The sequence below is a fragment of the Mobula birostris genome, chromosome 11, assembly GCF_030028105.1.
Source record: "Mobula birostris isolate sMobBir1 chromosome 11, sMobBir1.hap1, whole genome shotgun sequence".
NCBI classification, from domain to species: domain Eukaryota; kingdom Metazoa; phylum Chordata; class Chondrichthyes; order Myliobatiformes; family Myliobatidae; genus Mobula; species Mobula birostris.
This window is the reverse complement of record NC_092380.1, coordinates 41,928,742-42,071,860: the sequence shown is the minus strand read 5'-3', so window position 1 is coordinate 42,071,860 and position 143,119 is coordinate 41,928,742. Positions and strand designations below refer to the sequence as shown.

At 46.1% G+C, this 143,119-nt stretch overlaps 1 protein-coding gene across 1 annotated transcript; it reads left to right on the top strand.

Moving 5' to 3' along the window:
• Positions 1–59,139: 59,139 nt before the first annotated feature.
• LOC140205489 (oxysterols receptor LXR-alpha-like) lies at positions 59,140–133,553 on the top strand. Its single transcript, XM_072273102.1, has 7 exons — positions 59,140–59,171; positions 66,352–66,554; positions 94,900–95,079; positions 104,779–104,878; positions 123,449–123,562; positions 129,522–129,616; positions 133,245–133,553. The coding sequence occupies exons 1-7, from the start codon at positions 59,159–59,161 to the stop codon at positions 133,389–133,391; spliced, it is 852 nt and encodes a 283-aa protein (XP_072129203.1). The 5' UTR covers positions 59,140–59,158; the 3' UTR covers positions 133,392–133,553.
• Positions 133,554–143,119: the final 9,566 nt, after the last annotated feature.

Genomic DNA, 143,119 nt, shown 5'->3' with positions numbered 1-143,119 from the left:
TATATGAAGAGGGAGGTGCTTTGGTAGAGGTAGATAGTGTGTGGAGGGTTATAGGAGGAGGTGGTTGTTTGGTAGAGGTAGAGTGTGTGTGGAGGGTTATAGGAAGAGGGAGGTGGTTTGGTAGAGGTTGAGTGTATGTGGTGGGTTATAGGTAGCGGAGGTGGTTTGGTAGAGGTAGATTGTGTGTGGAGGGTTATAGGAAGAGGGAGGTGGTTTGAGAGAGGTAGAGTGTGAGTGGAGGTTCATAGGAAGCGGAGGTGGTTTGGTAGAGGTAGAGTGTGTGAGGAGGGTTATAGGAAGAGGAGGTGGTTGATAGAGGTAGAGTGTGTGTGGAGGGTTATCGGAAGAGGTAGGTGGTTTGGTAGAGGTAGAGTCTGTGTGGAGGGTTATAGGAAGAGGGAGGTGGTTTGATAGAGGTAGAGTGTGTGTGCAGGGTTATAGGAAGAGGGAGGTGGTTTGGTAGAGGTAGAGTCTGTGTGGAGAGTTATAGGAGGAGGTGGTTGTTTGGTAGAGGTAGAGTGTGTGTGGAGGGTTATAGGATGAGGAGGTGGTTTATTAGAGATAAAATGTGTGTGGAGTGTTATAGGAAGTGGGAGGTGGTTTGATAGAGGTAGAGTGTGTGTGGAGGATTATCGGAAGAGGGAGCTCGTTTGGTACAGGTAGAGTGTGTGTGGAGGGTTATAGGCAGAGGAGGTGGTTTGATAGAGGTAGAGTGTGTGTGGAGGCTTATAGGAAGAGGGAGTTGGTTTGGTAGAGGTAGAGTGTATGTGGAGGGTTGTAGGAAGAGGGACGTCGTTGATAGAATTAGAGAGTGTGTGGAGGGTTATAGGAAGAGGGAGGTGGTTAATAGAGGTAGAGTGTGAGTGGAGGGTTATAGGAAGAGGGAGGTGGATTGATAGAGGTAGAGTGTGTGTAGAGGGTTATAAGAAGAAAGAGGTGTTTTGGTAGAGATAGAGTGCGTCTGGAGGGTTATAGGAAGGGGGAGTAAGTTTGATAGAGGTAGAGTGTGTGTGGAGGGTTACAGGAAGAGGGAGGTGGTTTGAGAGAGGTAGAGTGTGTGTGGAGGGTTATAGCAAGAGGAGGTGGTTTGATAGAGGTAGAGTGTGTGTGGAGGGTTATAGCAAGAGGAGGTGGTTTGATAGAGGTAGAGTGTGTGTGGAGGGTTATAGCAAGAGGAGGTGGTTTGATAGAGGTAGAGTGTGTGTGGAGGGTTATAGGAAGAGGGAGGTGGTTTGATAGAGGTAGAGTGTGTGTGGAGGGTTATAGGAAGAGGGAGGTGGTTTGATAGAGGTAGAGAGTGTGTGGAGGGTTATAGGAAGTGGGAGGTGGTTTGGTAGAGGTAGAGTGTGTGTGGAGGGTTATAGGAAGAGGGAGGTGCTCTGGCAGAGATAGAGTGTGTCTGGTGGGTTATAGGAAGAGGGAGGTGGTTTGATAGAGGTAGAGTGTGTGTGGAGGGTTATAGGATGAGGAGGTGGTTTGATAGAGGTAAAGTGTGTGTGGAGGGTTATAGGAAGAGGGAGTTGGTTTAGTAGAGGTAGTGTGTGTGAGGAGGGTTATAGGAAACGGGAGGTGGTTGATAGAGGTAGAGTGTGAGTAGAGGGTTTCAGAAAGAGGAGGTGGTTTGGTAGAGGTAGAGTGTGTGTGGAGGGTTATAGGATGAGGAGGTGGTTTGTTAGAAGTAAAGTGTGTGTGGAGTGTTATAGGAAGTGGGAAGTGGTTGATAGAGGTAGAGTGTGTGTGGAGGGTTATCGGAAGAGGTAGGTGGTTTGGTAGAGGTAGAGTCTGTGTGGAGGGTTATAGGAAGAGGGAGGTGGTGTGATAGAGGTAGAGTGTGTGTGCAGGGTTATAGGAAGAGGGAGGTGGTTTGGTAGAGGTAGAGTCTGTGTGGAGAGTTATAGGAGGAGGTGGTTGTTTGGTAGAGGTAGAGTGTGTGTGGAGGGTTATAGGATGAGGAGGTGGTTTATTAGAGATAAAATGTGTGTGGAGTGTTATAGGAAGTGGGAGGTGGTTTGATAGAGGTAGAGTGTGTGTGGAGGATTATCGGAAGAGGGAGCTCGTTTGGTACAGGTAGAGTGTGTGTGGAGGGTTATAGGCAGAGGAGGTGGTTTGATAGAGGTAGAGTGTGTGTGGAGGGTTATAGGATGAGGAGGTGGTTTGATAGAGGTAGAGTGTCTGTGGAGACTTATAGGAAGTGGGAGTTGGTTTGGTAGCGGTAGAGTGTGTGTGGTGGGTTGTAGGAAGAGGGATGTCGTTGATAGAAGTAGAGAGTGTGTGGAGGGTTATAGGAAGAGGGAGGTGGTTGATAGAGGTAGAGAGTGAGTGGAGGTTTATAGGAAGAGGAGGTGGTTTGGTAGAGGTAGAGTGTGTGTGGAGGGTTATAGGAGGAGGTGGTTGTTTGGTAGAGGTAGAGTGTGTGTGGAGGGTTATAGGATGAGGAGGTGGTTTATTAGAGGAAAGATGTGTGTGGAGTGTTATAGGAAGTGGGAGGTGGTTTGATAGAGGTAGAGTGTGTGTGGAGGAGTATCGGAAGAGGGAGCTCGTTTGGTACAGGTAGAGTGTGTGTAGGATTATCGGAAGAGGGAGTTCGTTTGGTACAGGTAGAGTGTTTGTGGAGGGTTATAGGAAGAGGAGGTGGTTTGATGGAGGTAGAGTGTGTGTGGAGGCTTATAGGAAGAGGGAGTTGGTTTGGTAGAGGTAGAGTGTGTGTGGAGGCTTATAGGAAGAGGGAGTTGGTTTGGTAGAGGTAGAGTGTGTGTGGAGGGTTGTAGGAAGAGGGACGTCGTTGATAGAAGTAGAGATTGTGTGGAGGGTTATAGGAAGAGGGAGGTGGTTAATAGAGGTAGAGTGTGAGTGGAGGGTTAGAGGAGGAGAAGGTTGTTTGGTAGAGGTAGAGTGTGTGTGGAGGGTTATAGCAGGAGGAGGTGGTTTGATAGAGGTAGAGTGAGTGTGGAGGGTTAGAAGAAGAGGGAGGTGGTTTGGTAGAGATAGATGTGTCTGGAGGGTCATAGGAAGAGGGAGGTGGTTGATAGAGGTAGAGTGTGTGTGGAGGAAGATAGGAAGAGGAGGTGCTTTGATAGACGTAGAGTGTGTGTGGAGGGTTATAGGAAGAGGGAGGTGGTTGGTAGAAGTAGAGTTTGTGTGGAGGGTTATAGGAAGAGGAGGTGGTTTGATAGAGGTAGAGTGTGTGTGGAGGGTTATAGGAGGAGGTGGTTGTTTGGTAGAGGTAGAGTGTGTGTGGAGGGTTATAGGATGAGGAGGTGGTTTATTAGAGGAAAGATGTGTGTGGAGTGTTATAGGAAGTGGGAGGTGGTTTGATAGAGGTAGAGTGTGTGTGGAGGAGTATCAGAAGAGGGAGCTCGTTTGGTACAGGTAGAGTGTGTGTGGAGGATTATCGGAAGAGGGAGTTCGTTTGGTACAGGTAGAGTGTTTGTGGAGGGTTATAGGAAGAGGAGCTGGTTTGATGGAGGTTGAGTGTGTGTGGAGGGTTATAGGAAGAGGGAGTTGGTTTGGTAGAGGTAGAGTGTGTGTGGAGGCTTATAGGAAGAGGGAGTTGGTTTGGTAGAGGTAGAGTGTATGTGGAGGGTTGTAGGAAGAGGGACGTCGTTGATAGTAGAGATTGTGTGGAGGGTTATAGGAAGAGGGAGGTGGTTAATAGAGGTAGAGTGTGAGTGGAGGGTTATAGCAAGAGGAGGTGGTTAATAGAGGTAGAGTGTGAGTGGAGGGTTAGAGGAGGAGAAGGTTGTTTGGTAGAGGTAGAGTGTGTGTGCAAGGTTATAGGAAGAGGGAGGTAGTTAGGTAGAGGTAGAGTGTGTCTGGAGGGTTATAGGAAGAGGGAGGTGGTTTGATAGAGGTAGAGTGTGTGTGGAGGTTTATAGGAGGAGGGAGCTCGTTTGGTATAGGTAGAGTGTGTGTGGAGGGTTATAGGAGGAGGGAGGTGTTTTGATAGAGGTAGAGTGTGTGTGGAGGGTTATAGGAAGAGGGAGGTGGTTTGATAGAGGTAGAGTGTGTGTGGAGGTTTATAGGAAGAGGAGGTGGTTTGATAGAGGTAGAGTGTGTGTGCAGGGTTATAGGAAGAGGAGGTGCTTTGATAGAGGTAGAGTGTGTGTGGAGGGTTATAGGAAGAGGGAGGTGGTTGGTAGAAGTAGAGTTTGTGTGGAGGGTTATAGGAAGAGGAGGTGGTTTGATAGAGGTAGAGTGTGTGTGGAGGGTTATAGGAGGAGGTGGTTGTTTGGTAGAGGTAGAGTGTGTGTGGAGGGTTATAGGATGAGGAGGTGGTTTATTAGAGGAAAGATGTGTGTGGAGTGTTATAGGAAGTGGGAGGTGGTTTGATAGAGGTAGAGTGTGTGTGGAGGAGTATCAGAAGAGGGAGCTCGTTTGGTACAGGTAGAGTGTGTGTGGAGGATTATCGGAAGAGGGAGTTCGTTTGGTACAGGTAGAGTGTTTGTGGAGGGTTATAGGAAGAGGAGCTGGTTTGATGGAGGTTGAGTGTGTGTGGAGGGTTATAGGAAGAGGGAGTTGGTTTGGTAGAGGTAGAGTGTGTGTGGAGGCTTATAGGAAGAGGGAGTTGGTTTGGTAGAGGTAGAGTGTATGTGGAGGGTTGTAGGAAGAGGGACGTCGTTGATAGTAGAGATTGTGTGGAGGGTTATAGGAAGAGGGAGGTGGTTAATAGAGGTAGAGTGTGAGTGGAGGGTTATAGCAAGAGGAGGTGGTTAATAGAGGTAGAGTGTGAGTGGAGGGTTAGAGGAGGAGAAGGTTGTTTGGTAGAGGTAGAGTGTGTGTGCAAGGTTATAGGAAGAGGGAGGTAGTTAGGTAGAGGTAGAGTGTGTCTGGAGGGTTATAGGAAGAGGGAGGTGGTTTGATAGAGGTAGAGTGTGTGTGGAGGTTTATAGGAGGAGGGAGCTCGTTTGGTATAGGTAGAGTGTGTGTGGAGGGTTATAGGAGGAGGGAGGTGTTTTGATAGAGGTAGAGAGTGTGTGGAGGGTTATAGGAAGAGGGAGGTGGTTTGATAGAGGTAGAGTGTGTGTGGAGGTTTATAGGAAGAGGAGGTGGTTTGATAGAGGTAGAGTGTGTGTGCAGGGTTATAGGAAGAGGAGGTGGTTTGATAGAGGTAGAGTGTGTATGGAGGGTTATAGGAAGACGAGGTGGTTTGGTAGAGGTAGAGTGTGTGTGGAGGGTTATAGGAAGAAGGAGGTGGTTTGATAGAGGTAGATTGTGTGTGGAGGGTTATAGGAAGAGGGAGGTGGTTTGGTAGAGGTTGAGTGTATGTGGTGGGTTATAGGTAGCGGAGGTGGTTTGGTAGAGGTAGATTGTGTGTAGAGGGTTATAGGAAGAGGGAGGTGGTTTGAGAGAGGTAGAGTGTGTGTGGAGGGTTATCGGAAGAGGTAGGTCATTTGGTAGAGGTAGAGTCTGTGTGGAGGGTTATAGGAAGAGGGAGGTTGTTTGATAGAGGTAGAGTGTGTGTGCAGGGTTATAGGAAGAGGGAGGTGGTTTGGTAGAGGTAGGGTGTGTGTGGAGTGTTATAGGAAGAGGGAGGTTGTTTGATAGAGGTAGATTGTGTGTGGAGGTTTATAGGAGGAGGGTGGTGGTCTGGTAGAGAAAGTGTGTCTGGAGGGTTATAGGAAGAGGGAGGTACTTTGATAGAGGAAGAGTGTGTGTGGAGGTTTATAGGAAGAGGATGTTGTTTGATAGAGGTAGAGTGTGTGTGGAGGGTCATAGGAAGCGGGAGGTGGTTGATAAAGGTAGAGTGTGAGTGGAGGGTTATAGGAAGAGGGGGGTGGTTTTGATAGAGGTAGAGTCTGTGTGGAGGGTTATAGGAAGAGGGAGGGTGTTTGATAGAGGTAGAGTGTGTCTGGAGGGTTATAGGAAGAGGAGGTGGTTTGGTAGAAGTAGAGTGTGTGTGGAGGGTTATTGGAAGAGGGAGGTGGTTTGGTTGAGGTAGTGTGTGTGTGGAGGGTTATAGGAAGAGAGAGTTGGTTTGATAGAGGTAGAGTGTTGGTGGAGGGTTATAAGAAGAAAGAGGTGGTTTGCTAGAGATAGAGTGTGTCTGGAGGGTTATAGGAAGATGGAGTTGGTTTGGTAGAGGTAGGGTGTGTGTGGAGGTTTATAGGAAGAGGAGGTGCTTTGATAGAGGTAGAGTGTGTGTGGAGGGTCATAGGAAGCCGGAGTTGGTTGATAGAGGTAGAGTGTGTGTGTGGAGGGTTATAGGAAGAGGGAGTTGGTCTGGGAGAGATAGAGTGTGTCTGGAGGGTTATAGGAAGAGGGAGGTGGTTTGGTTGAGGTAGTGTGTGTGTGGAGAGTTATAGGAAGAGGGAGTTGGTTTGATACTGGTAGAGTGTTGGTGGAGGGTTATAGGAAGAGGGAGGTGGTTTGATAGAGGTAGAGTGTGTCTGGAGTGTTATAGGAAGATGGAGTTGTTTTGATAGAGGTAGAGTGTGTGTGGAGGTTTATAGGAAGAGGAGGTGCTTTGATAGAGGTAGAGTGTGTGTGGATGGTTATAGGAAGAGGGAGGTGGTTTGGTAGAGGTAGAGTGTGTGTGGAGGGTTATAGGAAGTGGAGGTGGTTTGGTAGAGGTAGAGTGTGAGTGGAGGGTTATTGGAAGAGGGAGGTGTTTTGATAGAGGTAGAGTGTGTGTGGAGTGTCATAGGAAGAGGGATGTGGTGTGGTCGAGGTAGAGTGGTTCTGGGGGGTTATAGTAACAGGGATGTTGTTTGGTAGAGGTCGTGTGTGTGTGGAGGGTTATAGGAAGAGGAAAATGTTTTGAAAGAGGTAGAGTGTGTGTGGAGGGTTTTAAGAAGAGGGAGGTGGTTTGATAGAGGTAGAGTTTGTGTGGAGTGTTATAGGAAGAGGGAGGTGTTTTGATAGAGGTAGAGTGTGTGTGGAGGGTTCTAAGAAGAGGGAGGTGGTTTGGTAGAGATAGAGTGTGCCTGGAGTGTTATAGGAAGAGGGAGGTGGTTGATAGAGGTAGAGTGTGTGTGGCGGGTCATAGGAAGCGGGAGGTGGTTGATAGAGGTAGAGTGTGAGTGGAGTGTTATAGGAAGAGGGAGGTGGTCCGGGAGAGATAGAGTGTGTCTGGATGGTTATAGGAAGAGGGAGGTAGTTTGATAGAGGTAGAGTGTGTGGAGGGTTACAGGAAGAGGAGGTTGTTTTGTAGAGGGATAGTGTGTGTGGAGGGTTATTGGAAGAGGGACCTGTATGGTTGAGTTAGTGTGTGTCTGGAGGGTTATAGGGAGAGGGAGGTGGTTGATAGAGGTAGAGTGTGTGTGGAGGGTTATAGGAAGAGGGAGGTAGTTTGATAGAGGAAGAGTGTGTGTGGAGGGTCATAGGAAGAGGAGGTGGTTTGATAGAGGCAGAGTGTGTGTGGAGGGTTATCGGAAGAGGGAGGTGGTTTGATAGAAATAGAGTGTGTGGAGGGTTTTACGAAGACTAGGTGGATTGATAGAGGTAGAGTGTTTGTGGAGGGTTAGCAGAAGAGGGAGGTGGTTTGATAGAGGTAGAGTGTTTGTGGAGGGTGAAAGGATGAGGAGGTGGTTTGATAGAGGTAGATTGTGTGTGGAGGGTTATAGGAAGAGAGAGTTGCTTTGGTAGAGGTAGAGTGTGTGTGGAGGGTTATAGGACGAGGAGGTAGTTTGATAGAGTTAGAGTGTGTGTGGAGTGTTATTGGAAGAGGGAGGTGGTTGATAGAGGTAGAGTGTGAGTGGAGGGTTATAGGAAGAGGAGGTGGTTTGGTAGAGGTAGAGTTTGTGTTGAAGGTTATCGGAAGAGGGAGGTCGTTTGGTAGAAGTAGAGTGTGTGTGGAGGGTTATAGGAAGAGGAGGTGGTTTGATAGAGGTAGATTGTGTGTGGAGGGTTATAGGAAGAGGAGGTGGTTTGATAGAGGTAGATTGTGTGTGGAGGGTTATAGGAAGAGGGAGGTGGTGTTGTAGAGAAAGTGTGTGTCTGGAGGGTTATAGGAAGAGGGAAGTAGTTTGATAGTAGTAGTGTGTGTGTGGAGGGTTAGAGGAAGAGGGAGTTGGTTTGATACAGGTAGAGTGTTGGTGGAGGGTTATAAGAAGAAAGAGGTGGTTTGGTAGAGATAAAGTGTGTCTGGAGGGTTATAGGAAGAGGGAGTTGGTTTGATAGAGGTAGAGTGTGTGTGGAGGGCTATAGGAAGAGGGAGGTGGCTTGATAGAGATAGAGTGTGTGTGGAGGGTTATAGAAAGAGGGAGGAATTTTGATAGAGGTAGAGTGTGTGTGGACGGTTATAGGCAGAGGGAGATGGTTGATAGCGGTAGAGTGTGTGTGGAGGGTTATAGGAAGAGGGAGGTGGTTGATAGAACTGGAGTGTGTTTGGAGGGTTATAGGAGGAGGTGGTTGTTTGGTAGAGGTAGAGTGTGCATGGAGGGTTATAGGAAGAGGGAGGTGGTTTGGTAGAGGTAGGGTGTGTGTGGAGGGTTATAGGAAGAGGGAGGTTGTTTGATAGAGGTAGATTGTGTGTGGAGGTTTATAGGAGGAGGGTGGTGGTCTGGTAGAGAAAGTGTGTCTGGAGGGTTATAGGAAGAGGGAGGTACTTTGATAGAGGAAGAGTGTGTGTGGAGGTTTATAGGAAGAGGAGGTGCTTTGATAGAGGTAGAGTGTGTGTGGATGGTTATAGGAAGAGGGAGGTGGTTTGGTAGAGGTAGAGTGTGTGTGGAGGGTTATAGGAAGTGGAGGTGGTTTGGTAGAGGTAGAGTGTGAGTGGAGGGTTATTGGAAGAGGGAGGTGTTTTGATAGAGGTAGAGTGTGTGTGGAGTGTCATAGGAAGAGGGATGTGGTGTGGTCGAGGTAGAGTGGTTCTGGGGGGTTATAGTAACAGGGATGTTGTTTGGTAGAGGTCGTGTGTGTGTGGAGGGTTATAGGAAGAGGAAAATGTTTTGAAAGAGGTAGAGTGTGTGTGGAGGGTTTTAAGAAGAGGGAGGTGGTTTGATAGAGGTAGAGTTTGTGTGGAGTGTTATAGGAAGAGGGAGGTGTTTTGATAGAGGTAGAGTGTGTGTGGAGGGTTCTAAGAAGAGGGAGGTGGTTTGGTAGAGATAGAGTGTGCCTGGAGTGTTATAGGAAGAGGGAGGTGGTTGATAGAGGTAGAGTGTGTGTGGCGGGTCATAGGAAGCGGGAGGTGGTTGATAGAGGTAGAGTGTGCCTGGAGTGTTATAGGAAGAGGGAGGTGGTTGATAGAGGTAGAGTGTGTGTGGCGGGTCATAGGAAGCGGGAGGTGGTTGATAGAGGTAGAGTGTGTCTGGATGGTTATAGGAAGAGGGAGGTAGTTTGATAGAGGTAGAGTGTGTGGAGGGTTACAGGAAGAGGAGGTTGTTTTGTAGAGGGATAGTGTGTGTGGAGGGTTATTGGAAGAGGGACCTGTATGGTTGAGTTAGTGTGTGTCTGGAGGGTTATAGGGAGAGGGAGGTGGTTGATAGAGGTAGAGTGTGTGTGGAGTGTTATAGGAAGAGGGAGGTAGTTTGATAGAGGAAGAGTGTGTGTGGAGGGTCATAGGAAGAGGAGGTGGTTTGATAGAGGCAGAGTGTGTGTGGAGGGTTATCGGAAGAGGGAAGTGGTCTGGTAGAGATAGAGTTTGTCTGGTGGGTTACAGGAAGAGGGAGGTGGTTTGATAGAAATAGAGTGTGTGGAGGGTTATAGGACGAGGAGGTGGTTTGATAGAGGTAGAGTGTGTGTGGAGGGTTATAGGATGAGGAGGTGGTTTGATAGAGGTAGATTGTGTGTGGAGGGTTATAGGAAGAGAGAGTCGCTTTGGTAGAGGTAGAGTGTGTGTGGAGGGTTATAGCAAGAGGAGGTGGTTAATAGAGGTAGAGTGTGAGTGGAGGGTTAGAGGAGGAGAAGGTTGTTTGGTAGAGGTAGAGTGTGTGTGCAAGGTTATAGGAAGAGGGAGGTAGTTAGGTAGAGGTAGAGTGTGTCTGGAGGGTTATAGGAAGAGGGAGGTGGTTTGATAGAGGTAGAGTGTGTGTGGAGGTTTATAGGAGGAGGGAGCTCGTTTGGTATAGGTAGAGTGTGTGTGGAGGGTTATAGGAGGAGGGAGGTGTTTTGATAGAGGTAGAGTGTGTGTGGAGGGTTATAGGAAGAGGGAGGTGGTTTGATAGAGGTAGAGTGTGTGTGGAGGTTTATAGGAAGAGGAGGTGGTTTGATAGAGGTAGAGTGTGTGTGCAGGGTTATAGGAAGAGGAGGTGGTTTGATAGAGGTAGAGTGTGTATGGAGGGTTATAGGAAGACGAGGTGGTTTGGTAGAGGTAGAGTGTGTGTGGAGGGTTATAGGAAGAAGGAGGTGGTTTGATAGAGGTAGATTGTGTGTGGAGGGTTATAGGAAGAGGGAGGTGGTTTGGTAGAGGTTGAGTGTATGTGGTGGGTTATAGGTAGCGGAGGTGGTTTGGTAGAGGTAGATTGTGTGTGGAGGGTTATAGGAAGAGGGAGGTGGTTTGAGAGAGGTAGAGTGTGTGTGGAGGGTTATCGGAAGAGGTAGGTCGTTTGGTAGAGGTAGAGTCTGTGTGGAGGGTTATAGGAAGAGGGAGGTTGTTTGATAGAGGTAGAGTGTGTGTGCAGGGTTATAGGAAGAGGGAGGTGGTTTGGTAGAGGTAGGGTGTGTGTGGAGTGTTATAGGAAGAGGGAGGTTGTTTGATAGAGGTAGATTGTGTGTGGAGGTTTATAGGAGGAGGGTGGTGGTCTGGTAGAGAAAGTGTGTCTGGAGGGTTATAGGAAGAGGGAGGTACTTTGATAGAGGAAGAGTGTGTGTGGAGGTTTATAGGAAGAGGATGTTGTTTGATAGAGGTAGAGTGTGTGTGGAGGGTCATAGGAAGCGGGAGGTGGTTGATAAAGGTAGAGTGTGAGTGGAGGGTTATAGGAAGAGGGGGGTGGTTTTGATAGAGGTAGAGTCTGTGTGGAGGGTTATAGGAAGAGGGAGGGTGTTTGATAGAGGTAGAGTGTGTCTGGAGGGTTATAGGAAGAGGAGGTGGTTTGGTAGAAGTAGAGTGTGTGTGGAGGGTTATTGGAAGAGGGAGGTGGTTTGGTTGAGGTAGTGTGTGTGTGGAGGGTTATAGGAAGAGAGAGTTGGTTTGATAGAGGTAGAGTGTTGGTGGAGGGTTATAAGAAGAAAGAGGTGGTTTGCTAGAGATAGAGTGTGTCTGGAGGGTTATAGGAAGATGGAGTTGGTTTGGTAGAGGTAGGGTGTGTGTGGAGGTTTATAGGAAGAGGAGGTGCTTTGATAGAGGTAGAGTGTGTGTGGAGGGTCATAGGAAGCCGGAGTTGGTTGATAGAGGTAGAGTGTGTGTGTGGAGGGTTATAGGAAGAGGGAGTTGGTCTGGGAGAGATAGAGTGTGTCTGGAGGGTTATAGGAAGAGGGAGGTGGTTTGGTTGAGGTAGTGTGTGTGTGGAGAGTTATAGGAAGAGGGAGTTGGTTTGATACTGGTAGAGTGTTGGTGGAGGGTTATAGGAAGAGGGAGGTGGTTTGATAGAGGTAGAGCGTGTCTGGAGTGTTATAGGAAGATGGAGTTGTTTTGATAGAGGTAGAGTGTGTGTGGAGGTTTATAGGAAGAGGAGGTGCTTTGATAGAGGTAGAGTGTGTGTGGATGGTTATAGGAAGAGGGAGGTGGTTTGGTAGAGGTAGAGTGTGTGTGGAGGGTTATAGGAAGTGGAGGTGGTTTGGTAGAGGTAGAGTGTGAGTGGAGGGTTATTGGAAGAGGGAGGTGTTTTGATAGAGGTAGAGTGTGTGTGGAGTGTCATAGGAAGAGGGATGTGGTGTGGTCGAGGTAGAGTGGTTCTGGGGGGTTATAGTAACAGGGATGTTGTTTGGTAGAGGTCGTGTGTGTGTGGAGGGTTATAGGAAGAGGAAAATGTTTTGAAAGAGGTAGAGTGTGTGTGGAGGGTTTTAAGAAGAGGGAGGTGGTTTGATAGAGGTAGAGTTTGTGTGGAGTGTTATAGGAAGAGGGAGGTGTTTTGATAGAGGTAGAGTGTGTGTGGAGGGTTCTAAGAAGAGGGAGGTGGTTTGGTAGAGATAGAGTGTGCCTGGAGTGTTATAGGAAGAGGGAGGTGGTTGATAGAGGTAGAGTGTGTGTGGCGGGTCATAGGAAGCGGGAGGTGGTTGATAGAGGTAGAGTGTGAGTGGAGTGTTATAGGAAGAGGGAGGTGGTCCGGGAGAGATAGAGTGTGTCTGGATGGTTATAGGAAGAGGGAGGTAGTTTGATAGAGGTAGAGTGTGTGGAGGGTTACAGGAAGAGGAGGTTGTTTTGTAGAGGGATAGTGTGTGTGGAGGGTTATTGGAAGAGGGACCTGTATGGTTGAGTTAGTGTGTGTCTGGAGGGTTATAGGGAGAGGGAGGTGGTTGATAGAGGTAGAGTGTGTGTGGAGGGTTATAGGAAGAGGGAGGTAGTTTGATAGAGGAAGAGTGTGTGTGGAGGGTCATAGGAAGAGGAGGTGGTTTGATAGAGGCAGAGTGTGTGTGGAGGGTTATCGGAAGAGGGAAGTGGTCTGGTAGAGATAGAGTTTGTCTGGTGGGTTACAGGAAGAGGGAGGTGGTTTGATAGAAATAGAGTGTGTGGAGGGTTATAGGACGAGTAGGTGGTTTGATAGAGGTAGAGTGTGTGTGGAGGGTTATAGGATGAGGAGGTGGTTTGATAGAGGTAGATTGTGTTTGGAGGGTTATAGGAAGAGAGAGTCGCTTTGGTAGAGGTAGAGTGTGTGTGGAGGGTTATAGGAAGAGGATGTGGTTTTATAGAGTTAGATTGTGTGTGGAGGGTTATAGGAAGAGGGATGTGGTGTGGTAGAGGTAGAGTGTGTGTGGAGGGTTTTACGAAGACTAGGTGGATTGATAGAGGTAGAGTGTTTGTGGAGGGTTAGCAGAAGAGGGAGGTGGTTTGATAGAGGTAGAGTGTTTGTGGAGGGTGAAAGGATGAGGAGGTGGTTTGATAGAGGTAGATTGTGTGTGGAGGGTTATAGGAAGAGAGAGTTGCTTTGGTAGAGGTAGAGTGTGTGTGGAGGGTTATAGGACGAGGAGGTAGTTTGATAGAGTTAGAGTGTGTGTGGAGTGTTATTGGAAGAGGGAGGTGGTTGATAGAGGTAGAGTGTGAGTGGAGGGTTATAGGAAGAGGAGGTGGTTTGGTAGAGGTAGAGTTTGTGTTGAAGGTTATCGGAAGAGGGAGGTCGTTTGGTAGAAGTAGAGTGTGTGTGGAGGGTTATAGGAAGAGGAGGTGGTTTGATAGAGGTAGATTGTGTGTGGAGGGTTATAGGAAGAGGGAGGTGGTGTTGTAGAGAAAGTGTGTGTCTGGAGGGTTATAGGAAGAGGGAAGTAGTTTGATAGTAGTAGTGTGTGTGTGGAGGGTTAGAGGAAGAGGGAGTTGGTTTGATACAGGTAGAGTGTTGGTGGAGGGTTATAAGAAGAAAGAGGTGGTTTGGTAGAGATAAAGTGTGTCTGGAGGGTTATAGGAAGAGGGAGTTGGTTTGATAGAGGTAGAGTGTGTGTGGAGGGCTATAGGAAGAGGGAGGTGGCTTGATAGAGATAGAGTGTGTGTGGAGGGTTATAGAAAGAGGGAGGAATTTTGATAGAGGTAGAGTGTGTGTGGACGGTTATAGGCAGAGGGAGATGGTTGATAGCGGTAGAGTGTGTGTGGAGGGTTATAGGAAGAGGGAGGTGGTTGATAGAACTGGAGTGTGTTTGGAGGGTTATAGGAGGAGGTGGTTGTTTGGTAGAGGTAGAGTGTGCATGGAGGGTTATAGGAAGAGGGAGGTGGTTTGGTAGAGGTAGGGTGTGTGTGGAGGGTTATAGGAAGAGGGAGGTTGTTTGATAGAGGTAGATTGTGTGTGGAGGTTTATAGGAGGAGGGTGGTGGTCTGGTAGAGAAAGTGTGTCTGGAGGGTTATAGGAAGAGGGAGGTACTTTGATAGAGGAAGAGTGTGTGTGGAGCTTTATAGGAAGAGGAGGTGCTTTGATAGAGGTAGAGTGTGTGTGGATGGTTATAGGAAGAGGGAGGTGGTTTGGTAGAGGTAGAGTGTGTGTGGAGGGTTATAGGAAGTGGAGGTGGTTTGGTAGAGGTAGAGTGTGAGTGGAGGGTTATTGGAAGAGGGAGGTGTTTTGATAGAGGTAGAGTGTGTGTGGAGTGTCATAGGAAGAGGGATGTGGTGTGGTCGAGGTAGAGTGGTTCTGGGGGGTTATAGTAACAGGGATGTTGTTTGGTAGAGGTCGTGTGTGTGTGGAGGGTTATAGGAAGAGGAAAATGTTTTGAAAGAGGTAGAGTGTGTGTGGAGGGTTTTAAGAAGAGGGAGGTGGTTTGATAGAGGTAGAGTTTGTGTGGAGTGTTATAGGAAGAGGGAGGTGTTTTGATAGAGGTAGAGTGTGTGTGGAGGGTTCTAAGAAGAGGGAGGTGGTTTGGTAGAGATAGAGTGTGCCTGGAGTGTTATAGGAAGAGGGAGGTGGTTGATAGAGGTAGAGTGTGTGTGGCGGGTCATAGGAAGCGGGAGGTGGTTGATAGAGGTAGAGTGTGCCTGGAGTGTTATAGGAAGAGGGAGGTGGTTGATAGAGGTAGAGTGTGTGTGGCGGGTCATAGGAAGCGGGAGGTGGTTGATAGAGGTAGAGTGTGTCTGGATGGTTATAGGAAGAGGGAGGTAGTTTGATAGAGGTAGAGTGTGTGGAGGGTTACAGGAAGAGGAGGTTGTTTTGTAGAGGGATAGTGTGTGTGGAGGGTTATTGGAAGAGGGACCTGTATGGTTGAGTTAGTGTGTGTCTGGAGGGTTATAGGGAGAGGGAGGTGGTTGATAGAGGTAGAGTGTGTGTGGAGTGTTATAGGAAGAGGGAGGTAGTTTGATAGAGGAAGAGTGTGTGTGGAGGGTCATAGGAAGAGGAGGTGGTTTGATAGAGGCAGAGTGTGTGTGGAGGGTTATCGGAAGAGGGAAGTGGTCTGGTAGAGATAGAGTTTGTCTGGTGGGTTACAGGAAGAGGGAGGTGGTTTGATAGAAATAGAGTGTGTGGAGGGTTATAGGACGAGGAGGTGGTTTGATAGAGGTAGAGTGTGTGTGGAGGGTTATAGGATGAGGAGGTGGTTTGATAGAGGTAGATTGTGTGTGGAGGGTTATAGGAAGAGAGAGTCGCTTTGGTAGAGGTAGAGTGTGTGTGGAGGGTTATAGGAAGAGGATGTGGTTTTATAGAGTTAGATTGTGTGTGGAGGGTTATAGGAAGAGGGATGTGGTGTGGTAGAGGTAGAGTGTGTGTGGAGGGTTTTACGAAGACTAGGTGGATTGATAGAGGTAGAGTGTTTGTGGAGGGTTAGCAGAAGAGGGAGGTGGTTTGATAGAGGTAGAGTGTTTGTGGAGGGTGAAAGGATGAGGAGGTGGTTTGATAGAGGTAGATTGTGTGTGGAGGGTTATAGGAAGAGAGAGTTGCTTTGGTAGAGGTAGAGTGTGTGTGGAGGGTTATAGGACGAGGAGGTAGTTTGATAGAGTTAGAGTGTGTGTGGAGTGTTATTGGAAGAGGGAGGTGGTTGATAGAGGTAGAGTGTGAGTGTAGGGTTATAGGAAGAGGAGGTGGTTTGGTAGAGGTAGAGTTTGTGTTGAAGGTTATCGGAAGAGGGAGGTCGTTTGGTAGAAGTAGAGTGTGTGTGGAGGGTTATAGGAAGAGGAGGTGGTTTGATAGAGGTAGATTGTGTGTGGAGGGTTATAGGAAGAGGAGGTGGTTTGATAGAGGTAGATTGTGTGTGGAGGGTTATAGGAAGAGGGAGGTGGTGTTGTAGAGAAAGTGTGTGTCTGGAGGGTTATAGGAAGAGGGAAGTAGTTTGATAGTAGTAGTGTGTGTGTGGAGGGTTAGAGGAAGAGGGAGTTGGTTTGATACAGGTAGAGTGTTGGTGGAGGGTTATAAGAAGAAAGAGGTGGTTTGGTAGAGATAAAGTGTGTCTGGAGGGTTATAGGAAGAGGGAGTTGGTTTGATAGAGGTAGAGTGTGTGTGGAGGGCTATAGGAAGAGGGAGGTGGCTTGATAGAGATAGAGTGTGTGTGGAGGGTTATAGAAAGAGGGAGGAATTTTGATAGAGGTAGAGTGTGTGTGGACGGTTATAGGCAGAGGGAGATGGTTGATAGCGGTAGAGTGTGTGTGGAGGGTTATAGGAAGAGGGAGGTGGTTGATAGAACTGGAGTGTGTTTGGAGGGTTATAGGAGGAGGTGGTTGTTTGGTAGAGGTAGAGTGTGCATGGAGGGTTATAGGAAGAGGGAGGTGGTTTGGTAGAGGTAGGGTGTGTGTGGAGGGTTATAGGAAGAGGGAGGTTGTTTGATAGAGGTAGATTGTGTGTGGAGGTTTATAGGAGGAGGGTGGTGGTCTGGTAGAGAAAGTGTGTCTGGAGGGTTATAGGAAGAGGGAGGTACTTTGATAGAGGAAGAGTGTGTGTGGAGCTTTATAGGAAGAGGATGTGGTTTGATAGAGGTAGAGTGTGTGTGGAGGGTCATAGGAAGCGGGAGGTGGTTGATAAAGGTAGAGTGTGAGTGGAGGGTTATAGGAAGAGGGAGGTGGTTTTGATAGAGGTAGAGTCTGTGTGGAGGGTTATAGGAAGAGGGAGGTAGTTTGATAGAGGTAGAGTGTGTCTGGAGGGTTATAGGAAGAGGAGGTGGTTTGGTAGAAGTAGAGTGTGTGTGGAGGGTTATTGGAAGAGGGAGGTGGTTTGGTTGAGGTAGTGTGTGTGTGGAGGGTTATAGGAAGAGGGAGTTGGTTTGATAGAGGTAGAGTGTTGGTGGAGGGTTATAAGAAGAAAGAGGTGGTTTGGTAGAGATAGAGTGTGTCTGGAGGGTTATAGGAAGATGGAGTTGGTTTGGTAGAGGTAGGGTGTGTGTGGAGGTTTATACGAAGAGGAGGTGCTTTGATAGAGGTAGAGTGTGTGTGGAGTGTTATAGGAAGAGGGAGGTGGTCGGGTAGAGATAGTGTGTCTGGAGGGTTATAGGAAGAGGGAGGTACTTTGATAGAGGAAGAGTGTATGTGGAAGTTTATAGGAAGAGGAGGTGGTTTGATAGAGGTAGAGTGTGTGTGGAGGGTCATAGGAAGCCGGAGTTAGTTGATAGAGGTAGAGTGTGTGTGTGGAGGGTTATAGGAAGAGGGAGTTGGTCTGGGAGAGATAGAGTGTGTCTGGAGGGTTATAGGAAGAGGGAGGTGGTTTGGTTGAGGTAGTGTGTGTGTGGAGGGTTATAGGAAAAGGGAGTTGGTTTGATACTGGTAGAGTGTTGGTGGAGGGTTATAGGAAGAGGGAGGTGGTTTGATAGAGGTAGAGTGTGTCTGGAGTGTTATAGGAAGATGGAGTTGTTTTGATAGAGGTAGAGTGTGTGTGGAGGTTTATAGGAAGAGGAGGTGCTTTGATAGAGGTAGAGTGTGTGTGGATGGTTATAGGAAGAGGGAGGTGGTTTGGTAGAGGTAGAGTGTGTGTGGAGGGTTATAGGAAGTGTAGGTGGTTTGGTAGAGGTAGAGTGTGAGTGGAGGGTTATTGGAAGAGGGAGGTGTTTTGATAGAGGTAGAGTGTGTGTGGAGTGTCATAGGAAGAGGGATGTGGTGTGGTCGAGGTAGAGTGGTTCTGGAGGGTTATAGTAACAGGGATGTTGTTTGGTAGAGGTCGTGTGTGTGTGGAGGGTTATAGGAAGAGGAAAATGTTTTGAAAGAGGTAGAGTGTGTGTGGAGGGTTTTAAGAAGAGGGAGGTGGTTTGATAGAGGTAGAGTTTGTGTGGAGTGTTATAGGAAGAGGGAGGTGTTTTGATAGAGGTAGAGTGTGTGTGGAGGGTTATAAGAAGAGGGAGGTGGTTTGGTAGAGATAGAGTGTGTCTGGAGGGTTATAGGAAGAGGGAGGTGGTTTGGTAGAGATAGAGTGTGCCTGGAGTGTTATAGGAAGAGGGAGGTGGTTGATAGAGGTAGAGTGTGTGTGGCGGGTCATAGGAAGCGGGAGGTGGTTGATAGAGGTAGAGTGTGTGTGGAGGGTTATAAGAAGAGGGAGATGGTTTGGTAGAGATAGAGTGTGTCTGGAGGGTTATAGGAAGAGGGAGGTGGTTTGGTAGAGATAGAGTGTGTCTGGATGGTTATAGGAAGAGGGAGGTAGTTTGATAGAGGTAGAGTGTGTGGAGGGTTACAGGAAGAGGAGGTTGTTTTGTAGAGGGAGAGTGTGTGTGGAGGGTTATTGGAAGAGGGACCTGTATGGTTGAGTTAGTGTGTGTCTGGAGGGTTATAGGGAGAGGGAGGTGGTTGATAGAGGTAGAGTGTGTGTGGAGGGTTATAGGAAGAGGGAGGTAGTTTGATAGAGGAAGAGTGTGTGTGGAGGGTCATAGGAAGAGGAGGTGGTTTGATAGAGGCAGAGTGTGTGTGGAGGGTTATCGGAAGAGGGAAGTGGTCTGGTAGAGATAGAGTTTGTCTGGTGGGTTACAGGAAGAGGGAGGTGGTTTGATAGAAATAGAGTGTGTGGAGGGTTATAGGACGAGTAGGTGGTTTGATAGAGGTAGAGTGTGTGTGGAGGGTTATAGGATGAGGAGGTGGTTTGATAGAGGTAGATTGTGTTTGGAGGGTTATAGGAAGAGAGAGTCGCTTTGGTAGAGGTAGAGTGTGTGTGGAGGGTTATAGGAAGAGGATGTGGTTTTATAGAGTTAGATTGTGTGTGGAGGGTTATAGGAAGAGGGATGTGGTGTGGTAGAGGTAGAGTGTGTGTGGAGGGTTTTACGAAGACTAGGTGGATTGATAGAGGTAGAGTGTTTGTGGAGGGTTAGCAGAAGAGGGAGGTGGTTTGATAGAGGTAGAGTGTTTGTGGAGGGTGAAAGGATGAGGAGGTGGTTTGATAGAGGTAGATTGTGTGTGGAGGGTTATAGGAAGAGAGAGTTGCTTTGGTAGAGGTAGAGTGTGTGTGGAGGGTTATAGGACGAGGAGGTAGTTTGATAGAGTTAGAGTGTGTGTGGAGTGTTATTGGAAGAGGGAGGTGGTTGATAGAGGTAGAGTGTGAGTGGAGGGTTATAGGAAGAGGAGGTGGTTTGGTAGAGGTAGAGTTTGTGTTGAAGGTTATCGGAAGAGGAGGTGGTTTGATAGAGGTAGATTGTGTGTGGAGGGTTATAGGAAGAGGAGGTGGTTTGATAGAGGTAGATTGTGTGTGGAGGGTTATAGGAAGAGGAGGTGGTTTGATAGAGGTAGATTGTGTGTGGAGGGTTATAGGAAGAGGGAGGTGGTGTTGTAGAGAAAGTGTGTGTCTGGAGGGTTATAGGAAGAGGGAAGTAGTTTGATAGTAGTAGTGTGTGTGTGGAGGGTTAGAGGAAGAGGGAGTTGGTTTGATACAGGTAGAGTGTTGGTGGAGGGTTATAAGAAGAAAGAGGTGGTTTGGTAGAGATAAAGTGTGTCTGGAGGGTTATAGGAAGAGGGAGTTGGTTTGATAGAGGTAGAGTGTGTGTGGAGGGCTATAGGAAGAGGGAGGTGGCTTGATAGAGATAGAGTGTGTGTGGAGGGTTATAGAAAGAGGGAGGAATTTTGATAGAGGTAGAGTGTGTGTGGACGGTTATAGGCAGAGGGAGATGGTTGATAGCGGTAGAGTGTGTGTGGAGGGTTATAGGAAGAGGGAGGTGGTTTGATAGAGGTAGAGTTTGTGTGGAGGGTTATTGGAAGAGGGAGGTGTTTTGATAGAGGTAGAGTGTGTGTGGAGTGTCATAGGAAGAGGGATGTGGTGTGGTCGAGGTAGAGTGGTTCTGGGGGGTTATAGTAACAGGGATGTTGTTTGGTAGAGGTCGTGTGTGTGTGGAGGTTTATAGGAAGAGGAAAATGTTTTGAAAGAGGTAGAGTGTGTGTGGAGGGTTTTAAGAAGAGGGAGGTGGTTTGATAGAGGTAGAGTTTGTGTGGAGTGTTATAGGAAGAGGGAGGTGTTTTGATAGAGGTAGAGTGTGTGTGGAGGGTTCTAAGAAGAGGGAGGTGGTTTGGTAGAGATAGAGTGTGCCTGGAGTGTTATAGGAAGAGGGAGGTGGTTGATAGAGGTAGAGTGTGTGTGGCGGGTCATAGGAAGCGGGAGGTGGTTGATAGAGGTAGAGTGTGAGTGGAGTGTTATAGGAAGAGGGAGGTGGTCCGGGAGAGATAGAGTGTGTCTGGATGGTTATAGGAAGAGGGAGGTAGTTTGATAGAGGTAGAGTGTGTGGAGGGTTACAGGAAGAGGAGGTTGTTTTGTAGAGGGATAGTGTGTGTGGAGGGTTATTGGAAGAGGGACCTGTATGGTTGAGTTAGTGTGTGTCTGGAGGGTTATAGGGAGAGGGAGGTGGTTGATAGAGGTAGAGTGTGTGTGGAGGGTTATAGGAAGAGGGAGGTAGTTTGATAGAGGAAGAGTGTGTGTGGAGGGTCATAGGAAGAGGAGGTGGTTTGATAGAGGCAGAGTGTGTGTGGAGGGTTATCGGAAGAGGGAAGTGGTCTGGTAGAGATAGAGTTTGTCTGGTGGGTTACAGGAAGAGGGAGGTGGTTTGATAGAAATAGAGTGTGTGGAGGGTTATAGGACGAGTAGGTGGTTTGATAGAGGTAGAGTGTGTGTGGAGGGTTATAGGATGAGGAGGTGGTTTGATAGAGGTAGATTGTGTTTGGAGGGTTATAGGAAGAGAGAGTCGCTTTGGTAGAGGTAGAGTGTGTGTGGAGGGTTATAGGAAGAGGATGTGGTTTTATAGAGTTAGATTGTGTGTGGAGGGTTATAGGAAGAGGGATGTGGTGTGGTAGAGGTAGAGTGTGTGTGGAGGGTTTTACGAAGACTAGGTGGATTGATAGAGGTAGAGTGTTTGTGGAGGGTTAGCAGAAGAGGGAGGTGGTTTGATAGAGGTAGAGTGTTTGTGGAGGGTGAAAGGATGAGGAGGTGGTTTGATAGAGGTAGATTGTGTGTGGAGGGTTATAGGAAGAGAGAGTTGCTTTGGTAGAGGTAGAGTGTGTGTGGAGGGTTATAGGACGAGGAGGTAGTTTGATAGAGTTAGAGTGTGTGTGGAGTGTTATTGGAAGAGGGAGGTGGTTGATAGAGGTAGAGTGTGAGTGGAGGGTTATAGGAAGAGGAGGTGGTTTGGTAGAGGTAGAGTTTGTGTTGAAGGTTATCGGAAGAGGGAGGTCGTTTGGTAGAAGTAGAGTGTGTGTGGAGGGTTATAGGAAGAGGAGGTGGTTTGATAGAGGTAGATTGTGTGTGGAGGGTTATAGGAAGAGGAGGTGGTTTGATAGAGGTAGATTGTGTGTGGAGGGTTATAGGAAGAGGGAGGTGGTGTTGTAGAGAAAGTGTGTGTCTGGAGGGTTATAGGAAGAGGGAAGTAGTTTGATAGTAGTAGTGTGTGTGTGGAGGGTTAGAGGAAGAGGGAGTTGGTTTGATACAGGTAGAGTGTTGGTGGAGGGTTATAAGAAGAAAGAGGTGGTTTGGTAGAGATAAAGTGTGTCTGGAGGGTTATAGGAAGAGGGAGTTGGTTTGATAGAGGTAGAGTGTGTGTGGAGGGCTATAGGAAGAGGGAGGTGGCTTGATAGAGATAGAGTGTGTGTGGAGGGTTATAGAAAGAGGGAGGAATTTTGATAGAGGTAGAGTGTGTGTGGACGGTTATAGGCAGAGGGAGATGGTTGATAGCGGTAGAGTGTGTGTGGAGGGTTATAGGAAGAGGGAGGTGGTTGATAGAACTGGAGTGTGTTTGGAGGGTTATAGGAGGAGGTGGTTGTTTGGTAGAGGTAGAGTGTGCATGGAGGGTTATAGGAAGAGGGAGGTGGTTTGGTAGAGGTAGGGTGTGTGTGGAGGGTTATAGGAAGAGGGAGGTTGTTTGATAGAGGTAGATTGTGTGTGGAGGTTTATAGGAGGAGGGTGGTGGTCTGGTAGAGAAAGTGTGTCTGGAGGGTTATAGGAAGAGGGAGGTACTTTGATAGAGGAAGAGTGTGTGTGGAGCTTTATAGGAAGAGGAGGTGCTTTGATAGAGGTAGAGTGTGTGTGGATGGTTATAGGAAGAGGGAGGTGGTTTGGTAGAGGTAGAGTGTGTGTGGAGGGTTATAGGAAGTGGAGGTGGTTTGGTAGAGGTAGAGTGTGAGTGGAGGGTTATTGGAAGAGGGAGGTGTTTTGATAGAGGTAGAGTGTGTGTGGAGTGTCATAGGAAGAGGGATGTGGTGTGGTCGAGGTAGAGTGGTTCTGGGGGGTTATAGTAACAGGGATGTTGTTTGGTAGAGGTCGTGTGTGTGTGGAGGGTTATAGGAAGAGGAAAATGTTTTGAAAGAGGTAGAGTGTGTGTGGAGGGTTTTAAGAAGAGGGAGGTGGTTTGATAGAGGTAGAGTTTGTGTGGAGTGTTATAGGAAGAGGGAGGTGTTTTGATAGAGGTAGAGTGTGTGTGGAGGGTTCTAAGAAGAGGGAGGTGGTTTGGTAGAGATAGAGTGTGCCTGGAGTGTTATAGGAAGAGGGAGGTGGTTGATAGAGGTAGAGTGTGTGTGGCGGGTCATAGGAAGCGGGAGGTGGTTGATAGAGGTAGAGTGTGCCTGGAGTGTTATAGGAAGAGGGAGGTGGTTGATAGAGGTAGAGTGTGTGTGGCGGGTCATAGGAAGCGGGAGGTGGTTGATAGAGGTAGAGTGTGTCTGGATGGTTATAGGAAGAGGGAGGTAGTTTGATAGAGGTAGAGTGTGTGGAGGGTTACAGGAAGAGGAGGTTGTTTTGTAGAGGGATAGTGTGTGTGGAGGGTTATTGGAAGAGGGACCTGTATGGTTGAGTTAGTGTGTGTCTGGAGGGTTATAGGGAGAGGGAGGTGGTTGATAGAGGTAGAGTGTGTGTGGAGTGTTATAGGAAGAGGGAGGTAGTTTGATAGAGGAAGAGTGTGTGTGGAGGGTCATAGGAAGAGGAGGTGGTTTGATAGAGGCAGAGTGTGTGTGGAGGGTTATCGGAAGAGGGAAGTGGTCTGGTAGAGATAGAGTTTGTCTGGTGGGTTACAGGAAGAGGGAGGTGGTTTGATAGAAATAGAGTGTGTGGAGGGTTATAGGACGAGGAGGTGGTTTGATAGAGGTAGAGTGTGTGTGGAGGGTTATAGGATGAGGAGGTGGTTTGATAGAGGTAGATTGTGTGTGGAGGGTTATAGGAAGAGAGAGTCGCTTTGGTAGAGGTAGAGTGTGTGTGGAGGGTTATAGGAAGAGGATGTGGTTTTATAGAGTTAGATTGTGTGTGGAGGGTTATAGGAAGAGGGATGTGGTGTGGTAGAGGTAGAGTGTGTGTGGAGGGTTTTACGAAGACTAGGTGGATTGATAGAGGTAGAGTGTTTGTGGAGGGTTAGCAGAAGAGGGAGGTGGTTTGATAGAGGTAGAGTGTTTGTGGAGGGTGAAAGGATGAGGAGGTGGTTTGATAGAGGTAGATTGTGTGTGGAGGGTTATAGGAAGAGAGAGTTGCTTTGGTAGAGGTAGAGTGTGTGTGGAGGGTTATAGGACGAGGAGGTAGTTTGATAGAGTTAGAGTGTGTGTGGAGTGTTATTGGAAGAGGGAGGTGGTTGATAGAGGTAGAGTGTGAGTGGAGGGTTATAGGAAGAGGAGGTGGTTTGGTAGAGGTAGAGTTTGTGTTGAAGGTTATCGGAAGAGGGAGGTCGTTTGGTAGAAGTAGAGTGTGTGTGGAGGGTTATAGGAAGAGGAGGTGGTTTGATAGAGGTAGATTGTGTGTGGAGGGTTATAGGAAGAGGAGGTGGTTTGATAGAGGTAGATTGTGTGTGGAGGGTTATAGGAAGAGGGAGGTGGTGTTGTAGAGAAAGTGTGTGTCTGGAGGGTTATAGGAAGAGGGAAGTAGTTTGATAGTAGTAGTGTGTGTGTGGAGGGTTAGAGGAAGAGGGAGTTGGTTTGATACAGGTAGAGTGTTGGTGGAGGGTTATAAGAAGAAAGAGGTGGTTTGGTAGAGATAAAGTGTGTCTGGAGGGTTATAGGAAGAGGGAGTTGGTTTGATAGAGGTAGAGTGTGTGTGGAGGGCTATAGGAAGAGGGAGGTGGCTTGATAGAGATAGAGTGTGTGTGGAGGGTTATAGAAAGAGGGAGGAATTTTGATAGAGGTAGAGTGTGTGTGGACGGTTATAGGCAGAGGGAGATGGTTGATAGCGGTAGAGTGTGTGTGGAGGGTTATAGGAAGAGGGAGGTGGTTGATAGAACTGGAGTGTGTTTGGAGGGTTATAGGAGGAGGTGGTTGTTTGGTAGAGGTAGAGTGTGCATGGAGGGTTATAGGAAGAGGGAGGTGGTTTGGTAGAGGTAGGGTGTGTGTGGAGGGTTATAGGAAGAGGGAGGTTGTTTGATAGAGGTAGATTGTGTGTGGAGGTTTATAGGAGGAGGGTGGTGGTCTGGTAGAGAAAGTGTGTCTGGAGGGTTATAGGAAGAGGGAGGTACTTTGATAGAGGAAGAGTGTGTGTGGAGCTTTATAGGAAGAGGAGGTGCTTTGATAGAGGTAGAGTGTGTGTGGATGGTTATAGGAAGAGGGAGGTGGTTTGGTAGAGGTAGAGTGTGTGTGGAGGGTTATAGGAAGTGGAGGTGGTTTGGTAGAGGTAGAGTGTGAGTGGAGGGTTATTGGAAGAGGGAGGTGTTTTGATAGAGGTAGAGTGTGTGTGGAGTGTCATAGGAAGAGGGATGTGGTGTGGTCGAGGTAGAGTGGTTCTGGGGGGTTATAGTAACAGGGATGTTGTTTGGTAGAGGTCGTGTGTGTGTGGAGGGTTATAGGAAGAGGAAAATGTTTTGAAAGAGGTAGAGTGTGTGTGGAGGGTTTTAAGAAGAGGGAGGTGGTTTGATAGAGGTAGAGTTTGTGTGGAGTGTTATAGGAAGAGGGAGGTGTTTTGATAGAGGTAGAGTGTGTGTGGAGGGTTCTAAGAAGAGGGAGGTGGTTTGGTAGAGATAGAGTGTGCCTGGAGTGTTATAGGAAGAGGGAGGTGGTTGATAGAGGTAGAGTGTGTGTGGCGGGTCATAGGAAGCGGGAGGTGGTTGATAGAGGTAGAGTGTGCCTGGAGTGTTATAGGAAGAGGGAGGTGGTTGATAGAGGTAGAGTGTGTGTGGCGGGTCATAGGAAGCGGGAGGTGGTTGATAGAGGTAGAGTGTGTCTGGATGGTTATAGGAAGAGGGAGGTAGTTTGATAGAGGTAGAGTGTGTGGAGGGTTACAGGAAGAGGAGGTTGTTTTGTAGAGGGATAGTGTGTGTGGAGGGTTATTGGAAGAGGGACCTGTATGGTTGAGTTAGTGTGTGTCTGGAGGGTTATAGGGAGAGGGAGGTGGTTGATAGAGGTAGAGTGTGTGTGGAGTGTTATAGGAAGAGGGAGGTAGTTTGATAGAGGAAGAGTGTGTGTGGAGGGTCATAGGAAGAGGAGGTGGTTTGATAGAGGCAGAGTGTGTGTGGAGGGTTATCGGAAGAGGGAAGTGGTCTGGTAGAGATAGAGTTTGTCTGGTGGGTTACAGGAAGAGGGAGGTGGTTTGATAGAAATAGAGTGTGTGGAGGGTTATAGGACGAGGAGGTGGTTTGATAGAGGTAGAGTGTGTGTGGAGGGTTATAGGATGAGGAGGTGGTTTGATAGAGGTAGATTGTGTGTGGAGGGTTATAGGAAGAGAGAGTCGCTTTGGTAGAGGTAGAGTGTGTGTGGAGGGTTATAGGAAGAGGATGTGGTTTTATAGAGTTAGATTGTGTGTGGAGGGTTATAGGAAGAGGGATGTGGTGTGGTAGAGGTAGAGTGTGTGTGGAGGGTTTTACGAAGACTAGGTGGATTGATAGAGGTAGAGTGTTTGTGGAGGGTTAGCAGAAGAGGGAGGTGGTTTGATAGAGGTAGAGTGTTTGTGGAGGGTGAAAGGATGAGGAGGTGGTTTGATAGAGGTAGATTGTGTGTGGAGGGTTATAGGAAGAGAGAGTTGCTTTGGTAGAGGTAGAGTGTGTGTGGAGGGTTATAGGACGAGGAGGTAGTTTGATAGAGTTAGAGTGTGTGTGGAGTGTTATTGGAAGAGGGAGGTGGTTGATAGAGGTAGAGTGTGAGTGGAGGGTTATAGGAAGAGGAGGTGGTTTGGTAGAGGTAGAGTTTGTGTTGAAGGTTATCGGAAGAGGGAGGTCGTTTGGTAGAAGTAGAGTGTGTGTGGAGGGTTATAGGAAGAGGAGGTGGTTTGATAGAGGTAGATTGTGTGTGGAGGGTTATAGGAAGAGGAGGTGGTTTGATAGAGGTAGATTGTGTGTGGAGGGTTATAGGAAGAGGGAGGTGGTGTTGTAGAGAAAGTGTGTGTCTGGAGGGTTATAGGAAGAGGGAAGTAGTTTGATAGTAGTAGTGTGTGTGTGGAGGGTTAGAGGAAGAGGGAGTTGGTTTGATACAGGTAGAGTGTTGGTGGAGGGTTATAAGAAGAAAGAGGTGGTTTGGTAGAGATAAAGTGTGTCTGGAGGGTTATAGGAAGAGGGAGTTGGTTTGATAGAGGTAGAGTGTGTGTGGAGGGCTATAGGAAGAGGGAGGTGGCTTGATAGAGATAGAGTGTGTGTGGAGGGTTATAGAAAGAGGGAGGAATTTTGATAGAGGTAGAGTGTGTGTGGACGGTTATAGGCAGAGGGAGATGGTTGATAGCGGTAGAGTGTGTGTGGAGGGTTATAGGAAGAGGGAGGTGGTTGATAGAACTGGAGTGTGTTTGGAGGGTTATAGGAGGAGGTGGTTGTTTGGTAGAGGTAGAGTGTGCATGGAGGGTTATAGGAAGAGGGAGGTGGTTTGGTAGAGGTAGGGTGTGTGTGGAGGGTTATAGGAAGAGGGAGGTTGTTTGATAGAGGTAGATTGTGTGTGGAGGTTTATAGGAGGAGGGTGGTGGTCTGGTAGAGAAAGTGTGTCTGGAGGGTTATAGGAAGAGGGAGGTACTTTGATAGAGGAAGAGTGTGTGTGGAGCTTTATAGGAAGAGGATGTGGTTTGATAGAGGTAGAGTGTGTGTGGAGGGTCATAGGAAGCGGGAGGTGGTTGATAAAGGTAGAGTGTGAGTGGAGGGTTATAGGAAGAGGGAGGTGGTTTTGATAGAGGTAGAGTCTGTGTGGAGGGTTATAGGAAGAGGGAGGTAGTTTGATAGAGGTAGAGTGTGTCTGGAGGGTTATAGGAAGAGGAGGTGGTTTGGTAGAAGTAGAGTGTGTGTGGAGGGTTATTGGAAGAGGGAGGTGGTTTGGTTGAGGTAGTGTGTGTGTGGAGGGTTATAGGAAGAGGGAGTTGGTTTGATAGAGGTAGAGTGTTGGTGGAGGGTTATAAGAAGAAAGAGGTGGTTTGGTAGAGATAGAGTGTGTCTGGAGGGTTATAGGAAGATGGAGTTGGTTTGGTAGAGGTAGGGTGTGTGTGGAGGTTTATACGAAGAGGAGGTGCTTTGATAGAGGTAGAGTGTGTGTGGAATGTTATAGGAAGAGGGAGGTGGTCGGGTAGAGATAGTGTGTCTGGAGGGTTATAGGAAGAGGGAGGTACTTTGATAGAGGAAGAGTGTATGTGGAAGTTTATAGGAAGAGGAGGTGGTTTGATAGAGGTAGAGTGTGTGTGGAGGGTCATAGGAAGCCGGAGTTAGTTGATAGAGGTAGAGTGTGTGTGTGGAGGGTTATAGGAAGAGGGAGTTGGTCTGGGAGAGATAGAGTGTGTCTGGAGGGTTATAGGAAGAGGGAGGTGGTTTGGTTGAGGTAGTGTGTGTGTGGAGGGTTATAGGAAAAGGGAGTTGGTTTGATACTGGTAGAGTGTTGGTGGAGGGTTATAGGAAGAGGGAGGTGGTTTGATAGAGGTAGAGTGTGTCTGGAGTGTTATAGGAAGATGGAGTTGTTTTGATAGAGGTAGAGTGTGTGTGGAGGTTTATAGGAAGAGGAGGTGCTTTGATAGAGGTAGAGTGTGTGTGGATGGTTATAGGAAGAGGGAGGTGGTTTGGTAGAGGTAGAGTGTGTGTGGAGGGTTATAGGAAGTGTAGGTGGTTTGGTAGAGGTAGAGTGTGAGTGGAGGGTTATTGGAAGAGGGAGGTGTTTTGATAGAGGTAGAGTGTGTGTGGAGTGTCATAGGAAGAGGGATGTGGTGTGGTCGAGGTAGAGTGGTTCTGGAGGGTTATAGTAACAGGGATGTTGTTTGGTAGAGGTCGTGTGTGTGTGGAGGGTTATAGGAAGAGGAAAATGTTTTGAAAGAGGTAGAGTGTGTGTGGAGGGTTTTAAGAAGAGGGAGGTGGTTTGATAGAGGTAGAGTTTGTGTGGAGTGTTATAGGAAGAGGGAGGTGTTTTGATAGAGGTAGAGTGTGTGTGGAGGGTTATAAGAAGAGGGAGGTGGTTTGGTAGAGATAGAGTGTGTCTGGAGGGTTATAGGAAGAGGGAGGTGGTTTGGTAGAGATAGAGTGTGCCTGGAGTGTTATAGGAAGAGGGAGGTGGTTGATAGAGGTAGAGTGTGTGTGGCGGGTCATAGGAAGCGGGAGGTGGTTGATAGAGGTAGAGTGTGTGTGGAGGGTTATAAGAAGAGGGAGATGGTTTGGTAGAGATAGAGTGTGTCTGGAGGGTTATAGGAAGAGGGAGGTGGTTTGGTAGAGATAGAGTGTGTCTGGATGGTTATAGGAAGAGGGAGGTAGTTTGATAGAGGTAGAGTGTGTGGAGGGTTACAGGAAGAGGAGGTTGTTTTGTAGAGGGAGAGTGTGTGTGGAGGGTTATTGGAAGAGGGACCTGTATGGTTGAGTTAGTGTGTGTCTGGAGGGTTATAGGGAGAGGGAGGTGGTTGATAGAGGTAGAGTGTGGGTGGAGGGTTATAGGAAGAGGGAGGTAGTTTGATAGAGGAAGAGTGTGTGTGGAGGGTCATAGGAAGAGGAGGTGGTTTAATAGAGGCAGAGTGTGTGTGGAGGGTTATCGGAAGAGGGAAGTGGTCTGGTAGAGATAGAGTTTGTCTGGTGGGTTACAGGAAGAGGGAGGTGGTTTGATAGAAATAGAGTGTGTGGAGGGTTATAGGACGAGGAGGTGGTTTGATAGAGGTAGAGTGTGTGTGGAGGGTTATAGGATGAGGAGGTGGTTTGATAGAGGTAGATTGTGTGTGGAGGGTTATAGGAAGAGAGAGTTGCTTTGGTAGAGGTAGAGTGTGTGTGGAGGGTTATAGGAAGAGGATGTGGTTTTATAGAGTTAGATTGTGTGTGGAGGGTTATAGGAAGAGGGATGTTGTGTGGTAGAGGTAGAGTGTGTGTGGAGGGTTTTGCGAAGACTAGGTGGTTTGATAGAGGTAGAGTGTTTGTGGAGGGTTAGCAGAAGAGGGAGGTGGTTTGATAGAGGTAGAGTGTTTGTGGAGGGTTATAGGAAGAGGGAGGAGGTTGATAGAGGTACAGTGTGTGTGGAGGGTTATAGGAAGAGGGAGGTGGTCTGGTAGAGATAGAGTGTGTCTGGAGGGTTATAGGAAGAGGGAGGTGGTTTGATATAGGTAGAGTATGTGTGGAGGGTTATAGGAAGAGGAGGTGGTTTGATAGAGGTAGATTGTGTGTGGAGGGTTATAGGAAGAGGGAGGTGGTGTTGTAGAGAAAGTGTGTGTCTGGAGGGTTATAGGAAGAGGGAAGTAGTTTGATAGTAGTAGAGTGTGTGTGGAGGGTTAGAGGAAGAGGGAGGTAGTTTGGTTGAGGTAGTGTGTGTGTGGAGAGTTATAGGAAGAGGGAGTTGGTTTGATACAGGTAGAGTGTTGGTGGAGGGTTATAAGAAGAAAGAGGTGGTTTGGTAGAGATAAAGTGTGTCTGGAGGGTTATAGGAAGAGGGAGTTGGTTTGATAGAGGTAGAGTGTGTGTGGAGGGCTATAGGAAGAGGGAGGTGGCTTGATAGAGATAGAGTGTGTGTGGAGGGTTATAGAAAGAGGGAGGAATTTTGATAGAGGTAGAGTGTGTGTGGACGGTTATAGGCAGAGGGAGATGGTTGATAGCGGTAGAGTGTGTGTGGAGGGTTATAGGAAGAGGGAGGTGGTTGATCGATCTGGAGTGTGAGTGGAGGGTTATAGGAGGAGGGAGGTACTTTGATAGAGGAACAGTGTGTGTGGAGGTTTATAGGAGGAGGGTGGTGGTCTGGTAGAGAAAGTGTGTCTGGAGGGTTATAGGAAGAGGGAGGTACTTTGATAGAGGAAGAGTGTGTGTGGAGGTTTATAGGAAGAGGATGTGGTTTGATAGAGGTAGAGTGTGTGTGGAGGGTCATAGGAAGCGGGAGGTGGTTGATAAAGGTAGAGTGTGAGTGGAGGGTTATAGGAAGAGGGAGGTGGTTTTGATAGAGGTAGAGTCTGTGTGGAGGGTTATAGGAAGAGGGAGGTAGTTTGATAGAGGTAGAGTGTGTCTGGAGGGTTATAGGAAGAGGAGGTGGTTTGGTAGAAGTAGAGTGTGTGTGGAGGGTTATTGGAAGAGGGAGGTGGTTTGGTTGAGGTAGTGTGTGTGTGGAGGGTTATAGGAAGAGGGAGTTGGTTTGATAGAGGTAGAGTGTTGGTGGAGGGTTATAAGAAGAAAGAGGTGGTTTGGTAGAGATAGAGTGTGTCTGGAGGGTTATAGGAAGATGGAGTTGGTTTGGTAGAGGTAGGGTGTGTGTGGAGGTTTATAGGAAGAGGAGGTGCTTTGATAGAGGTAGAGTGTGTGTGGATGGTTATAGGAAGAGGGAGGTGGTTTGGTTAAGGTAGTGTGTGTGTGGAGGGTTATAGGAAGAGGGAGTTGGTTTGATACTGGTAGAGTGTTGGTGGAGGGTTATAGGAAGAGGGAGGTGGTTTGATAGAGGTAGAGTGTGTCTGGAGTGTTACAGGAAGATGGAGTTGTTTTGATAGAGGTAGAGTGTGTGTGGAGGTTTATAGGAAGAGGAGGTGCTTTGATAGAGGTAGAGTGTGTGTGGATGGTTATAGGAAGAGGGAGGTGGTTTGGTAGAGGTAGAGTGTGTGTGGAGGGTTATAGGAAGTGGAGGTGGTTTGGTAGAGGTAGAGTGTGAGTGGAGGGTTATTGGAAGAGGGAGGTGTTTTGATAGAGGTAGAGTGTGTGTGGAGTGTCATAGGAAGAGGGATGTGGTGTGGTCGAGGTAGAGTAGTTCTGGAGGGTTATAGTAACAGGGAGGTTGTTTGGTAGAGGTCGTGTGTGTGTGGAGGGTTATAGGAAGAGGAAAATGTTTTGAAAGAGGTAGAGTGTGTGTGGAGGGTTTTAAGAAGAGGGAGGTGGTTTTATAGAGGTAGAGTTTGTGTGGAGTGTTATAGGAAGAGGGAGGTGTTTTGATAGAGGTAGAGTGTGTGTGGAGGGTTATAAGAAGAGGGAGGTGGTTTGGTAGAGATAGAGTGTGTCTGGAGGGTTATAGGAAGAGGGAGGTGGTTTGGTAGAGATAGAGTGTGCCTGGAGTGTTATAGGAAGAGGGAGGTGGTTGATAGAGGTAGAGTGTGTGTGGCGGGTCATAGGAAGCGGGAGGTGGTTGATAGAGGTAGAATGTGAGTGGAGTGTTATAGGAAGAGGGAGGTGGTCTGGGAGAGATAGAGTGTGTCTGGATGGTTATAGGAAGAGGGAGGTAGTTTGATAGAGGTAGAGTGTGTGGAGGGTTACAGGAAGAGGAGGTTGTTTTGTAGAGGGAGAGTGTGTGTGGAGGGTTATTGGAAGAGGGACCTGTATGGTTGAGTTAGTGTGTGTCTGGAGGGTTATAGGGAGAGGGAGGTGGTTGATAGAGGTAGAGTGTGTGTGGAGGGTTATAGGAAGAGGGAGGTAGTTTGATAGAGGAAGAGTGTGTGTGGAGGGTCATAGGAAGAGGAGGTGGTTTGATAGAGGCAGAGTGTGTGTGGAGGGTTATCGGAAGAGGGAAGTGGTCTGGTAGAGATAGAGTTTGTCTGGTGGGTTACAGGAAGAGGGAGGTGGTTTGATAGAAATAGAGTGTGTGGAGGGTTATAGGACGAGGAGGTGGTTTGATAGAGGTAGAGTGTGTGTGGAGGGTTATGGGATGAGGAGGTGGTTTGATAGAGGTAGATTGTGTGTGGAGGGTTATAGGAAGAGAGAGTTGCTTTGGTAGAGGTAGAGTGTGTGTGGAGGGTTATAGGAAGAGGGAGGAGGTTGATAGAGGTACAGTGTGTGTGGAGGGTTATAGGAAGAGGGAGGTGGTCTGGTAGAGATAGAGTGTGTCTGGAGGGTTATAGGAAGAGGGAGGTGGTTTGATATAGGTAGAGTATGTGTGGAGGGTTATAGGAAGAGGAGGTGGTTTGATAGAGGTAGATTGTGTGTGGAGGGTTATAGGAAGAGGGAGGTGGTGTTGTAGAGAAAGTGTGTGTCTGGAGGGTTATAGGAAGAGGGAAGTAGTTTGATAGTAGTAGAGTGTGTGTGGAGGGTTAGAGGAAGAGGGAGGTAGTTTGGTTGAGGTAGTGTGTGTGTGGAGAGTTATAGGAAGAGGGAGTTGGTTTGATACAGGTAGAGTGTTGGTGGAGGGTTATAAGAAGAAAGAGGTGGTTTGGTAGAGATAAAGTGTGTCTGGAGGGTTATAGGAAGAGGGAGTTGGTTTGATAGAGGTAGAGTGTGTGTGGAGGGCTATAGGAAGAGGGAGGTGGCTTGATAGAGATAGAGTGTGTGTGGAGGGTTATAGAAAGAGGGAGGAATTTTGATAGAGGTAGAGTGTGTGTGGACGGTTATAGGCAGAGGGAGATGGTTGATAGCGGTAGAGTGTGTGTGGAGGGTTATAGGAAGAGGGAGGTGGTTGATCGAACTGGAGTGTGAGTGGAGGGTTATAGGAGGAGGGAGGTACTTTGATAGAGGAACAGTGTGTGTGGAGGTTTATAGGAGGAGGGTGGTGGTCTGGTAGAGAAAGTGTGTCTGGAGGGTTATAGGAAGAGGGAGGTACTTTGATAGAGGAAGAGTGTGTGTGGAGGTTTATAGGAAGAGGATGTGGTTTGATAGAGGTAGAGTGTGTGTGGAGGGTCATAGGAAGCGGGAGGTGGTTGATAAAGGTAGAGTGTGAGTGGAGGGTTATAGGAAGAGGGAGGTGGTTTTGATAGAGGTAGAGTCTGTGTGGAGGGTTATAGGAAGAGGGAGGTAGTTTGATAGAGGTAGAGTGTGTCTGGAGGGTTATAGGAAGAGGAGGTGGTTTGGTAGAAGTAGAGTGTGTGTGGAGGGTTATTGGAAGAGGGAGGTGGTTTGGTTGAGGTAGTGTGTGTGTGGAGGGTTATAGGAAGAGGGAGTTGGTTTGATAGAGGTAGAGTGTTGGTGGAGGGTTATAAGAAGAAAGAGGTGGTTTGGTAGAGATAGAGTGTGTCTGGAGGGTTATAGGAAGATGGAGTTGGTTTGGTAGAGGTAGGGTGTGTGTGGAGGTTTATAGGAAGAGGAGGTGCTTTGATAGAGGTAGAGTGTGTGTGGATGGTTATAGGAAGAGGGAGGTGGTTTGGTTAAGGTAGTGTGTGTGTGGAGGGTTATAGGAAGAGGGAGTTGGTTTGATACTGGTAGAGTGTTGGTGGAGGGTTATAGGAAGAGGGAGGTGGTTTGATAGAGGTAGAGTGTGTCTGGAGTGTTACAGGAAGATGGAGTTGTTTTGATAGAGGTAGAGTGTGTGTGGAGGTTTATAGGAAGAGGAGGTGCTTTGATAGAGGTAGAGTGTGTGTGGATGGTTATAGGAAGAGGGAGGTGGTTTGGTAGAGGTAGAGTGTGTGTGGAGGGTTATAGGAAGTGGAGGTGGTTTGGTAGAGGTAGAGTGTGAGTGGAGGGTTATTGGAAGAGGGAGGTGTTTTGATAGAGGTAGAGTGTGTGTGGAGTGTCATAGGAAGAGGGATGTGGTGTGGTCGAGGTAGAGTGGTTCTGGAGGGTTATAGTAACAGGGAGGTTGTTTGGTAGAGGTCGTGTGTGTGTGGAGGGTTATAGGAAGAGGAAAATGTTTTGAAAGAGGTAGAGTGTGTGTGGAGGGTTTTAAGAAGAGGGAGGTGGTTTTATAGAGGTAGAGTTTGTGTGGAGTGTTATAGGAAGAGGGAGGTGTTTTGATAGAGGTAGAGTGTGTGTGGAGGGTTATAAGAAGAGGGAGGTGGTTTGGTAGAGATAGAGTGTGTCTGGAGGGTTATAGGAAGAGGGAGGTGGTTTGGTAGAGATAGAGTGTGCCTGGAGTGTTATAGGAAGAGGGAGGTGGTTGATAGAGGTAGAGTGTGTGTGGCGGGTCATAGGAAGCGGGAGGTGGTTGATAGAGGTAGAGTGTGAGTGGAGTGTTATAGGAAGAGGGAGGTGGTCTGGGAGAGATAGAGTGTGTCTGGATGGTTATAGGAAGAGGGAGGTAGTTTGATAGAGGTAGAGTGTGTGGAGGGTTACAGGAAGAGGAGGTTGTTTTGTAGAGGGAGAGTGTGTGTGGAGGGTTATTGGAAGAGGGACCTGTATGGTTGAGTTAGTGTGTGTCTGGAGGGTTATAGGGAGAGGGAGGTGGTTGATAGAGGTAGAGTGTGTGTGGAGGGTTATAGGAAGAGGGAGGTAGTTTGATAGAGGAAGAGTGTGTGTGGAGGGTCATAGGAAGAGGAGGTGGTTTGATAGAGGCAGAGTGTGTGTGGAGGGTTATCGGAAGAGGGAAGTGGTCTGGTAGAGATAGAGTTTGTCTGGTGGGTTACAGGAAGAGGGAGGTGGTTTGATAGAAATAGAGTGTGTGGAGGGTTATAGGACGAGGAGGTGGTTTGATAGAGGTAGAGTGTGTGTGGAGGGTTATGGGATGAGGAGGTGGTTTGATAGAGGTAGATTGTGTGTGGAGGGTTATAGGAAGAGAGAGTTGCTTTGGTAGAGGTAGAGTGTGTGTGGAGGGTTATAGGAAGAGGATGTGGTTTTATAGAGTTAGATTGTGTGTGGAGGGTTATAGGAAGAGGGATGTGGTGTGGTAGAGGTAGAGTGTGTGTGGAGGGTTTTACGAAGACTAGGTGGTTTGATAGAGGTAGAGTGTTTGTGGAGGGTTAGCAGAAGAGGGAGGTGGTTTGATAGAGGTGGAGTGTTTGTGGAGGGTTATAGGAAGAGGGAGGAGGTTGATAGAGGTACAGTGTGTGTGGAGGGTTATAGGAAGAGGGAGGTGGTCTGGTAGAGATAGAGTGTGTCTGGAGGGTTATAGGAAGAGGGAGGTGGTTTGATATAGGTAGAGTGTGTGTGGAGGGTTATAGGACGAGGAGGTAGTTTGATAGAGTTAGAGTGTGTGTGGAGTGTTATTGGAAGAGGGAGGTGGTTGATAGAGGTAGAGTGTGAGTGGAGGGTTATAGGAAGAGGAGGTGGTTTGGTAGAGGTAGAGTTTGTGTTGAAGGTTATCGGAAGAGGGAGGTCGTTTGGTAGAAGTAGAGTGTGTGTGGAGGGTTATAGGAAGAGGAGGTGGTTTGATAGAGGTAGATTGTGTGTGGAGGGTTATAGGAAGAGGAGGTGGTTTGATAGAGGTAGATTGTGTGTGGAGGGTTATAGGAAGAGGGAGGTGGTGTTGTAGAGAAAGTGTGTGTCTGGAGGGTTATAGGAAGAGGGAAGTAGTTTGATAGTAGTAGAGTGTGTGTGGAGGGTTAGAGGAAGAGGGAGGTGGTTTGGTTGAGGTAGTGTGTGTGTGGAGAGTTATAGGAAGAGGGAGTTGGTTTGATACAGGTAGAGTGTTGGTGGAGGGTTATAAGAAGAAAGAGGTGGTTTGGTAGAGATAAAGTGTGTCTGGAGGGTTATAGGAAGAGGGAGTTGGTTTGATAGAGGTAGAGTGTGTGTGGAGGGCTATAGGAAGAGGGAGGTGGCTTGATAGAGATAGAGTGTGTGTGGAGGGTTATAGAAAGAGGGAGGAATTTTGATAGAGGTAGAGTGTGTGTGGACGGTTATAGGCAGACGGAGATGGTTGTTAGCGGTAGAGTGTGTGTGGACGGTTATAGGAAGAGGGAGGTGGCTGATAGAACTGGAGTGTGAGTGGAGGGTTATAGGAGGAGGTGGTTGTTTGGTAGAGGTAGGATGTGTGTCTGGAGGATTATAGGAAGAGGGAGGTACTTTGATAGAGGAAGAGTGTGTGTGGAGGTTTATAGGAAGAGGATGTGGTTTGATAGAGGTAGAGTGTGTGTGGAGGGTCATAGGAAGCGGGAAGTGGTTGATAAAGGTAGAGTGTGAGTGGAGGGTTATAGGAAGAGGGAGGTAGTTTGATAGAGGTAGAGTGTGTCTGGAGGGTTATAGGAAGAGGAGGTGGTTTGGTAGAAGTAGAGTGTGTGTGGAGGGTTATTGGAAGAGGGAGGTGGTTTGGTTGAGGTAGTGTGTGTGTGGAGGGTTATAGGAAGAGGGAGTTGGTTTGATAGAGGTAGAGTGTTGGTGGAGGGTTATAAGAAGAAAGAGGTGGTTTGCTAGAGATAGAGTGTGTCTGGAGGGTTATAGGAAGATGGAGTTGGTTTGGTAGAGGTAGGGTGTGTGTGGAGGTTTATAGGAAGAGGAGGTGCTTTGATAGAGGTAGAGTGTGTGTGGAGTGTTATAGGAAGAGGGAGGTGGTCTGGTAGAGAAAGTGTGTCTGGAGGGTTATAGGAAGAGGGAGGTACTTTGATAGAGGAAGAGTGTATGTGGAAGTTTATAGGAAGAGGAGGTGGTTTGATAGAGGTAGAGTGTGTGTGGAGGGTCATAGGAAGCCGGAGTTGGTTGATAGAGGTAGAGTGTGTGTGTGGAGGGTTATAGGAAGAGGGAGTTGGTCTGGGAGAGATAGAGTGTGTCTGGAGGGTTATAGGAAGAGGGAGGTGGTTTGGTTGAGGTAGTGTGTGTGTGGAGGGTTATAGGAAGAGGGAGTTGGTTTGATACTGGTAGAGTGTTGGTGGAGGGTTATAGGAAGAGGGAGGTGGTTTGATAGAGGTAGAGTGTGTCTGGAGTGTTATAGGAAGATGGAGTTGTTTTGATAGAGGTAGAGTGTGTGTGGAGGTTTATAGGAGGAGGGTGGTGGTCTGGTAGAGAAAGTGTGTCTGGAGGGTTATAGGAAGAGGGAGGTACTTTGATAGAGGAAGAGTGTGTGTGGAGGTTTATAGGAAGAGGATGTGGTTTGATAGAGGTAGAGTGTGTGTGGAGGGTCATAGGAAGCGGGAAGTGGTTGATAAAGGTAGAGTGTGAGTGGAGGGTTATAGGAAGAGGGAGGTAGTTTGATAGAGGTAGAGTGTGTCTGGAGGGTTATAGGAAGAGGAGGTGGTTTGGTAGAAGTAGAGTGTGTGTGGAGGGTTATTGGAAGAGGGAGGTGGTTTGGTTGAGGTAGTGTGTGTGTGGAGGGTTATAGGAAGAGGGAGTTGGTTTGATAGAGGTAGAGTGTTGGTGGAGGGTTATAAGAAGAAAGAGGTGGTTTGCTAGAGATAGAGTGTGTCTGGAGGGTTATAGGAAGATGGAGTTGGTTTGGTAGAGGTAGGGTGTGTGTGGAGGTTTATAGGAAGAGGAGGTGCTTTGATAGAGGTAGAGTGTGTGTGGAGTGTTATAGGAAGAGGGAGGTGGTCTGGTAGAGAAAGTGTGTCTGGAGGGTTATAGGAAGAGGGAGGTACTTTGATAGAGGAAGAGTGTATGTGGAAGTTTATAGGAAGAGGAGGTGGTTTGATAGAGGTAGAGTGTGTGTGGAGGGTCATAGGAAGCCGGAGTTGGTTGATAGAGGTAGAGTGTGTGTGTGGAGGGTTATAGGAAGAGGGAGTTGGTCTGGGAGAGATAGAGTGTGTCTGGAGGGTTATAGGAAGAGGGAGGTGGTTTGGTTGAGGTAGTGTGTGTGTGGAGGGTTATAGGAAGAGGGAGTTGGTTTGATACTGGTAGAGTGTTGGTGGAGGGTTATAGGAAGAGGGAGGTGGTTTGATAGAGGTAGAGTGTGTCTGGAGTGTTATAGGAAGATGGAGTTGTTTTGATAGAGGTAGAGTGTGTGTGGAGGTTTATAGGAGGAGGGTGGTGGTCTGGTAGAGAAAGTGTGTCTGGAGGGTTATAGGAAGAGGGAGGTACTTTGATAGAGGAAGAGTGTGTGTGGAGGTTTATAGGAAGAGGATGTGGTTTGATAGAGGTAGAGTGTGTGTGGAGGGTCATAGGAAGCGGGAAGTGGTTGATAAAGGTAGAGTGTGAGTGGAGGGTTATAGGAAGAGGGAGGTAGTTTGATAGAGGTAGAGTGTGTCTGGAGGGTTATAGGAAGAGGAGGTGGTTTGGTAGAAGTAGAGTGTGTGTGGAGGGTTATTGGAAGAGGGAGGTGGTTTGGTTGAGGTAGTGTGTGTGTGGAGGGTTATAGGAAGAGGGAGTTGGTTTGATAGAGGTAGAGTGTTGGTGGAGGGTTATAAGAAGAAAGAGGTGGTTTGCTAGAGATAGAGTGTGTCTGGAGGGTTATAGGAAGATGGAGTTGGTTTGGTAGAGGTAGGGTGTGTGTGGAGGTTTATAGGAAGAGGAGGTGCTTTGATAGAGGTAGAGTGTGTGTGGAGTGTTATAGGAAGAGGGAGGTGGTCTGGTAGAGAAAGTGTGTCTGGAGGGTTATAGGAAGAGGGAGGTACTTTGATAGAGGAAGAGTGTATGTGGAAGTTTATAGGAAGAGGAGGTGGTTTGATAGAGGTAGAGTGTGTGTGGAGGGTCATAGGAAGCCGGAGTTGGTTGATAGAGGTAGAGTGTGTGTGTGGAGGGTTATAGGAAGAGGGAGTTGGTCTGGGAGAGATAGAGTGTGTCTGGAGGGTTATAGGAAGAGGGAGGTGGTTTGGTTGAGGTAGTGTGTGTGTGGAGGGTTATAGGAAGAGGGAGTTGGTTTGATACTGGTAGAGTGTTGGTGGAGGGTTATAGGAAGAGGGAGGTGGTTTGATAGAGGTAGAGTGTGTCTGGAGTGTTATAGGAAGATGGAGTTGTTTTGATAGAGGTAGAGTGTGTGTGGAGGTTTATAGGAAGAGGAGGTGCTTTGATAGAGGTAGAGTGTGTGTGGATGGTTATAGGAAGAGGGAGGTGGTTTGGTAGAGGTAGAGTGTGTGTGGAGGGTTATAGGAAGAGGGAGGTGGTTTGGTAGAGGTAGAGTGTGTGTGGAGTGTTTTAGGAACAGGAGGTGGTTTGGTAGAGGTCGAGTGTGATTGGATGGTTATAGGAAGAGGAGGTGGTTTCGTAGAGGTAGAGTTTGTGCGGAGGGTTATAGGAACAGCAGGTGGTTTGATAGAGGTAGAGTGTGTGTGGAGGGTTATAGGAAGTGGAGGTGGTTTGATAGAGGTAGAGTGTGTGTGGAGGTTTATAGGAAGAGGGAGGTGGTGTGGTCGAGGTAGAGTGGTTCTGGAGGGTTATAGTAAAAGGGAGGTGGTTTGATATAGGTAGAGTGTGTGTGAAGGGTTATAGGAACAGGAGGTGGTTTGGTAGCGGTAGATTGTGTGTGGAGGGTTATAGGAAGACGGAGGTAGTTTGGTAGAGGTAGAGTATGTGTGTAGGGTTGTAGGAAGAGGGAAGTGTTTTGATAGAGGTAGTGTGTGTGTGGAGGCTTATAAGAAGAGGGAGGTGGTTTGGTAGGGATAGAGTGTGTCTGGAGGGTTATCGAAAGAGGGAGGTAGTTTGATAGAGGTAGAGTGTGTGTGGAGGCTTATAGGAAGAAGGAGGTGGTTTTGTAGAGATAGAGTGTGCCTGGATGTTATAGGAAGAGGGAGGTGGAATGATAGAGGTAGAGTGTGTGTGGAGGGTTATAGGAAGAGGGAGGTGGTTTGGTAGCGGTAGATTGTGTGTGGAGGGTTGTAGGAAGAGGGAGGTGGTTTGATAGAGGTAGAGTGTGTGTGGAGGGTTATAGGAAGAGGGAGGTAGTTTGATAGAGGTAGAGTGTGTGTGGAGGGTTATAGGATGAGGGTGGTGGTTGATAGAGGTAGATTGTGTGTGGAGTGTTATAGGAAGAGGGAGGTGGTCTGGTAGAGAAAGTGTGTCTGGAGGTTTATAGGAAGAGGGAGGTACTTTGATAGAGGAAGAGTGTGTGTGGAGGTTTATAGGAACAGGAGGTGGTTTGATAGAGGTAGAGTGTGTGTGGAGGGTCATAGGAAGCCGGAGTTGGTTGATAGAGGTAGAGTGTGTGTGTGGAGGGTTATAGGAAGAGGGAGTTGGTCTGGGAGAGATAGAGTGTGTCTGGAGGGTTATAGGAAGAGGGAGGTGGTTTGGTTGAGGTAGTGTGTGTGTGGAGGGTTATAGGAAGAGGGAGTTGGTTTGATACTGGTAGAGTGTTGGTGGAGGGTTATAGGAAGAGGGAGGTGGTTTGATAGAGGTAGAGTGTGTCTGGAGTGTTATAGGAAGATGGAGTTGTTTTGATAGAGGTAGAGTGTGTGTGGAGGTTTATAGGAAGAGGAGGTGCTTTGATAGAGGTAGAGTGTGTGTGGATGGTTATAGGAAGAGGGAGGTGGTTTGGTAGAGGTAGAGTGTGTGTGGAGGGTTATAGGAAGAGGGAGGTGGTTTGGTAGAGGTCGAGTGTGTGTGGTGTGTTTTAGGAACAGGAGGTGGTTTGGTAGAGGTCGAGTGTGATTGGATGGTTATAGGAAGAGGAGGTGGTTTCGTGGAGGTAGAGTTTGTGCGGAGGGTTATAGGAACAGCAGGTGGTTTGATAGAGGTAGAGTGTGTGTGGAGGGTTATAGGAAGTGGAGGTGGTTTGATAGAGGTAGAGTGTGTGTGGAGGTTTATAGGAAGAGGGAGGTGGTGTGGTCGAGGTAGAGTGGTTCTGGAGGGTTATAGTAAAAGGGAGGTGGTTTGATATAGGTAGAGTGTGTGTGAAGGGTTATAGGAACAGGAGGTGGTTTGGTAGCGGTAGATTGTGTGTGGAGGTTTATAGGAAGACGGAGGTAGTTTGGTAGAGGTAGAGTATGTGTGGAGGGTTGTAGGAAGAGGGAAGTGTTTTGATAGAGGTAGTGTGTGTGTGGAGGCTTATAAGAAGAGGGAGGTGGTTTGGTAGAGATAGAGTGTGTCTGGAGGGTTATCGAAAGAGGGAGGTAGTTTGATAGAGGTAGAGTGTGTGTGGAGGCTTATAGGAAGAAGGAGGTGGTTTTGTAGAGATAGAGTGTGCTTGGATGTTATAGGAAGAGGGAGGTGGAATGATAGAGGTAGAGTGTGTGTGGAGGGTTATAGGAAGAGGGAGGTGGTTTGGTAGCGGTAGATTGTGTGTGGAGGGTTATAGGAAGAGGGAGGTGGTTTGATAGAGGTAGAGTGTGTGTGGAGGGTTATAGGAAGAGGGAGGTAGTTTGATAGATGTAGAGTGTGTGTGGAGGGTTATAGGATGAGGGTGGTGGTTGATAGAGGTAGATTGTGTGTGGAGTGTTATAGGAAGAGGGAGGTGGTCTGGTAGAGAAAGTGTGTCTGGAGGTTTATAGGAAGAGGGAGGTTACTTTGATAGAGGAAGAGTGTGTGTGGAGGTTTATAGGAACAGGAGGTGGTTTGATAGAGGTAGAGTGTGTGTGGAGGGTCATAGGAAGCGGGAGGTGGTTGATAGAGGTAGAGTGTGAGTGGAGTGTTATAGTAAGAGGGAGGTGGTCTGGGAGAGATAGAGTGTGTCTGGAGGGTTATAGGAAGAGGGAGGTAGTTTGATAGAGGTAGAGTGTGTGTGGAGGTTTATAGGAAGAGGAGGTGGTTTGATAGAGGTAGAGTGTGTGGGAGGGTTATAGGAAGAGGGAGGTGGTGTGGTCGATGTAGAGTGGTTCTGGAGGGTTATAGTAAAAGGGAGGTGGTTTGATATAGGTAGAGTGTGTGTGAAGGGTTATAGGAACAGGAGGTTGTTTGGTAGAGGTCGTGTGTGTGTGGAGGGTTATAGGAAGAGGGAGGTGGTTTGGTAGCGGTAGATTGTGTGTGGAGCGTTATCGGAAGACGGAGGTGGTTTGGTACAGGTAGCGTGTGTGTGGAGGGTTGTAGGAAGAGGGAAGTGTTTTGATAGAGGTAGTGTGTGTGTGGAGGGTTATAAGAAGAGGGAGGTGGTTTGGTAGAGATAGAGTGTGTCTGGAGGGTTATCGGAAGAGGGAGGTTGTTTGATAGAGGTAGAGTGTGTGTGAAGGGTTATAGGAACAGGAGGTTGTTTGGTAGAGGTCGTGTGTGTGTGGAGGGTTATAGGAAGAGGGAGGTGGTTTGATAGAGGTAAAGTGTGTGGGGAGTGTTATAAGAAGAGGGAGGTGGTTTGGTAGAGATAGAGTGTGCCTGGAGGGTTATCGGAAGAGGGAGGTTGTTTGATAGAGGTAGAGTGTGTGTGGAGGCTTATAGGAAGAAGGAGGTGGTTTTGTAAAGATAGAGTGTGCCTGGATGTTATAGAAAGAGGGAGGTGGTTTGATAGAGGTAGAGTGTGTGTGGAGGGTTATAGGAAGAGGGAGGTGGTTTGATAGCGGTAGAGTGTGTGTGGAGGGTTACAGGAAGAGGGAGGTGCTTTGGTAGAGGTAGATTGTGTGTGGAGGGTTATAGGAAGAGGGAGGTGGTTTGGTAGAGGTGGAGTCTATGTGGAGGGTTACAGGAAGAGGGAGGTGGTTTGGTAGAGGTGGAGCGTGTGTGGAGAGTTATAGGAAGAGTAGGTGGTTTGATAGAGGTAGAGTGTTTGTGGAGGGTTATAGGGAGAGGGAGATGGTTTGGTAGGGATAGAGTGTGTCTGGAGGGTTACAGGAAGAGGGAGGTGGTGTGGTAGAGGTAGGGTGTGTATGGAGGGCTATAGGAAGAGGAGGTGGTTGATAGATCACATTTTAAAAAAAAAATTATTTAGAGATACAGTGCTGATAGTACTTCCAGCCCTTCAAGGCACACCACCCAGCAGCCCCCAGTTTAACCCTAGCTTAATCTCAACAGCCAGTTAGCCTACTAACTGCTTGGAGTGTGGGATGAGCTGCCAGAGAAAGCACACTTATTCCAGGGCGAGGTCGTTTGGACTCATTACCTGGAGTGTTGCTTTCATTTCTACTCACCTCATTATAGGAAGCTTTAGGGAGGTTGCAGGGAAGATTTAGCAGGATGTTACCCAGATTAGAATACATGTCTTATGAGGATAAATCAAGTGAGATAGGGCTTTTCTCTTTGGAGAGAAGGAGGGTTAGGGATAGGTTGAGAGTATGTGGTCAGTGGGAAAATCATCCCTCTTGTGCTTCTTGATCTTGTCACTTGAGATTCAGTGCTACTTTGATCTGGCTCACACCTTCATTAACCAGGTCCAACACTTGCCTTTATTGGATCTTCCTCCTCCTTGCACAAGTCAGCAGGTTTGTGGAGGTGTGGCCAGCCTTAGTCTGGGTGTATTTAGGGTTAGTTTGGGTGTGCAGGCCCTTGGACGTTAGGATCAGCTTAAATGATAGGGTTCGGGGTTGTATATGTGAGGCTGGGAGAGATAAGGTTGTGGAGTACAGAGTGGCCAGCTATGCGGGGCTGTGGGTGACAGGGTAGTGGAGCCATTTTGAGCTGGCACATGCCTCTCATTATCCTGGCCCAACACCACTTGGCTTAATTAACCTGGTGTGCACTGGGACACATCATCAGTAATGTAACCTGGGGTCATCAGGAGTCACTAGACACCCTCACCCAGGTGACCCAGCCACGGTTGATCTGCCCGGCTTGTGTTTACCCCATGGACCAAGATAATGAGGGGCATGTAATTTTGAGGGTTATGGTATGTTAGACCTCTTTACTTGGCTTTATTTTGACCATTTGGGGAGTAGAATGTTGTGAGGCCTAGTTCTGAGGCTTTATCTCAATGTAAGGTTCTACTTCCCTACTTTAAATTTACACTGGTCTTTGTTTTGCACTGTTTGCCTGGGATTGCATGGGTTAAATTAACAGTGTTTACTGTAGATTCTGTGTCACTCCACCGTGTCACCTTGAGTTTAATGGTGACTTGTCTTGTATGGCCCCAACCTGGGTTTAACTTGCTGGTTTCCTCTCACCACCTTGGTATCTCCGCTTTTTTACTGGCATTTTGTGGACCATGAGAATGAAAGTGTGTCACTAGGTTGAGATTATGTGGTCAGTGGGAAATTCACCCCTCTTGTGCTTCTTGATCTCATCACTTGAGATTCAGTGCCACACAACCCTGCCACTTTGACCTGGCCCATGCCTTCGTTAACCAGGTCCAAAACTTGCCTTTATTGGGATCTTCCTTCTCCTTACACAAGTCAGCAGGTTTAACTTTAGGATCAGGGCTAGGGTTATGGTGAGCTGCCTCAATAACCATAACACAGTTGCACTCATATGTGGTGAAATGTTTTGAGAGGTTGGTTATGGCCAGAATCAATTCCTGCCTCAGCAAGGACTGGAACCCCTGAAATCGGCCTATCACCATGATAGGTCTGCAGAGGATGCAACCTCACAGGCTCTCCACTCGGCCTTGGATTGCCTGGCTGTAGCAATACTATGTCAGGTTGCTGTTTATTGATTGCAGTTCAGTGTTCAACACCATCTACCCTCAGTACGAATCAAAAAGCTCCAAAACCAGCACCTCTGCACCTCCCTCTGCAACTGGATCCTTGACTTCCTCACTGGGAGACCACAGCGAGTGAGGACCAGAAATAACATCTCCTCCTCATTGACAAACAACACTGGTGCACTTCAAATATAGGTGTTTAGCCTACTGCTCTAGTTCTGTACACCACGACTCTATGGCAAGGCACAACTCAAACGTCATCTGTAAATTTGTCGATGGCATAATTATTGTTGGCAGATTCATATTGGTGACAAGGAAGTGAACAAGAGTGAGACAGTTCAGCTGGTTGAGTGGTGCCATAACGACAACCTTGCATTCAATGTCAGTAAGACCAAGGAATTGACTGTGGACTTCAGGAAGGGAAGTTGAGCAAACACACATCAGTCCTCATCAAGAGATCAGAAATGGGAAGGGTGAGCAGTTCCAAGTTCCTGGGTGTCAACATCTCTGAAGATCTATCCTGTGCCCAACATATTGATGCAGTTATAAAGAAGACACAACAGTGGCTACATTTCATTAGGAGTTTAGAATTGGTATCTCATCAAGGACTCACAAATCTCTACTGTGCAGAGCATTTTAATGGGTTGCATCACCATCTGGCGTGGAAGGGCCACTGCACGGATTGGAAAAAGCTGCAGAAAGTTGTAAACTCAGCCAGCTCCATCATGAACACCAGCCTCCCCAGCATCCAGAACGTCTTCAAAAGGTGATGGCTCAAAATGGCAGCATCCAACATTAAGGACCTCCATCACCCAGGATATGCCCTGTTCTCATTGTACCATCAAGGAGAAGGTACAGGAGCCTGAAGATTTAGGAACAGCTCCTTCCCTTCAAATCAGATTTTTGAATGGACAACATGTACACTACCTCAATATTGTTTCTTTTTTTGCTCTCTTTTTACACTATTAATTTAATTTTTAAAAATGTTTCCTATTATCATTTATAGTTTTAAATTATGTATTACAATGTACTGCTGCTGCAAAACACCAAATTTCATGATATATGTCAGTGATATTAAACCTGATCTCAATTCTTGTGCCTTTTGCAGGCTATGGGATGCAGAGTGAGAAAGTGGCAGCAGATGAGACCTTTGATATTGTCACTTCAAGTTGATCTTCAAGTTATTGGGATGGGGTGGAGGGGGTTAGTGCTGGCAAATACTGTCACGATTAAGTGGTTAGACTTACTCTTGTGGGAGATGGCCATTACCCGGTATGAGCACATGCTGTGAATATTACTTGCTACTTGTCAGCCCCTGCCTAAATCTTGTTTTACTCATTCTTGCTACGCAAAGGCATGAAATTTGTGGAGGAGTTGTGAAGATGTCTACCTCTGACTTTATGATGAAAAGCTGAAGATGGTTGGGCCAAGAACTCTGTACTGAATGATATCCTGAATGAATCTTAGAGTTTTGCAATACACTAAAGGCTCTTCAGACCATACTTGACCATGCTGACTAAGACATATATTCAAGCTAAACCCATTTCTCAGCACTTGGCCTATATCCCTCTAAATGTCAGTCTATACTTCTTAAGTTTATCAAATATGCCAAACTCAACCTCCAGAAGTTGGTTCCATATTCCTAACACCTACAGTGTAAAAAAGTTTCCCCTCAAGTTCTTATCAAAATTTTCTCCTCTGACTTTTAAGCTCTGTCTGGAAAAGAAATGGCTCACTCTATCTATGCCCCTCATGATTTTACGTATGTCGATGAGATCTCCAAGGGTTAATGCCCCAGCCTGTCTAATCTCTCACCATAACTCAGTTTTGTCAAACCTTGGCAGTGTACTTGTTAATGATTTTTGCACACTTTTCAGTTGAATTGCAGACCTCCTGTGATATTTGTGAAATGGACTCCACAAAATCTGTTGGGTGTGGAAGGAACCTGGTATATCTAAAACCTGGTTCCTAAGCTGATGCCAGATGGTCCATCAAGTTTGATTCTTACTGTCTCTTAACAAAACTGATATATTTGACTGAACAGCTTGCATGGTTATTCAAAGAGCAACCAAGTGTCAACTACAGGCTGTGGATATGGAATTATGCAGATAAGGTCAGAATGGCAGGTTTTTTCATCGAAAGAACATTACCTTACCAGATGGATGTTTCCTAAAACTTGGTGATTTCATGGTCACCATTATCAAAAACATTATTGATAAAATTTCTGATTATTCAATCAGCTGAAGCAAATTTTCCTTCTTTGAAGATATCTCGGAGATATCTTCCTAAATTAATTGTTTTCTGGTTGGTGCAACATTGTTTTAGTTTGGACCTTACTTGGCCCAGTGGTGTGGGAGGGTGGGGAACAGCACGGTCGTGTAGGAAGAGCAGCATGGTAGAGTAGTGGTTAACATAACACTTTACAGTGCCAGCTGTAATATCCTGCCGCTGTCAGTAAGGAGTTTGTATGTTCTCTCTGTGACTATGTGGGTTTCATCTGGGTGCTGTGCTTTCCTTCCACAGTCCAAAGATGTACAGTACAAGTTAAGGTTAGTAAGTACAGTACAAGTATATACAGTACAAGTTAGGGTTAGTAAGTTGTCAGCATGCTACGTTAATGCCAGAAGCATGGCAACACTTTGGGCTTCCCCAGCACATCTTGGACGGTGTTGGAAAATGATGCAAACAAAGTAAAAGTTCAAAGTAAATTTATTATGAAAGTACATACATGTTACCATATACAACCCTGAGATTCATTTTCTATTTTCTTGCGGGCACGATCAATAATAATAGGCATTATAGGTAGTCATCTCGGGCTCATTTTGAAACTTACTCATTGCCGCTGTTATGTTTTGTAACTTCAGAAATTAATCAAAAGGAGAACGTGGGAGCTGGGAAACATGCACTTCCTTTTATGAGTGCACATTTGATGTGGTGGCGTAATGACATAGGCCATTCATGTGCTTCTCACATTTAACCTGTAACTAATTATGTAAACAAACAAAGAAAGCTTCATCAAACAGTATGTTTACAATAGTACTCAAATATCACTGGAATATTAAACACACTACACCTCTCTAAGTGTCAAAGGAAACATGTTGTAAGGCTCTGGGGTTTTATCCACCCTAATTTGCAAACAGTTCCTCGTCTGTAATTTGTATAGAGTCCACGATCTTGCTGCACCTTTGCCTCACTTCTACAGACTCTTTGTCCATCTCCTGAGTAAATACAGATGCAAAAAATCCATTTGATATCACCCCCCCTCAGCTCGTTTGACTCCACACATAGATTACCACTCTGATTTTCCAGAGGACCAATTTTGTCCCTTGTTATCCTTTTGCTGTTAATATATCTGTAGAAGTCCTTAGCCTTCTCCTTCACTTTGTCTGCTAGAGCAACCTCACATCTTCTTTTAGCTCTCCTGATTTCCTTCTGAAGTGTCCTCTTGCATTCCTTATATTCCTCAAGTACCTCATTTGCCTATTGCCGCTATGCACCTACTTCTTTTCCTTAACCAAGGCTCCAATATCTCTCAAAAACCAATGTTCCTTAAGACTGTTATCCTCTTATTCTGACAGCAACATACAAGCTTTGTACTCTCAAAATTTCATTTTTGAAAACCTCCCACTTACAGCTTCCCAAGTACAGCTTTGCCAGAAAACAACTGGTCCCAATCCACACTTGCCTGGTCCTTTCTGATGCTGTCAAAATTATCCTTTCTCCAATTTAGAATCTCACCCTGAGGACCAAACCTACCCTTTTCTAAAATTACCTTGAAAGTAATGGCATTATGATCACTGGATGCAAGGTGTTCCCTATACAAACTTCTGTCACCTGCCCTATCATATTCCCTGATAGATTTAGTATCACACTCTCTCCAGTTGGGAATTCTATGTACTGATTAAGGAAACTTTCTTGAACACATTTGACAACTCCTTCTTATCCAGCCCTTTTACCGTATGGAAGTCCAGGTCAATATGTTGAAAATTAAAATCACCTACAATCACAACCTTGTGTTTTTTGAGAGTCTACAATTTCTCTACAAGTTTGCTATCCTGAACTCTGTGGACTGTTGGGTGTTCTATAATATAACTGCGTTAATGTGGTCGTACCTTTCTTTTCCCCAGCTCTACCTATAAAGTCTCACCAGACAAGCTCTCCAATCTGTCGTGAGACTTTGCACTGCTGTGATATTTTCCTTGACTAGTAATGCCACATCTGCCCCGTTAACCCCTCCCACTCGGTCATGTCTAAAACAACGGAACTCTGGAATATTGAGCTGTCAGTCCTGCCCCTCCTGTAACCAAGTCTCACTGATGGCTACAATGTCATGATTCCATGTGCTGATCTGTGCATCTAACTCTCTGAACTCGCTTTGCAGGACCTTGTCATCCCTTCAAGCCATGTCATTGGTACTGACATGGACCATAGAAACATAGAAAACATACAGCACAGCCCACAAAGCTGTGCTGAACATGTCCCTACCTTAGAACTACCTAGGCTTTACCCATAGCCCTCTTTTTTTCTGAGCTCCAGGTAGCCATCCAGGAGTCTCTTAAAAGACCCCATCATTTCCGCCTCCACCGCCGCTGCCGGCAGCCTATTCCACACACTCACCACTCTGAGTAAAAATCTTACCCCTAACATCTCCTCTGTACCTACTTCCAAGCACCTTCAAACTATGCCCTCTCATGTTAGCCATTTCAGCCCTGGGGAAAAGCCTCTGACTATCGACACAATCAATGCCTCTCATCATCTTGTACACCTCTATCAGGGCACCTCTTATCCTCTGTCACTCCAAGGAGAAAAGGCCAAGTTCACTCAACCTATTCTCGTAAGGCATGCTCCCCAATCCAGGCAACATCCTTGTAAATCTCCTCTGCACCCTTTCTATGGTTTCTACATCCTTCCTATAATGAGGCGACCAGAACTGAGCACAGTACTCCAAGTGGGGTCTGACCAGGGTCCTATATATCTGCAACATTATCTCTCGGCTCTTAAACTCAATCTCATGGTTGACGAAGGCCAATGCACCGTATGCCTTCTTAACCACAGAGTCAACCTACGTAGCAGTTTTGAGTGTCCTATGGACTCGGACCCCAAGATCCCTCTGATCCTCCACACTGCCAAGAGCCTTACCATTAATACGATATTCTGCCATCATATTTGACCTATCAAAATGAACCACCTCACACTTATCTGGGTTGAACAGCCCTCCACACTATCTACAACACCCCCAACCTTTGTGTCATCAGCAAATTTACTAACCCATCCCTCTACCTCCTTATCCAGGTCATTTATAAAAATCACAAAGAGTATGGGTCCCAGAACAGATCCCTGAGGCACACCACTGGTCACCGACCTCCATGCAGAATATGACCCATCTACAACCACTCTTTGCCTTCTGTGGGCAAGCCAGTTCTGGATCCACAAAGCAATGTCCACTTGGATCCCATACCTCCTTACTTTCTCAATAAGCCTTGCATGAGGTACCTTATCAAATGCCTTGCTGAAATCCATATACACTACATCTACGGCTCTACCTTCATCAATGTGTTTAGTCACATCCTCAAAAAATTCAATCAGGCTCGTGAAGCATGACCTACCTTTGACAAAGCCATGCTGACTATTCCTAATTATATTATGCCTATCCAAATGTTCATAAATCCTGCCTCTCAGAATCTTCTCCATCAGCTTATCAACCACTGAAGTAAGACTCACTGGCCTATAATTTCCTAGGCTATACCTACTCCCTTTCTTGGTTAAGGGAACAGCATCTGCAACCCTCCAATCCTCTGGAACCTCTCCCATCCTCATTGATGATGCAAAGATCATTGCCAGTGGCTCAGTAAACTCCTCCCTCACTTCCCACAGTAGCCTGGAGTACATCCCATCCAGTCCCAGTGACTTATCCAACTTGATGCTTTGCAAAAGCTCCAGCACATTCTCTTCCTTAATATCTACATGCTCAAGCTTTTCAGTCCACTGCAAGTCATCCCTACAATCGCCAGGATCCTTTTCCGTAGTGAATACTGAAGCAAAATATTCATTAAGTACCTCCGCTATTTTCTCCAGTTCCATACACACTTTTCCATTGTCACACTTGATTGGTCCTATTCTTTCATGTCTTATCCTCTTGCTCTTCACGTATTTGTAGAAAGCCTTGGGGTTTTCCTTAATCCTGTCCGCCAAGGCCTTCTCAAGGCCCCTTCTGGCTCCCCTAATTTCATTCTTAAGCTCCTTCCTGCTAGCTGTATAATCTTCTAGATTCACATCATTACCTAGTTTTTTGAACCTTTCTTAAGCTCTTCTTGATTAGATTTTCAATAGCCTTTGTGCACCATGGTTCTTGTACCCTACCATGTCTCATTGGAATGTACCTACTCAGAACCCCATGCAAATATCTCCTGAACATTTGCCACATTTCTTCAGTATGTTTTCCTGAATGTATCTCTTTCCAATTTATGCTTCCATGTTCCTGCCTGATAGCCTTAGAGTTCCCCTTAATCCAATTAAACATTTCCCTAACTTGTCTGTTCCTATTGCTCTCCAATGCTATGGTAAAGGAGATAGAATTGTGATCATTATCTCCAAAATTCTCTCCCACTGAGAGACCTGACACCTGACTAGGTTCATTTCCCATTACCAGATCATGTACAGCTTCTCCTCTTGAAGGACCACAACCTCTGACTGCTCACCCTCCCACTTTGAAATACTGTAGACTCAATCCGAGATGTCCCTGAGCTTGACATACCTTATGGGAATCTCGCTTATGTCTACAGAACCTCCTTTCCGTTCCTATAACCACCACCGCTCACCTCTTCCCCCTCCCCAATTTCTTTCTGAGCTACAGTACCAGACTCAGTCCCAGAGACCTGACTGCTATAGCTTTCCTCTGCTTGGTTAACTACCCCCCCCCCCCCAATTGTTGAAGGGGGAACAGCCAGAGGGATACTCTGAACTGGCTGCCTATCTGCTTTTCCCCTCCTGACGGTCACCCCTGTACCTGTGTCCTGCAACTTGGGTATAACTACCTCCCTGTATGTCCTGCCTACAAAGCACTCAGACTCCTGAATGCTCAGCATATAGCACCATCATGCCTTCAAACCTAATCAACAAGCTCCAAGACCCAGGTCTTGATTCCTCCCTGTGCAACTGAATCCCCGCCGATTTCCTCACTTGCAGACCCCAGTCAGTTCAATTGGCAACTAAATCTCTCCCACAATCTGCCACAAGAAAGCAGCGTTGATTATCAAGGACCCCACCCCCACCATCCACACCACACTCTCTTCTCACTTCTGCCATTTGGAAAGGGCTACAGGAGCCCTAGGTCCCACCCCACCATGTTCAGGAATGGTTATTACCTCTTCAACCATCAGGCTCCCTCCTGAACCAGCATGGATAACTTCACTCACCTCGACACTAAACTAATGCACGTGAAGCACTGTCCATAGAGCTAATGTTGCTACAGTGAAGCATCCTCTCAGCATGATACAGCCACCAACACGCTTCACAGTAGGGATCGTGTGTTTTTGCTGATGACCAAGAAGCTCAATTTTGGTTTCATCAGACCATAGAATCTTCTTCCAGCTGACTTCAGAGTCTCACACATGACTTCTGGCAAACTCTAGCCGAGATTTCATGTGAGTTGTTTTCAACAGTGGCTTTCTCTTTGCCACTCTCCCATAAAGCTGTGACTGGTGAAGTACCCAGGCAACAGTTGTTGTAAGTGCAGTCTCTCCCATCTCAGCCATTGAAGCTTGTAACTCCTCCAGAGTTGTCATGGGTCTCTTGGTGGCCTCCCTCACTAGTCCCCTTCTTGCACAGACACTCAGTTTTTGAGGACGGCCTGCTCTAGGCAGATTTACAGCTGTGACATATTCTTTCCATTTCTTGATGATTGAATTAACTGGGATATTCAGCGTCTTGGAAATTTTCCTGTATCCATCTCCTGACTTGTGCTTTTCAATAGCTTTTTTATGGAGTTGCTTGGAGTGTTCTTTTGCCTTCATGGTGTAGTATTTGCCAGGATACTGACTTGCCAGCAGTTGGACCTTCCACATCCAGGTGTATTTTTACTACAGTCAATGGAAACACTTTGACTGCACACAGGTGATCTCCATTTAACTAATAATGTAACTTCTAAAACCAATTAGCTGCAACAGTGATGATTTGGTGTGTCACAATAAAAGGAGGGGAGTGAATGCAATCAATTATTTTGTGCTTTATATTTGTAACTAACTTAGATCACCTTGTAGAGATCTATTTTCACTTTGACACAAAAGAGTCTTTTTTGGTTGATCAGTGTCAAAAGTACCAAATTAAACCCACTGTGATTCAATGTTGTAAAACAATAAAATATGAAAACTTGTGGAGGGGGGTGAATACTTTTTATTGGCACTATATACGTATATTAAATAGTTAAATTAGTAGTAGAAAAACAGAAATAAAGAAGTAGTGAGCAACTGTTCATGGGTTCAATGTCCATTTAGAAATTGGATGGCAGAGGGGAGAAAGTTGTTTCTGAATCGTTGAATGCGATATAGAACATCGACCAGTACAGCACAGGAACAGGCCATTTGGCCCTCAGTGTTGTGCCAGACCAGCTGAAAAACAAATCAAAAACACCCAAACACTAATCCCTCCTGCCCACTCCATGTCCATATCCCTCTATCCTCCTGGCATCCTTGCTCTCAAGAACCTCTACCACCATACTAGGCAGTGCATTCCAGATATCCACCACTCTGAGTGAAAATCTTACCCCTCACATCCCCCTTGAACCTTTGATGCATGTCCTCTGGTATTAGACATTTCAACCTTGGGAAACAGATACTCACCGTACACTCCATCTATGCCCCTCATAATCTTATAAACCTCTATCAGATCTCCTCTTAGCCTTCGATGCTTCAGAGAAAATGACCCAAGTTTATTCAGCCTCTCGTGATAGCACATGCCCTCTAAACCAGGCAGCATCCTGGTAAACCTCTTCTGCACCCTTTCCAAAGCCTCAACATCCTTCCTATAGTGGGGTGACCAGAACTGTATGTACTACTCCAGATATGGCCCAACCAGAGTTTTATGAAGTTGCAGCATAACCTCCTGTCTATTGAACTCAGTTCCTTGACTAATAAAAACAAGCTTTCCATAAGCCTTCTTTCAAGGAGCTATGAACTTGATCCCAAGATCTCTCTGCTCAGCAACACTGTTAAGGATCTTGGCTCAGTGGGGTGCAACACCTCATTTATCTGGATTAAACTCCATCTGCCATTTCTCAGCCCATGTTTATGACTGATCTATATCACGTTGTATTCTTTGGTAGTCTTCTATACTATCCACAATTCCACCAACCTTGGTGTCATCCTCAAATTTACTAACCCACCATCTACATTTTCATCCAGGCCATTTACATACATCACAAATAGCAGAGGTCCCAGTACAGATCCCTGTAGAACCACCACAAATCACTGTTCTCCAACTTGAATAAGTCCCTTCAACCACTACCTTCCATCTTCTATGCACAAGCCAATTCTGAATTCAGTTCTGAAATCTATAAATAGAAAATGTTGCTGGTTGGACACCATTTGGGTGCTTCCTGAGAATCATTGTATTGCATGGCACAGCACAGGAAAACCATTCTGCTTTGGTGGAACTTCTCAATGGATTGTTGTTTCTGGCTATGTCTTTAGAGTTGCATGATGTGTTGCTTTTCAACTGTTCATTTAATTACAATTTAAATTCACTTCCATCATCTTCTCTGACTGCACTCAAAATTACAAGAATTGCCTGTCTAATTATCTTTTCCTCTTCATCTCCCCATTCCATCTGTAAATGGTGGCGCCTTGCAGAAGAAAGGTTTTTCCTACACGTACCAGCCCTGCTGATGGACTCGAGCAGGAATCAACCGGACAGCCGACTTTGGAAAGACCCTGGGAAGAAAACAAGAGAACAGCACGGTTACTTGGAGTGCCTGGATGGAGCAGCTCACAGCTGCTGGGGTGGAAGTGTGAAACTAGAGGATGGCCTCTTTTCAGCCGACCAGACCTTAGGTGAGGCTGACAACACATCTAGGACTGTGTGGGTTTCTTCTTTCATCAGCCCCGCACAAAGAAATAGAGGCATGTCAACGATGGCAAAGGTGGGTGGGTGAGTAGGTGGGGAATTAGGCTACCACTCAGCCCATCAAATCTATGCCAATTCATTATGCAATCCCATTGTTCCACTAATTTTCCCTGTAACCTATTCTCTGACTGTTCCCATCAATTTACAATAGATTCTACCAATCACCTTTTCACTGTAAGCAACTTATAGTTGCCGGTCAACCTAACAATCACAAAGATGAGAAAATCTGCAGATGCTGGAAATCTAGGGCAATGCCCACAAAAAGCTGGAGGAACTCAGCAGATCAGGCAGCATCTATGGAAAAGGGTAAACAGTTGACTTTCCGGACCGAGATCCTTTGTCAACTGTTCATTCTTTTCCATAGATGCTGCCTGTGCTGCTGAGTTCCTCCAGCAATCTGTGTGTGTAACTGAACATTTTTTGTGATGTTGGAAGAAACTGGAATTGGCGCAGGAAAATTGACGCAGCTACTGTGCAAGATCCAATCAGGCAGCACTAGAGAGTAGGATGGAACGTGGGTCACTGGACTGTGAGGTTGCAACTCCACTGCATGACTCTGGGGGATGGGATAAGTAAAAGTGAGGAGTGAGATACCAAAGCCTGGGGAGGGCACAATCAGCAAGGCAAAGGGCTTGGAAGACAGTTATTAAGGGGAGGTGCTGGGAAGAACTTTTGAGAAATAGGGTTTGCTGGGAGAGATTGCATGAAGCAGTGGGTGTTTGCGATCAAGAATTGAAGGAGTAAAGATAACAGCTGATGGGTTAATTAGGACAGGTTACTGAGATATAGAGGGAGAGCAATTGAATGATACAAATGGTGGGGGTGCTGGCTGGGAGAGGGTGCTGAAAGTTCGTCTGACTGGGGAGCTGTACATAGGAGGAGAAAAGTAAATGAGAGAATCAATGTTAAAAATTGATGACATTCATTCACAGCTGGCTGGTTCTGATGCAAACTGGAAAAGCTGGTTATCTGAGATTATTGAGTCCTGGGGGCTGTTCCTCACACTTACACTGGGCTTCACTTGAATAGTACAGGACATTAAAAGGAGGAAGCTACGAGTGAGAACGTGATAGTGCATTTTCAAAAACAGGAGCAGGACAAGGCCACCAGGTCCCCCAAGTCTGTGCCAGGCCTCAGCTCCTCTTTTGTATCCCTCCCCCATGATCCTCAACCCCCTGATCTTTTGCAATTTAACTACCTTACAGTGATCTAGCCTGCATAATGTTCTGGGGTAAGAATTCCAGAGATTCAACATCCTCTGTGAAAAAATTCTACACACCTCAGTTTTAAATGACTGATCCTTATTGTCCCATCATTCAAGACTTACCCAACTATGAAAACATCTCAACATCTGTCCTGTCTTTTATTTTAATCATTTACAAGACTTGGGCACATACAGTTTATGTAGCTAGGAGTGGAGAGCAAGTTTGTCAATCTGGCAGGAACAATAGAATGGTGAGGGTAGAGGCTGCGGAGGAGGTGTGGGACAGGTGGCAGAGAAGGAGTGCCAGGGCAGGAGTGGTGTGGGTGCAGACACTCCAGCCCTGAGACACCAGGCAAGGTCACTTGATTGGAAACAATTGGTTTGTTGATCATTACAGAATGTCTCTCTGGTGCTTCCCTCTCCCTCCCTTCTCCCTTCCCCTTTTCCCTGCAATGACTCCCCTCTCCCAGCCACCTTCCCACTCTCAGTCTGCAATAGAGACCCATATCAGAATCAGGTTTATCATCACTCACATAGGCCATGATTTTGTTTTGAGGCAGCAGTAGAAATTTAGAGAAACAGTGTGGAGTCGGTCCTTCGAGCCATACTGCCTGGCAACCCCCTATTTAACCCTTTTCCTAATCCCAGGACAATTTACCTATTAACCAGTACACCTTTGGACTATGGCAGGAAACTGGAGGGCCCAGAGAAAACCCGCGGATTCCACAGGGAGAACGTACAGGTGCTGTCAGAATTGAACTGCGAACTTCGACAGCCAGATCTGTATTGGCGTCACGCTAACTGCTACACTACAGTGACATCCCAAGTCCTCTCCTCTTAGGATATTACATGTCTCACTAAGGCCATCTTCCATCTTCTAAACTGAAGTACAGATCCAAACTGTTCAGCTGCTTTAGATAAAGTAACCCTGTCACCCCGAGAATTAGCCTTGAATATCCCCTCTCGCCTGCCTCCAGTGCTACAGATTTTTTTAAGACAAACCAAACTGTGCACAGTATTCCAGGTGTGGCCTCACCAACATCTTCTGTAATTGAAACAAAGCCTCCCAAACTCCAAACCCAAGCAATAAAGGTCAGAATGCCATCTGCCTGCTTAACTACCACTACATTATAATTCATGTACTAGAACACTTCAGTCGTTCTCAGCTTCACTCATTCACAGTTTCTCTCCTCTGAGATAATAATATCATTTAATTCCTAACACCGGTGCATGACTTCACATTTCCCCAGATTAAGCTATGTGCCAAATGTTTGCCCACTCAGTCTATATCTAAATCTGACTGCAGAGTTATGTTATCCTAATCCAGTATGGCCTTCCACTTATTTTTTTCTCGTTGGCAAGCCTGGAACACTTACATTTCTAGCTGCCTCCGAATTATTAATATAAATTGTAAACAATAAAGATTTTGGTGCATGATCTGGCTGAAATTAATGTCATTAATGTCGGCCCTAAAGGGAGGCACGGTGGTGCAGCAGGTAGTGCAGTTGTGTGACAGAGCCACGTTCACCATTTCGATTCAATCCCCACCGCATCTGCAAGGCCGTTTTACTTTCACTCCGTGAGCACGTGGGTTTACTCAGCTGCTCCATGTCCTCTCAGATTCCAGAGATGTTCTGTTGGGTCAGTGATGCTACGTGGATGCTGCAAGTGTCTTGACATCTGTGGGCTGTCCTCGGACATGTATTTCACTGTATGTTTCAATGCTTTGATGTTCATCTGACAAAGAAAGCTCATCCTGCTTTCTCTATACTTTTAAATTGTCCACAAGAATAAATACCAATACTGTTCCTTTGACTAAAGTTCAACTTATTGGCCAGTAATAATGTGTTTGATCCTTTCCTACCTCTTTAAGCAATGGCACACTGTCAGCAGCCTTCCATTCTGCTGCCACTGCTCTTGTATCTGGAAATAACCAAAAAATATTGTCACTACCTCAGCAGCGTCCTTCCTTTTTTCAGGAGCCTGGGATGTATTTCTTCTGAGTCAGGAGATATATCCATTTTAAAGACACACTGTTATTTAATATTTCCATTCTTATTTTGTTTAAGCCATCCATGTGTCACAATTACCTTGTACATCAGCCCTCCCTCTTGGATAGACAACTACAAAATATTCATGATGAATCCTACCTAGATCCCACACATTCACACATGGAACACTGTATGCAGATCATGCACCTTCTCCCACGGATTGCCCATATCCCACCCCTTCACACACGGATTATCCATATACCACCCGCTCACACGCGGATTACCCACATCCCACACCTTCACACACGGATTACCCATATCCCACCTGCTCACACGCGGATTACCCCTGTCCCACCCCTTGGCACATGGATTACGCGTGTCCCACCCCTTGGCACACGGACGACCCGCGTCCCACCCCTTGCCACGCGGACGACCCGCGTCCCACCCCTTGGCACATGGACTACCCCTGTCCCACCACTTGACACGCGGATGACCCATATCCCACCCCTTCACACGCGGATGACCAATATCCCACACCTTCACACATGGATTACCCATATCCCACCCCTTCACACACGGAGTACCCATATCCCACACCTTCACACATGGATTACCCATATCCCACACCTACACACACGGATTACCCATATTCCATACCTTCACAGATGGCTTTTGAAGCAGTTTATTAGGTGAATTGTGTTTGTAAAGGATCAACATGGGATATGGGTAATCCGTGTGTGTAGGTTTTTAATGGGAAGGAAAGGTGGAATTAACTAGCAGGAGAGAGGGATGGGCTGAGCTGCAAATCATGTCAATATTCATGGGTGGATGTGCTGGTAGTGGAGAGGGTCCACAGAATGTCCAGGAGAATGATCCCGAGTTTGAAAAGTTCAGCATATGAGGAGTGTTTGATGTCTCTGGGATTCTAGAATAATGAGGGGGGTTCTCATTGAAACCTATCGAATATTGAAATACAGAGAGGATGTGTAGAGGATGTTTCCTAGAGTGTGAAAGTTTACGATCAGAGGGCACAGCCTCAGAATACAGGATGGCCCTTTAGAACAGAGATGAGGAGGAAGTTCTTTAGCCAGTGTGTGGAGAGTCATTGCCGCAGACTGCTGTGAATGCCACATCATTGGTTATATCTAAAGTGGAGGTTGCTAAGTTCTTGATTAGTCAGGGTGTCAAAGGTTAAAGGGAGTCGGCAGGAGAATGGGGTTGAGTGGGATAATAAATCAGCCGTGATGGAATGGTGGAGCAGACTCAATGAGCTCAATGGCCTAAATCTGTTCCTACGTCTTGAGTTTTATGGTCTTACTGGCAGTCGGTTAATCATCTCACCATCAGCCATTAGGGAGTGATATGAATAAATAACAGTATGTGCATTCACAGCATGCAAAACTCTCACAGGCTGAGGGCAGTTCTATCCCACTTGCCATCTTTTCACTTACTCTGCCCCTGTGCTGTGTCCTCCCATCAGTGGGGCAGCATGCTGTGAAGAGGAAGAAGGGACCGGCTCCGAAGATGCTGGGAAACGAGGTGTGCAGCGTGTGTGGGGACAAAGCCTCTGGCTTCCACTACAATGTGCTCAGCTGTGAGGGCTGCAAGGGATTCTTTCGGCGGAGCGTAATCAAGAGTGCGCAGTATTCTTGCAAGAATGGTGGCAAGTGTGAAATGGACCTCTACATGCGGAGAAAGTGCCAAGATTGTCGGCTCCGGAAGTGTCGGCAGGCGGGAATGTTGGAGCAATGTAAGTTTATAAAAGGGGACAATATTAGACCCAGGGAGCTTTGTAACTCTCTGAACTGTCTGCAGATAGAATGGGATCTTCTGAAAGATGCAATGCTTTGATTTTACCTGAGGAAATTACCATTAAATAGATGGGGAAAGTAATGCCATTTAGTATTCATCTACCAAAGGCAGAGGAGCGATTTTTAAAAAATGACAGTGACAATATCTCCCTAAAATAAAGGTAGCAAAGCTGCCAGGATGCAAATATCTCCTTAAGGTATAGTCATTAGAACACCAGTCAGTTTGTTAGACATGCTTTGTCAAATGCAAATGAGTCTTTCTGCTTCCTTTCTTTTCTCCCATGGTCCACTGTCCTCTCTGATCTGATTACTTCTTCTTTAGCCCTTTACCTCTTCCACTAATTATCTCCCATCATTCCCACTCTCTCATCTGGTCTCATGATTGTACTCCTCAGATTGTACTCCTCCCCTTTCCCTCACCTTTTTATTTTATTCGGGCGTTTACTTCTTTCCTTTCCAGTCCTGATGAAGAGTGTCATCCTGAAACGTTGACTGTTTATTTCCCTCCATAGATGCTGCCTGTCCTGCTGAGTTCCTCCAGCATTGTGTGTGTGTTACTCAGTGTATTGACATCTTTCTAAGGGAGAAGAATTCAGAGCCAATGACTCATGTTCCAGAATTTCTGTGAGGGAGGACCCATCACTGAAGAGCAGGATATAAATCATGTGGGCGGAGAGACGGCAGATGGAGTTTAACCCAGGCAAGCATGAGGTGTTACACGTTGGGAGGTCAAATGTCGAGGAGAGTATACATTTAATAGCAGGACCTTTAACACCATGGACGTACAGAGAGATCTTTGGGTCCAAGAGTGTCCACATTAATGGATAGGGTGATTTAAAAAAGCGTATGACATGCTTGCCTTAACTGGTTGGGCTATTGAGTACAAGAGCCAGGAAGTCATGTGGAAGCTGTTTAAAACCTTACTTAGGCTGTACGGAGTATTGTGTAAAATTCAGGTCACCCCAGTGGTACATACCACGCCAATTGGCTCAGATGAGAAGAGAGGTGAAGAGTGCTGCAGTTGTGATAGAGGATTTCATAGTTAGAGGAGTAGACACGATAGAGACACCCAGATGGTATGTTCCCTCCCAGGTGCCAGCACCAGGGCGTGAAGAGAAGGCAGGAGTTTGGGGCTGAGAGGAAAATTGGATCAGTCATGCTGAAATGGTGGAGCAGACTCGATGGGCCAAATGGCCTAATTCTGCTCCTATATCTTATGGTCTTATGGTCTCAGATTAGGTCCACAGCATTCTAAAGGGGGAAGGTGAGCAGACAGAGGTCTTGGTACATGTTAGCACCAATGGCATAGGTAGGAAAAGGGAAGAGGTCCTGAAGAGCAAATTTAGGGAGCTAGGCAGAAAGCTGAAAAACAGGACTTCGAGGGTAGTAGTCTCTGGATTGCTGCCTGTGCCACGCACCAGTGAGGGCAAGAATAGGATGATTTGGCAGATGAATGTGTGTCGGAGGAACTGGTGCAGGGGGCAGATTTCTGGATCATTGGGATCTCTTCTAGGAAAGGTACGACCTGTATAAAAGAGATGGGTTTCACATGAACCTGGTGGGGAGGGGGTGGATCAATATCTTTGTGGGCAGGTTTGCTAGAATTGTGGGGGAGGGTTTAACCTGATTTGCCGAGGGGTGGGAAACTGAGTGATAGGGCTGAGGATGGGGCAGTTGGTATAGAAGTGGAAGCAGTGTGTAGTGAGGCTGCCAGGAAGGACAGGCAGATGATAGGGCAAAATTGCAGTCAGTGGGATGAGTTGCAGTGTAACATGGGGACAAAATCGAAAAGAGTGACGGATACAGGACCAAAGATGTTATATTAGAATACACACAGTATACGGAATAAGGTAGATAGTTGATCTTGTAGTGCAGTTAGAGATTGGCAGGTATGACATTGTGGGCATCACTGAGTTGTGGCTGAAAGAAGTTATAGTTGAGAACTCAGCATCCAAGGATACACATGGTATCAAAAAGGACAGACAGAGGGTGAGATGGTTCTGTTGGTAAACATTTAAATCAAATCCTCAGATAGAGGTGACATAAGGTTGGAAGATATAGAATCATTGTGAGTAGAGTTAAGGAACTGCAGGAGTAAAAGGACCCTATTAGAAGTTATATACGAGACTTCGAACAGTTGTCAGGATGTGGGCTATGAATTATAAAGGGATATAAAATGCATTTAAAAAGGACAATATCATGGGAGATTTCAATATGCAGGCAGATTGGGAAAATCAGGTTGGTGTTAATTTTGGATCCCATGAGAGAGAATTTGTAGAATGCCTAACTAATAGATTTTTAGATCAACTTGTGGGTGGGCCCACTAAGCAATGAGCTGTTCTGGATCGAGTGTTGCGTAATGAACCTGGTTTGATTAGGGAGCTTCAGATAAAGGAAGCCTTAGGAGATAGTGATCATAATAAGACCATAAGATATAGGAGCAGAAGTAGGCCATTCAGCCCATCAAGTCTTCTCTGCCATTCAATCAAGGGCTGATCCAATTTTTCCAGTCATCCCCACTCCCCACCTTTACCCCATACCCTTTGATGCCCTGGCTAATCAAGAACCTATCCATCTCTGCCTTAAATGCACCCAGTGACTTGGCCTCCACAGCCGCTCGTGGCAAAACATTCCACAGATTTACCACCCTCTCGCTAAAGTAATTTCTCCGGATCTCTGTTCTAAATGGACGTCCTTCAATCCTGAAGTCGTGCCCTCTTGTCCTAGATTCCCCTACCATGGGAAATGACTTTGCCATATCTAATCTGTTCAGACCTTTTAACATTCGGAATGTTTCTGTGCGATCCCCCTCATTCTCCTGAACTCCAGGGAATACAGGCCAAGAGCTGCCAGATGTTCCTCATACGGTAACCCTTTCATTCCTGGAATCATTCTTGTGAATCTTCTCTGAACCTTCTCCAATGTCAGCATATCCTTGCAGTCTCACGAGTGCCTTATAGAGCCTCAACATCACATCACATCCTGCTCCTATATTCTATATCTCTAGAAATGAATGCCAACATTGCATTCGCCTTCTTCACCACCGACTCAACCTGGAGGTTAACCTTTAGGGTATCCTGCACAAGGACTCCCAAGTCCCTTTGCATATCTGCAGTTTGAATTCTCTTCCCATCTAAATAATAGTCTGCTAATTTATTTCTTTTTTTCACCAAAGTGCATGACCTTACATTTTCCAACATTGTAGTTCATTTGCCACTTCTTTGCCCATTCTACTACACTATCTAAGTCTCTCTGCAGGCTCTCTGCTTCCTCAACACTACCCGCTCCTCCACCTATCTTTGTATCATTGGCAAATTTAGCCACAAATCCTCTAATCCATTAGTCCAAATCATTGACATACATCATAAAAAGCAGCGGTCCCAACACTGACTCCTGTGGAACTCCACTGGTAACTGGCAGCCAGTCAGAGTAGGATCCCTTTACTCCCAGTCTCTGTTTTCTGCCGACCAGCCAATGCTCCACCCATGCTAGGAACTTCCCTGTAATTTTATGGGTTCTTATCTTGCTAAGCAGCCTCATGTGTGACACCTTGTCAAAAGCCTTCTGAAAATCCAAGTACACCACATCTACTGCATCTCCTTTGTCTACCCTGCTTGTAATTTCTTCAAAAAATTATAATAGGTTAGTCAGGCAGGATCTCCCTTTCAGGAAACCATGCTGGCTTTGGTCTGTCTTGTCATGTTCCTCCAGGTAGTCCGTAATCTCATCCCTAACAAGTTCCAACAACTTCCCAACCACTGATATCAGGTTAATAGGTCTATAGTTTCCTTTCTGATGCCTCCCACCCTTCTTAAATAGAGGAGTAACATTTGCAATTTTTCAGTCATCTGGTACAATGCCAGAATCTATCGATTTTGAATGATCATTGTTAATGCTTCTGCAATCTCTCCAACTACTTCCTTCAGTCAGATATATCAGTATTACAGTGGTGTAAAGGGAATTACAGAGGCATGAGAGAGGAGCTGGCCAAAGTTGATAGGAAGGGGACACCAGCAGAGATGATGGCAGAGCAGTAATGGCTGGAATTTCTGGGAATAATTTGGAAGGCGCAGGATAGATATGTCCTAAAGAAAAATTCTAAAGGCAGGATGATGCAAGTGTGGTTGACAATGGAAGTCAATGCAACATAAAAACAAAAAGAGGGCATATAATAGAGCAACAATTAATAGGAAGTTAGAGGATTGTGAAGCTTTTAAAAACTAACAGGAGGCAACTAAAAAGCCACAAGTAACAAAAAGATGAAATATTAAGGTAAGCTAGCTTATAATATCAAAGAGGATGCCAAAAGATTTTTCCAGATATATAAAGAGTAAAAGAGAGGTGAGAGTAGATCTCAGACCGCTGGAAAATTACTTTAGAGAGGTAATAATGGGGGACAAGGAAATGGCAGATGAACTGAATAAGTATTTAGCATCAGTCTTCACTGTGGAAGACAATAGCAGTATGCCAATTGTCTGAGTATGTTAGTGGGCAGAAGTGAGTACAGTTGGTATTACTCGGGGGATGGTGCTTGGGAAACTGAAAGGTCTGAAGGTAGATAAGAGTCACCTGGACCAAATGGACTACACCCAAGGGTTTTGTAAGAGGAAGCTAAAAAGATTGTGGAGGCATTGGAAACTCTCTTTCAAAAATCACTAGATTCTGGCATGGTTCTGGAGGACTGAAAATTTGCAAATGTCATTCCACTCTTCAAGAAGGGAGGGAGGCAGAAGAAAGGAAATTGGAGGCCAGTTTCCTGACCTCAGTGCTTGGGAAGATGTTGGAGTTGAATGTTAAGAATGAGGTTTCGGGGTACCTGGAGTCACATGACAAAATGGGCCAATGTCAGCTTGGTTCCTCAAGGGAAAATCTTGTCTGAGAAATCTATTGGGATTCTTTGAGGAAATAAGAAGCAGGATAGAAAAAAGAGAACCAGTTAATGTTGTGTACTTGGATTTTCAAAAGGCCTTTGAAAAGGTGCCACATGAAGCTGCTTCACAAGATAGGAGTCCATGGTACTACAGGAAAGATACTGGCATGGATAGAGCATTGGCTGATTGTCAGGAAGCAAGGAGTGGGAAGAAGGGGCATTTCTGCTTGGCTGCCGGTGACTAATGGTACTCCACAGGGGATTGCTTCCTCTTACATCGTATGTCAGTAATTTACATGATGAAATGATGGCTTTGCGGCCACATTTGCAGGCGATATAAAAATGGGTGAAGGGGCAAGAAGAGTTGTGGAAACAAGGAGGCTGCAGAAGGACTAGGAGATTGGACAAAGAAGTGGCAGATGGAATATAGTGTTGGGAAGTGCATGGTCATACACTTTGTTAGAAGGAATAAAAGCTTAGTCTATTTTCCAAATGATGAGAAAATTTTAAAATCTGAGGTGCAAAGGGATTTGAGCCCTTTTGCAGGTGGGGTCTGTGGTGAGGAAGCCAAATGTGATATGAACATTCATTTCAAGAGGAGTAGAGTATAAGAACAAGGATGTTATGTTGAAACTTTATAAAGCACTGGTGAGTCCTTGCTTGGAGTATTGAGAGCACTTTTGGACCCTTATCTAAGAAAAAATGTGTTAACATTGGAAAGGGTATAAAGGAGGCTCATGAAAAGGATTCTGGGATTGAAATGCTTACTAAATGAGGAGCATTTGATGGCTCTGGGCCTGTATTCACTGGAATTTAAATAAAACTGAGGGAGGATCTCATTGAAACCTATCAAATAGTGAAATGCCTAGATAGAGTAGATGTGGAGAGGTTGTTTCCTATAGTGAGAGTCTAGGACCAGAGGACCATCCATTTAGAACAGAGATGAGGAGGAATTTTTTTTTAGCCAAATGGTGGTGAACCTGTAGAATTTGTTGCCACAGGCTACTGTGGAGACCAGGACATTGAGTGTATTTAAAGCCAGAGGTTGATAGATTCTTGATAAATCAGGGTGTGAAAGGTTGCAGGGAGAAGTCAGGAGAATGGGGTTGAGAGAGAAATGGATTAGCCATGATCAAATGACTGAGCAGACTCGATAAGCCAAATGGTCTAATTCTGCTCCAATATCTTATGAACCCATTCGTAGAAGGATGTGGACTTTGGAAAAGGTACAGAAAGGTATAAATTTGTGATCCAAGTTCATTGCTCCTTGAAAATGGCTACACAGGTCAATAGGGTGATTAAGAAGGCTTACGGAAAGCTTGCTTTTATTAGTCAGGGCATTGAGTTCAGAAGTCAAGAGGTTATGCTGCAACTTCATAAAACTCTAGTTGGGCCACATCTGGAGTAGTACTTACAGTTCTGGTCACCCCACTATAGGAAGGATGCTGAGGCTTTGGAAAGGGTGCAGAAGAGGTTTGCTGCCTGGTTTAGAGGGCATGTGCTATTATGAGAGGCTGGGTAAACTTGGGTTGTTTTCTCTGGAGTGGTGGAGGCAGAGGGGAGATCTGATAGAGGGTTATAAGATTATGAGGGGCATAGATGGAGTGGACAGGGAGTATCATTTTCTTCAGGTAGAAATGTCTAATACCAGAGGGCATGCATTGAAGGTGAGAGAGTGTAGGTTCAAAGGGGATGTGAGAGGTAATTTTTTAACTCAGAGAATGGTGTATGCCTGGAATACTCTGCCTGGTACGGTGGTAAAGGAAAATACATTAGACACTTTAAGAGTCATTTAGATAGGCACACAACTATAAGGAAGGTGGAGTGACATGGACATTGTGTAGGTAGGAGGGGTTGGTGTTTGGGTGTTTCTTGATGTACTTTTTAGTTGGTTTGGCACAACATCTTGTGCTGTATTATTCTATGTTCTATGTATGAGATATAGCAAGAGCTTGGACAAACCTGGGGTTGTTTTCTCTGGAAGAGTGTTGAGTGTCTAGAATAGGCTGCCAAGGAAGGTGGTGAAAGCATCTGCAATAAAGGCATCTAAGAGGCTTTTAGATAGACACATAAATATGCTAGAAGTGGGAGAATGTGGGTTTTGCGCAGGCGGAAGTGAGTTGGTTTAATTTGACAACATGGGACTGTTCCTGTGCTGTATGGTTCTGTGTTAATAACTATTTGTGAGTGAGTCACTGAGATTACATGTTCAGTTCTGGATCGACACCAACATTCACATTTACCTCCAGGTGTTCTGTCAGAAGAACAGATTCGACGGAAGAAGATGAAGAAGCTGGAGGAGGAAGTGATGAAAGCAGTGAAGGTCCCAAGATCCCTGTCTGGCTGGGACATTCCCAAGCTCAACATGTCTCAAGTCGAGATGATCAGCAGATTGGTCACCGCGCAGCAACAGTGCAACAAGCGATCCTTCAGTGACCAATTGCAAGTAACCGTAAGTTTTGTGGGAGCAGCTCTCTAAAATGAAGACAGAAGAAAAACAGAGGCATAAAACCTCAGCATGGCAGAGGACTAATGATATAGAGTGACTGAATTTACTTACGTCACTGGTCAACGTCAGTGATGGATCTCTTACAAGCTGCTTAAATTTGGTGCTCGCATTCCATTGCAAAACAGTGCGAGAGTAATCCATTCTGACCCCACACTGCGGGAGGGGCGGGGCCGAGGGAGTGTCCCACTGCGGGAGAGGTGTGTTTGGATAACAGTGTGCTGTGAGAGGTGAATTACCGAGGGAGTGTCACATTGTGGCAGGACAGTAATGGAGCGTCAGAGTATCGGAGGAGCATACAGAGGAAGTGTTGCTCTTTGGGAGAGACAGCACTGAGGGAGTGTCGTACTGTGGAAAAGGTAGTACTGGGTAACAGTGCAGTTCTGAGTGGAGAAGAACTGAAGGATTACTAAATTGTGGGCGGGGCAAGACTGAGGGAGCATAACATTTGGGAGGGGCAGTACTGAGGGGTATAACACTTGGGAGAGGCAGGACTGAGGGAGTATAACACTTGGGAGGGGCAGGACTGAGGGAGTATAACACTTGAGAGGGGCAGTACTGAGGGAGTATAACACTTGGGAGGGGCAGGACTGAGGGGTATAACACTTGGGAGGGGCAGTACTGAGGGGTATAACACTTGGGAGGGGCAGGACTGAGGGGTATAACACTTGAGAGGGGCAGTACTGAGGGGTATAACACTTGAGAGGGGCAGTACTGAGGGGTATAACACTTGGGAGGGGCAGTACTGAGGGAGTATAACACTTGAGAGGGGCAGTACTGAGGGGTATAACACTTGGGAGGGGCAGTACTGAGGGGTATAACACTTGGGAGGGGCAGGACTGAGGGAGTATAAAACTTGGGAGGGGCAGTACTGAGGGAGTATAACACTTGGGAGGGGCAGGACTGAGGGAGTATAACACTTGAGAGGGGCAGTACTGAGGGAGTATAACACTTGGGAGGGGCAGTACTGAGGGGTATAACACTTGGGAGGGGCAGTACTGAGGGAGTATAACACTTCGGAGGGGCAGGACTGAGGGAGTATAACACTTGAGAGGGGCAGTACTGAGGGGTATAACACTTGGGAGGGGCAGGACTGAGGGAGTATAACACTTGGGAGGGGCAGTACTGAGGGAGTATAACACTTGGGGGGGCAGTACTGAGGGAGTATAACACTTGGGGGGGCAGTACTGAGGGAGTATAACACGGGAGGGGCAGGACTGAGGGAGTATAACACTTGGGAGCGGCAGGACTGAGGGGTATAACACTTGGGAGGGGCAGTACTGAGGAGTATAACACTTGGGAGGGGCAGGACTGAGGGAGTATAACACTTGGGAGGGGCAGTACTGAGGGAGTATAACACTTGGGAGGGGCAGGACTGAGGGAGTATAACACTTGGGAGGGGCAGGACTGAGGGAGTATAACACTTGAGAGGGGCAGGACTGAGGGGTATAACACTTGGGAGGGGCAGGACTGAGGGAGTATAACACTTGGGGGGGCAGTACTGAGGGGTATAACACTTGGGAGGGGCAGTACTGAGGGAGTATAACACTTGGGAGGGGCAGGACTGAGGGAGTATAACACTTGGGAGGGGCAGGACTGAGGGAGTATAACACTTGGGAGGGGCAGTACTGAGGGGTATAACACTTGGGAGGGGCAGGACTGAGGGGTATAACACTTGAGAGGGGCAGGACTGAGGGAGTATAACACTTGGGAGGGGCAGGACTGAGGGGTATAACACTTGAGAGGGGCACGACTGAGGGAGTATAACACTGGGGAGGGGCAGGACTGAGGGTTATAACACTTGGGAGGGGCAGTACTGAGGGGTATAACACTTGGGAGGGGCAGGACTGAGGGGTATAACACTTGGGAGGGGCAGGACTGAGGGAGTATAACACTTGGGAGGGGCAGTACTGAGGGAGTATAACACTTGGGAGGGGCAGGACTGAGGGAGTATAACACTTGGGAGGGGCAGGACTGAGGGAGTATAACACTTGGGGGGGCAGTACTGAGGGGTATAACACTTGGGAGGGGCAGTACTGAGGGAGTATAACACTTGGGAGGGGCAGGACTGAGGGAGTATAACACTTGGGGGGGCAGTACTGAGGGGTATAACACTTGGGGGGGCAGTACTGAGGGGTATAACACTTGGGAGGGGCAGTACTGAGGGGTATAACACTTGGGAGGGGCAGTACTGAGGGAGCATAACACTTCGGAGGGGCAGTACTGAGGGGTATAACACTTGGGAGGGGCAGTACTGAGGGAGTATAACACTTGGGGGGGCAGGACTGAGGGAGTATAACACTTGGGAGGGGCAGGACTGAGGGAGCATAACACTTGGGGGGGCAGTACTGAGGGGTATAACACTTGGGAGGGGCAGTACTGAGGGAGCATAACACTTGGGGGGGCAGGACTGAGGGAGTATAACACTTGGGAGGGGCAGGACTGAGGGAGCATAACACTTGGGGGGGCAGTACTGAGGGGTATAACACTTGGGAGGGGCAGTACTGAGGGGTATAACACTTGGGAGGGGCAGTACTGAGGGAGCATAACACTTCGGAGGGGCAGTACTGAGGGGTATAACACTTGGGAGGGGCAGTACTGAGGGAGTATAACACTTGGGAGGGGCAGTACTGAGGGGTATAACACTTGGGAGGGGCAGTACTGAGGCGTATAACACTTGGGAGGGGCAGGACTGAGGGAGTATAACACTTGGGAGGGCAGTACTGAGGGAGTATAACACTTGGGAGGGGCAGGACTGAGGGGTATAACACTTGGGAGGGGCAGTACTGAGGGGTATAACACTTGGGAGGGGCAGGACTGAGGGAGTATAACACTTGGGAGGGGCAGTACTGAGGGAGTATAACACTTGGGAGGGGCAGGACTGAGGGGTATAACACTTGGGAGGGGCAGTACTGAGGGGTATAACACTTGGGAGGGGCAGTACTGAGGGAGTATAACACTTGGGAGGGGCAGTACTGAGGGGTATAACACTTGGGAGGGGCAGGACTGAGGGAGTATAACACTTGGGAGGGGCAGTACTGAGGGGTATAACACTTGGGAGGGGCAGTACTGAGGGGTATAACACTTGGGAGGGGCAGGACTGAGGGGTATAACACTTGGGAGGGGCAGGACTGAGGGAGTATAACACTTGGGAGGGGCAGGACTGAGGGGTATAACACTTGGGAGGGGCAGGACTGAGGGGCATAACACTTGGGAGGGGCAGGACTGAGGGAGTATAACACTTGGGAGGGGCAGTACTGAGGGAGTATAACACTTGGGAGGGGCAGTACTGAGGGAGTATAACACTTGGGAGGGGCAGTACTGAGGGGTATAACACTTGGGAGGGGCAGTACTGAGGGAGTATAACACTTGGGAGGGGCAGTACTGAGGGAGTATAACACTTGGGAGGGGCAGTACTGAGGGGTATAACACTTGGGAGGGGCAGGACTGAGGGGTATAACACTTGGGAGGGGCAGGACTGAGGGAGTATAACACTTGGGAGGGGCAGGACTGAGGGAGTATAACACTTGGGAGGGGCAGTACTGAGGGGTATAACACTTGGGAGGGGCAGGACTGAGGGAGTATAACACTTGGGAGGGGCAGTACTGAGGGGTATAACACTTGGGAGGGGCAGGACTGAGGGAGTATAACACTTGGGAGGGGCAGTACTGAGGGGTATAACACTTGGGAGGGGCAGGACTGAGGGGCATAACACTTGAGAGGGGCAGTACTGAGGGGTATAACACTTGAGAGGGGCAGGACTGAGGGAGTATAACACTTGGGAGGGGCAGTACTGAGGGGTATAACACTTGGGAGGGGCAGGACTGAGGGAGAAAACACTTGGGAGGGGCAGGACTGAGGGAGTATAACACTTGGGAGGGGCAGTACTGAGGGAGTATAACACTTGGGAGGGGCAGGACTGAGGGAGCATAACACTTGGGAGGGGCAGGACTGTGGGAGCATAACACTTGGGAGGGGCAGGACTGAGGGGTATAACACTTGGGAGGGGCAGTACTGAGGGAGTATAACACTTGGGAGGGGCAGGACTGAGGGGTATAACACTTGGGAGGGGCAGGACTGAGGGAGTATAACACTTGGGAGGGGCAGGACTGAGGGGTATAACACTTGGGAGGGGCAGTACTGAGGGAGTATAACACTTGGGAGGGGCAGGACTGAGGGGTATAACACTTGGGAGGGGCAGGACTGAGGGGTATAACACTTGGGAGGGGCAGTACTGAGGGAGTATAACACTTGGGAGGGGCAGGACTGAGGGAGTATAACACTTGGGAGGGGCAGGACTGAGGGGTATAACACTTGAGAGGGGCACGACTGAGGGAGTATAACACTGGGGAGGGGCAGGACTGAGGGTTATAACACTTGGGAGGGGCAGTACTGAGGGGTATAACACTTGGGAGGGGCAGGACTGAGGGGTATAACACTTGGGAGGGGCAGGACTGAGGGAGTATAACACTTGGGAGGGGCAGTACTGAGGGAGTATAACACTTGGGAGGGGCAGGACTGAGGGAGTATAACACTTGGGAGGGGCAGGACTGAGGGAGTATAACACTTGGGGGGGCAGTACTGAGGGGTATAACACTTGGGAGGGGCAGTACTGAGGGAGTATAACACTTGGGAGGGGCAGGACTGAGGGAGTATAACACTTGGGGGGGCAGTACTGAGGGGTATAACACTTGGGGGGGCAGTACTGAGGGGTATAACACTTGGGAGGGGCAGTACTGAGGGGTATAACACTTGGGAGGGGCAGTACTGAGGGAGCATAACACTTCGGAGGGGCAGTACTGAGGGGTATAACACTTGGGAGGGGCAGTACTGAGGGAGTATAACACTTGGGGGGGCAGGACTGAGGGAGTATAACACTTGGGAGGGGCAGGACTGAGGGAGCATAGCACTTGGGGGGGCAGTACTGAGGGGTATAACACTTGGGAGGGGCAGTACTGAGGGAGCATAACACTTGGGGGGGCAGGACTGAGGGAGTATAACACTTGGGAGGGGCAGGACTGAGGGAGCATAACACTTGGGGGGGCAGTACTGAGGGGTATAACACTTGGGAGGGGCAGTACTGAGGGGTATAACACTTGGGAGGGGCAGTACTGAGGGAGCATAACACTTCGGAGGGGCAGTACTGAGGGGTATAACACTTGGGAGGGGCAGTACTGAGGGAGTATAACACTTGGGAGGGGCAGTACTGAGGGGTATAACACTTGGGAGGGGCAGTACTGAGGCGTATAACACTTGGGAGGGGCAGGACTGAGGGAGTATAACACTTGGGAGGGCAGTACTGAGGGAGTATAACACTTGGGAGGGGCAGGACTGAGGGGTATAACACTTGGGAGGGGCAGTACTGAGGGGTATAACACTTGGGAGGGGCAGGACTGAGGGAGTATAACACTTGGGAGGGGCAGTACTGAGGGAGTATAACACTTGGGAGGGGCAGGACTGAGGGGTATAACACTTGGGAGGGGCAGTACTGAGGGGTATAACACTTGGGAGGGGCAGTACTGAGGGAGTATAACACTTGGGAGGGGCAGTACTGAGGGGTATAACACTTGGGAGGGGCAGGACTGAGGGAGTATAACACTTGGGAGGGGCAGTACTGAGGGGTATAACACTTGGGAGGGGCAGTACTGAGGGGTATAACACTTGGGAGGGGCAGGACTGAGGGGTATAACACTTGGGAGGGGCAGGACTGAGGGAGTATAACACTTGGGAGGGGCAGGACTGAGGGGTATAACACTTGGGAGGGGCAGGACTGAGGGGCATAACACTTGGGAGGGGCAGGACTGAGGGAGTATAACACTTGGGAGGGGCAGTACTGAGGGAGTATAACACTTGGGAGGGGCAGTACTGAGGGAGTATAACACTTGGGAGGGGCAGTACTGAGGGGTATAACACTTGGGAGGGGCAGTACTGAGGGAGTATAACACTTGGGAGGGGCAGTACTGAGGGAGTATAACACTTGGGAGGGGCAGTACTGAGGGGTATAACACTTGGGAGGGGCAGGACTGAGGGGTATAACACTTGGGAGGGGCAGGACTGAGGGAGTATAACACTTGGGAGGGGCAGGACTGAGGGAGTATAACACTTGGGAGGGGCAGTACTGAGGGGTATAACACTTGGGAGGGGCAGGACTGAGGGAGTATAACACTTGGGAGGGGCAGGACTGAGGGAGCATAACACTTGGGGGGGCAGTACTGAGGGGTATAACACTTGGGAGGGGCAGTACTGAGGGGTATAACACTTGGGAGGGGCAGTACTGAGGGAGCATAACACTTCGGAGGGGCAGTACTGAGGGGTATAACACTTGGGAGGGGCAGTACTGAGGGAGTATAACACTTGGGAGGGGCAGTACTGAGGGGTATAACACTTGGGAGGGGCAGTACTGAGGCGTATAACACTTGGGAGGGGCAGGACTGAGGGAGTATAACACTTGGGAGGGCAGTACTGAGGGAGTATAACACTTGGGAGGGGCAGGACTGAGGGGTATAACACTTGGGAGGGGCAGTACTGAGGGGTATAACACTTGGGAGGGGCAGGACTGAGGGAGTATAACACTTGGGAGGGGCAGTACTGAGGGAGTATAACACTTGGGAGGGGCAGGACTGAGGGGTATAACACTTGGGAGGGGCAGTACTGAGGGGTATAACACTTGGGAGGGGCAGTACTGAGGGAGTATAACACTTGGGAGGGGCAGTACTGAGGGGTATAACACTTGGGAGGGGCAGGACTGAGGGAGTATAACACTTGGGAGGGGCAGTACTGAGGGGTATAACACTTGGGAGGGGCAGTACTGAGGGGTATAACACTTGGGAGGGGCAGGACTGAGGGGTATAACACTTGGGAGGGGCAGGACTGAGGGAGTATAACACTTGGGAGGGGCAGGACTGAGGGGTATAACACTTGGGAGGGGCAGGACTGAGGGGCATAACACTTGGGAGGGGCAGGACTGAGGGAGTATAACACTTGGGAGGGGCAGTACTGAGGGAGTATAACACTTGGGAGGGGCAGTACTGAGGGAGTATAACACTTGGGAGGGGCAGTACTGAGGGGTATAACACTTGGGAGGGGCAGTACTGAGGGAGTATAACACTTGGGAGGGGCAGTACTGAGGGAGTATAACATTTGGGAGGGGCAGTACTGAGGGGTATAACACTTGGGAGGGGCAGGACTGAGGGGTATAACACTTGGGAGGGGCAGGACTGAGGGAGTATAACACTTGGGAGGGGCAGGACTGAGGGAGTATAACACTTGGGAGGGGCAGTACTGAGGGGTATAACACTTGGGAGGGGCAGGACTGAGGGAGTATAACACTTGGGAGGGGCAGTACTGAGGGGTATAACACTTGGGAGGGGCAGGACTGAGGGAGTATAACACTTGGGAGGGGCAGTACTGAGGGGTATAACACTTGGGAGGGGCAGGACTGAGGGGCATAACACTTGAGAGGGGCAGTACTGAGGGGTATAACACTTGAGAGGGGCAGGACTGAGGGAGTATAACACTTGGGAGGGGCAGTACTGAGGGGTATAACACTTGGGAGGGGCAGGACTGAGGGAGAAAACACTTGGGAGGGGCAGGACTGAGGGAGTATAACACTTGGGAGGGGCAGTACTGAGGGAGTATAACACTTGGGAGGGGCAGGACTGAGGGAGCATAACACTTGGGAGGGGCAGGACTGTGGGAGCATAACACTTGGGAGGGGCAGGACTGAGGGGTATAACACTTGGGAGGGGCAGTACTGAGGGAGTATAACACTTGGGAGGGGCAGGACTGAGGGGTATAACACTTGGGAGGGGCAGGACTGAGGGAGTATAACACTTGGGAGGGGCAGGACTGAGGGGTATAACACTTGGGAGGGGCAGTACTGAGGGAGTATAACACTTGGGAGGGGCAGGACTGAGGGGTATAACACTTGGGAGGGGCAGGACTGAGGGGTATAACACTTGGGAGGGGCAGTACTGAGGGAGTATAACACTTGGGAGGGGCAGGACTGAGGGAGTATAACACTTGGGAGGGGCAGGACTGAGGGGTATAACACTTGAGAGGGGCACGACTGAGGGAGTATAACACTGGGGAGGGGCAGGACTGAGGGTTATAACACTTGGGAGGGGCAGTACTGAGGGGTATAACACTTGGGAGGGGCAGGACTGAGGGGTATAACACTTGGGAGGGGCAGGACTGAGGGAGTATAACACTTGGGAGGGGCAGTACTGAGGGAGTATAACACTTGGGAGGGGCAGGACTGAGGGAGTATAACACTTGGGAGGGGCAGGACTGAGGGAGTATAACACTTGGGGGGGCAGTACTGAGGGGTATAACACTTGGGAGGGGCAGTACTGAGGGAGTATAACACTTGGGAGGGGCAGGACTGAGGGAGTATAACACTTGGGGGGGCAGTACTGAGGGGTATAACACTTGGGGGGGCAGTACTGAGGGGTATAACACTTGGGAGGGGCAGTACTGAGGGGTATAACACTTGGGAGGGGCAGTACTGAGGGAGCATAACACTTCGGAGGGGCAGTACTGAGGGGTATAACACTTGGGAGGGGCAGTACTGAGGGAGTATAACACTTGGGGGGGCAGGACTGAGGGAGTATAACACTTGGGAGGGGCAGGACTGAGGGAGCATAGCACTTGGGGGGGCAGTACTGAGGGGTATAACACTTGGGAGGGGCAGTACTGAGGGAGCATAACACTTGGGGGGGCAGGACTGAGGGAGTATAACACTTGGGAGGGGCAGGACTGAGGGAGCATAACACTTGGGGGGGCAGTACTGAGGGGTATAACACTTGGGAGGGGCAGTACTGAGGGGTATAACACTTGGGAGGGGCAGTACTGAGGGAGCATAACACTTCGGAGGGGCAGTACTGAGGGGTATAACACTTGGGAGGGGCAGTACTGAGGGAGTATAACACTTGGGAGGGGCAGTACTGAGGGGTATAACACTTGGGAGGGGCAGTACTGAGGCGTATAACACTTGGGAGGGGCAGGACTGAGGGAGTATAACACTTGGGAGGGCAGTACTGAGGGAGTATAACACTTGGGAGGGGCAGGACTGAGGGGTATAACACTTGGGAGGGGCAGTACTGAGGGGTATAACACTTGGGAGGGGCAGGACTGAGGGAGTATAACACTTGGGAGGGGCAGTACTGAGGGAGTATAACACTTGGGAGGGGCAGGACTGAGGGGTATAACACTTGGGAGGGGCAGTACTGAGGGGTATAACACTTGGGAGGGGCAGTACTGAGGGAGTATAACACTTGGGAGGGGCAGTACTGAGGGGTATAACACTTGGGAGGGGCAGGACTGAGGGAGTATAACACTTGGGAGGGGCAGTACTGAGGGGTATAACACTTGGGAGGGGCAGTACTGAGGGGTATAACACTTGGGAGGGGCAGGACTGAGGGGTATAACACTTGGGAGGGGCAGGACTGAGGGAGTATAACACTTGGGAGGGGCAGGACTGAGGGGTATAACACTTGGGAGGGGCAGGACTGAGGGGCATAACACTTGGGAGGGGCAGGACTGAGGGAGTATAACACTTGGGAGGGGCAGTACTGAGGGAGTATAACACTTGGGAGGGGCAGTACTGAGGGGTATAACACTTGGGAGGGGCAGTACTGAGGGAGTATAACACTTGGGAGGGGCAGTACTGAGGGAGTATAACACTTGGGAGGGGCAGTACTGAGGGGTATAACACTTGGGAGGGGCAGGACTGAGGGGTATAACACTTGGGAGGGGCAGGACTGAGGGAGTATAACACTTGGGAGGGGCAGGACTGAGGGAGTATAACACTTGGGAGGGGCAGGACTGAGGGGTATAACACTTGGGAGGGGCAGGACTGAGGGAGTATAACACTTGGGAGGGGCAGTACTGAGGGGTATAACACTTGGGAGGGGCAGGACTGAGGGAGTATAACACTTGGGAGGGGCAGTACTGAGGGGTATAACACTTGGGAGGGGCAGGACTGAGGGAGTATAACACTTGGGAGGGGCAGTACTGAGGGGTATAACACTTGGGAGGGGCAGGACTGAGGGGCATAACACTTGAGAGGGGCAGTACTGAGGGGTATAACACTTGAGAGGGGCAGGACTGAGGGAGTATAACACTTGGGAGGGGCAGTACTGAGGGGTATAACACTTGGGAGGGGCAGGACTGAGGGAGAAAACACTTGGGAGGGGCAGGACTGAGGGAGTATAACACTTGGGAGGGGCAGTACTGAGGGAGTATAACACTTGGGAGGGGCAGGACTGAGGGAGCATAACACTTGGGAGGGGCAGGACTGTGGGAGCATAACACTTGGGAGGGGCAGGACTGAGGGGTATAACACTTGGGAGGGGCAGTACTGAGGGAGTATAACACTTGGGAGGGGCAGGACTGAGGGGTATAACACTTGGGAGGGGCAGGACTGAGGGAGTATAACACTTGGGAGGGGCAGGACTGAGGGGTATAACACTTGGGAGGGGCAGTACTGAGGGAGTATAACACTTGGGAGGGGCAGGACTGAGGGGTATAACACTTGGGAGGGGCAGGACTGAGGGGTATAACACTTGGGAGGGGCAGTACTGAGGGAGTATAACACTTGGGAGGGGCAGGACTGAGGGAGTATAACACTTGGGAGGGGCAGTACTGAGGGGTATAACACTTGGGAGGGGCAGGACTGAGGGAGTATAACACTTGGGAGGGGCAGTACTGAGGGGTATAACACTTGGGAGGGGCAGTACTGAGGGAGTATAACACTTGGGAGGGGCAGTACTGAGGGGTATAACACTTGGGAGGGGCAGGACTGAGGGGTATAACACTTGGGAGGGGCAGGACTGAGGGAGTATAACACTTGGGAGGGGCAGGACTGAGGGGTATAACACTTGGGAGGGGCAGGACTGAGGGGCATAACACTTGGGAGGGGCAGGACTGAGGGGCATAACACTTGGGAGGGGCAGGACTGAGGGAGTATAACACTTGGGAGGGGCAGTACTGAGGGAGTATAACACTTGGGAGGGGCAGTACTGAGGGGTATAACACTTGGGAGGGGCAGTACTGAGGGAGTATAACACTTGGGAGGGGCAGGACTGAGGGAGTATAACACTTGGGAGGGGCAGGACTGAGGGAGTATAACACTTGGGAGGGGCAGTACTGAGGGGTATAACACTTGGGAGGGGCAGGACTGAGGGGTATAACACTTGGGAGGGGCAGTACTGAGGGAGTATAACACTTGGGAGGGGCAGGACTGAGGGAGTATAACACTTGGGAGGGGCAGGACTGAGGGGTATAACACTTGGGAGGGGCAGGACTGAGGGGTATAACACTTGGGAGGGCAGTACTGAGGGGTATAACACTTGGGAGGGGCAGTACTGAGGGGTATAACACTTGGGAGGGGCAGGACTGAGGGAGTATAACACTTGGGAGGGGCAGGACTGAGGGAGTATAACACTTGGGAGGGGCAGTACTGAGGGGTATAACACTTGGGAGGGGCAGGACTGAGGGGTATAACACTTGGGAGGGGCAGTACTGAGGGAGTATAACACTTGGGAGGGGCAGGACTGAGGGAGTATAACACTTGGGAGGGGCAGGACTGAGGGGTATAACACTTGGGAGGGGCAGGACTGAGGGGTATAACACTTGGGAGGGCAGTACTGAGGGGTATAACACTTGGGAGGGGCAGTACTGAGGGAGTATAACACTTGGGAGGGGCAGTACTGAGGGAGTATAACACTTGGGAGGGGCAGTACTGAGGGGTATAACACTTGGGAGGGGCAGGACTGAGGGAGTATAACACTTGGGAGGGGCAGGACTGAGGGAAAGCCACTCTGGAAGAGGAATTACTAAGGGAGTGTCACATTGTGAGAGAGGCAGTAAGGAGGATATTTATTTGTGAATCACATGCTCCTTTTTTCACAGTAGAGTCCAAAGAAAACAGGGAAAACTATAAACCATGGATAACTAAAACTTCAAAAACCAAAATGTCAACAGTTCAAAAATATTCATACCATTTTTGCTCAGTACATAGTTGTACCACCTCCACAGCTATTACGGCCAGAAATCTTTTTGGATAAGTCTCTAATAGCTTTGCACAAGGTGATAGAGCAATATTTGCCCATTGCTCCTTGCAAAATTGCTCAAGCTGTGGCAGTTTAGTTGGGGAGCGGAGGTGGACAGCAATCTTGAGGTCTTGTCAGATATGTTCGATTGGGTTAAGATCAGGACTCTGGACACATATTTTCTTCATTTGAAGCCACTCCATGGTTGCTGTAGCAGTGTGCTTTGGGTCGTTGTCCCACTGAAAGACAAACTTCCAATGCTTGGAGAATGACTGAGGCGTTCTGAAGGCTGAAGGTACTCGCAGTGCCCTGTCCGTGAATTGGATGAGGTCACCCTCCTCGATACAGACTAGATTGTAGGTACCATGGAGGTCTAATTTTGTGAATACCCTCTCCCCTTAGAGTATCTCAAAAGCCGTATCCACAAGGTGAAGGGGGTAGCAGCTCTTGGTCATTATGCAGTTTCATCCCCTGTAATCAATGCATGGCTGCAGGCTCCCATCTTTCTTTTGAATAAAGAACCCTGTGCTGGTGGGTGAGATGGAGGGCTGAGTGAAGCTCATGGCAAGAGCTTCCTTTATATACTCCTCCATGGTGTTTCTCTCTGGGCCTGAGAGCACGTACAAACAGCCCCATGGAGGACAAGTGCCGGGCGGCAGGTCTAAGGCACAGTCGTAGGGTCAGTGCGGTGGAGGAGTCGAGGCCTCTCCCTTGCTGATGACCTCCTCCAAGTCCTTGTAAACAGAGGTGATTTTGACTGGTTTGGGTGTTGCCATCTCCTCCAAACCTTCGTTCGAGGATGGCTCCTGTGATTTCTTTGGTGACAGGGGTGATTCAATGGGCTTCAGAGTCTGCTCTCTGAGCTCACAAAGACCATCCATGCAAACAGCGGCTAAATCAGAGCCCGACTCCCTGTCTGTACCCACAGGCAATGGCAGCGAGGCACCACAGGAGGTTCTCACATCCTCGGAACAGGCTTCGAGGATCAGCGTGAAGAAGCCTTTTCCGTCCTTGAGACCTGGCAGCTGGTCCCCTTCAGCTTAGCTGCAAGTCTCCCAGACTGCTCAGGCATCTCCTTGGTCTTCTCCTGACCCAGGAATTCCTCTCTAGTTCCTGTGGATTCCGACTGGACTGTGTCGGCCTCGCAATGTCCCGTTGGTCAGAACCGGCTTGTCCGCTCGAGGACTGGTCTAGGTCTCAGTTTCCCTTGAACTGAAGCCTGACCCTTATAGGTCATTGGTCACTAGAGAGTCTGTGTGTCAGAACACCATGCTGTAAACAAAGCCTCATACAATGACCAGACCAAGCAATGATTCTCCCCTCTCTCCAGTCCACCGATGGGTTATACTGGGACAGCCAAGGGTACCCAAGGATCAGAGGTATGAGTGGAGAGTCAATAACGTAGAAACTAATGTCTTCCACATGGTCCCCTGTCCTCATCTACAACAGCAGTCTGTTGTTGGATCTGCCCAGAACCTGCCCGGAGTGGGCGGCTATCCAAGGCAGTTGCAGGCAAGGACTGGCTCAACTCTCGCTGCGGTATATCGAACCGACGGCTGGATTCTAAGTCCAGAAAATTTCCCACTGCCTCAGGTTCTTACTGCAGGTGAACTCCACCTTCAGCACGAAGCCAGAATCTGTGGGATTGGCTGTAGTGGCTGCTACTGTCACAGTTTTCCCGACACTGGATGGTCTTAGCCCAGGTGGCTACAGCTTCGGACATTTGTCCAGCAGATGACCTGCTTCCCCACCGTAAAATCAACAACCTTGACTCCAATGCCGGAACCTCTCTTCGGCAGAGGGCCTAGTGCAACCGACCTTCATGGATTTGATTGGATCTGGAGCAAGGTCCGAGCTTGGGGAGTGGAACTACGATGTGTAGAACCTCGCAAGGACTGGCTCTCTTCAACCTCCTGAAGTAGTCCCACTTTCACTCTGCCAGACAATTATCAAGATGGAGGGACTGTTTGATGAGAACCCCCAAGTTCTCTGCTGGCTCTCCCAAGGCAAGGGCATCCTTCAGTTCATCTCTGAGTCTATGGTGATTTAGCATGGCCAAGGCCTCACAATTCCAACCACCCTCCTGGGCCAAGGTCCAAAATTTGAATGCGTAGTCAGCCACTGACCGTCCCCGTCCCCCCTGTAGAATCCTCATCAGACGGTCCGAGGATCGGCTGGTTCTGGCGGGGTGATGGAACACCTTCCTCATGCCAGCCACAAACTCCTCCGAACCCGTGCAGAACTCTGACCCACGTTTTCCAATGTGGGGTGACCCAGGCTAGGGCCCTTCCAGTCAGGAGAGAAATAATGAAGACCATCTTGCCGCACTCCAAAGGGAACCGGGATAACTGACGTTCAAATACTAACGAACATTGAATGAGGAAGCTGCGGCAAGAACCCGGGTTACCGTCGAATCTCTCCGGGGTTGGACGGTGTACTGACCCCGGAGACAGTGTACTGACCCCGGAGCAGCCCTAACCGGTTCTCCCAAGCGACTCTGGCTTCCTCCTTGCAAAATCTCCAGGCTCTGTCTGGAAATATCTTCTCTGTGGCTGGCCACAGCAGACGATAGACTCTGATACCCCACTGGGTCCATGTTAGTGGTGTGCCGAGAATGTGACGAGAACCTGACGAGGATTGCTTAGACCCAAATGCTGGAGTCTCTGAGCCTGCAATTGGGACACGATCTCAAACGGGATCGAGAAACTGAGCACAATGCAAACGCTAGACGAAGTCACTGGTAGGCTTACGACTGAGCACTGAACCTTCTTCTTCTTCTTCTTCTATTTCCAGCTGTTTAGATGCATCTAGGCGTATTACAGCCCTCCACAGGATGTATAATTAATTACAGAACTTCAAGGTACTCAAGTTCTCGAATACAACCTAGTCTCACGTATAAACTGAATGATAGACTCTTCAATCAGATGTTGGTTCTCTTGATGGCCAAACAAAGATTGAATAGAAAATCAAAATAAATTTAAGCCAGATGGCCTCTTGAACAGCATGCTTCTTGCAATTTGTATCAATTACAGCTCAGCAAAACATGCTGGACTGTCTCTGGACTACCACAGTCACATAATCCAGTAGGCTGTTTTCCAATTATCTTTAAGTAATAGTTTAGCCCACAATGCCCCAACCTAAGTCTTATAAATTTCACCATATCTCCACGACTTAAAAGGTAACAATCTGAACCTTTTTAACTAGTGGGTGACTAGAAAAGTAATGCCTGCCCCTTATTTCATTTTTCCAATCCTCCTGCCACTTCTTCTCTATACCTTTTTTAATCCCACTCCTCAATTCTGCTCTGCCTAGGGGAACTCTAATTTCTATTTGCCTGCTCTGTAAGGAAGACTTTGCAATGCCATCCACAATTTCATTTCCCTCCACCCCAGCATGCCCAGGTATCCATGAAAGTCTAACGGCACAACCCATCTTCCCTACTCTAAACAACACTAAGAGAATCTCAATAACTATGTCAGGACGAGCTTTTGATTTATTCCCTTTTATAGACTCTAAGGCAGCAGCAGAATCCAAACAGATGATAACCCTACGTGGTCGAGAGTCTTCTATCCACCACAAGGCCCAACCTAAGGATTGCTAATAATTCTGTTGCTAAGACAGAAACTCCACCTGAAACCCGGTGACCAATCTTAACTCCAAGTTGAGACACATACATCCCAAATCCTGCCCTACTGCTCTCTGGGTCCACTGAGCCATCAGTAAAAATCTTCTGATAAGATCCTCATTTATTATTTAAATATTCATTTGTGATCAACGCTGATGAAATTGCACTGCTTCCTTCAAGCTGAAAAAGGAGGAATAGGTCTACTTCTGGTTCTGGAAAGAGCCAAAAAGGGACGGGTGGCAGGCAAATTTGGCCAACTATGTCTTCCTCAGTCAGTTTCAATTTCACAGCCCAGCTATTAACCAAATCTAAAAATGTGTATCTTTTAATTTTACTTTGGCACTCTGACCTCCCCTGCAAAAGACACTTTGATGGACAGCTGTGATTGAATCCATTTAGTTTTACCCAATACTGCAGGCCCGACTGAATTCGTCTTAAATGCAGAGGCATTTCTCCCACCTCCACACGTAATGCCGGGACTGATGTTGTTCTAAAAGCTCCATAACAGAGTCTAAGTGCTTTGGACTGCACAGTGTCTGATTGTCCAAGCACTGCCGTAGCAGCAGAACCATAAACAATACAACCATAATCTATAACTGATCTAATCATAGCTAGATGTATTAAGTACATAGTTTCCTGCCCTGCTCTCCAGTCGCATCCAGCAATACTTCTCATAACATTTAAAACTTTCTCACACTTTCCAATCGTTTTATCTATATGAACCCTCCAAGTAAGTCTTTCATCAAACCAGACACCTAAAAACTTGAATACCTTGACTCTTTCTAATGGAGAATCATATAGACACAATTCACAATCAGGAATCTTTCTTCTAAAGCCAAAAATCATGTATTTGGATTTAGAAGCAGAAATCCTGAAACCCCATTTATCAGCCCAGTTTTCAACTGATCTTAAAGCCTTTTGTACCTACCTTAATATATACTTGATGTTTCTTCCTCTTTTCCAGATTGCATCATCATCTGCAAACAATGATTTGCCAAATCCTGTCCCTACCTGATCAAAGATATCATTTATCATGACATTAAAAAGAACTGGACTAATGACACTTCCTTGAGGGGTACCATTACCTATTTTAACTGACTTGGAGCTTGTTCTGCCTATTCTTACCTGAATTGACCTTTCCTTAAGAAAATCTTTGATCCAATTAAACATACTACCTCTAATTCCCGCATCATAGAGTTTAATTAATAAGCCATCCTTCCATAGTGAGTCATAAGCTCTTTCAATATCTAGAAATACACTTATTACTTCTCTATTTTGAAACGCTTTTTTAATATCATGATCAAAAAGGGCAACAGATTCCATTGTTTATCTTCCAGTTCTAAAACCATTTTGATAGGCAGCAAAATGTCCCTTATTTTCCAAAAAATAAACGAGTCTGTTGGTAACCATTCGTTCCATAGTTTTACAAAGCACTGACATTAAAGCTACAGGCCAATACGAACTAGGACTAGACACATCCTTACCTGGCTTTAAAACTGGAACTACCACTGCATGCTTCCCTTCTACTGGTAATTTTCCTTCTTTCCACACTGAATTAAACAATGCTGGAATTTCTCTTAATACAGATGTGGTAAACCATATATATGTTGTAATTAGGTTAACTGTCTGGACATGCTCCTCTGCTGACTGCCCCTGTGGCTCCTCCCACAGATCCCCGAAAGGTGATTCCGCCTTGCCCCTCCCCCTCAGTCCGGGAGCAGATACTCAACATGGAGGTTGTATTGTACAGCGAATAAAAGCCTTTCAGTAGTTTACCCAACTTCAGTCTTTTGGAGTCATTGAAGGTGCTTCAACAGAGACATCTGAATGCTTAAGCAATTCATAACACAGTCCATCCCTACCAGGAGAAGTGTTTGAATCTGATTGGACAGCTTCCTGCAATTCCTGAAGGGAGAAAAACAAATTTATGGAGCTATTATCATCCAAACTCCTGTCCAATTTCCAACTTTCCTTTAACATAATTTCCTTTCTCAAATCACCTAGCTCTCCAGAACTGTGTAACGCTTGGAACACCTCTACAAACATATCAGCCTTTTCCTTATTGGTTACTGCTTCAATATCTCCATCCAGCAAAGCTGGGATAGATGGTTTCCTATATATCCCTGACATTCTGTGAATGATCGTCCAGAGCTGCTTTATAGATGTCTCAGGGCCCAGGGTTCCACAAAATCTTCTCCAATCATCCCTCTTTGCATTTTTAATTACTCTCCTTGCTACCGCTCTTTCCTTTTTATACTCCATAACATTATCTAACACTGGGTACTTTCTTAATTTCCTGTAAACTCTATTTCTGTTTCTTACTGCTATATCACAATTTTTATTCCACCACAGAACTAATGCTTGAGCCTTAAGTACATTCCGTAGCAGAATAGTCAACTGAGCAACTTTATGAATTATAGAACAGAGGGATTCATTCCAATCATCTATGGAGCCCTCGATATTAATCTCTTCTATTATATCCACAGCTTTCTCCTGGTACTCATTCCAATGGGCCAAAGAAAAATTATACCTAGCAGACCTCTCCTCAACTTCTACTATCAAATTTCTACCAAATCGACATAATATAGGATAGTGATCACTTCCTAGTGTGTATCTGTCCATAACATCCTATTTCCCAACCCTAGCTAAGTTTGAGGAAGTGATAGATAAGTCTAAGTGACTACACGTATTCTTTACAATATTAAATCTTGTAGGCCTTCCGTCATTTAGCAGTACCATGTTGTATTTATCTAGAAACTCCTCTGTTACTGCTCCATTACTATCTTTACTTTCACTACCCCATATAGGATTATGGGCATTGAAATCTCCAACCCAGATTACTGGGGATCTTACCTTATTCATAATTTCATCCAAATCTGATAACAGCATATTACCTGGATTATAAAAGTTAATCAAAGTTATTTGACCACGAGAGCTCCAAACCTCCACAGCCACAATTTCAAGGTTAGATTTAATATCAAGTCTTCTAAGCTGGAGTCCTGTTTTTATGAAAGTTGCACACTCTCCACCAGATTTACCTGTTCTGTCAGCTCTCAAACTATCATATCCAGGGATCACAAAATCTAAATGAGGCTTTAACCATGTCTCCTGTATACAGATCAAATCAGGCTTGTCTTTAAAAGTTCCAACATATCTTTTTAATTCTTGACCATTTGCAGATAAACTTCTTGCGTTCCATTGTAATATTAAAAACATTGAAATACTAATTACTTACCTCTTCATCCACATAAAGCTCCTTCGTACTCTCTGATCCCGACAACTGGGAAATATTCAGTGATTGTTTGTCTGTCATATACTCATGTAATTTTTCCAGTGAAATCTGTTTTATATCAAGGAATCTCTCTGCAGCTCCAACAACTACGTTTATCATATCCGACCTCTTGGCTGTAGTTTTAGCCCCGACCAGTACATCAACAACAAACGCCAAAAAAGACTCTTTAATCATCAACAACATGCCTGAAGGAACCACAGTTGGAGGACTGGGAATGAACTGACTCCCCAGCATTCCAATCTTTTCTTTACTTATCCTTTGCTCTCTATCAACTTTCTTTACTGCTTCAGCATGTGATATTTTTTGTTGGATACTAACATCCTGAATCTGCTTTGCCTTACTAAAATACTCACATCCTCTGAACGCTGCTATATGGTCCCCTCCACAGTTACTGCATTTGGCACCGCTGCCTTATATGCTTAATATCATGATCCTCTCCACATTTCATACATCTTCCTTTACCTCAACATGTACAAATCTCTGGCAATTATAACAGTGTAAGGGAGGCCTAATGTATTCTCTAACTTGATAAGACATGCACCCAAGATAAACTCTAGTTGGAAGAACATCACCTGCAAAAACCAGAAGAACAGGGGAATCCCAATTACCACCTTCTCTCGATTTTAATTGTTTGGCTTCAATCACTCGACCACCTTTAATATTGTCCAAAATTTCCTTTTCAGTCATGCCAGACCAAATACCATACACTACTTGATAACTCTGGAGTATTCCACAGTCTCCCACCCTCCCCCCTCCTTTCTTTCAGAGTAGTACACTCCACTTTCACCACCAATTTTCCCACTATTTTATCACTGTTATATTGGTCAATGTCTTTGCAACAAATTTTCAGCAATCCATTAGACAAAATCTTGGCCTGGAATCCTTTGCCTATTTGGTTCTCTAATGCTGCTGCCACTTTCAAAGGATTAAGGGCTCTAAATCCTCCTCCTCCTTCCTTCTGACCTTTAATTTTATACAGAACTATAAATTCCTCCAATTCACCCATTTTCCTCAATTTGTTGTCCCCCATTACTTCAGGTCTTTCACTTGATGCACCCCTTTTTCGGCTACCCTTACTTCTGGAGTATTCCACAGTCTCCCACCCTCCCCCCTCAATCTCAAACGCCGCCCCCTCCCTTTTGCAGCCATAGGCTACAAGCTAACCCTTTCCAAACTACAAGGCTTCTCCATACCAAAGTCCCCACCCACTCAATCCACCTCTGGCCAGCATATTCAGGAGCGAGCACTGAACCTCTGTTCAGGTGTTCTTTAAATACTCAATTCCTGGCACCCAAAACATGGATATCAATTAACAGGACCGTCCTAAGCCCTTAAAGAGGCTGCGCCAACAACCTATAGTACGGGGAGCTGGAGCATTTAAATCTCGGAAGCTGGCATGGTGGGGAGCGACTCACAACAGCTTCTCTATTATTTCTCTGTTATTATTACCTAGCCTTTTCTAATCATTTTGGTTTGGTCTGTTGAAAATCTACCATACTTGCTAAACTTTACAAAAACAGGGTGTATTTATTATTATGACCTCATGAAAACAGGTGACCCTCTACTTTTCTACATCAACAAATTGGGTGAGTTGGTCAGGTAATATACAGTATTGCACCTGAGGAAAGTTAGCGTAGTAATCACAAAAGGGGTGAATACTTTTTCAGCCTCACAATTTCAGTTTTCAATTTTTAGTGAATTGTTGACAGGTTTTAGAGTTTTTCTTTTGATTTGGCATGATGCACAATGTTTTGTAGATTAACTCAACAAATTTTACTTAAATATATTTTAAATTTAGGAAATGAGACAGTCAAATGTGAAAATAGTTGTGTGGGCTGAATACTTTTTCAAGACACTGTATATTCCCGGTAATACTGTGGGCTCTTATCTTGTTAAGCAGCCTCATGAGCAGCACCTTGTCAAAGGCCTTATGAAAATCCAAGTAGTCAACATCCACCGACTCTCCTTTGTCTGTCCTGCCTGTTATTTCCTCAAAGAATTCCAACAGATTTGTCAGGTAAGATTTCCCCTGAAGAAAACTATGCTGACTTTGGCCTATTTTATCATGTGCCTCCAAGTACCCCTAAACGTCATCCTTAATAATCGACTCCAACATCTTCTCACCACTGAAGTCAGGCTAACTGGCCTATAATTTCCTTTCTTCTGCCTTCCTCCCTTCTTAAAGATTGAACTGACATTTGCAATTTTCCAGTACTCCAGAACCATTCTAGTACAGTATCTAGTGATTCTTGAAAGATCATTACTGATACCTCTTTACTCTCTTCAGCCACCTCTTTCAAACCCTGGGGTGTAGTCCATCTGGTCCGGGTGACTTATCTAACTTCAGACCTTTCAGCTTCCGAAGCATCTTTTTTTTTTGGTATAGTAACATCATTCAGTTCTGCACCCTGACACTCTCAACTTCCTGGCATACTGCTAGTGTTTTCCACAGTGAAGTATGATGCAATATACTTATTGTCTGCCATTTCTTGTCTCCCATTACTACCTCTCCAGCATAATTTTTGAGCTGTCCAATATCCATTCTCACCTCCCTTTTACTCCTCATATATCTGAAAAAAACTTTTGGTATCCTCTTTTATATCAATGGCTAGCTTACCTTCATATTTCATCTTTTTTCTTCTCATGGCTTTTCTTTAGTTGCCTTTAGTTGGTTTTTAAAAGCTTCCCAATCCTCTAACCCTGCTATTTTTTTTGCTGTACTATATGCCCTCTCCTTTCCTTTTATGCTACCTTTGATTTCCCTTCTTACCCCGCGTGAGTGGGATCATTCTATGCCTTGGTGTCTGAGAGTGATGGCATGGGCTGATTTAGCTGGACAATGATGCTACAGGACCATTCACTCTCTGGTACTCTCTGATACTCTCTGATTTGGGACCGGTTAGTACCCTGGTACTGAAGTGGTCATTTGAGTACAATAACTGCTTTAAAGATAAGGAGTGGTGCTGGAGCCTGATATTTCATACCCCGACGTTGTTGAACGGTGATTCTAAAACTTGAGAAAAGTGACAGGGCAACTATTAATCCTTGGTTGACAATGGTCCTCACTATTAAAGGCTCTGTTCCAGGCAACTGAATCTGTGAAGACTGTGCTCAAGACCCAACCCAAATGGTTGAGTTAGACTTTAGTATAGTTGTGCATAGTGCCTTCACTTCCCTTGTAATTGTCAAGCAATGAAGATCATGTCCATTGTGGCTCTAGATGATTGGACACCACACTACGTCACTGAGCAGCTCGTCAGTGATTACAAGATGCCTGAGAGGGACTTACAGACTTATGCAGCTGGAGTTTACGGCAGCAATGAATTCTACATTGCTGTTTCTATAACAGTTTTTTTTTGACCATTCTGGGTTGTTAGTGTAGTGTATTTAATAGTTCAGTAATATTTGAATAATATTGTAAATACAGTGCCTATAAAAAGTATTCACCCCCACCCCACCCCACCCTGGAAGTTTTCATGTTTTATTGTTTTACAAAATTGAATCACAATGGATTTAATTTGGCTTTTTTGACACCGTTCAACAGAAAAAAGACTATTTCATGTCAAAGTGAAAACAGATCTATTCAAAGTGATCAAAATTAATTACAAATATAAAACACAAAATAGTTGATTGCATAAGTATACGCCCCCTTTAATATGACACACCAAATCATCACCGGTGCAGCCAATTGGTTTTAAAAGTCACATAATTAGTCAAATGGAGATCACGGTTTTGGAGACGGGGGGAGTTGGCTCGACTGGAAGCTGGCTGTGTTTTGCTTGATACGTGAATGTGGTTTGGAACCTGTTGAGGGAAAGAGAGTGGGGAAGGAATGGAAATTGCTGGGAGGGGGTTGTGTGGGTCCGGTAATGGCGGACAAGATAAGAGGTGGGGTTGAGGGAAAGAAAGTGGAGAAGGAGAGGGATAGAGACTTGGGACCAGAGGTAGGCAGCTGGGGAGAGGTGGATTATTGTGAAGGGAGAAATAAAGGGAATGAGGAGGTAGTGAGGGGTCGGATGAATAAAAACCAAGACAAAGGGAATAAAAGAATAAGAAATGATAGTGGAGAAAGCTCTGAAAGTGAGGAAGATGAACAAGCTCAGAGAGGAGGTGTTGTCATAATTAGGTTTAATGAGAAGGCTCAGGGACATATGAAGAAAATCAACCCGTTTGTGCTAACAACAACTCTGACAAATAAAATAGGGGAAATAGTATTTGCAAAAGTCCTTAATGATGGCAACTTATTGGTAAGATGTACGAATGAGGAACAACTTAAGAAAGCACTCAAGCTAAAAGAGATAGGAAAATGCAAGGTGGAATACATTGGGAGGGTGGGAGCACAAAATAGTGGTTGTAAAGGAGTGATCACGGGGATACCAATGTGTATAAATATGGAGGAGATAAAGAGGAATATCAAAGGAGGGAAAGTAATGAATGTTCAAAGACTGAAAACAACAAAGGAGGGAGTGAAAAAGGAAAGTGAATCAGTATTGATTGAATTTGAAGAAGAAAGAGTGCCATGGAAGGTGTTCTTGGGTTTCATGAGTTACCCAGTAAGGGTGTATGTGCCAAAGCCATTGAGGTGCTGTAATTGTCAAAGGTTTGGACACATAGCTAAAAACTGTAAAAGGCAGAGGAGATGTGCTAGATGTGGGGGTGATCATGAATATGGAAAGTACAGAACAGGAGTTCAACCAAAATGCTGCAATTGTGGAGGAGCTCATAATGTTGCATATAGTGGGTGTGAGGTTGTGAGACAGGAGAATAAAATTCAAGAAATAAGAGTGAAAAGAAAGATCACTTATGCAGAAGCTGTAAGAATGTCAAGAGAACAGAATAATGCTCCTAATGAACAGGGAGCAATAGGGATACGGTGACGGTGTTTCAATTGACTGTAGTAAAAATACACCTGGATGTGGAAGGTCCAACTGCTGGTGAGTCAGAATCCTGGCAAAAACTACACCATGAAGACAAAAGAACACTCCAAGCAACTCCATAAAAAAGTTATTGAAAAGAACAAGTCAGGGGATGGTACAAGAAAATTTCAAAGTCACTGATTATTCCTTGGAATACAGTCAAGTCAATCATCAAGAAATGGAAAGAATATGACACAGCTGTAAATCTGCCTAGAGCAGGCTGTCCTCAAAAACTGAGTGACTGTGCAAGAAGGGGACTAGTGAGGGAGGCCACCCAGAGGCCTATGACAATTCTGGAGAAGTTACAAGCTTCAATGGCTGAGATGGGAGAGACTGCAGATACAAGTCACAACTTTATGGGAGAGTTTTAAAGAGAAAAAGACTCTCTTGATACCTTGGCTAGAACTTACCAGATTATGAGAGACTCTGAAGTCAGCTGGATGAAGGTACAATGGTCTGATGAAACCAATATCGAACTTTTTGGTCATCAGACTAAACGCAATGTTTGGCGTAAGGCAAACACTACACATCATCAAAAACACACCATCCTTACCATAAAACATGGTGGTGGCTGTATCTTGCTGTGGGGATGCTTCATTGCAGCAGGCTCTGGAAAGCTTGTGAATGTAGAGGGTAAAATGAATGCAGCAAATTACAGGGAAATCCTGGAGGAAAACTTGACGCAGTCTGCAAGAGAACATTTGCCACATTTCTTCCCTACATTTCCCTGAGAGCATCTGTTCCTAATTTATGCTTCCAAATTCCTGCCTGATAGCTTCTTATTTCCCCTTACTCCAATTTAAACACTTCCCTAACTTGTCTGTTCCTATCCCTCTCCAATGCTATGGTCAAGGAGATAGAATTGTAATCACAATCTCCAAAATGCTCTCTCACTGAGAGACCCGACACCTCACCGTGTTCATTTCCCAATACCAGATCAAGTACAGCCTCTCCTCTTGCAGGCTTATCTATGTATTGTGTCAGGAAAGCCCATCTAAACCCCTTGCTCTAGGGAGAGGTAGTAATCCATACTCTAAACTCATCTGCTTTGTTCATGATACTCTGTAAGGACAGAGGCATGGTGGAGGAGGCCTTTGTAGTGTTTCTCCCAATGGCGTTGACTGCTCACCGTCCTTGATCTTGTTCCTGGCTCTCAGTGGCAGGTGGCCTTTGATGTGAGGACTGTGGGTGGGGTGAGGGTGTAGTGCAGTGAGGGTGTAGGTGAGGTGTGGAGTGAAGGTGTAGGTGGGGTGTGGTGTCTCAGTGGGGTGAGTGTGTAGGTGGGCTGTGGTGTCTCAGAGGGGTGAGGGTGTAGCTGGGGTGTAATGTCTCAGTAGGGTGAGGATGTAGGTGGGGTGGCATGTCTCAGTGGGGTGAGGGTTTAGTTGGGGTTTAATGTCTCAATGCGGTGAGGGTGTAGGTGGGGTGTGGTGTCTCAGTGGGGTGAGGGTGTAGGTGGGGTGTGATGTCTCGGTGGGGTGAGGGTGTAGTTGGGGTGTGGTGTCTCAGAGGGGTGAGGGTGTAGGTGGGGTGTGATGTCTCAGAGGGCTGAGAGTGTAGGTGGGGTGGGGTGTCTCAGTGAGGTGAGGGTGTAATTGGGGTGTAATGTCTCAGTGGGGTGAGGGTGTATTTAGGGTGTGATATCTCAGTGGGATGAGGGTGTAGGTGGGGTGTGATGTCTCAATGGGGTGAGGGTGTAGTTGGGGTGTGATGTCTCAGTGGGGTGAGGGTTATTTAGGGTGTGATGCCTCAGTGGGGTGAGGGAGTAGGTGGGGTGTGGTGTCTCAGTGGGGTGAAGGTGTAGGTGGGGTGTGATGTCTCAGTGGCGTGAGGGTGTAGTTGGGGTGGGGTGTCTCAGTGGGTGAGGGTGTAGTTCGTGTGTGGTGTCTCAGTGGTGTGAGGGTGTAGTTGGGGTGTGATGTCTCAGTGGGGTGAGGGTGTAGGTGGGGTGTGACGTCTCAGTGGGATGAGGGTGTAGGTGGGGTGTAATGTCTCAGTGGGGTGAGGGTGTATTTAGGGTGTGGTGTCTCAGTGGGGTGAGGGTGTAGTTGGGGTGTGATGTCTCAGTGGGGTGAGGGTGTATTTAGGGTGTGATGTTTCAGTGGGGTGAGGGAGTAGGTGGGGTGTGGTGTCTCAGTGGGGTGAGCGTGTAGATAGGGTGTGATGTCTCAGTGGGGTGAGGGTGTAGTTGGGGTGTGGTGTCTCAGTGGGGTGAGGGTGTATTTGGGGTGTAATGTCTCAGTGGGTGAGGGTGTAGTTGGGGTGTGATGTCTCAGTGGGATGAGGGTGTAGGTGGGGTGTGGTGTCTCAGTGGGGTGAGGGTGTAGTTGGGGTGTTATGTCTCAGTGGGGTGAGGGTGTAGGTGGGGTGTGATGTCTCAGTGGGGTGAGGGTGTATTTAGGGTGTGATGTCTCAGTGGGGTGAGGGAGTAGGTGGGGTGTGATGTCTCAGTGGGGTGAGCGTGTAGATAGGGTGTGATGTCTCAGTGGGGTGAGCGTGTAGATAGGGTGTGATGTCTCAGTGGGATGAGGGTGTAGTTGGGGTGTGGTGTCTCAGTGGGGTGAGGGTGTATATGGGGTGTAATGTCTCAGTGGGTGAGGGTGTAGTTGAGGTGTGATGTCTCAGTGGGATGAGGGTGTAGGTGGGGTGTGGTGTCTCAGTGGGGTGAGGGTGTAGTTGAGGTGTGATGTCTCAGTGGGGTGAGGGTGTAGGTGGGGTGTGATGTCTCAGTGGGATGAGGGTGTAGGTGGGGTGTGGTGTCTCAGTGGGGTGAGGGTGTAGTTGGGGTGTGGTGTCTCAGTGGGGTGAGGGTGTACTTGGGGTGTAATGTCTCAGTGGGATGAGGGTGTAGGTGGGGTGTGGTGTCTCAGTGGGGTGAGGGTGTAGTTGGGGTGTGATGTCTCAGTGGGGTGGGGTGTCTCAGTGTATGAGGGTGTAGGTGGGGTGTAATGTCTCAGTAGGGTGAGGGTGTAGTTGGTGTGTGATGTCTCAGTGGGGTGAGGGTGTAGCTGGGGTGTAATGTCTCAGGGGAGTGAAGGTGTAGTTGGGGTGTAATGTCTCAGTGGGGTGAGGGTGTAATTGGGGTGTGATGTCTCATTGAGGTGAGGGTGTAGTTGGGGTGTGGTGTCTCAGTGGGGTGAGGGTGTATTTGGAGTGTAATGTCTCAGTGGGTGAGGGTGTAGTTGGGGTGTAATGTCTCAGTGGGGTGAGGGTGTAGTTGGGGTGGGGTGTCTCAGTGAGGTGAGGGTGTAGGTGGGGTGTGATGTCTCAGTGGTGTGAGGGTGTAGTTGGGGTGTAATGTCTCAGTGGGGTGAGGGTCTAGTTGGGGTGGGGTGTCTCAGTGGGGTGAGGGTGTAGTTGGGGTGGGGTGTCTCAGTGGGGTGAGTGTGTAGGTGGGGTGTGGTGTCTCAGAGGGGTAGGGTGTCTCATTGGGGTGAGGGTGTAGTTGGTGTATGGTGTGAGGTCTGTAGGTGGAAATTGTAGCTCTGAAGGAAAAAATACATAATTTGATTGGATAATCAGAAATTAATTTTCACTAAGTGACCATAGGATTACTAGGTTATTGTAAACATGTATCTGGTTAACTGATGTCCTGGAAGCTTCATTGTATTTTACTCATTCAACTAGAAAACAACTTTTTACCATACCCTGTGCTGCCAGGGCCGTAACAGATCTTGTTTTCATTCATCCTTTTAATCTTCTCTGTTTCAGTGTTACACACTGCTACAATGCAGCATCTTCTGTCACTGAAGGCAGGTGTGAAATATTCAGTACTTCAACCATGGCCTCTGACCCAAAGGTTCTTCAGATTCCTAATCAACCCTAACCTTCCAGTGAATGCTTTCTATACCTTTGAGTACATTTTGGATGATTTCAATTAACTTATTCTCAGAATTTCTCCTTGCCTCCTTTACACCTCTAGCTGTAGTTTGTACATTTGACTTGGTTCCATCTTGTGTTTTAACTTGTTTCCTTAGTGACACCTATCATAAATCTTTTTAATTCTCTGTGTTGCGTTCTAAGGAATATGAGCACTCTGTATCCAAGCTGCCTCCAACTCAAGATGGTCTTTTAGTCGTTGGATCCAGAGTTCTGATAAAGGGTCTGTGTTTTTCCTTCTCTCCAAGCTGCCTGAGTGTTGCCAGCATTTTCTGTTTTTAGTTTGTTTTTAATTTACCTGGACTTGTCAACTTTCAAAGGAGTTGGAAACAGAGTACACATGTTCCTTAGAACACAACACAGAGATTTAAAAAGACTTATGATAGGTGTTCATTTCAACAGAGTGAAATTAACTTGTATCCTCATTTAGTTTTCCCTTCCTCTTTTCCCGAAGATATACTTGAACTGTAAGTGAAATCCGCTTTTTCCCACAAAACTGCTCAGTACATTGTCCTTTCCCCTATAGCCTTGGCCACAGAGCATTGATCCTCACAATCGTGAGACAAGACAGCAGAGATTCGAGCACTTCACAGAACTGGCAATCATCTCAGTTCAGGAATTAGTCGACTTTGCGAAACAGGTGCCAGGGTTTTTGGATCTGACCCGTGAAGATCAAATTGCTCTGCTCAAGACTTCAACTATTGAGGTATGATTCACTCCCACATGGTTATAACATGGACAGGGTTTCCATAACATGAAACCTATTTTGTGCGTGGAAGGTCATGTTTGACAAATCTTATTGGATTTTTTGATGAGGTTACTAGGAAAGTTGATGAGGGAAAAGTGGTGGATGTTGTCTATATGGACTTCAGTAAGGCCTTTGACAAGGTTCCACACGGAAGGTTAGTTAGGAAGGTTCAATCGTTAGGTATTAATATCAAAGTAATAAAATGGATTCAGCAGTGGCTGGATGGGAGACGCCAGAGAGCAGTGGTGGATAACTGTGTGTCAGATTGGAGGACGGTGTCTAGTGGTGTACCTCAGGGATCTGTACTGGATCCAATGTTGTTTGTCATATATATTAATGATCTGGATGATGGGGTGGTAAATTGGATTAGTAAGTATGCAGATGATACTAAGATAGGTGGAGTTGTGGATAATGAAGTAGGTTTTCAAAGCTTGCAGAGAGATTTAAACCACTTAGAAGAGTGGGCTGAAAGATGGCAGATGGAGTTTAATGCTGATAAATGTGAGGTGCTACATTTTGGTAGGACTAATACATACATGGTAAATGGTAGGGCATTGAAGAATGCAGTAGAACAGAGGGATCTAGGAATAATGGTGCATAGTTCCCTGAAGGTGGAATCTCATGTGGATAGGGTGGTGAAGAAAGCTTTTGGTATATTGGCCTTTATAAATCAGAGCATTGAGTATAGGAGTTGGGATGTAATGCTGAAATTGTATAAGGCATTGGTAAGGCCAAATTTGGAGTATTGTGTACAGTTCTGGTCACCAAATTATAGGAAAGATGTCAACAAAATTGAGAGAGTACAGAGGAGATTTACTAAAATATTGCCTGGGTTTCATCTCCTATGTTATAGAGAAAGGTTGAACAAGTTAGGTCTTTATTCTTTGGAGCGTAGAAGGTTGAGGGGGGACTTGATAGAGGTATTTAAAATTATGAGGGGGATAGATAGAGTTGATGTGGATAGGCTTTTTCCATTGAGAGTGGGGGAGATTCAAACAAGAGGACATGAGTTGAGAGTTAAAGGGCAAAAGTTTAGGGGTAACATGAGGGGGAACTTCTTTACTCAGAGAGTGGTAGCTGTGTGGAACGAGCTTCCAGCAGAAGTGGTTGTGGCAGGTTCGATGTTGTCATTTAAAGTTAAATTGGATAGATATACGGACAGGAAAGGAATGGAGAGTTATGGGCTGAGTGCAGGTTGGTGGGACTAGGTGAGATTACAGTTCGGCATGGACTAGAAGGGCTGAGATGGCCTGTTTCCGTGCTGTAATTGTTACATGGTTATATGGTTATATGAAAACCCTACTGAGGTATGGTTCACTCCCACAGGGTTATAACATGGCCAGAGTTTCCATAACATTCATATTCTAAATCTGGTTTACGAAACAGTTTCTAGAGAAGCATGAAACTTCCCTACTTTAGAGGAGGAGTCTATTTGGCCCATGTCTATGCAGGCCCTCAAAGCAAATCAATCAATCCATTCCTCCACTTAACCTGTAGCCTGTTTCTCTCATATGCCTTTCAACTAAATTCCACCCATCAAAGCCCATCCATTTACTTCAGGATTAAGCAAAGAGTGGGCAATAAATCTGTTAATCTGCACGTCTTTGGGATGCAGAGGAAATTTCTGTGGCCCAGGGGAAGCCCACCAGTACAATCCACAAACATAGCAAGCCACAGTGGAATTGTCACGTTGCCTTTATATCTTCAGATGTCTCCTACTGTATCTCTCTTCATGTCTAACAGTTTACACTTCTATTGACATCTTTATATGTAGATTTCCACTGCACTCTGTCCTGGAATGTATCCTGAAATGTCAACTCATTTCCTCATCTGGCACCTTGTTCTTTGCATTAACATGGGTTTAACATGGGTTTAACAGAGTGTAGATCTCCACTGCACTCTGTCCTGGAATGTATCCTAAAAGGCCCTGAAACGTCAACTTGCCTCCTCATCTGGCACCTTGTTCTTTGGTTTAACATGGGTTTCACATCAGTGACCATGTTGTCCTTCCAGGATAATCAATTTGTCTTGAGCCATTTACACTAAAATTGTTGCCCTACCCTGGTACATTGTCCTGTATCTTAGTACATTACAGTACAGAACTTTGGCCCACAGTATTCGGCTGACCTTTTAACCTACTCCAAGATCAATCTAATGCTTCCCTCTCACATAGTCTCCATTCTCCTTTTGTCCCTATCTCAGACTCTGTTAAATGTTCCAAATGTAACTGTCGCTGTCACAACCCCTGTTAAAGTTTGAATTTCCAAGTGAATTTATTATCCAAGTACGTACAGTATGTGTCACCATAAACAACCCCGAGATTCATTTCCTGAACCATTCACAGATGAACAAAGAAATCCAACAGAATCAATGAAAAACAGCAGACATTTAAAGACTACAAACAACAATGTGCAAAAGAAGACAACTGTGTAAATAAAAGATAAATAAAGGTATAAATAAATAATACCGAGAACATAGGTTGTAGTGTCTTTGAAGTGCGATCATTGGTTATCAACACTGGTTCAGGAATTGAATTGAATTGACTTTATTTCTTACATCCTTCACATACATGAGGAGTAAAAATCTTTACGCTATGTCTCTGTTTAAATGTGCGATGTGCAATTTATAGTAATTTGTAATAAGTAGTATGTAAAAGGACAGTCAATATAACAGAAATATAGTTGTGTCATTAACACAGAAATACTGTTGTGAATTAATCAGTATGATAGCCTGGTGGAAGAAGCTGTCCTGGAGCCTGTAGGTCCTGGCTTTTATGCTGTGGTACCGTTTCCCAGATGGTAGCAGCTGGAACAGTTTGTGGTTGGGGTGACTCGGGTCCTCAGTGATCTTTCAGGCCCTTTTTACACACCTGTCTCTGTAAATGTCTTGAATAGTGGGAAGTTCACATCTACAGATGCGCTGGGCTGTCTGAACCACTCTCTGCAGAGCCCTGCGATTAAGGGAAGTACAGTTCCCATACCAGGCAGTGATGCAGCCAGTCAGGACGCTTTCAATTGTGCCCCTGCAGAAAATTCTTAGGATATTGGGATTCATGCCAAACTTCCTCAACCGTCTGAGGTGAAAGAGGCGCGGTTGTGCCTTTTTCACCACACAACCGATATGTATAGACCACGTGAGATCCTCGGTGATGTTTATGCCAAGGAATTTAAAGCTGTTCACCCTCTCAACCCCAGATCCATTGATGTCAACAGGGGTTAGCCTGTCTCTATTCCTCCTGTAGTCCACAACCAGCTCCTTTGTTTTTGCGACATTGAGGGAGAGGTTGTTTTCTTGACACCACTGTGTCAGGGTGATGACTTCCTCACTGTAGGCTGCCTCATTATTATTTGAGATTAGACCAATCAATGTAGTGTCGTTGGCAAATTTAATTAGCAGATTGGAGCTGTGAGTGGTGACAGTCATGGGTATACAGAGAGTAAACATAGAACATAGAATAGTACAGCACAGTACAGGCCCTTTGGCCCACAAATGTTATGCCGACCCTCAAACCCTGCCTCCCATATAAGCCCCCACCTTAGATTCCTCCATATACCTGTCTAGTAGTCTCTTAAACTTCACTGGTGTATCTGCCTCCACCACTGACTCAGGCAGTGCATTCCATGCACCAACCACTCTCTGAGTAAAAACCTCCTCTAATATCCCCCTTGAACTTCCCACCCCTTACCTTAAAGCCATGTCCTCTTGTATTGAGCAGTGGTTCCCTGGGGAAGAGGTGCTGGCTATCCACTCTATCTATTCCTCTTATTATCTTGTACACCTCTATCATGTCTCCTCTCATCTTCTCTCCAAAGAGTAAAGCCCTAGCTCCCTTAATCTCTGATCATAATGCACTTTCTAAACCAGGCAGCATCCTGGTAAATCTCCTCTGTACCCTTTCCAATGCTTCCACATCCTTCCTATAGTGAGGTGACCAGAACTGGACACAGTACTCCAAGTGTGGCCTAACCAGAGTTTTATAGAGCTGCATCATTACATCGCGACTCTTAAACTCTATCCCTCGACTTATGAAAGCTAACACCCCATAAGCTTTCTTAACTGCCCTATCCACCTGTGAGGCAACTTTCAGGGATCTGGGGGGGAGCTTAGGACATAGCCCTGAGGGGCACGTGTGTTCAGTGGATCTGGGGTTGATGGGGTGAAGCCTGGAGGGAATTATGGTGTTGAATGTCCAAGAACAGCATTCTCACATAAGCATCCTTCTCCTCCAGATGTGTAAGGATGGTGTGAAGAGCTGTGGCTATTGCATCATCATCTGTTGATCCGTTGTGTCAGTAGGTGAATTGTGGGGGGTCCAGTGTGGGTTGTAGCATGCTGCAGGTGTAGTCCTTGCCCAGCCTTTCAAAGGATTTGCTTATTATTGAGTCTGATGGTTGAAGGGTAATAACTGTTCCTGAATCTGCTGGTATTCCATGCACCCACCACTCACCATGTAAAATATTTACCTCTGACATACCCTATATATCCAATCACCTTAAAATGATGCCTTCCCATATTAGCTATTTGCACCCTAGGAAAAAGGCACTGGCTGTCCACTCTGTCTATGCCTCATATCATTATAGACAGTTTATCAAGTCACTTCCCATCCTTCTTTGCTCCAAACAGAAAAACCCTAGCTCATGCAATCTTTCCTCATAAGACATGCTCTCTAGTCTCACAATACTGCAGATAAATCTCCTCTGCACATTCTCCAAAGTTTGCACATGTAGTGCATCTGAATATTCATACTCCAAACAAGAGAAATTCTGCAGATTCTGGAGACCCAAAGCAGCAGTCACAAAATGGTGGAGGAACTCAGCAGGTCAGGCAGCATCCATGGAAACGAGTAAACAGTCGACGTTTCGGGCTGGAAAAGAAGGAGAGCATTCAGAGTAAGAAGCTCCAAGTGTGGTCTAACCAGAGTTTTATAGAGCTACAACATTACCTTGGCCAACACACCTTATGCCTTCTTAATCACCCTATCAAACCTTGAGGCATCTATGGACATTGATCCAAGATGTCTCTGTCCCTCCACACTAGTAAAATTCCTGCCATTAAGCCAGTTCTCTGCCTTCAAGTTCAACCTCCCAAAGTGAATCACAGCCACGTTGTGATGGATCCCATTTTATGAATGAGCCTATCATTGGGAATCTTGTCAAATGCCTTACTAAAATCCGTATACAGTACACCTCATGTTCCATCTTCATAAGCCCATTAGATATCGGAGCATAATTATGCCACTTGGCTTATCAAGTCTACTCTGCTAATTCATCATGGCTAATCCAATTTTCCTCTCAGCCCCAATCTCCTGCCCATATCCCTTCATGCCCAGACCAATCAAGAATCTATCAACCTCTGCCCTAAGTATACATAAAGACTTGACCTCCACAGCTGCCTATGGCAAAGAGTTCCGCAGGTTCATCACTCTCTAGCTAAAGATATTCCTCCTCATCTCCATTCTAAAAGGATGCCCTTCTATTCTGAGGATGGGTCCTCTGGTCTTAGATTCTCCCACTACAGGAAACATCCTCTCTACACACACTCTATTAAGGCCTTTCACCATTCGATAGGTTTCAATAAGGTCACCCCTCATTCTTCTAAATTCTAGTGAATACAGGCCTGGAGGCATTAAAGGCTTTTCATCTGACAAGCCCATCAATCCTGGAATCATTTTTGTGAGCCTTCTTTGAACCCTCTCCAGTTTCTAAGATAAGGGGTATAAAACTACTCCAAGCTTTATAAAGTTTCAATGTTATGTCCTTGCTTTTAATTCTAGTTCTCTTGAAATGAATGCTAACATTGCATTTGCCTTCTTCACCACAGACTCAACCTGCAAATTAACCTTTATGGAATCCATGCAAGCACTCCCAAGTCCCTTTGCACCTCAGTATTTTGTATTTTCTGCCTATTTAGAAAATAGTCAACCCTTTCATTTCTTCTACCAAAGTGCATGACCATACACTTCCCGACACTGTATTCCATCTGCCACTTCTTTGCCCATTCTCTTAATATGTCTAAGTCCTTCTGTAACCTCTCTACTTCCTTAAAACTACTTGCCCCTCCACCTATCTTCGTATCATCTGCAAACTTTGCAACAAAGCCATTAATTCTATCATCCAAATCATTAGCATATAAAGTAAAAAGAATCTGTCCCAATACAAACCTCTGTGGAATACCACTAGTCCCCAGCAGCCAACCAGAAAAGGCTCCCTTTATTCCCACTTTGCCTGCTGCCAATCAGCCAATGCTTTATCCATGCTGGAATCTTTCCTGTAATACTATTGGCTCATAGCTCACTAAGCATCCTCATTTGTGGCACCTTCTCAAAGGCCTTCTGAAAATTCAAGTACACAACATCAACCTTTGTCTATTCTGCCTGTTATTTCCTCAAAGATTTTTCAGACAAAATTTTCCCTGAAGAAACTACGGCCTATTTTATCATCTGCCTCCAAGTATCCCAAAACCACATCCTTAACAATTGATTCCAATATCTTCCCAACCATTGAGGTTGGACTAACTGGCCTATAGTTTCTTTTCTTCTGCCTCTCTCTCTTCTTGAAGAGTGGAGTGACATTTGTAATTTTACAGTCTTCTGGAACCATTCCAGAATCTAGAGATTCATGAAAGATCATTACTAATGCCTCTATAATCTCTTTAGCCACCTCTTTCAGACCTTTCAGTTTCCCAAGAAACTTCTGTCTTGTTACAGTAACTTCACATACTTCATGCCCCCTGACACCTAGATCTTCCACCATGCTGCTAGTGTCTTCCACAGTGAAGAATGATGCAAAATATTTATTCAGTTCATCTGCCATTTCCCTGTCCCCCATTACTACCTCTCCAGCATTGTATTCCAGTGGTCTGATATCCACTCTCGCCTCTCTTTTACACTTTATGTATCTGAAGAAACTTTTAGTCTCCTCTTTAATATCATTGGCTAGCTTACCTTTGTATTCCATCTTTACCTTCTTAATGACTTTTTTAGTTGCCTTTTATTGGTATTTGAAATACCAATAAGCCATCTCGTGTGCATTCTAGAAATTCCCTCTCTTGGATTAATTTGTTTTACTGCTGGATTGACAACATACCCAAACATATTCAAAGATATTGTTCTATGAAATTGCCTCTATATACTGACACATAGTTCTGTGCTTTACTTTGTGTCTGTCATCCCATTTCTGGCACCTGCTAGGAATTTTATTCACTGATTGTCACCATATCTTGACATTGTGTCCACTGTTTTACGATTAGATTGTGACCCTATTCTATTACATTGTCTTGTATTTTAAATTGGGGCAGCAGCATGTTCAGGCTAAATGATGGAGTTTTCACGTCTTAACAGAAAGGCCATGGTCATCCATGATCATTACTAATGCCTCTACAATCTCTTTAGCCACCTCTTTCAGACCTTTCAGTTTCTCTAGAAACTTCTGTCTTGTTACAGTAACTTCACACACTTCGTTATTACGCTGAGCACAGGCGCTCCCCAGGGCTGTGTTCAGCCGCTGCTGTTCTCACTACTGACGCGTGACTGTGTCGCAGGATCCAGCTCAAACCGTGTCATCCAGTTTGCAGATGAAACAGCGGTGGTTGGCCTCATTAACAACGATGATGAGTCAGTGTACAGAGAGGAAGTGGAGCAGCTGGTGGACTGGTGTGAGAGGAACAACCCAAGTATGTATGTGGAGAAGACAAAGGAAATCATTGTGGACTTCAGGAAGGTGCAGATGAACCAAACTCCTCTGCGCGTGCATGTCTCCTCCATAGAGAGAGTTAAGAGCATCAAGTTTCTTGGAGTTCACGTCACAGATGGCCTTGGGATATTGGGGCAAGTGAGGCTTCAACCCCCTGCCAACCCCCCCACCCACAACTGAATTTTACAGAGCTCCACTAAGACCATCCTGACAAGCTGGTATGGGAGCAGCAAAGCATCAGACCGCAAGTCCCAACAGAGGACTGTGAGAATGGCCAAGAGGATCATAGGGGCCTCCCTACCATCCATCGGGAACATTTATCAGGAGCACTACATACGCTGGGACTTTAGTATGATCAAGGATCCCACCCGCCCATCCAGCATCTGTTTTGACTTTCTACCATCAGGCAGGAGACTCCAGTGCATAAAGACAACAACGGACAGGATGGGAAACAGTTTCTTCCCTTAGGTTATTAGGCTTCTGAACTCCCTGCCACATTGCAGTCAAGGTGTCAGTGGATAATTTGTACTGTACCCTGCAATATTTAATTTATGCACTTTGTTTATTTATCCAAAATTCATTTGTAGATTTTATTTTTACTTTCCTAAGTTATTACACTCTGGCCTGGAGAAAGGTTGACTTGTCTGGTGGTATACATGTACAGTATATCGTTAAATGACAGTAAACGTGACTTGACTATTTTAGAATGGTATTTACCCAGTACTGTGGTAGTATAATCACTGGGAACTTGTGAAGTAGAAGGAGGAACTTTGTCCACCATACCTGTGCCAGTCCAGGCAACACCCTTCCTTCTGGCATTTGGTCTCTGACTTCACATCCAAGTATTTTTTAGATGTCACCAGGTCTGTCTCCCCCAACTTCCATGCAGGGAGATCCTGCTCCCTGAAACCAAACCCCCTCCCCCAACCCACCTCCTGGGTGAAAGTAATTTTCATTCCCTCTAATCTTTTTACCAATTATTTTGAATCTCTGACTCTGGGGTTTTTGATCCCTCTGCTAAGGGAAAAAGTTCCTTTCTAAGTGTCCAATCTTTGGCTGTCATGATTCTCTACATCTTCGTTAAGCATCTCCTCAGCTCTTCGGTTCAATGTGAATCCAATTCTTCTTCAGAATGACAATTTTCCAGTCCCAGCAACATCAGTGTAAATCTCCCGTTCGTCCTCTCTGGTGCAATCACATCCTTCTTGAACCACAGTGACTACAACTGCATAGTGTACGAACTGTTATCTAACTAGTGTTGTGTGTAGTTGTAGCATAACCTCCCAGCATTTTTATTCTCTTCCTCAAATGACAACAGTAAGTATCTCATATGCATCTTTAATTACCCAATTTACCTGTCCTCAAAGGATCTCTAAAGGCCTTTATCAATCTTAAGAGTCTATGGACATTGATTTAAAGTGTAGTTCAAAATTTAGTGTCATCCCTGGCCTCTTTGCACCTCCTTAAATGCATTACCTCACCTTTCTCCTGATGAAATTCTATCCTCCACTTTGCTGCCCACCTAATCCAAACGTCTGTATTCCTCTGGACCAAATCTTTCATTCACATTCTCAAACACCTACCTCCTGTTGGAATCAAATATCATGTTCCTGGATCTAAATCACAGCAAAGTGCAGGGGATTGAGGACTGGTTACTGTGGATTCCCACTGCTAGCCCCTGTCAAACCATTACCCTTTGCTTCATCTCAGTGAGCAAATTTCAGACACAGTTTGTCATTCTATGTTGAAATTTCACAGACTTTAACTTCTTTGATCAACCAGCCTCGCAGACTGTTTGCACAGAGCCTGTGAGAATCCACGTGGATTAAATAAATCAAACACGCCCAGCTGTCAACGCCCATTGCTACCTCTTTAAAAAAATCCAGTCAGTCTTCTTAATTTTGGCCGGAATTAAATTTATGGTTTTACTTTTTGATTCATTTTTGATTTTACTTTTGCTTTTAAGATTATGTTGCTGGAAACTTCACGGAGGTATGACCCTCAGATAGAGAGTATCACCTTTCTGAAAGATTTCAGTTACAACCGCGAGGATTTCGCCAAGGCAGGTATGTGATTCTCCTTCACTGTTTGAGTCACACAATATCATCTTGGCAGTCTTATTGCCGACAATCACAATGTTGACATAAATCTAATCTGAAGTCTGAACCCTGAGCATTGAGCTGGGTGCAAGGTGCTGTGGGAAATCTGTAATGAACAACCTCTGCATGTCCTAGTGACAGTTTTGTCAGTCATGCTTGGAACTTGCATGCTGATTTGCTAAGGACTGCTGCTGAGTCCTGCCATCAGTCGAGCTCTGTGCTTTCCCCAGTGAGGCTGGTCTAGGCTGTTCTTTAAGTATTTGTTTTCTGTTTTACTATGGCATATTAACTCTTCTGATTACCACAGCTACCCGTGCAGGATCCGTTTCTCTCGATGATGGTCCTCCGTTCGGGTGAGCTGCCTGGTCCCCCAGGGGGTGTTTCCTTAGTGCAGTTTCTGTTTGCTCACTCTAGGATCATTCTGTCCTGGCAGAGGGAGGTGGTTAATATGCCTTCTACGTGATAGCGCTGGAGAGGGTACAGGGGAGGTTCATCATCATGTTGCCTGGGATGAAGTGTGTCAGTTAAGAGAAGAGAATGGAGAGTCTGTTTTCTCTGGTCAGAGGAAGTTAGCAGGGGACATGATTGAGATATTGAAAATTATGAGTGTTAAGACTACAAGAAAGCTGGGGACATAGATTTAGGGCAAGGGGAAGAGATTTACTGGGGATCTGAGGTGGTCTTTTTCACACTAAGAATAGAGAGTACATGGAATACATACAGAGAGCAGTAGATGCAGAGTTGCTGGCAGCATTTAAGAGCACTTGACTCACCCTTGTGCCCAAGTGCTGGAACATGGGGTCAGTACAAATGGGTGCCTACTAGTCACCTGGACATGGTGAGCCAAATGGCCTGATTATGCTCTCTAACTCTATGGAGCACCTACGTCTCATAACAATTAAGGATAGATATTCGTACCATTGTATCATAGACAGGTGGAGAGGCAGATGTTCTATTGATTGAGAACTGATTTTCAGAATGGGCTGAAACCCAGCTGTCTTTACTAATTCTACAGCCAGTTTTCCTATCCAATGAATCATTATTAGCAATGTATGCAACAGAAAGAGTGCTTGTGGGAAAGAAAGTGTGAGTGTGTATGTGTGTGTACGGTGAATTTGTGAGAAAGGGTGTGTGTGTGTGTGTGTGTGTGTGTGTGTGTGTGTGTGTGTGTGTGTGTGTATGTGTGTGTGCAGGGTGAATTTTGTAAGAAAGGGTGCGTGTGGATATACGAGTGACAGAAACAGTGAGCATATGTTTGGGAAAGAGACAGTGTGTTTGTGTACAGGAAATAGTGAACGTCTATGAAAGGGTATGTATTTCTGAAAAAGTACATGTGTGAGAGAGAGAGAAAATGGGTGTGTCTAACAAGGAGGTGGTATGCGTTGTTGGATTCTGATGTTCTTAATCCAAGATTCTTTTGGAGGGCAGGAAAGAGGCACAAAACACCTTGCTTCACAATAATTTAAGTGTTAGTAGAACAAAGAAAATCAAAACTGGCAGTAACAGGAGCAGAGACTATTAGCAGAAGAGAGAGGAGAAGCAGAAAGAAGATGGTGTAGCCTCATGGTCAGCTCTTTTTAATTCTCCATAAATATGGAATATACTATTTAAATTAACAGATAAATCAGCCAATCGGATAGCACTATTCAAATAACGTAGCACTAGAGAAACTTCCAGAGCTTTCCAGAATCCGGGGGCACACTGAGCAACTGCATATACATACAATGGCCACAAGGAAACATACTAAATTGTTACACGTATGTAAGTGTTATAACAATACAAGCAGGTAATTAATTGTTAAGATCCAAAGATTAGTAGGCGTACTTGTGTTTTAACAATTTTATTAAGGGTCATCCTTAAACAAGTAAAAAAATGTAAATTATGATAAGGCATATCAGGACCAATAATATGACTCATAATATTGAGTAATGCCATCTTCCCAGACGTAAATGAATCTAGTCAAAGAAATCCCATCCATCAGATTGATGTATTTTAGTTACTTCTTTACGAGTATGAGCAGCCAAATTAGTTATACCTTTAGATTTGTCAGGTATGTAAGTACAACACTCCTTGCCGAGAACTGCGCACATTTCCCCCTTAATTGCTAAGAGAAGATCTAATACCATACGATTTTGAAGAACCATTCTACGCAGCATGACCTTTTCTGTTGTTACTTTACTGTACCCAAAGCTTCGGCAGTGTGACTGCTTACTCTTTCTAAAGCTGCAATAACATTTTTAACCTCTTTTATACTTTCTGCAACATTGTAAAATGGGAATAGAATTGATGGAAAAGGATCTCCTTCTAAAATGTCTTGTTTGCTTCCAGACTCTGGCGGGTAAGGGTAAGGTGTATGTATGCCTCATGGCAGGAAAAACATACCGGAAAGAACAGGATCCTAAACCATTACATGGAAGAGAGGTGTCGGCTCAACTTCCACACATAAAGTACATATTGTTCCATCAACTTAGGTCATTTCTTACCACTTTACAAGAGCTCTATTGGATTGTAATATTTTTCTGATGGATATCGTCAATGGAAATTTCACAGCCATTACTTCATTTAGGACTATGTAGAGTGTAATTGCCTGAACTATGCCCTACCTTCAGAACTCAAGCAAACATGGAAACATAGAAAACCTACAGCACAATACAGGCCCTTCAGCCCACAAATCTGTGCTGAGTATGTCCTTACTATAGAAATCACCTACGGTTACCCATACTTCTATTTTTCTAAGCTCCATGTATCTATCCAGGAGTCTCTTAAAAGACCCTACCGTGTCCACCTCCACCACCGCTGCCGGCAGCCCATTCCACACACTCACCTCTCTCTGCATAAAAAACTTACCCCTGACATCGCTCTGTACCTACTTCCAAGCACCTTAAAACTGTGCCCTCTTGTGCTAGCCATTTCAGCCCTGGGAAAAAGCCTCTAACTATCCACACGATCAATGCCTGTCATTATCTTGTACACCTCTATCAGGTCACCTCTCATCCTCCGTCACTCCAAGGAGAAAAGGCCGAGTTCACTCAACCTATTCTCATAAGGCATGCACCCCAATCCAGGCAACATCCTTGTAAATCTCCTCTGCATCCTCTTTATAGTTTCCACGTCCTTCCTGTAGTGAGGTGACCAGAATTGAGCACAGTACTCCAAGTGGGGTCTGACCAGGGTCCTATATAGCTGTAACATTACCTCTCAGTTCTTAAACTTAAAAGATAGTTTTTATAGTGAACACATGAAAAGATTTAATAGCTGTGTCATGAACATTAGATGTGGATTTATCCCAGGATAAGACATGAATAGGGTCAGGTATGATATTCCCTAAATCATGCTGATTTCATTTATGTAAAATCATCCTGTTTAAGACGATATGTGGGGGCATGATCATTGTAGATTTATGTCTCCCTTGAGAATAATGAGTCGTAGGCATAATGTCTACATCACCATTGCTGAAATGTTTAATAAAGAGGGTGCATATTTGTTCCGCATTTGCAGGAATACCTAGCCTTGGTGAATATTTTGAAGTGTGTTGTATAGATTGACATATCTAGCAGCTAAAGGCATTAACAGCATCAGCAAGTTCGTGTGATACTCATAAGTCTATGTTATGAGTCATCTCAACTGGCACATTATGAGTAGGGAGATTTGGTAAAAATTTAACAACAAATAATATTGAAATAAACTTTATAATGTCCAGTAGTTGTTGACTTGCTTGAAGACTCCTGGTTGGTTAGTGATTTGTTTGCTGTAGCCCAGCAGTGTAGGCACTGAGTCAGAGGTTACTACCACATTAACCACAGTGCTCGTTGTCTTCATCGGGTACCACTTTAGCTCACTTGCAGTGGCTGGTGTGTATTGACTTACTTTTACCTTCTGCTTTCACTGCTGAGTTGGTAATTAACAACACTTGAAAAGGACCTTCCCTTCGAGCTCCTGGTGGTTCCTTAAGTGGTTTCGCAATCAGGACCCACTCTCCAGGAATCCAAATGTGTCCACCTTCTGTTAGATCACTCCAAGCAGCAGAACCGTGTTGAGAAGCAAACCATACAACTTGGGTTAATTTCACACAATAATTAACTAAGCTGTCTGCCGTAATGTGTATATCGGTCTCTCTGAGATCGAGGGCTACTTGCAGTGACCTGGGGCACCTGGTTACCAAATCGAATAGCCTTGCTTTAGTTTTCTTGTTTGGGGTTGCTCTGATAATACACAAGACCATAGGAAGAGCTGTAGGCCCTGGTACACCTTCCCCATGATACTTAGTCAGTCTGTGGTTCCATTCATTTGTTCGACTTGTCCTGATGACTCAGGTGATGAAAATACTGATGTTCATATAACTCCTGACAAACACTCCCAGTGAAATATGTTCCTTGGTCAGAGTCAAAGTGACATGGCAATCCCCGCCTAGGAATATACTCCTGATCAGAGCTTTTGCTGTGTATGTGACAGCAGGTTTCCTTGCACCCATCATGAAAACTTGTCCACTATTACCTGTACGTCTGAATATCCTTGACACTTTGGCAAAGTAATGCAATCCGCCTGTACTGTAAGTGTTAAAATGGACCAAGTAGGGCAGGAGCACTTAATTGTGGTAGCTTTTCCGCTACTCCAGAATTCATTTTCTGGTATGTCATTCAGCTTTCAAGCATTTGTCAAGCTTGTACCCTGAACTTTAGATTCCACCATTATTGGGGGAACCTGTTGATCATCTTTTGCACTTCAATGTGTCCTAGGGAGTGCATCTGCTGTGCCAGGTAAGGAAGAAACATAGTTGGAGCTACTGGTCTATGACTAGTGCCATATCTCCATAATCCATAACTGTCCATCTAGAACCATTTTTCCTGATTAAAGCATTGAGTGTTTTTCTCTCTACAAGATCTTGTACGTTTGTCTGTAATGTGGAGTTAAACTGTGTTTGCATAATTCCAGTTGTTGGGTTCACTGCATATTTCTCAGTATGTCTACCTTTAAAAATTTCTTTCCGCGTTGTCTTTTCCAAAATTTCATCCGCAAGTGCATCTTCATGGCTTCCCATTGTAGTTATTTTGGAGTGACTTTTACATTTTAATACACCAACATTTGATGGCAATTGTATGGCATTCATGAGTTCTAATACTATTTGGGATTTTAACAGCCATAAGGATTCCCCTTTGTCTCCATAAGTTTCCAAGATCATGAACAACTTCAAAAGCATTTGGAGAATCAGTGTAGATATGAACTGATCTTCCTTCCGCCAATTTACCGGTTTCAATCAAAGCTTCTAGTTCTGCCTGTTGCATAGAGATACCAGGAGCCATTTGAATTCCCCTTTCAATCATTGAGGACTGTCAGTGCATAGAGTCAAATCTTTAGAAGAGCAATAACCAACAGAACACTGTTGCTCTCCACATTACAGGCTAAATCGTTTATGGTATCAGAGATTCTTAATGGAATCAGTCATAGAAAATTATAGCACAGGAACAGGCCCTTCAGTCCATCTAATCTGTGCCGAACCATTTAAACTGCTCACTCTCATTGACCGGTACTGGAACCACAGCACTCCGTATCACAGTTAATACATTGGTTAATGTAGGGGCAGTGCACAATGTCACCTCTAAAGTCTGAAACACTTTCAGTTGTTCTTCATTAAGAGTCCCAGGATCATTTGAGCACTTACTGTCCTTCAGCAGATTATTGAGGGGTTGAGCAATTGTCGATGGATCTGCCACGAGCTTGTCAATGGCTTCATCTTCAGTCCTATGTCTCTTCACTCCCTTGATGTTTATTGGAGCAAGCTGTGACATGACTTTCAATCTTATTGTTTCATCACTGTCATCCTTACTTGAGTCACTAGAGGCCACTGTAGAGTCCATGTTCTGTTCATCCTGTAATTCCTCAGAGTTCAGTATCAGAATCAGGTTTACTATGGCCAGCGTGTGACATGAAATTTGTTAACTTAGCAGCAGCAGTTCAATGCAATACATAATCTAGCAGAGAAAAAAAAAATAAGAAAATAATAAATAAGTAAATCAATTACAATATACGTATATTGAATACATTTTAAAAAGTGCAAAAACAGAAATACTCTACAGTAAAAAAAAGTGAGGTAGTGTCCAAAGATTCAATGTCCACCTAGGAATCGGATGACAGAGGGGAAGAAGCTGTTCCTGAATCACTGAGTGTGTGTCTTCAGGCTTCTGTACCTCCTACCTGATGGTAACAGTGAGAAAAGGGCATGCCCTGGGTTCTGGGGCTCCTTAATAATGGAAGCTGCTTTTCTGAGGCACCACTCCCTGAAGATGTCCTGGGTACTTTGTAGGCTAGTACCCAAGATGGAGCTGACTAGATTTAAAACCTTCTGCAGCTTCTTTTGGTCCTGTACAGTAGCCCCTCCATACCAGACAGTGATGCAGCCTGTCAGAATGCTCTCCATGGTACAACTGTAGAGGTTTTTGAGTGTATTTGTTGAGATGCCAAATCTCTTCAAACTCCTAATGAAGTATAGCCACTGTCATGCCTTCTTTATAACTACATTGATATGTTGGCACCAGGTTAGATCCTCAGAGATCTTGACACACAGGAACTTGAAACTGCTCACTCTCTCCACTTCTGATCCCTCTGTGAGGATTGGTATGTGTTCCTTCATCTTACCCTTCCTGAAGTCCACAATCAGCTCTTTTGTCTTACTGACGTTGAGTGCCAGGTTGTTGCTGTGGCACCACTCCACTAGTTGGCATATCTCACTCCTGTATGCCCTCTCATCACCACCTGCGATTCTACCAACAATGTATTGTCAGCAAATTTATAGATGGTATTTGAACTATGCCTAACCACACAGTCATGTGTATACAGAGAGTGGTGCAGTGGGCTAAGCACACACCCCTGAGGTGCGCCAGTGTTGATCGTCAGCAAAGAGGATATGTTATCACCAATCCGCACAGACTGTGGTCTTCTGGTTAGGAAGTCAAGGATCTAATTACAGAGGGAGGTACAGAGGCCCAAGTTCTGCAACTTCTCAATCAAGATTGTGCGAATGACGGTATTAAATGCTGAGCTAAAGTCGATGACCAGCATCCTGACGTAGGTGTTTGTGTGGTCCAGGTGGTCTAAAGCTGTGTGGAGAGCCATTGAGATTGCGTATGCCGTTGACCTATTGTGACGATAGGCAAGTTGCAGTGGGTCCAGGTCCTTGCTGAGGGAGGAGTTCGGTCTAGTCTTGACCAACCTCTCAAAGCATTTCATCACTGTCGATGTGAGTGCTACCGGGTGACAGTCATTAAGGCAGCCCACATTCAGTAGGTGGCACTGTCTAGGATGACTGTCCGACATAGGCTGGAATTCCTCTGCATTTGGATGGCGCTGCTTCCTCCAGGGACTGTTCAATACAGAGCGTGTTTCCAAGGGCTGAGTGTCAGAAGAAGCATTACTGGCAGCGTCACGAGCAGGACTGCCCACTGAGCCTTCAGGATGCTCTTCCTGATGTCCAGGCTGCACTTCCTCAGATTGACTCATTCTGCCCTGAGGCTCTGTACACCTCACTTCAAGCTGATTACATTTAGTGTGTTTCTTTTGCTTGTGTGTTTAATGCAGAAATTTGCTCGTTAGACTGTTTACTGTCTATATCATACTGTTTTGGTAGTTTATTGTAAGTGTTGCATTTTTTCCTGATCAATTAGTAAAAGTCTTTACTCACTTTTTAATTCACTCCCTCAAACCAAGTTTGCAGTTTTACCTTAAATTCACACATTCCAGGTTTATCCTTGCCGTCAGGCATTCTCACCTGCTTCCTTAATAAACTTAACATTGTTGGTACGTTGCCTGTGGATTACTTCATTATCTGTATCAAACTGAGATGTTTTATTCAGGTAAGAGCACGTTGAACGTTTCATATCTTCGCCCATTGTTTTAGCTACTTTTTGTTACTTTGACTGCAATCTTGAAATATTAATAGATTACAACCAAAATTTTAATAGGTTGTCTCATGCACGACACTGGCTTGCACATATTGTGCCCCACTGTGTGAACATATTGAGTAATTTAGTATTTTCCCTGCTTCCCTAGTTTGCATGTGGCTCCACTGAATGCATGCATTGAATTATTACACTCTACCAGCTTGCATATTTAATTTTTCTCTGTGCTCCAATGGCTTGCACATGCCTTCACTGCTTGCACATATTTAACTTTTACAGATTTTTAAAAAATACCAACATAGTAGTTCTTCACTCCCAGCTCCCATCTGATGATGCATTTAAACCAGAACTATGTTTTCTCGCAGACAACTGAAATTGAAGAGGTAGCTCATACCTCTCACTTAGTTTAAACACTGAAAATGTCCACTTCATCTGGGATTCTTCCAGGTCTTTAAGTCTTTGCAACCATTCTTGCTGATGACACCAAAGTTTTGGACTCTGATGTAAAAACATCCAAGGTTCTTTCAGGAATCAGGAAGTTAGGAAAGAGGCACAAAACTCATTGCTTCACAATCATCGTAAGTTTTTTTAATTTCAAAATATACTTTATATACAATAAACTATTCAATAACTTTCCATCCTTTACATACGTTTCCATTATAGTCAGTACATATCCATACTTATAGCCACCCATGTGGCACTCCATTTGTTCACCTTACCACATCATTGTTGAGGGGTATACTCCCCGTCACCCGACCCCTCCCACTCCCGCGGGTGGAGAAACCTATACTGTGGTCCTTCCCCACCGGGCCCTTGCGGTGGCTGCACCGAGTTTCAGTGCGTCCCTCAGCACGTACTCCTGCAGCCGAGAGTGTGCCAGTCGGCAGCATTCTCCCACGGACATCTCCATGTGCTGGTAGATCATCAAATTTCGGGCCGACCAAAGAGCGTCTTTCACCGAGTTGATGATCTGCCAGCAGCTCCGGATGTTGGTCTCCGTGTGCGTCCCCGGGAACAGCCCGTAGATCAGAGAGTCCTCTGTTACGCAGCTGCTGGGGATGAAACGTGACACTAGCCCGTCCATCCTCCTCCACACCCTCTCTGCAAACTGACAGTGTGCAAAGAGGTGGGTCACAGACTCGTCCTCACTGCAGTCCTCCCGTGGGCAGTGGGGTGCGGAGATGATGTTCCGGGCGTACAGGAGGGCTCTGACTGGGAGGGCCCCTCTCACCACCAGCCAGGCGAGGTCTTGGTGCCTGTTGGTGAGATCTGGCGATGAAGCATTTTGCCAGATGAACTGAACGGTCTGCTCAGGGAACCACCCCACTGTGTCCATCACGTCCTTCTCCTGCAGTGCCTGCAGGACATTACGTGCTGACCACTGCCTGATGGCCCTGTGGTCAAAGGCGTTCTCCTGGAAGAACTTTGCTACGTAGGACAGGTATGCCGGCAACGACCAGCTGACAGGGGTGTTGCGCGGGAGTGGGGCCAGACCCATCCTTCGTAGCCAGGGCGACAGGTTGAACCTGGGCACACAGTGGTACTTGGTGCCCACATACCTGGGTTCTACACACAACCTGATGCAGCCACATACGAAGCTGGCCATCAGGGTGAGGGCGACATTGGGGACGTTCTTGCCCCCGTTGTCCAAGGACTTGTGCATGACGGTCCGTCTCACCCACTCCATCTTGGATCCCCAGACAAATCTGAAGACAGCTCGGGTGATTTCCGAGCTGTAGGAGCGGGGGACGGGCCAGACCTGCGCCAAGTACAGCAGCCCTGAGAGCACCTCACACCTGATGACCAGGTTCTTGCCCGTTATCGACAGGGAGCGCCCTCCCCACAGTCCCAGTTTCTGTTTCACCTTTGCCGTCTGCTCCTGCCAGTTCTTGTTGCACACCTCAGCCCCTCCGAACCAGATCCCCAGCACCTTCACATGGTCAGACCTGATGGTGAAGAGGACGCTGGATCGGTCGGGCCAGTTGCCGAAGAGCATGGCTTCGCTCTTCGTGCGGTTGACCCTGGCCCCCGACGCTAGCTCAAACTGTTTGCAGGTGCCAATCAACCTGCGAACTGACCTCCGATCAGAGCAGAAGACGGTGACATCGTCCATATACAGGGAAGTTTTTACTTGGGTCCCTCCACTGCCTGGCAGCGTCACCCCTCTTATGCCCTCATCCCTCCTGATGGTTTCCGTAAAAGGTTCTATGCAGCAGACAAACAAGACAGGGGAGAGGGGACAGCCCTGCCTGACTCCAGACTTGATGGGGAAGCTGTCTGTTTCCCACCCGTTGACCTGGACTGCACTACGGATGTCTGTGTAGAGCAGTCTAATCCAATTCCGGATTCCCTCCCCAAATCCCATTTTGGAGAGCACGTCCGCCGTGTACGTGTGCGATATCCTGTCGAAGGCTTTCTCCTGGTCCAAGCTGACTAGGCAGGCGTTCACCCCCCTGTCCTGCACGTAGGCGATGGTGTCCCTCAGCAGCGTGAGGCTGTCTGAGATCTTCCTGCCCGGTACAGCACAAGTTTGGTCCGGGTGGATCACCTGTCCCAGAGCAGACTTGACCCTGTTGGCAATAGCCTTGGACAGGATCTTGTAATCCAAATTCAGGAGAGAGATGGGTATCCAATTTCTAATGTCCTCCCTTTCCCCCTTCTGCTTGTAGATGAGGGTGATGATGCCCTTCCTCATGGACTCTGATATACTGCCGGCCAGAAGCATAGCGTTGTACACTTCCAGCAGGTGTGGGCCGTAAGTGTTAATAGACTAAGGAGCAGAGACTAGTGCAGAAGGGAGGGAAGAAGCAGAAAGAAGATGGCAATACCATGTGCTCAGCTCTTTTTACACTTGATAGAGAAGGAGCATTCCATTCAAATCTGCAGATATGACTCACCAATCAGATAGCCCCTATTCAAACAATGCAGAATCAGAGAAGCATCAAGGAATGCTGAATCAAATAATATATTTACAATACTAAAGTATTAAAACTACACTCCTCTCTGCCTAGCTATAAACTCTGAGTCAATAGAGAATGCATCTCAACTCAGATGTGTAACATATTGCTCTCTAGTCATACCAATACACACTTTCTCCCCTACACACAGTATACTATACAACTCTGTATAGACATCCACAGCATTGTCAAGTTTAAATTGTCCCATTCAGGCCTGAAGGTTGAATTGCTGTGGAGGATTTCTCAATCCTGAGAGATAACATCTTTCCTGACCAGGGGTGGGGTCATTCTGCTTGGCAGGTGAGACTTGTGGCTGAGAAACAATCTCAGGTTCTGGGGTCTCCACCATGGTGGTTGTAGGAGTTGACTCTGGGACTGCAGGAAGTGGTTCTGATAGATCTGGGCATCTTTCTTCTCTAACAATGGACTCTGCTGTCCTCAACTGATCGATATGTTGTTCCCAGATAACATCAGACACAATCTCCACTGTGTAGGAGAGTGGTCCGGTTCTGTCTTTAATCTTTCCAAGTACCCACTTTTGATCATCTCTGTAGTCCCTCGCCAGGACTGCTTGTCCAGGAGTGAAACATCGAACCTCCTTGTTTGAGGAGCCCTCAATTTGTCTCAGCTGTTTGTCCTGCATGCTCCTTCTGAGATTGGGTTTGAGGAGACCAAGAGTGAACGCAAGGGACGACCCAGAAACAGCAGAGCTGCTGAGATGTGGGTTGTGGATGGTGCCTGTATTGTGATATGCAAGGAAAAAATTGGCAAGCTGCTAATTCAGGGTAGTGGGTTCGGTTGACATTGCTCACTGTGTGGTCTTCAGACTCTGGACAAACCTTTCCACCAAACCACTTATAGCTGGGTTGGGTGGTGCAAGTATCATGTGTCTTATTGCAACCACCTTCAGGAATGACTGAAACTGTTCTGTAACAAACTGTGGTCCTTTGTCACTGACTAAATGTTCTGGAACTCTAGTTCATGAGAAGGGGCTTCTCAACATATCAGCAGTGAGTGAGGCTGTAATGGAGGGTATTGAGAATACTTCTGCCAACTTTGTATCTCCATCCACTGCTACCGAGAAATTTTTGTTCGTGAATGGTTCAGCAAAATCCGCATCAATCCTCTGCCAGGGCACTGCAGGCCATTCCCCGGGATAGAGAGGCACTGCTCTTGGCATCTTCTGGACGTGTTGGAATCCCGAGCAATGCATGACAATCTGACCAATCTTCTGATCTATCCCAGGCCACCAGACAAAGCTTTGAGTCAATGCTTTCATTTTGACCGTGCCTAGAGTACTGGCATGTAGCTCCTCCAACATTTAGCTCTTAGCTTGGATGGTACATCATCATCATCATCATCATCATCATCATCAGGTGCCGTCCCCAGTTTGAGCTTTGACTGCCATGGTCCACACACTCCTGTTTCGGGTCAAGTGGATCAATTCATTGGTATTCATTTTCAGTTCTTTGGCTGCTGTCTCCATCATCATTTGTCCTTGTCTTCCTCTTGCTTTCTTCCCTTCAATCTTTGCCATAATTACTGTGCATTCTAACTCCTCTTTCCTAATCACATGTCCAATGAAGTTACGTTGCTTTTTCACAATCTCATACATTATTTCTCTTTTTGTGTTTGCTCTGTTCATGACATCCTCGTTAGATATTTGTTCTGTCCGTGATATTCTTTGCATCCTCCTCAAAAACCACATCTTTTCTGTTTCAATTCATCTCCTCACGTTACTAGATATTGTCTAGATGGTACAACAACTCTTAATCCCCACGTAAGGCAATCCTGTCAATGGCAAGTTCATCCCGGCACTGGTAAAAATGGGGGAGCTGGAGTCTCTGCTGCACATTCCAGCCACTTTGGGAGGCCATGTAGACCTGAGACAGTGTGGGATCTTTTCTGGTTTCCCTTCGGATCAGCTCTCCCACACAGATACTGGTTGAAATGCTTTCTTGTCAATCTGAGAAATATTTTTTCTCTCAGTGGTAAGGGAATGTGATGCAAAGGCTATGGGACATTCACTTCCATCACTCATAACATGTGACATGACTCACCTATACTATAGTGAGATGTCACAGGCAAGCTTCACTGGACAATGCGGATCATAATGTGTGAGTACAGTATTGACATCACCGTTTCCCTTGTCACTTTGAAATCCACCACACTGATTTGCCCATTATCATTTCTTTCTGATTTGCAATAATGAGTTCAAGGGGTGGAGCACAGAAGGCAGGTTTGGCAGGAACCTGGTATAGTAATTGACAAATCCTGAAAAGGTCTGCAACTGTGACATGTCCTTGGCCTTGGGGCGTCCACCACTGCTTTGATTTTCTCAGCACACTGGTCTAAAATCTTGTGTTAATGGTGTGATTTAAAGAATTCACACTTGCTGCATCATGCTCTGAGCCCATAATCTTCTAATCGTTTTAACACTGTCTTGAGATTTTGAAGAATGACTGAAACAGCCGAGCCAGTGTCCAATTTCATTTTAATTCATTTGCCATTCACTTCTGGTGTAAGCCATATTGCTTGCCTCTTGTTAGTTCTCACATTGTAAATCTCAAGGCTACACAATCCTGTGTTACTCTCATCAATACCAAATTTTTCATCAACAGTGTGCAGGTTAGTGCTCTTTTTGAAACAGCAGCCTGACTTATCTTTTTCTCTACCCTGTGCAGTCCATTAATTTATGTCTGCCCAACACATTGCATTTTCTGCAAGTTTCACCTTTAAACCTGCATTGGTCCAGTGTATGTGACCCCTTGCCACAATGGTAACACAATTTGTTCACAAGGTGGGTTTCCATTTAGACGTTGCAATTTTGTTCACATTCACTTTCATTCCTGACTGCAACTCAGTTGCATCTCTGGTTGCTGTTTCCATTGATACAGTGATATCACCTGCTCTTTTAAATGTGAATTGTGCTTTAGTTTGGAGCTGTTTTTGAATGCTTTCTTGTAAGATTCCAAAAGCTAAATGATCTCTCGGTGCATCATTAAGCCCATCACTGAACTGACAATGATCAGACAAGTTCTTCAATTCAGCTATGTACGCTGAAATGGACTCCCCTTCCCTTTGTTAACATTTATGAAACCTAAAGCTTTTTGCAATCAAGAATGGTTTCAGTTCTAAATGTTCCTGCATTACGTTCACAATATCAGTAAAGCTCATTTCAGCTGGTTTGGTTGGAGCAGTTAAACTTCTAACCAAACTGTATGCTTTTCCACCTATTGTACTCAGCAAAACGGGCACTCAGTTTTCATTGGCTATTTCATTTACTTTAAAATACTGCTCAGTTTGTTCAGAATACATCACCTGTTGTGCAATTGAACACTTCTATGTTTCTGATGTAACCAGCCATTTTGCTTTTTAAAAATGTATTATTATTATCACCTGGTACTCACTTGTTGTTTGTTAATTTCGTCCATTTTCTGCCTTCTTAAAAACTTGTACGTCTCTCTGTCTCCCCTTCGACAAAAAAGCATGTTGTGCTTCAACGGGTAAGTAGTCATCTTGGGTTCTTTATAAAACTTCCTTGTCGCTACTGTTATGTTTTGTAACTCCAGAAACTAATCAAAAGAAAAACTCAGGAGTTAGGATGTTTGGTTTACTTAGTTTTTCTTTTGTTTAGAGAGGCACTCACATATGACGTGATTGTGTAATGACGTATGCCATTCATGTGCTTTTTACATATAACTCAATGAATTATGTAAACAAATAAAGAATACTTAATCAAACAATACATTTCAAATGTTACTGAAATAATAAATACACTACACATATAACATAGAGCATTGACCAGCAATCACAGTACAGGCCCTCCAGACCAAAGTCGGACCGACATTTTAACCTACTCCAAGACCAATCTAACTCTTCCCTCCTGCATAGTTCACCATTTCTTTTTCATCTGTATGTGTACCTGAGAATCTCCTACATGTCCCTAATATATCTGCCTCCATTACCACCCCTGCCAGTACATCTCATGCACCCATCACTTTCTGTGCAAAAAAAAACTACCACTGCCACCACCACCCTCCCCATACTTTCTTCCAGTCACCTTAAACATATTCGCTCTTGAATCAGTCATCTCCAACCTGGGAAAAAGGTGCTGCCTGTGACTCTGTATACATCTTACTGTCTTATAAATCACTATCAACTCTCATCCTACTTTGCTCCAAACAGAAAAGCCCGAGCTTACTCAACCCTTCCTCTTAAGATATGCTCTCTAATCCAGGTAGCATCACAGTAAATCTTATTTGCACCCTTTCCAAAGCTTCCACGTCCCTCCTATAATGAGCTGACGAGAACCGAACACAATTCTCCCAATGTAATCTAACCAGTGTTTTATAGAGCTGCACCATTACCTTGTGGTTCTTGAACTCAGTCCTCTGACTAATGAAGGCCAGCACACCAGAGCCTTCTTAACCACCCTATCTACTTGCATGGTGTCTTTGCTGGATCTACGGGAGTGCAGACCAAGATACCTCTGGTTTTCAATACTGCTAGGAATCCTGCCATTGACCTTGTACTCCTCCTTCAAATTTGACTTTCCAAAGTAAATCACTTCACACATCTCCAGATTAAACTTTATCTGCCTCTTCACAGTCTAGTTCTGCATCCTATCTATGTCCCATTGTCACTAATGATGACATTGTACACTATCCAAAACACCATCAATCTTCGTATCATCTGCAGGCTTATCCACCCTTACACTTCCTCGTCCAAGTCTCTTCTAAAATTTACAAAGAGCTGGGATCCCAGAACAGATCCCTGTGGAAAACCACTGGTTACCAACCTTCAGGCAGAATATACTCCATCTACTACCACCCTCTGTGTTCTGTGAACAAACCAATTCTGAATCCAAGCAACACACACAAAATGCTGGAGGAACTCAGCAGACCAGTCAGCATCTATGGAAAAGAGCACAGTTGACGTTTCAGGCCGAAACCCTTCATCAGCACAGGAGTGAAAAGATGATGAGTCAGACTTAGTAGGTGGGGGGAGGGGAGGAAGAAACTCAAGGTGATGGGTGAAACTGGGAGGCGGGGAGGGGTGAAGTAAAGGGCTGGGAAGTTGATTGATGAAAGAGATACAGGGCTCGAGAAGGAGGAAGCTGATAGAAGAGGATAGAAGGCCATGGAAGAAAGAAAATGGGTGGAGCAGTAGAGGGAGGTGATGGGTAGGTAAGGAGATAAGGTGGGGGAGGGAAAAAGGATGGGGAATGGTGAAGGTTTGGTGGGGGGGCATTATCAGAAGAGCAAGAAATTGATGTTCATGCCATCAGGTTGGAGGCTACCCAGACAGAATATAAGGTGTTGTTCCTCCAACCTGAGTGTGGCCTCATTATGATGGTGGAGGAGGCCATGGACTGACATGTCAGAATGGGAATGGGATGTGGAATTAAAATGAGTAGCCACTGGGTGATCCTACTTTAACTGGTGGATGAAGCGTAGATGTTCAGCGAAGCGGTCTCCCAGTCTACGTCGGGTCTCACTGAAATACAGAAGGTCACATGGGGAGCACCAGACACAGGACTCCAACATACTCACAGGTGAAGTGATGCCTCACCTGGAAGGGTTGTTTGGGGACGAGGTGTCCCTCCTATCCTTGGTGGAGTGGCAGGAGGATGGATTAAGGACAGATATCTGTGAAATGGAAGAGATGTGGTTGAGGCTAGTATTGATAGTGGAGAAAGGCAAGCCCCTTTCTTTGAAGAAGCGGGACATCTCCTTAGTTCTCGAATGAAAAGCCTCATCCTGGAAGCAGATGCGGCAGAGAGAGGAGTTGAGAGAAGGGGATGGCATTTTTACAATTAACAGGGTGGGGAGAGGTATAGTTCAGGTAGCCGTGAGAGTCAGTGGGTTTATAATAGGCATCAGTGGATAAGCTGTCTCCAGAGATAGAGACAGAGAGATCAAGAAGGAGGAGGGAGGTCTTGGAAATGGACCAGGTAAATATGAGGGCAGGGTGGAGGTTTGAGGCAAAGTTGATGAACTTTGCACAGGTGCAGGAAGCAGCACCAATGTAGTCATTGATGTAGTGCAGGAAAAGTTGGGGGTAACAACAGTGTAGGCTTAGAACATAGACTGTTCCATGTAGCCACAAACGGACAGGCATAGATGGGACCCATGCGAGTGCCCATGGCTACACCTTTTTGTTTGAAGGAAGTGCGATGAGCCAAAGGAGAAATTATTGAGAGTGAGGACTAGTTCCACTAGGCAGAGGAGAATGGTGGTGGAGGGGAACCGATTGGGTCTGGTGTCCAGAAAGAAATGAAAGCTTTGAGGCCTTCCTGGTGGGGGATGGAGGTGTATAGGGACTGGACATCCATGGTGAAAATAAGATGCTCGGGGTCAGGGAACCAGAAACCATTGAAAAGATCAAGAGCGTGTGAAATGTCATGGATGTCGGTAGGAAGGGACTGAACCGGGGGGGGGGGGGGGGCAGGGTTAAAACTGAGTCGAGGTATGTAAATATGAGTTCAGTGCGGCAGGAACAAGCATAAAAAATGGGCCTATTTGGACAAGCAGATTTGTGGTTCTTGGGTAGGAGGTAGAAATGGGAGGTGGGAGGTGCGCGGTGTGGGAACTATGAGATTGGTGGCTGTGGATGGGAGATCCCCAGAGTCAATAAGGTTGGTGATGGTGTGGGAGACAATGGCCTGGTGCTCCTCAATAGGGTCCTGTTTGAGGGGTAAGTAAGAAGAGGGGTCTGACAGCTGTCGCTGGGCCTCAGCAAGGTAGAAGTCAAAACCTTCTTCTGCTGCCCTCTGAAACCAACCAGCAAAGATTTCCTGGATCCCATGCCTCTGGACTTTCTGAATGATTCTACCTTATCAAATGCCTTACTAAGATCTACATTCATCACATCCATTGCTCTACTGTCATCAAGTTTTGTCACATCTCTGAAGCGTTCAGTCAGGCTTGTGAGGCATGCCCTACCTCTCACAGAGCTATGCTGACTCTGCTTCTCCAAATATTCGCAAATACTGTCTTTAAGAATCCTATGCAATAGTTTGCCCACTACAGGTGCAAGATTATAATTCCAAAAATTGTCTCCGTTAAATTTTTTGAACAAAAAAATAACACTTGCTTGGGGTTTTCCTTCACCCTACTCATCAAAGCCTTCTCATGTTCCCTCCTAACTACCCTAAGTTCCGTCTTAAGCTCCTTCCTGGCTACCTTGTATCTCTCAGGAGTCCTAAACCTTAAGCTGTTTCTTTCTTCTTCTTGACTAGATGTTCCACATTGCTAGTCAGCCATGGTTCTTTCAGCCTACCACCCTTTCCCCTCCTCAATGGGACAATAAGAGTGAATATCTTATTGTGCTTTTGCACATTTATAAGAGAGAAAGTGTTTGTGATTGCATATGTGTATATGAGACGTTATCTGTGTTTTGTGTATGAAAATGAAAATAAGTGAGAGAGAGAGCAAGAGAGCGAGAGAGTTTGGTTTTCATTCAGTGCATAGAGAGGAAATAGTGGGATTCAATTATTTTACTTTGCTTGGATGTACAGTTGGCTGTGCTCCATTTTTATACCATGTGTAATGTGCAGAGGACTGCGGAAACTGTATATATCTAAAGGACGGTTTCCATTAAAACACGGTGTGCCATGAATATACAGAGGAACAAGATCTATTTTAATAATAACTTAATACTTTGTGTCTTTCTGCATCACACAGGACTACAGTTTGAATTTATCAATCCTATCTTTGAATTTTCAAAGTGTATGAATGGCCTGCACTTGGATGATGCTGAATACGCTCTGTTAATTGCCATAAATCTCTTCTCAGCAGGTATGGGATCTTGTGAATAACTACTTTTAAAGGGTGAACTCCCCCCCAACCTACTGGGCTTTGTCACTTTTGCCATGAAATTAATGAGTGCTTCTCTTGTGAAAGAGCAAAAATTAATGGAAGTTAAGACTAGTCTTTGTTTGCCACTCCCTCATTAAATTGAATCTTTTGTCCCTGATTTGCTTGTTGCCAGACCTTATGGGCCACACACCTTCTTGTACTTTAAAAAGTAGCCTTTTTTTTTTCTGATGAGCTATCCCCTGGGTTGCAAGCTGACTTGTTCTCTGGACTTTGCCACAGATGGGACACATGGTGCTTAATGGGGTGGGCGGGTTATTTTAGATCTCGTACACCTTTCTGCCGCACGTCTTTCTGAATTCTCAGGGGCTCAGTGGGTTTCTGGACTCTGCTCTCCTGTTTTTGAGTTGTTACAGGGAAGGGAGTTCTGAGAATTTGGTAGGATGTTCCCCAAAGACACTATGGAAAGAGATGGATGTGCAGATTCAGCAGATTATCTTAGTTTGTAAATGGTACCATTCACTGACGTACAAAATGAGAACTTTACATCAGCTTTGATAAAGGAAGATGCTGCTGAAGTCTCAATAAAGGACGATGTGGCAGCCAGCCAGAAAAGTTCCCTTTATTCTAACTCTTTGCCTCCTCCCAATTAGCCAATCTATAATATGTACTAATATCTTTCCAGTAATACCATGGGCTCTCATCTTAACAGCCTCAAGCAGCACCTTGCCGAAGGCCTTCTAAAAATCCAAGTAAACAACATCCACTGACTCTCCTTTGTCGATCCTGCCTGTTATTTTCCCAAAGAATTCCAACAGATTTGTCAGGCAAGATTTCCCCTTAAGGAAACCATACTGACTTTAGCCTACTTTATCATATGCTTCTAAGTACCCTGAAACCTCATCCTTAATAATAGACTCCAATATCTTCCCAACCACTGAAGTCCGGCTAACTGGTCTGTAATTTCCTTTCTTCTACCTCCCTGCTTTCTTGAAGAGTGGAGTAACATTTGCAATTTTCCAGTTCTGCTAAAGCATTCCAGAATCTAATGATTCATGAGAGATCATTACTAATGCTTCCATAATTTCTTCAGCCACCTCTTTCAGAACCCTGGCGTGTAGTCCAGCTGGTTTGGGTGACTTACCTACCTTCAGTGGCTAGTGGTGTTCCACAGGGGTCGGTGTTGGGACCACTTCTTTTTATGCTGTATATCAATGATTTAGATGATGGAATAGATGGCTTTGTTGCCAAGTTTGCAGATGATACAAAGATTTGGTGTAGAGGCAGGTTGTGTTGAGGAAATGGGTATGATGCAGAAGAACTTAAACAGATTAAGAGAATGGGAAAGAAAATGGCAAATGAAAAACAATATTGGAAAATGCATCATCATGCACTTTGGTAGTGGAAATAAATGTGCGGGCTGTTTTCTAAACAGGAAGAAAATCCAAAAATCTGAGATGCAAAGGGAGTTGGGACTTCTTGTGCAGAACACCCTGAAGGTTAACCTGCAGTTAGTCAGTGGTGAGGAAGGCAAATGCAATGTTAGCATTCATTTAAAGAGGATTAGAATATAAGAGCAAGGATGTGATGCTGAGGCTTTGTAAGACACTGGTGAGGCTACACCATGAATATTGTGAGCAGTTTTGGGCTCCTCATCTAAGAAAAGATGTGCTGGAATTGGAGGGCATCCAGAGGAGGTTCACAAGGATGATTCCGGGAATGGAAGGGTTATCATACGAGGAATGTTTGTTAGCTCTGGGTCTGTACTCACTGGAATTTAGAAGGATGGGGGTGGGGGGGGGAATGTCATTGAAACCTTTCAAATGTTGAAAAGCTTAGACAGAGTAGATGTGAAAGGATGTTTCCCATGGTGGGGGAGTCTAGGACAAGAGGGCACAGCCTCAGGATAGAATTGTATCCATTTAAAACAGAAATGCAGAGAAATTTCTTTAGCCAGAGGGTGGTGAATTTGTGGAATTTATCACCACAGGCAGCTGTGAAAGCCAGGTTGTTGGGTGTATTTAAGGCAGAGCTCAACAGGTTCTTGATTGGACATGGCATCAAAGGTTACAGGGAGAAGGCTGGAGAGTGGGGCTAAGGAGAGAAAAAAAGCATCAGTCATGATTGAATAGTGAAGTAGATTTGATGGGCCAAATGGCCTAATTCTACTCTTATGTCTTACGGTCTTTAGATCTTACAGCTTCCCGATCACTTTCTCCTTAGTAATAACAACTACATTCACTTCTGCTCCCTGACATTCTCAAATTTCCTACATACTGCTAGTGTCTTTCACAGTGATGACTGAAACAAAATACCGTGGATTCCGATTAATTGGGCCATCAGTTAATCAGGGCAGCCACTTATTTGGGACAAGTCTTAAAGAACAAAATCTAATTGAGAAAACAGCTGGGATTCCCTTTGTTTATTCAGGACACTATGCCGCTTAATTGGGGTAGGAGACTGTTGCCAAACAGTTTCTATCTAGTGTCAGTTGCATGTACTCACGTGGCTATTAGACACTACACGTGTTTTGAGTGAACAATTTTTAAATAGTGTTAGTTGCGTGTGTTTCTGTTCAAAAAGCAGTGATTTTTGTCACTGATTGTTCACAAGAAATACACAGTATAACAATTCAGAACTGTTTTGCTGGCTGCGGTTTCAAGCATTCAAGCTTGGAGATGTCACAATTGGCCGGGAGTGAGAATGAAACCATCTCACTACTTCATAAAGTTAGGAACTATGAAGAATTTGAAAGTATTGACAATCATCTTGAATGTTACAATGAAAATGAAGACAGAGAATGCAATCATTGAAATCATTGCATGAAGGCAGTCCATTATCTGCAGTAGGTCTCTGTGCTGATATTGTTCATTTACAGTCAGTCAGAAGAACATGGCAGAGTAAATTCCTCTGTTTATAATTATTAGGATCTAATACAGTGTTTTAGTACTGTAGTAGTATTGGTAGTGTTCTAGTTTGTTGTGTATTTCACTTAAATGCATAATTTGTTACTCAGTTAAATGTAGTTGGTCTTTTTTTATGCCTTTTTAAGTAAGTATTCCCATGAAATTTTGGCTAATTTGGGCAGCTGCTTAGTTGGGTCAGAAAGTATTGGTCCCAATGTATCCCAATTAACTGGAATTCATTGTACTTATTAAGTTTGTCCGTCATTTCTTTGTCCCTATTACCATCTCTCCAGCATCATTTTATAGCAGTCTGATATCAACTCTCACATTTCTTTTACTCTTCAAATACCTGAAAGAAGAAAAAATACTTTCTCTTATATTTTTGGCTAGCTTACCTTCATATTTCATCTTTTCCCTCTTGATAGCTTTTTTTTTAGTGGTTTCTGTTGCATTTTAAAAGTTCTCAATCCTCTAACTTTCCACTAATTTTAGCTCTTTTCCCTTTAGGCGCGGTGCATTAGTTACAGCTTGTGGATAGTCTGGAGAAGATGGGTTACTCTGTTCGGAACAGTAAAGGCTGCAAGGGAAATCATGAACAGTATAGATAGAAATAGGTAGCAAGAAATTGTTCCCACAGGTGAAAGGACACAGTCCAAGGGACACAATGAAGTGAGTGTCAAAGGTGACACGAGCAGGTCACTGGGTCTGCAGTGCACTGCCAGAATTAACAGGTGCAATTGTAGCATTCAAAAGTTATCTTGATAAGTAACTGAAAGGAAGGAGTATGTAAAACAAAGGGGAAAGGCTGAGGGATGCGACTTGCTTTATTGCTCTGACATAGAGCCAGACCTTTTCCCATGCTATGAATGAAGATTAAAGGATTATGTTAATTCTTGTGAAATACTGGGTCATTTGAGGACACTAGTTCTTGGGATAATGCTATACCTGAGTAAGGGTTGTTTTTTTCCCCTCCTTTGGAACCAATGGTGTGAAAGTTCAAGTATGGGGGAGGGTAGCTTTTAATGCCAGTATCACGCCGATGGGTGAATCTGAAAATCTAGCCCCACCTATGTAACAAATCCATAGTCCCTCTTTCTCTCTGGCTTTTGAAAAATGAATGAATCATTGGTGTTCAACCAGCAACGAATGAAATCACAAGATACGACACCTTGATTGGCATGTCAAGTACTTCCGGAGTTCGCTCAATTATTGTGGCATTCCTACATCTGAGTCGGAGGACCTGGCTTCAAATCCATTCCATAGACCTGGACACTTAACCAGGTGGGGAAGGGTAGAATTGCTCTGCTGGTTATTCAGATTCCAAGCACAGGCCCCATCTGCCTTCTTTTGTGTGTGTGAACAGTTGAGGGGTGCTGTGGAAAAAACAGCAGAGGAGGTTTCCCAGACTCAGTAATATTCACTGCTCATCCAACATTGCTGAAACAAATGAAGTGATTCATTCCACACTGTGAGGCTAGTGTGAGCACATTGGCTGTTGCATTATGTATGATACAGCACATTCGGAAACAAAATTGGCTTGGTGATAGGTACAAGAGGGTTATTTTTCAGATTTGAGACCTATGGCCACTGGGATTGGTGCTGGGTCCCCTGTTGCTAATATGGCATGTTTGTGATATTGATAAGAATGCTGATTGCAGAATTAGTAAATATGCGGATGACACCAAAACTAGTTCATATGATGGACAGCAAAGGTGGCTGTCTCATGTTACAGCAGGATTTTCATCAACTGTGAAAGTCAGCCAAGGAATTTAAATCAAAATGCAAAGTTAACTTTGGGATGTTAAAGGAGGGAGGGACATACACAGTGAATGGCAGGACTCTGGGGAGTGTTGTTGAACAGAGTGACCCTGGAGAACAAATACATAGTTCCTTGAAAATGGGAACACTGGTTGACAGGGTGGCGAAAGAGGCCTATTAGCTGAGGCACTGGGTATAAGAGTTGGGATGTCATGTTACAGTTGGTTAGGCTGCACTCGGAGTTTTGTGCGCAGTTCTGGTTACAACAAAATAGAGAGGATGTGATTCAGCCAGAGAGGGTGCAGAAAAGATTCACAAGGATGTAGCCTAGATTGGACGGCTTGAATCATCAGCAGGAATCTGTTTTCCCTGGAGAGAAGGAGTCTGAGAAGTGACATGATAGGGATATTATGAGAGGCACAGATGGAGGTATATGTCTAAAACTAGAGTGTATTGGGTTAATGTAAGGAGGAAGAGGTTTAAAGGGGATCTGAGGGACAACTCCTTCACACTCAGGTTAGCCGGTATCTGGCACGAGCTCCCAGAACGGGTAGTGGAGTCAGGAGCAGGAGCATCATCTGGATGGGTACGTAAATGAGCAGGGCATGTGGGGACGTGGCAAGAATGCAGTCAAGTCGTCTCATTACCAATGGATGTGACATCAGCAATTCTGACTGTCTCAATGTTAACTACATTACAGAGGAACATCATTATTAACTTTGCTTTTGCTAGAAATGCAAGTTGTTTATTTTATTTTTCATGCGGGAAGAGGGCAATGTACAAGAGAAGAAAATATAAGGAACAAGCATTTGAATTTATAAAGTGTCTTTCATAATCTTGGGAAATGTCCAAAGTGCTCAACACTGACCCACCACCTCTGGGATGTCCATTCAATGTAATTCTCTGACATCTATTCAACTCCCTGATGTGGAAAATGAGTACTTACTGTACACACAAAAAAAAATAAAATTTTTTGTGTTGTTTATTGTGGGATAAATGTTGGCTTTTTTGTTCTGGGCAACATCGGAGGCAGCAGCCATAGTCTCTAGTTTGACATGACATTGAAAAGATGGCACCTTGGCACACTCCTCAGCACTGCCCTGCCTACTGGACAGGTTCATAACTGGGGGGGTGGGATAAAACACATATTGCTCAGCAATCTTTATAGCAATGAACCATCTACCTGTGCAGGTGAAATCACCAGTGTGTGTGCCCGGCACATTCCAGCTGGCAGTTTGGGGTGAAGGTGCACTGAATCCTCTTATTCCTTTCACCAGACCGTCCAAATGTCAATGACCACGAGTTGGTGGAAAGGCTGCAGCAGCCATACGTTGAGGCTCTCCGCTCCTACACACAGATGAAAAGACCCGATGTGAGTGATGGGATACTTGCAGTGGCATTCAATGCCAGTGCTTTCATTTCAATGCCATTAGCTTCAGCGGCAGCTCTACTACAAGAACTTATCAGAAGGTTGTGAGACTCCTTAGTTTCATTGGGCAGAATTCACACAGACTGTTAAGGGTTAAGTTCGCTGCGTATGTTACGTGTTACATCATACGTTATTACGTTTTGGGAGTGGGGTTTTTCTGATATACACACACACACACACACACACACACACACACACATATATATAAATAGGAACCCCGTCCCTATTTGTTTATGATTGCTTGGTGAATCCTACAAAACCAAGCCCACACATCATCCGGGGTTATCCTGAAAGCAGAGAGCGTTGATTACACTAGGCTCACCTGCATTTGCATTTTCCTGCCTCAATTCCCAGAATTGGTTAGCATCGAATCCCCCACAAACCCCTGAACCTGGGTTGTCCCTGTCTCCTTTGACAGTGTCACTAAGAGTGACCTTACAGCAACTTCATAGTGCTGATCCACCCACGTCAGGGCACCCCAACCATTCCTTATATTTATCTGCATATGTGAATAAATGATCATGCAGATTTTTTATTCCATAGATTTCAATCCAAGAAATCCTAGCCAATTCAGTCAATTTTTACTCCATGTTCCTCCTGATAAACTATTGTTCATTTTTACATTGCTGATGTCTTTGTATTCCTACTCTGATTTCCCTTCTCTTTCTCCCTTTCTGCATCTCTTCTCCTGAAAATATTTTCATTCTTTTCTGTGGATTTTAATTTTCTGGATCCAATAAAAACAGTGTTATAGCGTCACACAGCATTTGACAGACCACATCCACGCCAACCAGACCCATTAAACCCATCACCCTGAACTTGGCCCATAGCCTTCTGTGTAAAGGTCCAGACCAAGAGTGAGGACCTTTGTGAGTGCATGTGTCTAAATTGGTGATAATCTTCTAAAAAATTCTCTTGTGTGCTGTAGTAATTTTGAGCAGAAATAACCATTGATTAATGAATTAGTAACAATAAGTACAGAGGCAGATTGAAATAAATGAAGCATTTTAAATCCTGTTCAAAAATTATTAATATTAATCTTTTTAAAAGACTATTGAAAAGTTATATTTCTAAATAGTATTGTTATTATAACTCACAGCTATCTGGACTATTTCTCTTCTCACCCTGTCTCTTGCAAAAACGCCATCCCCTTCTCGCAATTCCTCCGTCTCCGCCGCATCTGCTCTCAGGATGAGGCTTTTCATTCTAGGACGAGGGAGATGTCTTCCTTTTTTAAAGAAAGGGGCTTCCCTTCCTCCACTATCAACTCTGCTCTTAAACGCATCTCCCCCATTTCACATACATCTGCTCTCACTCCATCCTCTCGCCACCCCACTAGGAATAGGGTTCCCCTGGTCCTCACCTACCACCCCACCAGCCTCCGGGTCCAACACATTATTCTCCGTAACTTCCGCCACCTCCAACGGGATCCCACCACTAAGCACATCTTTCCCTCCCCTCCTCTCTCTGCATTCCGCAGGGATCGCTCCCTACACAACTCCCTTGTCCATTCGTCCCCCTCATCCCTCCCCACTGATCTCCCTCCTGGCACTTATCCATGTAAGTGGAACAAGTGCTACACATGCCCTTACACTTCCTCCCTTACCACCATTCAGGGCCCCAAACAGTCCTTCCAGGTGAGGCAACACTTCAGCTGTGAGTCGACTGGGGTGATATACTGCGTCCGGTGCTCCCGATGTGGCCTTTTATATGTTGGCGAGACCCGATGCAGACTAGGAGACCGCTTTGCTGAACATCTACGCTCTGTCCACCAGAGAAAGCAGGATCTCCCAGTGGCCACACATTTTAATTCCACATCCCATTCCCATTCTGACATGTCCATCCACGGCCTCCTCTACTGTAAAGATGAAGCCACACTCAGGTTGGAGGAACAACACCTTATATTCTGTCTGGGTAGCCTCCAACCTGATGGCATGAACATCAACTTCTCTAACTTCCGCTAAGGCCCCACCTCCCCCTCGTACCCCATCTGTTACTTATTTTTATACACACATTCTTTCTCTCACTCTCCTTTTTCTCCCTCTGTCCCTCTGAATATACCTCTTGCCCATCCTCTGGGTACCCCCCCTTGTCTTTCTTCCCGGGCCTCCTGTCCCATGATCCTCTCGTATCCCCTTTGCCTATCACCTGTCCAGCTCTTGGCTCCATCCCTCCCCCTCCTGTCTTCTCCTATCATTTTGGATCTCCCCCTCCCCCTCCAACTTTCAAATCTCTTACTCACTCTTCCTTCAGTTAGCCCTGACGAAGGGTCTCGGCCTGAAACGTCGACTGCACCTCTTCCTAGAGATGCTGCCTGGCCTGCTGCGTTCACCAGCAACTTTGATGTGTGTTGCTTGAATTTCCAGCATCTGCAGAATTCCTGTTGTTTGTTATTATAACTGCTTTCTATCCAAATACTGATGTTTACACCAGGTCTGCAAATATTTCAAAATGTACCATTTAAGCTGGTGAGAGAAGTTTCCGGGGAAAATACCTCACTGCTCTGGAGTGAGCAAATCATTTACTGTTTCATTTGGCAGTAGATAATGATTATGTATATTTTTGTTATGAGTGGGGTTTAAGGAATTGTGGGGCGACACTGCATGCCATCTCAGGCACATGTGCGATAGGTTTGCCGTCACTGCTTCTCTGCTCAGTCTGGACCAGGTATTCACCACTCTGGCTGAAACATACCCCCCTCAGACATCTGAATCTCTTCCTTCTTTAAATCTGTCCTTTAGTTTTATTCACCCCTGATACGGGTAAAGGTTTTCTGTCCTATCTATAGGTGTGTCCCTCATAACTTTATATACTTTCTCCACCCAAGACAGAACAAACCCAGCCTTTCCTCAGAACTGAAAAGTTTCATCCAGGCAACGTTCCTCTGCACCCTCTCTGGGGCTATCATATCCCATCATGCGGTGACCAGGAATGCCCAGAGTACTGAAACTGATGGCTAATAATCGTTTTAAACCTGCTCTTTATACCGCTGAAGCCCTTGAATTCCTAGCTTTGCTTATCGCTAAACATCACATCTTGTAGTTTTTTAAATATTTCTACTTTTCTCTCCTGGTGATTGTCTTTAAAGATGTCCTGAAAAATTAAACTAACTGTCCTCATGGTTCCCTTGGCCAATGATCAAATCAGCAGCAATCTTCCTGTCCTTTTTCTGAGGGCCAGCCCACAGATGGGACTGTCAACTTCTCTCCCATTGCTCTTCACTGAATGAATTCCTTCAGCTCCAACTAGAACCTGCCTTATTCGAGGTGTCCACAGTCCTGGACCTCAGTGAATGCCCTAGCTTCCTCTATTTTACCATTCATCACCATCTTGGGACCTGCTGGAAAGGGTGACTATCTCTCTCTCTCTGGGATCACTTGCATTGTCCTGGTCAGAGTAAAAGTAAACACAATTGTATTGCTGTCATTGCTGCTCTGATCCATTTGCACAGATGACATTGAACACTCTCTCACTGACTTACCTTCACCTCTTGCTGCAGCCTGGTACTCACCTCAGTGAGAGTGATCTCACGTTGACCGACATTCTAATTGGCTTTGTTCTCCTCTTGCAGGATCGCTTGATGTTCCCGCGAATGCTGATGAAACTGGTTTGCCTGCGGACTCTGAGCAGCGTCCATTCGGAGCAAGTCTTTGCGCTACGGTTACAGGATAAAAAGCTGCCACCTCTCCTGTCAGAGATCTGGGACATGCAGGAATGACTGTGGGACTGCCGATACACGACCCACCTCAGCCGGCCAGGGAAGGGGTGGGGTAATGAGTTAGTTCACAGGAAAGAGTACAGATGCAACAACCTTACAGTATTGAGGGATGCTTTCAAAAGATTTTTAAATGTTGGATGTAGAATGTTCCATTTTGCTATGCTTTGGTATAAACTTGTTAAATGATTGGTCTATTTTCACATTAACCAAGCAGGCTAGTGTTTTTCTGGGATCAGCAGGAACCATGGAATCAGTTGTTCTGTCTCTGAGACACAGACACCTAACCAAGACTGGGTTAGGAAATGCTCTTTATTCATTACAGGGAAATCAGGTGATTAACAATTGTGACGGGGTACGCCATACCAGAAGCCAGCATCATTATACTAACACACTCAAAGCAAACTATTAACTCCTGCATGACAGTATCCATTTAACAGCTGTAATTCACTGCAGGTGGGTATTTATTCTGTGTCATTCTTGGGCTGTTTTTGTGGAATCAGGTCACCTTTGGACACCAATCCACTTACCCTCACAGACTGACTGAATCAGAAATGTGCAACACACGATTGGCTCCTTATGTGATATGACTGGTGTATATTTACACTATCTAATACAGGAATAGTTACATGCAGTCCTCCACTATTATAGACAGATCTTTATTACACTATTACTCCCAGAATGTTGTCTATTCACACTCCTTCTCTCCGAGACTCCGGTCCATTCACTGTTTTTCAGACTGGCTCCTCTTCAGATCCCTTACTGGATTCCACCTCTTCCTAAGCCCTTTCTCCAGCTGAGGTCTGCTCACAGACCCCACCACTCACAGAATGGGATTTATTCCTCCCTCGCCGAAGATCACTGGTGACGAGAACTCTCTCAATGTGACCAGACACTTAAATCATTGTCTGCAAATGCAGTTCACAGATTTGACTTTCTACCTTCTGATTCACCAAACCATTCGCTGAATTAACAGGAATGGATGTGGTGGAATATCTCTGAGTGCAGCTCCAATGTCACTGAAGCTGAACACCGTCCAGGACAAACCAAACTGTATAGTTCCACCCAAGATCTTAAACCTTACCCCAACCCTCATCCCCTCCACTTTTGACTCATTGTGTTTGTAGTAACTCTGTAGTGTTGGCGCTTGGCCAAGCGGTTAAGGCGTTGCTCTAGTGATCTGAAGGTTGCTAGTTTGAGCCTCAGCTGAGGCAGCGTGTTGTGTTCTTGAGCAAGGACACCACACATAACCACCACACATTGCTCTGCGATGACACCGGTGCCAAGCTGTATCGGCACTAGTGTCCTTCCCTTAGATAACATCGGTGGCGTGGAAAGGGGAGACTTGCAGCGTGGTCTTCCATACAACCTTGCCCAGGCCTGCGCCCTGGAAACCTTCCAAGGCGCAAATCCATGGTCTCACGAGACTAACGGATGCCTAAAAAAAACTCTGTACAGTATTTTGAGCTTTCAACAACTCTGCCAAGTCCTTGCTAGCAGGTGCATCTAAAGACAGTGACACAGTGGTAGAGCTGATGCCTCACAACTCTAGTAACCCAGGTACAATCCTGGCCTCTAGTCCTTTCCCTGTGGAATTTGCACACTCTCCGTGTAACTACTTGGGTTTCTCCCGGCTGTAGGGCTTCTCTCCCACATCCCAGAGAGATTTAACTGGTTTCTGAAAACTGCACCCAGTGGAAGAATTTGGAGCTTGGGGGGAAGTTGATGGGGAGAACAAACATGTCAGGCTTAGCAACGATCAGCATACTCTTGGTGGGCTGAAAGGCGTATTTCATTCAATATCATTCTATGGATCCCCGACCACCACCTGCATGTCCCACCCCCCCCCCCCCCCATATTACATATCATCCCTGAATGGTGATTGTATTCACTTTTGCTGCATCAAGTTACTCTAACAGCACTATGTCACTCCTGACCAAGTGAGGGTACTTTCACCATGAACCCCTGATGCCTAACACCAATACTAGTAACACTCACTTGTTTATATAGAGCTTTTAAATGGTCGCAGTGCCTAAACAGTTTCTGCTAGCTGTTCTGAGAAGAGAAGCTCCACATTCTCCAACTGATCCAGACAACTACAATCCCTCTTCCCTGGACCGCTCTAGCAGGTCACTTCTGTCTTATGTTCAAACACTACACATCCTTCATATGGAACTAGGTGCAATTATGGAGTTAATGTAGTGTCTTTGAAAGGTTTAGCATAACTTCCCAACTCTTGTCCAGAAGGTTTTGCCCTGACTGTTAAAAGCCCCCATCTCCTGACCCGCCTCGCCTCCAGGTCACTACAGGTGCAGAGGGTGTTTGCAGAGATCCTGCCATAGGGATCGTCTCTGCTGCCCTTATCTCTGGGGAAGGGGATTTGGTCCAATTTTCCCTGATGGAGCTGAGGACTCCCTTTGCAACTTCTCTCACTCCATGAACAGGGAGGCTGAATGGTGAGGAGCCTCCCTTTGTCAATCCAATGTTTCAGGGAGTTTTCAGTGACTCTCATTCTCACACTGCCAATGTCTGCCATGTTTTGGGGTGATCTCTGCCTACACTCACTGGGTCACAGAGCCCAGTGGAGGAGAGCCATTGGGGTGTGATGGAGTGATGCCTTTGGCTTCAGGCGGGCAGTGGCTGGCCAGGAGTTCAGTCACTGCCCGAATAGGGATGAGGAAGATGCTACCCTGGCCAGGAGTTCAGTCATTATCTGAGTAGTGACGGGGAGGAAGTTGAAGAACAGTCACAGTGGATGGCAGAGAAGAGGATCTTAGCTGGTGGTGGTGAAGGGAGGGACCCCTGGACATCCTGTCAGGCTGAGCTCACTGTTCATGGGCACAGCACACAGGGATGGAGTGGGAAATGGGGAAATGACGAGCTGCACCCACAACACAGGTATTGATAACCCAAGGGCCCATCGGGAGCTGACCATCCCACACCCACACTCCACTTCAGCTGCTTTAGGCCCGACCCACCATCCCTGCTGACAACCGATCCGGGGTTGCTAAATGCTGACCGTGATTTCTGGGGCTTTTTCCTATAAGAGGCAGGAAGGCAGTAAACAGTCTGCAGCAAGCAAACTATGAGATTTAGAGCCAACTTACTTAGAGTCAAAGAGTGACAGTGTGGTACAGCACAGAAACAGACTCTTCAGTTTGGTCATTCTTGGTCATTCCGACCAAGATATTCACCCCAACGCGTCCTGTTTGCCCTTCTTTGGCCCTCATTCCTCTAAACAGTTCCTATTCATGTATGTGCCCAAATTCTTTTAAATGTTAACATTCCTGCCTTACCTCCAGCTCATCCAGATACCCACCACCCTCTGGGAGAAAACATACAAAGACTATTTGCTGACAGAACAGTTGTCTGCCTCAGGCAGCAGCCAGTCCAATATCTAATCTTTCATCCAAATCCAGTGGATTCATTAAAGATCCTTACAGAGGAGTGGTGTGGTGTGTCTCTACATGTGTGAGCAATCAATAAGACATGCACCTGGTGACTTCTGTTCACTCTAATCTGCACGAGTGCACGGCCGCGCTGTAACTGAAATGCTCCCGTGTATATAGTTGTTTTGCCGCGCAGCTGGAATAATCTTTTATAGAAACGTAGAAACATAGAAAATAGGTGCAGGAGTAGGATGATCAGGGCTGATCATTCAACTCAGAACCCTGTACCAGCCTTCCCCGCATAACCCCTGATCCCTTTAGCCACAAGGGCCATATCTAACTCCCTCTTAAATATAGCCAATGAACTGGCCTCAACTGTTTCCTGTGGCAGAGAATTCCACAGATTCACCACTCTCTGTGTGAAGAAGTTTTTCCTAATCTCAGTCCTAAAAGGCTTCCCCTTTATCCTCAAATTGTGACCCCTCGTTCTGGACTTCCCCAACATCCGGAACAATCTTCCTGCATCTAGCATGTCCAATCCCTTTAGGATTTTATGTTTCAATAAGATCCCCCCTCAATCTTCTAAATTCCAGCAAGTATAAGACTAGTCGATCCAATCTTTCATCATATGAAAGTCCTGCCATCTCAGGAATCAATCTGGTGAACCTTCTTTGTACTCCCTCTATGGCAAGGATGTCTTCCCTCAGATTAGGGGACCAAAACTGCACACAATACTCCAGGTATGTTCTCACCAAGGCCTTGTACAACTGCAGTAGTACCTCCCTGCTCCTGTACTCGAATCCTCTTGCTATGAATGCCAGCTTACCATTCGCCTTTTTCACCGCCTGCTGTACCTGCATGCCCACTTTCAATGACTGGTGTATAATGACACCCAGGTCTCCTTGCACCTCCCCTTTTCCTAATCGGCCACCATTCAGATAATAATCTGTTTTCCCGTTTTTGCCACCAAAGTGGATAACCTCACATTTATCCACATTAAATTGCATCTGCCATGAATTTGCCAACTCACCCAACCTATCCAAGTCACCCTGCATCCTCTTAGCATCCTCCTCACAGCTAACACTGCCGCCCAGCTTCGTGTCATCCACAAACTTGGAGATGCTGCATTTAATTCCCTCGTCCAAGTCATTAATATATATTGTAAACAACTGGGGTCCCAGCACTGAGCCTTGCGGTACCCCACTAGTCACTGCCTGCCATTCTGAAAAGGTCCTGTTTATTCCCACTCTTTGCTTCCTGTCTGCCAACCAATTCTCTATCCACATCAATACCTTACCCCCAATACTGTGTGCTTTAAGTTAGCACACTAATCTCCTGTGTGGGACCTTGTCAAAAGCCTTTTGAAAATCCAAATATACCACATCCACTGGTTCTCCCCTATCCACTCTACCAGTTACATCCTCAAAAAATTCTATGAGATTCGTCAGACATGGTTTTCCTTTCACAAATCCATGCTGACTTTGTCCGATGATTTCACCGCTTTCCAAATGAGCTGTAATCACGTCTTTGATAACTGACTCTAGCATTTTCCCCACCACCGACGTCAGGCTAACTGGTCTATAATTCCCTGGTTTCTCTCTCCCTCCTTTTTTAAAAAGTGGGGTTACATTAGCCACCCTCTAATCCTCAGGAACTAGTCCAGAATCGAAAGGGTTTTGAAAAATTATCACTGATGCATCCGTTATTTCTTGGGCTACTTCCTTAAGCACTCTGGGATGCAGACCATCTGGCCCTGGGGATTTATCTGCCTTTAATCCCTTCAATTTACCTAACACCACTTCCCTATTAACATGTATTTCCCTCAGTTCCTCCATCTCACTGGACCCTCTGTCCCCTACTATTTCCGGAAGATTATTTATGTCCTCCTTAGTGAAGACAGAACCAAAGTAGTTATTCAATTGGTCTGCCATGTCCTTGTTCCCCATGATCAATTCACCTGTTTCAGTCTGTAGGGGACCTACATTTGTCTTAACCAATCATTTTCTTTTCACATATCTATAAAAGCTTTTACAGTTAGTTTTTATGTTCCCTGCCAGTTTTCTCTCATAATCTTTTTTCCCCTTCCTAATTAAGCCCTTTGTCTTCCTCTGCTGGACTCTGAATTTCTCCCAGTCCTCAGGTGAGCCACTTTCTCTGGCTAATTTGTATGCTTCTTCTTTGGAATTGATACTATCCCTAATTTCCCTTGTCAGCCATGGGTGCACTACCTTCCCTGGTTTATTCTTTTGCCAAACTGGGATGAACAATTGTTGTAGTTCATCCATGCGATCTTTAAATGCTTGCCATTGCATATCCACCGTCAATCCTTTAAGTGTCATTTGCCAGTCTATTTTAGCTAATTCACATTTCATACCTTCAAAGTTACCCTTCTTTAAGTTCAGAACCTTTGTTTCTGAGTTAACTATGTTTTATTAAAGAGCCACGCAGTTTTCAGGCCGTGTAAGAATTTCCTGATTGGTCTATGGATCTGTAAAAAGATTAGAGGGAACATTGCTGGTGATCCCAGCTCAAGCCCCATCATCACTCTCTGACAGGAGGCAATGTATGTAGCCTCAGCAACTGAGCAGGGAGTCAGGGCCTTCGAGCTATGCCGTGACCCTGGACCAACAACTCTGCTGCACATGGCCTGACTACAGAACCCATAGTTCACAGGGAACAGGGTCCAAACCCAGGCCTGCAACAGTCTAGTAGTGCAGGTAAGGAGTGATGCAAGTCACTCATCCTGACATCCACCTTTTAGTGGATCACACATGGGGTGGGGAGAGAGGGACCCTCATCAGCTGGTGAATGCTTGAAGAGAAGGCTGGTTCACTCCCCAAAATGGTCTACCTCTCCACTGAGTGATCAGTTACCATTCATCTCAGCAAAATACACAAACCAATTTATCTTTTACACAACAAATCCAGAACCAGTCTGGCAAAGAAACATCCCTGGGAGTTATACAGTGTGTAAACATCCCCTATGGCCATCTGGTCCATGCTACCCAAGATGCCCATCCAAACCGTCCCATTTGCTGCATATTCCTTTAAAGCTTTCCTATTTATGCATCTGTCCAATTGCCTTTGAAATGTACCTACCACAACCACTTCTTCTAGCAGCTTGCTCCACATACGCTCCACCTTCTGGGTGAAAAGGCTGTTGTGCAGCTTTCCATTAAATCTCTCCCTCTCCCTCTCACTCTTAACCTCTGACCTCTGGTCCTTGATTTTGCAACTCTGGGACAAAGACTGTGTACATGTGGTGCATAGATGTGAACTCACCTTCTGCAACCGCCTTGCAGCCTGGCCTGTTCCACACAGCCCTAGGTCCACATCTGGTGGCTGGACTACAGATGCTCTCATTGGGCAACTGCAGTGCTTGGGCTGAGGGCCTATGGTCTGGGATATATGTGAAGCTAAACCGAAGAACTAGTAGTGAAAGCAGGAATGGGCAGCATTCTCCCTCTCCCAGAGCTGGAGGGGGAGGACAGCAAGCACCTCGGGTGACCCAGATTTCACTGCATTATCAAAGCCCTCAGACTCACACCTGCCCTGATGATCAGTTCCCAGCGGGCAGCAGTCTGCTCTCTGGTGGACAGTTGTGGGTTCTCCGGTTGGAAGAACAGGATCTCCTGAGGTGTCTTCGCACCTTGTACTGCCTCTGACGGTCATCAAGTTAAGTTTGATGCACTGAGGCACAAAATACTTTGGGACATCCTCCAATGGTACCTCCTGGAAATCAGACATCTGCTCCATCTACCACTTCCCCAGCACTGAAGTACACAGAACTTCCATTTGGAAATATCACCCGAGGATGAACAAGGCAAAGGAGACAGACACAAAAATAGTTGCAGATTCAGGACTGGCATTTCTGGATGACAAATAGCAGTGAATTAAAAATGTAAAAATCCTATTCTAATGATGGATTTCCAACATGAAACACTAACTCTGTTTCTGTTCCCACAGACACTGCCTTATCGGCAGTTCCCAACTGTTCTCTTTTCCAGTAGTTTTGTTCTATTCAGAGGAAGTAGGTGCAGAAACTCATGTGAAAGGTGAAGGATTGACCCTTAATCTCCCCAACTTGTTCTGTGACAATATCCCCAGCACTTGAACATGTACCAGCATCCAACCCTTACCCACATTGCCAGATTTCCTCATCCAGTTACTCTGGACTGCAACATCTCCCCACCAGGCAGCAGACACCTCGCTCTGGCCCCACTGTAACCCAGTAGTGACTGCTGCCTTTTCATGTGAAGGGCAGTTTATTCAGTCTTCGCAGTATCAGTATCAGAGATGTGGGTTTGAGGTGTCAGGTGCAATGGTACAGTGTTTTTTCCTTCTCTCCTGTACGGTCTTTCCGAGTGCAGGATATGTGAGATAGAGGAAAGAGTGGGCAGAGACATCGCCATAAGAACATAAGACATAGAAGCAGAATTAGGCCATTCGGCCCATCGACTCTGCTCCACAATTTCATCATGGCTGATTCGTTTCCCTCTTAAACTCATTCTCCTGCCTTCTCCTCATAACCTTTTTATGCCTTGACTAAGCAAGAACCTATCAACCTCCGCCTTAAATACGCTCAGTGTCCTAGCCTCCACAGCTGCCTGTGGCAACAAATTCTATAGATAAACTACTGTCAGGCTAAAGAAATTCCTTTTCATCTAAATGGACGTCCCTCTGTTTTGAGACTGTGCCCCCAGTCCAAAACTCCCCCACCAAAGGAAACACCCACTTCACATCCACTCTATCTAGCCCTTTAGTGCTCAGTAGGTTTCAAAAACTTCCCCCCATTCTTCTAAACTCCAGCAAGTACAGGCCCAGAGCCATCAATGACTGCTCAGATGATAACTCTTTTATACCCTTTCAACACATCCTTTCTGAGACAGGGTGCCCAAAACTGCTCACAATACTCCAAGCCAGGCCTCTCCTGTGCTTTATAAAGCCTCAGTAGTACATCCTTGCTTTTACATTCTAGTCCACTTGACATGAATGTTAAGATTTAATTCATGTTCCTCATCCTGCAAATTAACCTTTAGAGAATCCTGCATGAGGATTCCCAAATCCCTTTGCACCTCAGATTTTTGAATTTTCTCTCCATTTAGAAAATGGTTTACACATTTATTTCTTCTGCTGAAATGCATGACCATACACTTCCTGTCACTGTATTCCATCTGCCACCTCTTTGCCCATTCTCCTAATCTGTCTAAATCCTACTGCAACCTCTCTGCCTCTGCACCTATTTTCATATTGTCTGCAAACCCGGCCACAAAGCCATGAATATTATCATCCAAATCGTTGACATACAACATAAAATGAAGTGGTCCCAACACAGACCCCTTGCAACACCGCTAGTCAGCAGCAGTCAACCAGAAAAGGATAACTTTATTTCTACTCTTTGCCTCCTGCCAATCAGCCAATGTTCTATCCATGCTAGTATCTTTCCTGTAATACATTGGGTTCCTATCTCGTTTAACAACCTCATGTGTGGCACCCTTATCAAAGGCCTTCTGAAAAAACAAATACTCAATATCCACCAATTCCAACAGATTTGCCAGGCAAGATTTTCCCCTAAGGAAACCATGTTAACTTTGGCCTATTTTATCATGTGTCTCCAAGTAACCCCAAAGCCACATTCTTAACAATCGACTCCAACATCTTTCCAAACACTGAGGTAAGGCTAACCGGCCTATAATTTTCTTTGTTCTGCCTCCCTCCTTTCTTGAAGAGTGGTGTGACATTTGCAATTTTCCTGTCCTCTGTAACCATGCCAGAATCTATTGGTTCTTGAAAGATCATTACCAATGTCTTCATAATCTCTTTAGCTGCCTGTTTTAGAACACTGGGATGTGGTCCATCAGGTCCAGGTGACCTATCCAACGGCAGACCTTTCAGTTTTCCAAGCACCAGCTCCCTAGTAATAGTAAGTACACTCAATTCTGCCTCTTCACACTCTCCAACTTCCAGCACCCTACTAGTGTCTTTCAGAGTGAAGACTGGTGCAAAATACTTACTCAGTTCACCCATCATTTCCTTATCTCCCATTTCTATCTCTCCAGAATCATTTTTCAGCAGTCCAATATCCACTCTTGCCTCTCTTTTACTGTTCATATATCTGAAAATACTTTTGGCATCCTCTGATATTATTGGCTAGCTTACCTTCATATTTCATCTTTTCCCCCTTTATGGTTTGTTGTTGCGTTCTGTTGGTTTTTAAAAATTGCCCAATCCTCTAACTTCCCACTAATTTTTGCCCTATGATATTCCCTCTCCTTTGCTGATATGTTGGCTTTGACTTCCCTTATCAGCCACGGTTTGTGTCATCTTCCTCTTCTTTGGTGTG

Excerpts from the sequence above, each read along its gene's own strand:
- LOC140205489 (XM_072273102.1), top strand. Across the intron at positions 66,555-94,899 it reads GTGACCAATTGCAAGTAACC|CCTTGGCCACAGAGCATTGA; the intron begins GTAAGTTTTGTG and ends TTTCCCCTATAG. Across the intron at positions 95,080-104,778 it reads TCAAGACTTCAACTATTGAG|ATTATGTTGCTGGAAACTTC; the intron begins GTATGATTCACT and ends TTTGCTTTTAAG.